Below are 144,179 nucleotides of genomic sequence, written 5' to 3'. Positions count from 1 at the left end.
CTCTTCAATCTGTTCAAAATTCTGCTGCATGACTAATATTCCACCAGGGTCGTTATGCTCATATTAGCCCTCTCCTCAAGTCACTTCACTGGCTTCCTATTTGTTTCCGCATACAGTTCAAACTCCTCTTATTGACCTACAAGTGCATTCACTCTGCAGCTCCTCAGTACCTCTCCACTCTCATCTCTCCCTACATTCCTCCCCGGGAACTCCGTTCACTGGGTAAATCTCTCTTACCTGCACCCTTCTCCTCCACTGCTAACTCCAGACTCCGTTCCTTTTATCTTGCTGCACCATATGCCTGGAATAGACTTCCTGAGCCGGTATGTCAAGCTCCATCTCTGGCCGTCTTCAAATCTAAGCTAAAAGCCCACCTTTTTTTATGCTGCTTTTAACTCCTAACCCTTATTCACTTGTTCAGAACCCTTATTTTATCATCCTCACTTTAATATTCCCTTATCTGTTGTTTGTCCTGTTTGTCTGTCCTAATTAGATTGTAAACTCTGTCGAGCAGGGACTGTCTCTTCATGTTCAAGTGTACAGCACTGCGTACGACTAGTAGCGCTTTAAAAATGATAAGTAGTAGTAGGGAAAATGTGGGATACAAATGTAACAAATAAATAAACATGGATTTAGTGAAGGGAAATCTTGCCTCACCAATCTACTACATTTCTTTGAAGGGGTGAACAAACATGTGGATAAAGGTGAGCCAGTTGATATTGTGTATCTGGATTTTCAGAAGGCGTTTGACAAAGTACCTCATGAAAGACTCCAGAGGAAATTGGAGAGTCATGAGATAGGAGGTAGTGTTCTATTGTGGATTAAAAACTGGTTAAAAGATAGAAAACAGAGAGTAGGGTTAAATGGTCAGTACTCTCAATGGAGAAGGGTAGTTAGTGGGGTTCCCTAGGGGTCTGTGTTGGGACCGCTGCTTTTTAACATATTTATAAATGACCTAGAGATGGGAATAACTAGTGAGGTAATTAAATTTGCTGATGACACAAAGTTATTCAAAGTAGTTAAATCGCAGGAGGATTGTGAAAACTTACAAGAGGACCGTACGAGACTAGGAGACTGGGCGTCTAAATGGCAGATGACGTTTAGTGTGAGCAAGTGCAAAGTGATGCATGTGGGAAAGAGGAATCCGAATTATAGCTACATCATGCAAGGTTCCATGTTAGGAGTCACAGACCAAGAAAGGGATCTAGGTGTTGTCGTTGATGATATGTTGAAACCTTCTGCTCAGTGTGCTACTGCGGCTAAGAAAGCAAATAGAATGTTATGTATTATTAGGAAAGGAATGGAAAACAAAAATTAGGATGTTTATAATGCCTTTGTATTGCTCCATGGTGCGACCGCACCTCGAATATTGTGTTCAATTCTGGTCGCCGCATCTCAAAAAAGATATAGTGGAATTAGGAAAGGTGCAGAGAAGGGCGACGAAAATGATAAAGGGGATGGGACGACTTCCCTATGAGGAAAGGCTAAAGCGGCTAGGGCTCTTCAGCTTGGAGAAAAGGCGGCTGAGGGGAGATATGATAGAGGTCTATAAAATAATGAGTGGAGTTGAACGGGTAGAAGTGAAGCATCTGTTTACGCTTTCCAAAAATACTAGGATTAGGGGACATGCAATGAAACTACAATGTAGTAAATTTAAAACGAATTGGAGAAAATATTTCTTCACTCAACGTGTAATTAAACTCTGGAATTCGTTGCCAGAGAATGTGGTAAAGGCTGTTAGCTTAGCGGGGTTTAAAAAAGGTTTGGACAGCTTCCTAAAGGAAAAGTCCATAGACCGTTATTAAATGGACTTGGGGAAAATCCACTATTTCTGGGATAAGCAGTATAAAATGTTTTGTACATTTTTGGGATCTTGCCGCGTATTTGTGACCTGGATTGGCCACTGTTGGAAACAGGATGCTGGGCTCGATGGACTTTTGGTCTTTCCCAGTAGGGCAATACTCATGTACTTATAATCCTAGAGTGGTAAGGGTGAGCTCATTATTAACATTTCCCTGGGCACCCTTTTTCCCAAGATTCAGGCAAATGATTGGTTATGCTCTCTGTACTTAAAGGATGCTTATATCTACATCCAGATATGTCCCAGTCACAGAAGGTATCTCAGATTTCAAGAAGGGAAACTCCACTATGCAGTATTGCGTTCTGCCATTTGGCTTCGTGTCTGCCCTAAAGGTGTTTATAAAATGTCTTGTTGTAGTCGCAGCATTGCTTTGCAGACTGGGAGTGCACGTGTTTCTCTATCTGGACGACTGGCTGGTCAAGAGCACATTTTTTTATTAATATTTATTTGTAGCATTTGTATCCCACATTTTCCCAACAATTTGCAGGCTCAATGTGGCTTACATTTGCCGTAATGGCGGTTGCCATTTCCGGGTAACAGAATTACAAATGGTAATGTGTTAAGTTGCATACATACATGGTAACATACATGTAACATAACATATGTGAACAGATCATGGTATAGATCAAAGGAAGGGGCTCAAGAATCAATGCAGAAAAATATTTGGGTGTTGGCGCTACTAGGGTTTGTAATCAACCTTAGTTCAGTTGTTAGTCTTAACCAAATTTGACTATTGCAATTCAATTTATGCAGGTACTAAGCGGAGTCTCCTAAGAAGACTACAAACTGCACAGAACACGGCTGGCCGTCTTCTATATAGATCGCCATGTTACGTTAAAGCATCTCCTCTTCTTAAGGATCTACATTGGTTACCTATCAATGAAAGAATTTCGTTTAAGCTCTGTGTTCTTGTTCATCAGATTCTTTACAGTATCTTACCATCTTATATGATAGATCTCATTAAGTTATCACCACAAAATGCCACCTCACCATTTAGAGTGGAGGAGTGGCCTAGTGGTTAGGGTGGTGGACTTTGGTCCTGGGGAACTGGGTTCGATTCCCACTTCAGGCACAGGCAGCTCCTTGTGACTCTGGGCAAGTCACTTAACCCTCCATTGCCCCATGTAAGCCGCATTGAGCCTGCCATGAGTGGGAAAGCTAAAATAGATACTATTGGAGATTCTACATGGAATGTTGCGACTATTGGAGATTCTACATGGAATGTTGCTATTCCACTAGCAACATTCCATGTAGAAGGCTGTGCAGGCTTCTGTTTCTGTGAGTCTGACATCCTGCACGTACGTGCAGGATGTCAGACTCACAGAAGCAGAAGCCTGCGCGGCCACATTGGTGATCTGCAAGGGCCGACTTCTACTTGGAATGTTGCTAGTGGAATAGCCCCATGTAAGCTGCATTAAGCCTGCCATGCCATGAGTGGGAAAGCACAGGGTACAAATGTAACAAAAAATAAGAGAACATCTCATATTACATTTCCCAAGTTATAAAAACTCAACCTACGTAATAGTAAGGCGGGAGTGTAAAGAAGCAAAAAGGAGCCTCCTGATGCTGGCTACATGTAATGTGTTTGCTTTGCTTAATTCACTATAGCGATCTTTCTTAGACAAGCAAGTTGATAAGTTGTTCAGATATGTGATAGAACGTTTGCTCTGTGTTTCTCCAATAAAAATTAATGAAACATAAAAACCCAACCTACAAAATTATCCATAATGCTAATTTTTCTCACCAAAGTACCAAACTGTGGAACTCATTACCAGGCTCCGCTCATTCTGCCTCGCCTCACCCTATGCTTGGAACAGCCTTCCCGAGCCCTTACGCCAAGCCCCCTCCCTGCCCATCTTCAAGTCTTTGCTTAAAGCCCACCTCTTCAATGCTGCGTTCGGCACCTAACTCTTCCTCTCAGGAAATCCAAACTGCCCCAATTTGACTGCCCCTATCGGACTGTCTGTTCACTTGTCCTTTCAATTGTAAGCTCTTTGAGCAGGGACAGTCCTTCTATGTTAAATTGTACAGCGCTGCGTAACCCTAGTAGCGCTTTAGAAGTGATTATATATCGTTTAGAAGTTTACTTAAAGCCCACTTCTTTAGATCTGTGTTCAGCTAATATGAAAAGATTTTATTTTAATAGTTGTATTCTTGTATTAATATTAATTGTCTAGTGATCGTCTTCTTAATTTGTTATGCAAGCCACAATGAACCTGAGCTTTCTTGGGAGAATGCGGGGTAGAAATGTCATAATAAATACATAAATAAACTACCCAGAGTCCCATCTGTTTCCAGTTTAACTGGAGTAAATTGCAGCCCTGCTAGGCACGCTTCAAGCTTCAGCCTACCTACCTCAGGTAAGGACAGAAGCAATGGCGTACCAAGGGAGGGGGGGGCGGTCCACCCCGGGTGCATGCCGCTGGGAGGGTGCCGCGTGCCTGTCTGCTCCGCTTGTTCTGTGCTCCCTCTGCCCCAGGTTCCTGTTCCGGGGCAGAGGGAGCACGGAACGAGCAAAGCAGACAGGCGCGCAGCACACCCCCCCCCCCCCAGCAGGTAAAAATGCACCCGGGGGGGGGGGGGGGGGGGGAAGTGCGTCCTTTTGCCGGGAGTGGGGGGTTGCGCTGCACCCGGGGGGGGGGGGGGGCGCATCGGCGATCCGCCCCGGGTGTCAGCCACCCTAGGAACGCCACTGGACAGAAGCTCTCATTTGCATCACCCGTCAGGTTCAGTGCAGCCAGCAGGTCTCAGCTTGGCAGATGTTGATCTTGTTGGGCTTCATGGCTTCCATGGTGCATGTTACACCCATGGCATGCCTCCATTTGTTAGGTGCTCAATGGACTGGCTTCCCAGTGGTGTCAGGCCACGCGGAATCTGACGGATGTCATCTCGGTCACCCCACAGTTTGCACTGTTGCTTCTTTGGTGGACAATTCGGAGCAATTTGACTCTGGGATTTTCATTCCATATTCCTCCTCCCAGAATATTTTGACCACAGATGCATCCAACCTACGATGGGGCGCTTATGTAGATGGACTTCACACCCAAGGTCTCTGATCCGCTCAGGAGACACAACTTCATATCAATTTCCTGGAGCTGCAGGCAATCTGGAACACTCTAAAGGCTTTCAGAGATTAGCTGTTGAAGCAAATTATTCTAATCCAAACAGACAATCAAGTTTCCACGTACTATGTCGACAAATGGGGGGAAGGGTTACGGGATTCTAGCCCTTGTGTCAGGAAGCAGTCTGGATGTGGCAGTGGGCCTCCACTCATAACATGGTGCTCAGAGCCACATTGATGGTGGGCAAAGACACAATAACCGACAGTAAATGACGGTAGATAAAGACCCGCACGGACCATCCAGCCTGCCCGACAAGGTGAGCAGAGCTGCACCCACCACTCGGTGTGAGTGTCAGACTTGTGAGTTCTTGTACCAAGTAGAACGCTGCTGAGCCCAGTACTCAGACCAGGTTCTGCTTGGCGGCCGGACAAACCTGGGTTTTACCTGCGCAGACCGCCGTTGCCCAGAGGTTGAGCCCCTAGGTGCGGGCGGCCTGCAGGACTTACGAGATGGAGCTGGAAGCAGGGTGGTGAACGTATCGGCCAGGCAGGCAGCAGGCAAGACAGTGATCCAGGTACAGGCAAAGTCAATAGACAGCAGGCAAGGGAGTAATCCAGGAACAGGCAATGTCAATAGGCAGGCAGCAGGTCAAGAGAGTAATCCAGGTACAGGCAAAATCAGCAATGAGGGACAAAGTAGAGAAGAAGCAAACTACTGAGCAAGTAACACCTACCAAAGTAGAAGCCGAAGCATGGAGTCCAGGAAGAGCTCAGCTGATAGGGACCAGCAGGGAGAAGGAGCACAGCCATAGGACAAGAGCAGGGGAAGGAGGAACTGGAAGACCAATAGGAGAGAACAAGAGAGAGAGCAGAGAGAGAGCAGAGCCAGGTGCATGGAAGCAAAGCAATTAAGGAGCCTGCAGCCAGAGAAGAACCACACACACATGGCTCAGGGCTATGCCAGTCAAGTATGCGTGTAGACGGGACCCCGCGCAGCCCAAGGACCTGCTTGCATTGAGGTAGGAAACATGACAGCGGGCCCCAGCCACCCATACTTAAATGCTTATGACACCAGTCAAACAGACAAGTTGAGCAGGGTGATGCAACCACACGAGTAATTCCTTCATATGGGCATTGCCTGAAAGATGTTCTGAGCATGGGGCACACTCCCTTGATGGATCTCTTTGCCACTCATCTCAACAACAAAGTCCCTCAGTACTGCTCCAGACTTAGATCACATGACAGACTAGCATCGGATGCCTTTCTTCTGGACTGGGGGAAGGGCCTTCTGTACACATCCAATCCCTCTGATTGGGAAGAGTCTTCTGAAGCAGGACTGGGGTACCATGATCTCCATCTCACCTTACTGGCCAAGAAAGATATGGTCCCCTCTTCTTCTGAAGTTGTCCTTTGCAGAACCTTGGAAATGGAGTGTTTTCTGATCCTCATCGTACAGAACAAGGGATCTCATCTCAGTGGCGTAGGAAGGGGGGGCGGTGAGGCGGTCTGCCCCGAGTGCACACCGCTGGGGGGGTGTCGGCTCCGTTGGTTCCTTGCTCCCTCTGCCCCGGAACAGGTTACTTCCTGTTCCGGGGCAGAGAGAGCAAGGAACCAATGGAGCCGACGCAGCTCCCAGTGACGTGGACTCGGGGGCAGATCGGCCCTGCCGCCCACCCCTCACTTCTAAATCAATTAAGAATGCACTCCGGGGGGGGGGGGGGGGAGGGTGTGCTCTGGAGGGGGGTAGGGGTGCGCGGCGGCGACCCGCCCCGGGTGTCAGCCGCCCTCGCTACGGCACTGTCTCATCTGCATTTCAGCCTCCCTAGCCCTCACAGCTTGGACGTAGCCCAGCACTCTGTCTCCGATAGCGGCCAATCCAGGTCCCAAGAACCTGGCAAAAACCCAAAATTTAATAACGATCAATGGACTTTTCCTTCAGGAATCTGTCCAGACCCCCTTTAAACTCAGTAAGGCCAGCTGCCGTCACTACCTTCTCCGGCAATGAGTTCCAGAGTCTAACTATGCGCTGAGTAAAGAAAAACTTTCTCCGATCTGTTTTAAACCTACCACATTCTAATTTCATCTTGAGTCCCCTGGTTCTATTATTGTTAGAAAGCGTAAACAAACGCTTCACATCTGTCCGCTCTACCTCACTCATTATTTTGTACACCTCTATCATATCACCCCTCAGCCGCCTTTTCTCCAGGCTAAAGAGTCCTAGCCTTCTTAACCTCTCCTCATAAGGTAGTCGTCCCATCCCTTTTATCATTTTCGTCGCCCTTCTCTGCACCTTCTCCAATTCCTTTATATCTTTTTTGAGATGAGGCGACCAAAACTGAACACAATATTCCAGGTGCGGTCGCACCAGGGAGCGATATAACGGCATTATAACATCCTCATGCTTGTTTTCCATCCCTTTTCTAATAATACTCAATATTCTGTTCGCCTTTTTAGCCGCCGCAGCACATTGAGCCACAGATTTCAATGTCCTATCCACAATGACTCACAGATCCCTTTCTCGGTCCGTAACTTGCATGACATAGCCGTAATTCGGGTTCCTCTTTCCCACATGCATCACTTTGCACTTGTCAACGTTGAACTTCATCTGCCATTTGGACGCCCAATCCCCCAGTCTCACGAGGTCCTCTTGTAATCTTTCACACTCCTCCCACAACGAGACGACCCTGGATAACTTTGTGTCATCTGCGAATTTAAGTACCTCACTAGTTACTCCCATCGCAAGGTCATTTATAAATATGTTAAAAAGCAGCAGTCCCAGCACAGACCCCTGAGGGACCCCACTAACTACCCTTCTCCATCGAGAATAATGACCATTCAACCCTACTCTCTGCTTCCTATCTTTTAACCAGCTCTTAATCCATAATAATGCACTGCCTCCGATCCCATGGCTCTCCAGTTTCCTTTGGAGTCTTTCATGAGGCACTTTGTCAAACGCCTTCTGAAAATCTAGATATACAATATTCACCTCTTTCAAATGGAAGAGGTTTGGTGTGAGAGCAAGGCACCAGATCAGTGGTTCCCAGACTTTCTCAGGTCATGGTGTCCCTAGGCAACACATTTCCTCTCATGTCTCCCACCCTCACCACAGCTGTCGCTGCTGCCAATGGTATTGAGTCCTGCCTTGGCTGGTGGCAATGCCCTGCCAGCTGAAGAGATCCACTGCTCAATGCCCAAGCTCCAGAGCAAATTGGTGGCATGCTTCAGCAACTGACACTGACGTTCCCACATATGCCCTCCTTCTCTTCCCCCTTTCCATCCAGCATCTTCCCTCCTTCACTCCACTCTTCCATCCAGCATCTGCCCATCTTCTCCAAGTGGATTAATTTTGTGCGTAATGAGAGGCATGAACCTCACTCCTAAGCCAGGCCAAGTGGAGGATGATCTCAATCTCTCAAATTTACTGTTAACGTTCACTGCAAAGCTTGCATCGTCTCAAAAAGAATTCCCTCTGGAGTTTATAAAGTGTACCATGTATGTTTGGATATCTGTGTGCTTATGTTTGTGCATCTGAATTGATCTTGTGTTGTATCAAGTTGCATTTGTATACTTCCTTTCCTAAAGCAAATTTCGACTCGAAGCACTGGGAGTGTCTCTATAAGGAACTCTCTGGGTGCCTGTTTGTGTCTCTGTGCATAGAGTTGTATATATGTGTATGTCCGTCTAGCTATTTGTATCTGTGCATGTGAGTATAGAGCTGTGTTTGTATGTGTGACTTTGTCTGGGGAGTTGTGTGTATGCATGTGCATGTGTGCACAGGGTGGTCTGTCTCTTTGTCCATCTGTCTCTCTGTCTGGGTATCTGTACATATGTGTGTGTTTGGGAGGGGGAAAGAGAGTCCCTGTATAGGATCTGTGTGTGTGGAGGTGTTTGTCTGGGGATCTTTGTATGTGTGTCTGTGTTTGGAAGACTGTGGCCTGCCTGCATGTATCTCTGTCTAGGGATTTGAGTGTGCTTGTTTGGAGAAGAGGGGGCAGTCTGTCTGTCTGGGTACCTGTATGTGTGTTGGGGTGGGGAGTGGGGGTCTGCATATCTGGTTATCTGCACATATGTGTGTATGTGTCTTTCTAGGGAAGCTTTCGTCTGTCTGTCTGGGCACCTGTGTATGTGTGTTTGGAGGGGGGAGGGGAGGGTATAAAGCTCTGTGTGTGTGTGTGTGTTTTGGACAGGGTGGTCTGTGTGTATTATTCTATCTGGGGATTTGACTGCATGTTTGGTGGGGAGGGGTGGTCTGTCTGTCTGAGTACCTGTATGTGTGTTGAGGTGGGGATCTGTATGTCTGGGTATCCACACACGTGTGTGAATCTATGTTTGGTACCTCTGTGTGTATATGCGTCTTTGTGTCTAGAGCTGTGTGTGTGTTTTTGACTGAGGATCTGTGTGTGTCTGCTTGGGGGGAGGAGTGGTCTGTCCATCTGTCTGTCTCTGTTTTGGGGTACTTGTCTGAGTACCGTGTATGTGTGTGTGTGTAGTCTGTCTTTCTGGGTATTGTGTCTGGGTATCTGTGTGTGTGTGTGTGAGTGTGTGCCTCTGTATATCTATGTATCCCTGTGTGTGTGGGTCTCTCTTTCGCTGTCTCTCTCTCTCTCTGCTGGGGTATCTGTGTGTGCATCTCTCTCGCTCTCTCTGTCTCTCTCTTCCGGACTTGCTGAGGCTGTCACCCTAATAGGAATTCATTGCTGTAGCTATGGTGAAGCTTTTTCCGCCCGTGCTGAATGCATTAGTCTAATGAGATGTTTGCAGCTGGAGAGAGGGAGCCGAGCCTGGCTCGGTGCTAGGGCTGGGAGTAGGGGGAAAGATGGCTTGTGCAGGACTCGGGGTTCGCCTGCTGGAAGGGGGCTCCCCCAAATCCGTGTGAAGCAGCAAGAGGTAAGCGAAAGAGGCGTCCGTCAGTCCGTCTGCTGCAGGGAGCGTTTTGCAGATTCACTCTCTGTCTATACGTTCCCTCTGTATATGGCTACCTGAGCTCAGTTGAAAATGACAATACTTACCCTCACCCTCCCAAGGAAGCAGTGGCCGGGTTTAACCCAGGATCTGCATTTCTGGGGGTGCAACGGGGCTGCTGACGCCCTCCCCAATGAAGTCAATGTACCTATTTCACATCTAAAGCCAACTGGCCTCGGTGATTTTCCAGGGGGTGGCTGTGAAAAAAAAAGGAGTGTGTGAAGGGGGGGGGGGGGGGGCTCTTTGGGTATATAGGATAGGAAGAAGAGAGCACCAAATATTGGAGGGGGCTGGCGATTTCTTTTATAATGCGGGGAGAGAGTCTGAGATCTACTCCTCCAGGGGCTTCCCATCCTCCGAGCTCTGCCTCTGACGGGTGAGTCCTCAGCTGACATTTGTAGGCTCTTGTAGGTTGCACGGCTGCTTTTTTTTTTTTTTTTTTGGGGGGGGGGGGGGGGTGGTATTGTGTGTGCATGTTTATCCGGCTCTCTCCTTCCCATAGAGGGAAAATGTCGCCACATGGAAACCAGATTTTAGACAGCTGTAGAGCTGGGTGGATCGATGGCTCTGGATTCACAAGTTGCTGGATGTAATGAAAGCTAAGCTTGCTCATCAATGCAGGAGCTTTCTGTGATGGGGAAAGAGAAAGGGAATGAGACTCGATATACCGCCTTTCTGTGGGGTTTACATAGTATATACAGGTCCTTATTTGTACCTGGGGCCATGGAGGGTTAAGTGACTTGCCCAGAGTAGAGTCACAAGGAGCTGCAGTGGGAATTGAACCCAGTTCCCCAGGATCAAAGTCTGCTGCAATAACCACTAGGCAATATTCCATGTAGAATCTCAAATAGTAGCAACAGAATCTCAACATTCCATGTAGAATCTCAAATAGTAGCAGCAGAATCTCAACATTCCATGTAGAATCTCAAATAGTAGCAGCAGAATCTCAACATTCCATGTAGAATCTCAAATAGTAGCAGCAGAATCTCAACATTCCATGTAGAATCTCCAATAGGGAAAGGGAAATGGGACTTGATATATCGCCTTTCTGTGGGGTTTACATAGTATATACAGGTACTTCTTTGTACCTGGGGCAATGGAGGGTTAAGTGTCTTGCTCAGAGTCACAAGGAGCTGCAGTGGGGAAGGCAGAGGGGCATTTCTGTAGGTTTTTATCATACCTAGCAGGTGGCACCTTGGCACTGATGCTCTTGACTGTGCGTGACCCGGCCTCACACCCAGCTGGTGGTGGTGGTGGGGGGCACGATGGGGGACTGTGTCAGGAATTTTGTGTGTGTCTCCTCCCTTGCTATTCCTTCTCTGCTGCATGCAGAGGGGAGCAGATTGGAGGGGGGGGGGGTGTCTCTGCAGCTATTTCTGCTGGGTGGAGATTAGCTGCGTTCAGCTGGGTGAGGATGGTATTGGGACAGGTGTTTGATGCTTTAAACTTTCTGATATTATAGTCACTCTGTTACTCCCCTTCCCCATTAAAAAATGTCATTTTCTAAGGCACAGAGATTCACAGGCACACAAAAATCAAGATTAAAATAGCCAAATGGCTGGTGCCTCTGAAAACCTGCATCAACTGGGCAGTAGCTCAGCCACACAGTGGAAAATTATTATTTAACTCTTTGGTGCCTGCCAGCTGACAGATCTATTACTGGGTTTCACAGGGCTTTTCCTTTTCAAAGGTGCACAGGTACCAAAGAGTTAAAGTCACTCTCCCCATTTCCTCTCTGCCTCTCCATCAACATACACCCATTGTATAGAACAGGCAACAAAATTGGCAGTCAGGCTTTTTCCACCCGAGAGGTGGCTGCATTCCTTGTTTTTGGCACATCGTATCAGCCCAACCAGCACCAAATCAGTTAGATGATTAGTACGTTATGATAGGTTTCATTTTTATTTTACTGTCAGAGAGAAACAAGCATCCGAAGTGTTAGACTGCTCCTGTTTCTTAGCCTCTCGACAGCATCACACATCTCACCAACTAAAGACAGTTGTCAAGGTTACAGCCACGACATGGATTACACACCTCAAGTGCGACCTGTAGGTCTCGTTTCCAGAATACCCACTTTGTGCAAAATATTGTGAAATTATCGGCTGGTACCAACAGGCTGGCAGTGAAGATGGTCTGTTATGGAAGAGGAGGAGGGAGGAGTGTAGGACCGCAAAATCTGTGGCTGTTGGCACGCTTCCGAGTGCAAACCTACAAAAAGCAGGAACTGTGACAAGGGTGGACATTGAAAATAAAAGTTGCATGTCTCATTCTTTTAAAAAAATGGCAAGAAATATAATATCTGAGGAGGAAAAAAAAAAGGAGAATGTGGAATAAGATCAGCCAAAGGAGGAACGAGGTCAATAAACAGCCAGGCCTATTTCATAAAAAAGGAAACGACAGATCATCCACCAAAAATCGGGCTCGATGCATTCATTTATGGAATTAATAGTGTACAGATCCAGCAGCTGCATGAGTCCTGGAGGAAACTGGATTTCTTGTGAGCAGTGATAACACGAGGAAAGGTCACTATCACTATGTCTCTGCAACCACCTTCAGGTTGAGCCTAAAAAAACAGATCTGGCCTCTGACACTAGCAACATGCTTTAGAAGAATTAATATGGGATATGTAACCACTCGCCTCCACCTACCCTCCTCTCCTCCTTCCTGTACACATTAATTGATTTGATTTGCTTACTTTATTTTTTGTCTATTAGATTGTAAGCTCTTTGAGCAGGGACTGTCTTTCTTCTATGTTTGTGCAGCGCTGCGTACGCCTTGTAGAGCTATAGAAATGCTAAATAGTAGTAGTAGTAGTAGTAATTGCATAAAATGGGACGTGCTAAAATAGCACACGTTAGTGGTAAAATAACACATCTTAACAGTAGCCCACATTGATACTGCCCCTCCCCCCACTTAGTGTGAAGAGTTTCAGTCTTTTAGTAACCAGAGCTGATATAGTGATGTCATAATGCCTCATTCCACCAATGCCTAAGCACCAATGTCATCAGTGATGTCACAAGGGCTTGATTGTCCTGTTCTTGGCTCACTTTTACTACATCTAGCAGTGATTACTAGAGACATTTCTTTTTTCTTTAATTAAGAGGGCTACAGTTAAGATGTGTTATTTTACTGTTAATCCCAATTATTAGTGACTAGGTCTCATTGCCTCCACTCGCCTCCACCTACCCTCCTCTCCTCCTTCCTGTACACATTAATTGATTTGATTTGCTTACTTTATTTTTTGTCTATTAGATTGTAAGCTCTTTGAGCAGGGACTTTCTTTCTTCTATGTTTGTGCAGCGCTGCGTACGCCTTGTAGCGCTATAGAAATGCTAAATAGTAGTAGTAGTAGTAGTAATATGGAGATTTGAGTTATTTCCCATCTTCAGTGGATGGCAATAGAGAGGAGATACCTGCATGCTGGTTCTTAACCCAGAGAGAGCAGCCCTTAACTAGAACTTCTACATTGCAGACATTACAGGGGCGTAGCCAGACACCCAATTTTGGTTGGGCCTGGGCCCAAGATGGGTGGGCAGAAGAACTCCACCTTGTCCCACAAGTGATTTGGTCTCTCCCTCTCTCGCCTGCATGCCATATGGTCTCTCAAACATCCCCCTTCTCCCGCACACCTTTTAAATAGCAGATTTTCACTGGCAGCGAGCAGCAACTAATACACACTGCTCATGTTGGCCCCACAGTCTTCCCTCTGATGCAACTTCCTGTTTCCACATAAGTGGGAATACATCAGAGGGAAGGCTGTGGGGCCAGTGTGAGCAGTGTGTATCAGTCACTGCAGGTGAAGATCTGCTATTTACAAGGTACATAGGAGGGACAGTTGTTGGGAGTTTTCGGCTGGTGGGGCTTTGGGATCCCTGCCAGCCACATCATAGGTGTACTGCTACTGGGTGGGCCAGAGCCCAAGGTGGGTGGGCTTGGGCCCACCCAGGCCCACCCTTGGCTACGCCACTGGCAGACAAGTTTGGATTTATCTCTTGGATAAGGTGTGAGGGGTCTGTGTGAGGAGGAGAACAGGGCAGGGATTCCCAAGGTGGGGCGGACTTCAGAGACACTACAGTGAAAACGGTGACTCCTTCATTCCAGAAGACTCAAAGATAGAGTAGAAATGCAAAATCTCTGCAGGTTCAGTGGAACCAGGACAGATCAGATGCTGTACACCTTATCTCTGGGTAATGAATAGGTGTTCTCTGTGACTTCTGTAGAATCAGGGGAGGGATTAACACTGCAAACCTACTCACTGGACTGGGTTTGGTCAAATGTTGGCTGTAGATTCTGTGCAATCAGGCGGAAATGCTGCACACGTAATCTCTGGGCTAGATTAGATTAATGTTGAATGATGTAGATTGTGTGGAATTGGGGCAGGTGTTGATGGTGCACAAATAATCTCTGGGCTGAATTGGATAGATTTTGAATGATTGTAGATAATTTAGAATTGGAGCAGGTGTTGATGATATACACATAATATGTGAACTGGTTTAGATGGATGTAGAATGATTAGAAAATGTAGGTGTTGATGCTGCACACATAATCTCTACGCTGGATTAGATTGATGTTGAATGAATGTAGATTATGTGGAATTGGGGCAGGTGTTGATTCTACACACATAATCAGTGGGAGGGTTTAGATCAATGTAGAACGATTGTAGATTATTTAGAAATGGGGCAGGTGTTGATGTTGAACATACAATCTCTGGGTTGCATTCGTTCAATGTCGAATGACTGTAAATTATTTGGAATCGGGGCAGGTGTTGTTGAAGTTGCATACATAATCTGTGGGCTGGATTAGATGGAAGTTGAATGATGTAGATTATGTGGAATTGGGGCAGGTGTTGATGCTGCACTCATAAACTCTGGCTTTATTAGACCAATGTTGAATGACTGTCGATTATGTGGAATTGGAACAAGAGATCAATTTTGAATGATAATTTAGAATTGGAGCAGATGCTGATGTTGTACACATAATATGTGGGCTGGTTTAGATGGATGTAGAATATGTAGAATTGGGCAGGTGTTGATGCTGCACACATAACCTCTTTGCTGGATTAGATGGAAGTTGAATGATGTAGATTGTGTGGAATTGAGGCAGGTGTTGATGTTGCACACACAATGTTTGGGCTCAATTAGTTCAATGTTGAATGACTGTAAATTATGTGGAATTGGGGCAGGGGTTGATGGTGCACAAATAATCTCTGTGCTGATTTAGATCAATGTTGAATGACTGTAGATAATTTAGAATTTGGGTAGATGTTGTTGATGTTGCACACACAATCTCTGGGTTGATTTAGATCAATGTTGAATGACTGTAGATTATGTAGAATTGGGGCAAGTGTTGATGCTACACACATAATCAGTGGGAGGGTTTAGATCAATTTAGAATGATTGTAGATTATGTAGACTTGGGGAAGGTGTTGATGGTGCACACATAATATTGGGTTTTATTAGATCAATGTTGAATGACTATAAATCATGTGGAATTGGGGCACGTATTGATGTTACACTAAGAATCTCTGGGCTGATTTAGATCAATGTTGAATGACTGTCGATTATGTAGAATTGGGGCAAGTGTTGATTCTACACACATAATCTGTGGGCTGGATTAGATGGAAGTTGAATGATGTAGATTATGTAGAATTGGGGAAGGTGTTGATGCTGCACACATAATATTGGGTTTTATTAGACCAATGTTGAATGACTGTAAATTATGTGGAATTGGGGCAGGGGTTGATGTTGCACTAAGAATCTCTGGGCTGATTTAGATCAATGTTGAATGACTGTCGATTATGTAGAATTGGGGCAAGTGTTGATTCTACACACACAATCTGTGGGCTGGATTAGATGGAAGTTGAATGATGTAGATTATGTGGAATTGGGGCAGGTGTTGATGTTGCACACATAATCAGTGGGAGGGTTTAGATCAATTTAGAATAATTGTAGATTATGTAGAATTAGGGCAGGTGTTGATGCTGCATACACAATCTCTGGGCTGATTTAGATCAATGCTGAATGAGTGTAGATTATGTGGAATTGGGGTATGTGTTGATGCTGCACACATATCCTTTGGGTAGATTAGATCAATGTTGAATGATTTTAGAATTTGTAGCACTGGGGTAGGTGTTGTTGTTGCACACACAGTCTCTGGGATGGATTAGATCAATGTTGAATAATTGTAAATTATGTGGATTCGAGGCAGGCGTTGATGCACACACAATCTCTGGGCTGTATTAGATTGATGATGAATGACTGTAGACTACTACTACTACTACAATTTAACATTTCTAAAGTGCTACTAGGGTTACGCAGCACTGTACAATTTAACATGGAAGGACAGTCTCTGCTGAAGGAGCTTACAATCTAAAAGACAGGTGTACAATCTAAAAGACAAGTGTAGAGTCAATCTGATAGGGCAGATAGATTGGGGGGCATACTATATTTCTCGAAAGGTTAGGTGCCGAAAGCAGCATTGAAGAGGTGAGTTTTAAGCAGAGATTTGAAGATGGGTAGGGAGGGGGCTTGACGTAAGGGTTGAGGAAGATTGTTCCAGGCATAGGGTGAGGCAAGGCAGAATGAGCGGAGCCTGGAGTTGGCAGTGGTGGAGAAGGGTACTGAAAGGAGGGATTTGTCCTGTGAGCGGAGGTTACGGGCGGGAACATAGGGGGAGATGAAGGTAGAGAGGTAATGAGGAGCCGCAGACCGGGTGCATTTGTAGGTAAGGAGCAGAAGCTTGAATTGTATGCGGTATCTGATCGGGAGCCAGTGAAGTGACCTGAGGAGAGAGGTGATATGAGTATATCGGTTCTGGCGGAATATAAGACGTGTGGCAGCGTTCTGAACGGATTGAAGGGGGGATAGATGGCTAAGTGGGAGGGCGGTGAAGAGTAAGTTGCAGTAGTCAAGGCGAGAGGTAATGAGAGCGTGGATGAGAGTTCGGGTGGTGTGCTCAGAAAGGAAAGGGCAAATTTTGCTGATGTTAAAGAGAAAGAAGCGACAGGTCTTGGCAGTCTGTTGGATATACGCAGAGAAGGAGAGGGAGGAGTCAAAATGACTCCGAGGTTGCGGGCAGATGGGACGGGGAGGATGAGGGTGTTATCAACTGAGATAGAGAGTGGAGGAAGAGGAGAAGTGGGTTTTGGTGGAAAGACGATAAGCTCAGTCTTGGCCATGTTTAGTTTCAGGTGGCAGTTGGACATCCAGGCAGCAATGTTGGATAAGCAGGCCGATACTTTGGCCTGGGTCTCCGCAGTGATGTCTGGTGTGGAGAGATACAGCTGGGTATCATCAGCATAAAGATGATACTGGAAACCATGAGATGAGATCAATGAGCCCAGGGAAGAGGTGTAGATTGAAAAAAGCAGGGGTCCAAGGACAGATCCCTGGGGAACGCCAACAGAGAGCGGGATGGGGGTGGAGGAAGATACATGAGAATTGTCGAGTGTAGAGGGCGAAAACCGGATTGAAGCGGATCGAGGATGGCATGAGAGGAGAGAAAATCAAGACAGCAGCTGTGAATGGCGCGCTCAAGTATCTTGGAGAGGAAGGGTAGGAGGGAGATGGGGCGGTAGTTGGAGGGACAGGTAGGGTCTAGTGATGGTTTTTTGAGGAGTGGTGTGACTACAGCATGCTTGAAGGTGTCAGGGACAGTTGCAGTGGAGAGAGAGAGAGGTTGAGGATATGACAGATGGGAGGGGTGACAGTAGGAGAGATGGTGTTAAGTAAGTTGGTGGGGATGGGATCAGAGGAACAAGTGGTGCATTTCGAGGAGGAAAGAAGGTGGGCAGTTTCCTCCTCGGTGATATCAGGAAAGGAGGAGAAGGAGGCCTGGGTTGGTTGGTTGAGGGAGAGGGTTGAAGGGTGAAGAGGAGGAGGTGGCTTGGTAGTGAACTCAAGGTTGATCTTTTGCACCTTGTCTGTGGCCTTTTCCTCCAGGAAGCCGTCCAACCCTTTTTAAAATTCTGCTAAGTCAACTGCCTTAACCACTTTTTCCGGCAATGAATTCCAGAGTCTAACTACGTGTGGAGTGAAGAAACATTTCCTCCGATTCGTTCTAAATTTACTACTCTGCCGCTTCATCACATGCTCTCTAGTCCTAGTATTTTTGGAAAGCGTAAACAGACGCTTCACATCTACCCATTCAACTCTACTCATTATTTTATAGACCTCTATCATATCTCCCCTCAGCCGCCTTTTGTCCAAGCGGAAGAGCCCCAGCCTCTTCAGCCTTTCTTCATAGGGAAGTCATCCCATCCCCTGCATCATCTTTGTTGCCCTTCTCTGCACCTTTTCTAATTCCACTATATCTTTTTTGAGGTGCGGCGACCAGAATTGCACACAATACTCGAGGCTGAATTAGTTCAGTGTTGAATGACTGCAAATTATTCGGAATTGGGGCAGGTGTTTTTGATGTTGCACACATAATCTGTGGGTTGGTTTATGTCAATGTATAATGATTGTAGATTATGTGGAATTGGGGCAGGTGTTGATGCTGCACACATAATCTTTGGGCTGTTGATTTTGAATGATTGTAGGTTATCAATAGACATGATTGTAGATAATTCAGAATTGGGGCAGGTGTTGATGTTGCACACAGAATCTCTGTGTTGTATTAGTTCAATGTTGAATGACTGTAAATTATTTAGAAGTGGTGCAGGTGTTGTTTTAAGTACATAAGAGTATAACTGTTGCTATACTGGGACAGACCGAAGGTTCATCAAGTCTAGCATCCTGTTTCTAACAGGGGCCAATCCAGGTCACAAGTACCTGGCAAGATCCCAAAACAGTACAATACATTTCATGCTGCTTATTCTAGAAATAAGTGGTGGATTTTCTCCAAGTCCATTTTAATAATGGTTTATGGACTTCTCCTTTAGGAAGACATCCAAACCTTTTTTAAACCCTGCTAAGCTAACTGCTTTTACTACATTGTCTGGCAACAAATTCCAGATTTTAATTAAACGTTGAGTGAAGAAATATTTTCTCCGATTCATTTTAAATTTACTACTTTGTAGCTTAACTGTTGATTTTGCACACATATTCTGTGGGCTGGTTTAGATCAATGATTGTAGATTATGTAGAATTGGGGCAGGTGTTGATGCTGCACACATAATCTCTGGGCTGAATTAGATCGATGTTGAATGATGTAGATTCTGTGGAATTGGGGCATGTGTTAATGTTGCACACAGAATTTCTGGGCTGTATTAGTTCAATGACGAATAACTCTAAATTATGTAGGTGTTGTTGATGTTTCACACATAATCTCTGGGCTGGTTTAGATCAATGATGATTGATTGTAGATTATGTAGAATTGGGGCAGGTGCTGATATTACACACCCTATTTCTAGATTGAGATTCAGATCATATTTTCAGCAGCTCCTTTGATACCTCGACTTTATTTTGCCATAACCCCTAGTTATGACTCTACATGTAAAGAATTTGTCATTGTCCTTTCTAACTTTATCCTAGTTGGTGGATAGACTCTTATTGTAATAATTGAATTAAATAGACAGTAAGTATAAAGTCCTCCAAATACGATTTTTATTTACTTCTTTTTTACATTGTCTTTTATACCACAGATCTGAATATTATCCATGTTCTCCATTAAAATATAGTTTACTAGTAATAGAGGCCCGTTTCATAGAGGAATGAAACGGGTGCTAGCTAGGTTCCACGCCCCCCTCCCTACCTCCCTCTCTCCCTGTCTGTCGTCCGAGTTCCAGCCCCCCTCCCCTCCGAGTTCCATGGCCCCCTCCCTCCCTCTGTCCCTCTCTGTTGTCCGAGTTCCAGCCCCCCTCCCTCTGTCTCCTCCGAATTCCAGGCACCCTCCCCTTCGAGTTGCAGGACCCCCCTCCCCTGCCCTTCGAGTTCCACGGCCCCCTCCCCTTCAAGCTGCAGGACAGCCCCCCTCCCTTTCAAGATGCAGGACGGCCCTCCTCCCCTTCAAGTTGCAGGACGCCCCCTTCCGCCACTCCCCTCCGAGTTCCACGCCCCCCCTCTCCTCCGAGTTCAACACCCCCGCCCCTCGCCTTCCTGCATGCCGGCTGTAATTTAAAAATTGTTACCTCGGGGTCCGGCGTCAGCATTGAAGGCGAGCGGCGCTACAGAATGCCTTCCCATCTGTCTGAGCTCTGCCTCTGGTCCCGCCCTCATTTCCTGTTTCAGGAAGGGCGGGACCAGAGGCAGAGCTCAGACAGATGGGAAAGCAGTGTGAAGCGCCGCTCGCCTTCAATGCTGATGCCAGACTCCGAGGTAACAATTTTTAAATTAGAGCCGGCACATGGGAAGGCGAGGGGCTGCCAGAGGACAGGTCCTGCTTGCACTTCGAGGGAGGGAGGCGGGGGGGGGGGCGTGGAACTCGGAGGAGAGGGAGGTCGTGGAACTTGGAGGGCAGTGGAAGGAGGGAGGGAGGGAGAGGGCGTCCTGCAACTTGAAGGGGAGGGGGGCATCCTGCAACTCAGAAGGGGAGGGCAGGGGGGGCGGACTGCTGAACTGGGAGGGGATGGAGATGGTGGTGCGAACTCGTAGCGCCCATGCTTGAGACACGTTGCGGTTTCCCAGGCAACACAGTGATGTCACCGGAAGGCTTCAGACATTACGAACCGGGCTTCAACTTCCTGGCAGTCAGCTTCAGAACGTTGGAGGTGCAAATTATTATAGTAGATTGTGTACATACTAATGATTAATATTGACAAGTTTCAGTTTACAGTAAGTAATGCAGGGGCGTATCTGCGTGGGGCCACAGGGGCCTGGGCCCCCGCAGATTTCGCCCTGGACCCCCCTACCGCCGTCAACCCTCCCCCGCTGCTGTTGTTTACCTTTGCTGGTGGGGGACCCCAACCCCCGCCAGCCGACCCGACGTCTTTAAAGTTCTTCTTCGGCCTCCGTGGCCTTGCTGTAGTTGATAGCTGTTCAATCCAGTTCAGAGTCTGACGTCCCAGCGGCAAGTGGACCTCAGCTGGCGGGGGGTGGGGTCCCCCGCCAGCAAAGGTAAGCAAAAGCAGCGGGGGAGGGTTGGCGGCGGGGGGGAGGGTGGAGAGTCGTTAGTGGGGGGATCTGGCAATGGCGGGGGTGGTTCTGGCAATGGTGGCGGCGGCGGGGGGGGGTCGTTGGGGGGGGGCTAAAATGTGCCCCTCCCTCTGGCTCTGGCCCCCCCTACCGCCGGAGTCCAGATACGCCCCTGAAGTAATGTAAATTATATAGCAGTGAGAAAAATGAGAAGGACATTAAAATCTAATACATATAAAGTATTATACCATGTAAAATGAGTTTATCTTGTTGGGTAGACTGGATGGACTGTTCAGGTCTTTATCTGCCATCATTTACTATGTTACTATGTTGCTCTTTGGGGTTCTACATAGAATGTTGCTACTAATTGGGATTCCAGAATCTTGTAACTCTTTAGGATTCCAGAATCTTCAGAACTTTTAGTACAAGAACAGTGCTGGGCAGACTTCTACGGTCTGTGCCCTGAGAAAGGCAAGGACAAATCAAACTCAGGTATAAAGTATCACATACCATGTAAAATGAGTTTATCTTGTTGGGTAGACTGGATGGACTGTTCAGGTCTTTATCTGCCATCATTTACTATGTTACTATGTTACTCTTTGGGGTTCTACATGGAATGTTGCTACTAATTGGGATTCCAGAATCTTGTAACTCTTTAGGATTCCAGAATCTTCAGAACTTTTAGTACAAGAACAGTGCTGGGCAGACTTCTATGGTCTGTGCCCTGGGAATAGAAAGGACAAATCAAACTCGGGTATAAAGTAACACATACCATGTAAAATGAGTTTATCTTGTTGGTCAGACTGGATGGACCGTTCAGGTCTTTATCTGCCGTCATTTACTATGTTACTATGTAAAATAGACAGAATTCAAATGCCATTTTGTAGTGCAAAGTTCTAGCGACCATAGTGGTTGTGGATTAAACTGAATCCTTTTCAGATTGTGATTCCAATTACTGGCCCTAAAAAAGAAATCGCCACAGTTATTATTCATTTAAAATTTCAGCAGAAAGCTATTCAGCATTTTTGACTAGACCACATAATCAGGTAGACCAGCAGGGCAGAATGAAGGCATAGGTAAAGTAGGGAAGATAGGCTCTATCAAAACAATGGGGGAGACCATTTGCAATAAATATCATTGTTTAATTAAATTATACGTCTCCCCCATTGTTTTGATAGAGCCTACCTTCCCCACCCTTTCTTTGTTCCCTCCTATTTGTCTCGTGGGGATTAACTGCACCTCCACACTTTGTGTGGTTTCTCTGGCTCTGATAGGTAACGTAGGCACAGGCCTAGGGCCCATTCAGGTATGCTAGCTCAATGATCCTAAGAAAGGTTTTTGCTTTGCTAACAGTTGCTGGCAGAAAGAAGTTACCTGTGTATGCATCTGATGAAGTGGGTGTCAGGGGATGGGGTATCAGAGATCCACTACTGCAACAGAAGCCTGTCTGTTCTCCCTATCCCTGTGCAACGTCCTTCAGCGGGAGAATGGTGCCTTTTACATAAGAACATAAGTATTGCCACACTGGGACAGACCGAAGCTCCATCAAGCCCAGCATCCTGTTTCCAAAAGTGGCCAATCCAGGTCACAAATACCTGGCAGAAACCCAAACAATAGCAACATTCCATGTAGAACCCCAAGAGTAGCAAGATTCTAGAATTCTAAAGAATGACAAGATTCCATGCAGAATTTCAAAGTGTATAGCAACATTCCATTTAGAACCCTAAAGAGTAGCAAGATTCCATTCAGAATCCTAAGTACATAAGTACATAAGTATTGCCACACTGGGACAGACCGAAGCTCCATCAAGCCCTGCATCCTGTTTCCAAAAGTGGCCAGTCCAGATCACAAGTACCTGGCAAGATCCTAGAACAGTAAAATAGATTTTATACTGCTTATCGTAGAAATAAGTAGTGGATTTTCCCCCAAGTCTAGACTTATGTACTTTTCGTTTAGGAAGTTATCCAAACCTTTTTTAAAACCCTGCTGCTGCTATTGCTTTGTCCTCTGTTTTTTTTTAATCTGCAGTCAGAACTGTGTGTGTGTGGGGGGGGGGGGGGTACAATTGTGGATGTTTTAAAAGGTTTTTATATTATGACAAAAGGTATTTTTTGTATTTTGACAAAGTTCCTTATGAGATAAAAGAAAAGGGAAGAGAAAGGGTAGTAAGAATTGTAAAAAAAAAAAAAGGTAAAGAAGGAAAAAGAGATAGGGAAGAGGGAAAGGAGAAAGGAGAAATGGAACCCCCCTCCTGAAAGAATAAAATGAAAATAAAGAAATAAAAAACCCAAACAAATAAATTAAAAAGAGAGAATAACCCACAGGAACTCTCAACTCGCACATCAAAGGGACCAAAACCCACCCACATAGGTTGAGCAGTCACAACAACTGGAATCTCACTACCTCTACAGCACAGGGGACACAACTCCCTTCTAACTAGCAGAGACCAGAAAACACTCACCTCTTTGCTCATCACAAAGGGTAAAATGCACATCACAAGACTCTAATGCTACTAACCACCTCAGAAGATTTAACACAAGAGGAGAATAGAATACCAATACTATGCAACCAGAATCTCCCATCGATAAACATTGCTTACCATTCAAGCAAAGCTCAAAAATACGGCCGGACTGTCTTAAGCAACAGAGATCACTCAAAAATGGTCCTAACACAAAGAAGGCAACCAAACAATCCAAAAACCCAAATGCACACCAAGAAGTAAAAATCACCAAAACAGCGCCTACAAAGGACAATTACCTATCAATACCAGTGGGATGATCAGCAGTAAGCAAAACAGAAATAATAAAAGACTGGATCCTGGACGAAGACCTCGGCCTACTATTCCTCAACGAAACTACTAGACGTACGAAGCGCTGTACACTTGAACATGAAGAGACAGTCCCTGCTCGAAAGAGCTTACAATCTAATTAGGACAGACAAACAGGACAAACAAGAGATAAGGGAATATTAAAGTGAGGATGATAAAATAAGGGTTCTGAACAAGTGGATAAGGGTTAGGAGTTAAAAGCAGCATCAACAAGGTGGGCTTTTAGCTTAGATTTGAAGACGGCCAGAGATGGAGCTTGACGTACCGGCTCAGGAAGTCTATTCCAGGCATAAGGTGCAGCAAGATAAAAGGAACAGAGTCTGGAGTTAGCAGTGGAGGAGAAGGGTGCAGATAAGAGAGATTTACCCAGTGAACGGAGTTCCCGGGGAGGAATGTAGGGAGAGATGAGAGTGGAGAGGTACTGAGGAGCTGCAGAGTGAATGCACTTATAAGTCAATAAGAGGAGTTTGAACTGTATGCGGAAATGGATAGGAAGCCAGTGAAGTGACTTGAGGAGAGGGCTAATATGAGCATAACAACACTGGCGGAATATTAGTCGTGCAGCAGAATTGTGAACAGATTGAAGAGGAGAGAGATGGCTAAGTGGGAGACCTGTGAGAAGCAAGTTGCAATAGTCTAAGCGAGAGGTGATAAGAGTGTGGATGAGGGTTCTGGTAGTGTGCTCAGAAAGGAAAGGGCGCATTTTGCTGATATTACAGAGAAAGAAACGACAGGTTTTAGGAGTCTGCTGAATATGTGCAGAGAAGGAGAGGGAGGAGTCAAAGATGACCCCAAGGTTATGAGCTGATGAGACAGGAAGGATGAGAGTGTTATCCACAGAAATAGAGAATGGGGGAGGAGGAGAGGTTGGTTTAGGGGGAACGATAAGAAGCTCAGTCTTGGTCATGTTTAGTTTCATATGGCGGTGAGACATCCAGGCAGGCTGATACTTTGGCCTGGATTTCGGCTGAGATTTCTGGTGTGGGGAGGTAGATCTGGGAGTCATCAGCATAAAGATGATACTGAAAACAATGGGATGAGATCAGAGTACCAAGGTAAGAAGTATAGATGGAGAAAAGAAGAGGTCCCAGGACAGATCCCTGAGGTACACCAACTGGCAGTGGGATAGAAGTAGAGGAGGATCCACTAGAGTATACACTAAAAGTACGCTGGGAGAGATAAGAAGAAAATCAGGAAAGAACAGAGCCCTAAAATCCAAGTGAGGACAGTGTATCAAGGAGTAGGCTGTGATCAACAGTGTCAAAAGCAGCAAATAGATCGAGAAGGATGAGGATAGAATAGAGACCTTTGGATCTGGCCAGGAACAGATCATTGGAGACCTTAGCAAGCGCTGTTTCAGTTGAATGAAGGGGGCGAAAGCCAGATTGAAGTGGATCAAGAATAGCTTGAGAGTAAAGAAAGTCAAGGCAACGGCGGTAAACAGCACGTTCAAGTACCTTGGATAGGAAAGGGAGGAGGGAGATGGGGCGATAGTTGGAAGAACAAGTAGGGTCCAATGAAGGTTTTTTAAGGAGTGGTGTGACTACGGCATGTTTGAAGGCATCAGGAACAGACGCAGTGGAAAGTGAAAGATTGAGGATATGACAGATAAAAGGGATGACAGTAGGAGAGATAGTGTTAAGTAGATGGGTGGAAATAGGATCAGAGGAACAGGTAGTTAGATCCTTCCTAACAGTGGAAGCCATTGTGGAATTCATAACACCACAACTAGAAATAGCGTCGATTAGAATCATCGACAATACCCTACACAACCACCTGTGCTGCATAGTATTTTACAGACCCTCAGGAAACTGGGAAGCGGCTCAAACTAATTTCATGGACTTCATCTCACACATATGCATATCCAACTCCAATATGATGGCTTTGGGAGATATTAATCTACACTTAGAAGACCAAAGATTGCTACAAATTCCTTCAATTATGGGACTTCCAAAGACCATCAGTAACTGCAACCCACATCAAAGGCCATGTCCTAGACCTACTCACATACAGATTCTCTCCAAATACAGAATTCAAAATATAGGACCTCAGATGGACTGAAACTCCCTGGTCTGACCACTATAAACTAAACGTAACCCTCTACTGGAAAGAACATGGGACTTAGCCACCTCAGACAATAACATCATACAAATTGCAAGGTAAGGTTGATCCAACAAAATTTTGGACATCTTTATATGAAAATCAATGGTCTCCAAGAACTGACTCAGAAGAATTCCTATCAAATTGGGACAGAAGACGCACAATCATATTAGATGAAATAGCACCCATGAGGAAAAAAAACGGACAAACTCATATATCAGCCCCTTGGTACGATGTGGACCTGAAAGCTTTAAAATCACATTGCAGAAGACAAGAACAAACCTGGCTGAAAAAAGAATGAAACCAACAGAACCACGTGGAGGGAAACACGAAACAGATACAAAATTAAAATAAGAAAGACTAAAACAAAATTCTATTAAAAAAAACTGGTAGGTACAGATTATAGAGACATGAAAAAAAATTATACAATCTGATAACAACCTACTAAATACCAAACCACTAACAAAAACAAACGATGAACCTTCATCAGTAAACGAACTGAACTGGCCAGACACTTCAAGGAAAAGATCCTCAATCTAAGAAACAGCTTAACACAAGTTGACACCAATCTAGATATTTTTATTGACGAAATGGATTACCCCCTTGAAGAAACCCCAGTGGACAGAACCTGGATGACATTGCCCCTACTCACAAAAGAGATAGCACAAGCTGTAAGAAAATTGTCCACTGCCCACAGCATGCTAGACACATGTTCCAGTTCATTCTGAAATGTCACAACCGTCAGGAATAGTGAGCCCTTGGGCCGCTGTTCATAACCGGCAGCAGCAGGCGAACCACCCCCAAGCAGGGAGCAAGACTGAACACCGACAGACTGGTATAAGCAGGACTGGAGTAGCCGGACTGGAACTGAAGCGGTAGGTGAACAAGCTGGAATACACAGGACTGGAATGACCGGACTTCACTTGCGCTTGACCGCCGTTCCCTAGGGGTTGAGCCCCTAGGTGCGGGCAGCCGGCAGGACTTATAGGATAGAGCAGGGACACAAGTAATCCTGGAACAGACCGACTAGAACAAGAGGATTCAGGATTCACACACACAGGGAAAAGGGTTCTAAACAAGTTTGACTGAAACAGGGTTAGGACTCCGGATTCTCACACAGGATACAAGGAAGCTTGACTGTGACAGGGTTAGGACTCAGGATTCTCACACAGGATACAAGCAAGCTTGACTGAGACAGGGTAGGACTGTGAATTTACACATAGGATACAGGATTCTAAACAAACTGACTGAAACAGGGTAAAGACATAGGATACAGAATACTGAATAAGCTAGACTGTACAGACAAATAACAGAGTAAGACAGAAGGCTGCACACAAGGCAGCCACAAGCAGAGACACTGGAACAAGCAAAGGTAAGGGGAAGCTAAGGATAGGCAGCCACAAACAAGGCAGAAGGCTGCACTCAAAGCAGCCACAAGCAGAGACACTGGAATAAGCAACAACACACACAGACAAAAACTCATCTGAAGACCTCGTTGCAAAGGCAAAGCTGAAGGGCTTCCAGGTACCTAATAAAGGCAATCACTGATGAAGTCACAGGTAAGGGTACTGCTTAGTTACAGACCACCCAAGCAAGTCTGGCAGATTGGAAGATCCGGACTAGAATGACTTCTGGAACAGAAGGAAGGCAGTCCATAGCAGCCACCGGGCCTGGCCACCAGGGGCGAGGTGAGCACAGGCATGGACATAGTCACAATCGTGACATGAAAGCACCTCCTGACCATTTCATCAAACACCTTACCTCTCTTCTCAACTTCATGTTCAGGGAAGGTTGATTGCCTATAAAAAAAAAAGGGCAAGATACTGGTCACTCCTATTCCAAAGGACACCAAAAAGGACATCAAGGATACCTCTAACAACAGGCCAGTATCATCCATACCTCTAATGACCAAAGTAATGGAAGGCATTATGGACAACCAGCTAGTTGACTACATATGTGGAAACTCAAGCATATAAAAAAAACTATCTCCCCAGAGACATATTCCACACACTTGTCTAAACCATGGTCCTCACCCATGTAGACTACTGCAATGGAATCTACACAGGATGCAAGGAACAAACATTAATGAGACGACAAACAGCACAAAACAAAGCAGCTAGGTTTATCCTATATAATAAAAGGCACCTCCAACATTCTGAAGCTGACTGCATGGCTGAGGCATTCCTGCTCTCTGTATCCATCTCCTGAATTGACATCACGTACTTCCGGGTTCGTCACAAGCAGAAGTGACCAACCACACGAGGTTTCTCGGCTTCAGAATGTTGGAGGTGCATTCTATGAAATAGGATTGGTCAGTTCCTTGAAGCACAGTCAGAGCTCAGCGTCCTGCACAGTAACGCTCAGACACCAGAGAGAGAGGGGGGGGGGGCTGACACCAGAGAGAGGGAGGGAGGGGGAGCCTGAAACCAGAGAGGGGGGGGGGGAGGTATCTCTGTCACACATACACTCTCTCTCTCTCTCTCACTAGTCAATGTCTTTCTCTCACTCTCACACACTGTCTCTCACACACTCTATGTCTCACACTGTATCACATTCACTCTATGTGTCACACAGTCACTCACACACTCTCTTGGTCTCATACACTCAGTCTCACAGAGAGTCTGTGTCTCACACACACTCTCTCTCTTGCACACACTCTCTCTCTCTCTCTCGCACACACTGTATCTGTGTGAAACACACTCTCTCTCTCACACTGTGTCTCACATACACACTTGCACACACTCTCATTCTCACACACACACACTCTCTCTCACAGACACACTCGCACCCAGACTCACTCTCTCTCTGTCACACACACACACTCGCACCAGACTCACTCTCTCTGTCTCACACACAGTCACTCTCACATACACTCTCTCAAACATACACACTCCGAGGAAAACCTTGCTAGCGCCCGTTTCATTTGTGTCAGAAATGGGCCTTTTTTTACTAGTATATATATATTATTTACTCCAAAATTTACACTGGCTACCTATCAAAGCACGCATATTCTTCAAGATATGCACCCTGGACCACAGAATAATCTTCGGCCTCGCTCCAGAATATATGGCTGGCTTGATAGATCTACCACCACGCAACACAAACAAAAATGCAAGCCTAAGATACAAATCTACACGTACAACCAGCTTCCCATACGTCTGCACCAAAAACTGGAACTCTCTACTGAAAGACCTAAAAGGAATGAACAACTACCTTACATTCTGAAAACAACTGAAAGCTCATCTCCTCAGGTAATTCCTATCCAACGAAATCACATAGTTAAGGAGATCCCGGCCATCACACCATATCACATGATCACAGACATAACCGAACCAGGCTAGCGATGACCCTCACATCTTGATACTTGTCTAATTGACTCGGGGAGGGTCCGCAGTTGTTTCTGGGATGGGCAGTATGGAATGTATTGGACTTTTTCGGGACCTTGCCGGGTATTTGTGACCTGGATTGGCCGCTGGTGGAGGCGGGATGCTGGGCTTGATGGACCTTTGGTCTGTCCCAGTGCGGCAATACTTATGTACTTATGGGATCTTCCACGTTTCCCCATCCCCAGAGTGAATTATCACCAATCATTTCTGTTGGCAAATGAAGAAGAGGGGAGGCACTGTTATTACTGATAGCATCGCTTCTCGGCATTTTGGCCAAGGTCAAGTGTAGATATTTTTGTTGGCGATTGAGATAAGCATTTGTCCTCCTTTTCTTCCACCCCAAAGAGCTTTTCTGTTGGTAGTCTTGTTGGAATGGGAAAGGTGGCTAAAGGTCACCTTCTCACTGATGCAGTTTGGTTGTAAGAAACAGGAATTCCTCCACTTTCTCCCGTAGGGAAAGAAAGCAACGAAAACTCTACCACAAAGAAAGAGGCATAAAGAAGGATGTCCAGAGCTAGAACAATATAGGTGGTCAACCTGTACACCGAGAGAGATTTCCTTATCTTGAGCTGTGGGGAAGGGGTATGAACTAAATAGTATGACTGTGTTATGTTTAATGTGCGTAGGAATATGGACATTTGACTGCATGGCCTCTTGGAGAAGCTGGTAGAGACAGTAAAGAGTTTTATAATTGAAGAACACATGGGATGTGCCCAGAGATTTAGGAGAAAGTGAAAGAAAAACCAGAGCTGCTGTGAGTCTGCAGATTTGCACTGTAAGGGGATGCAGGCAGATTGGCTGGGTCATCTATAACATTGGATGTATGAGAACTGATCAGTGGTGTCTGCCCTGGAGGATTTCCACTTAAGCTCATGTTAAGCAACTTCTCCCCCAACCGAAACAGAGATGAATTTGAACATAATTATCTCTAAATAATTAAGTGAAATAAAATGAGTTTTCCTATATCTAATTAGCAAAAGAAATGGTTTCCTTCTGCATGCAATGAGTTTTCACTAGTTTGATGGCAGTCATTGAAAATATTTTGCAGGAAAGTCAACCTGCAGAATTGAGTGTGAAAATTCCCCTTTCCACGGTCCCCTAACTCAGGATGTGCCTTCAAGCTGCACAGAGGTGTTGGGGAGGGATCTAGTCTACGTCTCACTGCATTTATCCAGGCTCATTGTGGACAATTTCTGGCAATTTAGTGGTCGCCGCACTTCAAAAAAGACATAGTGGAATTGGAAAAGGTGCAGAGAAGGGCGACAAAGATGATACAGGGGATGGGACGACTTCCCTATGAGGAAAGGCTGAAGAGGCTGGGGCTCTTCAGCTTGGAGAAAAGGCGGCTGTGGCTCAGATATGATAGAGGTCTATACAATAATGAGTGGGATGGAAAGGGTCAATGTGGAGCATTTGTTTACACTTTCCAAAAATACTAGGACAAGGGGTCATGCGATGAAGCTGCAGTGTGGTAAATTTAAAACGAATCGGAGGAAATTTTTCTTCACTCAAGGCATAGTTAAACTCTGGAATTCGCTGACAGAAAAGTTGGTTAAGGTGGTTAACTTAGCGGACTTCAAAAAAGGGTTGGACGGCTTCCTGGTGGAAAAAGCCATAGAATGTTATTGAATGGACGAGGGAATACAGTATTTCTAGGATGGGCGGGACAAATTGCTTGTTCTTTTGGCCGCTGTTGGTGACAGGGTGCTGGGCTCGATGGACCCTTGGTCTGTCCCAGCATGGCGATGCTTATGTACTTATGTTCCCGCTGTTAAGCTGTTCCTCCTTTTCCATTTCCAGCTCAGTTTGAATTCGCCTGTGTGGGCATTGGTGTCACGAGACTTCATTTACTACAATTGCCCCTATTTTAAAAATCACTTCCCTATTCGACCCAGCCATCCCAGCATCACCTCACAGTGGCCCTGTCCCAGGAGCTGGCTACTGTGGATCCTTTATCTGACCACTAGGTGTTGATGTTGAGTAATGGCTGAGACTCCCAGCATTCCTGACCAGCCCACGGATCCCATTCCTGGCCCCAGTTATTGAGTCTTCCACATGAGAATGTGCAATACTTACCATTAAGCCACCAGACCAGCCTTTTCTGGGAACTTCTAATGTACACAGATTGCTAAGAAGGATATCTGTACCACAAAGGCTTAATAAAGATTTTGGCAACACATCCCATCTTTGTAGGGCTCATCTTATACCACCTTGATGACTCTGGTAACATTGCATGGAAATCTTTCAACTAAAATTACCTGCACCATGGTGCTACTTCTGCAGCTGCACAGATTCTTGGCCCAAATTGCCCCTCTCCACACACACTTTCTCTCTCTCTCATTCAGTAAGCAAAGGAGGTGGACTCTGCTAAAGGGTCCTTCAGTAGATGCTTCACTGGGAAGGAGACAAGTGGGGCAGGAAGAAGGTGGACAGTTGTTCCCTTAGCCTTCCATGGCTGGTGTCATGTTTGTTGCTGTTCTCCAGGTCTTGCTGTGTCTGAATAAGTGGTTCCACTTACTCAGATTCAGCAAGACCCGGACAACTGCAACAACGAGGAGGAAAGTTGTCTTTCTTCCACCAGTTGTATAATGCTGCCAAGCCTTTCGTTATAAGGAAGAACTTTCATAAGAATGATGTGAAGATCGGTAAGTGCATGGATTGGTCTCGCAAAACCAATATTGGAATTTCACAAAGTTTGACAAAAAAAGGTCCCTGTGGTGGGAAAGTGAGAGGAAAATTGGAGATCATGTGACCTCTGTAGTTTTTAAAAAGAAGGGAGGATAAACAGACTCTGGCTGGGCCTTGCCCCTTATACTCCGTTTCTATAATGGAGAAGAACTGTTTGGTCCAGTTGTAGCCAAGTAGGTTGTGGACAGCCAAGAACAAACACTTTGTCGAGCAAAGTGTTGTGATCACGCTTCCCCATTACTAAAGCATGTACATTGGTTGCCAGTAGAATATAGGATTAAATTTAAAGTACTGATATTGGTTCATAAAGGTCTTTATTCTTTTTTTTTATTTTTTTTATTTCTTTATTTATAATTTTAAATTACAATTTTCAAGGATTTCCTTGTACAGAAATACAGGAGGAAAATAAAATAATATCCAATCATTCACATTTATCAGGCATTATGATAACTTATAGACACATTTGCATATACACGTATATACATATACATATATATACATACTTATATACTTAGACTGGTTAGTCATCTTTAGAAACTATATAATCAATAACCTTTCTTAGACCCCAGTTTAGATGAGGGGGGGAAAAGAGTAAGAGAAGTTTTTACAAACTTATATTCAAATTAAGAAAAAAAGCTGCTTTTTCTCCAGAAAAAAAAAAACAATTTCATTTCACTTGTTTCAATTCTACAAATGATTTAAGTTGTTCCGGCGAAAAGAAGATATATTTAGTTTGACCCAATTTAACTACACACTTACACGGGTAAGCAAGAAAAAAGGAAGCACCGATATCTATTGTCTTTTGTTTTAAAGCAAGAAATAACTTCCTTTTTTGTTGGGTGGACTTGGTGACGTCTGGATATATCCACACTTTTGAGCCATAGAATTGAGCTTTCAGATTTCTAAAATAGAGTCTTAGAATAGCATTGTAATCCTGCTCAAAGACCATTGATACAACCAATGTAGCTCTGTTCATTATAATGTCCGAAGATTGTTCCAGAATATCAGAAATATTTTGTAAGTCAGAAATACGTTTCTCAGAGCCTTGCACTCCTTCCCTTATTTTAGGAATATAATATATTTTATTTAATGGGGGTATTGTCTCAGCAGGAAAATTCAAGATTTCTATCAAGTATTTCTTAAAGGTATCTATCAGAGTTACCCCCGCAATTATAGGGAAATTCAAGAGATGGAGATTTAGGCGTCTGTTAAAGTTCTCAATCTGTTCAATCTTACGTCTAAGGTCTGTAGAGTCTTTAGTGGAAACATTTTTAAAGGCATTTAAAGTATCAACCTCTTGTTGTAAAGATTGCACTTTTGTTGTTAAATCATTTTTAACAGAGTCTACGGTGTTTTTCAAATCTTCAAACTTAGTATTAAGATTAAGGACATCACCTGAAGTCTTCTGCAACATGGTAGCAATCCGGTCTAACATCGCCTTTAGTGTTTGTAGAGTCACCTCTGAGGTCTGTGTTACAGAAGGCATGCTTCCTCCAGCTCCCCGAGTCGTGGCCTGCATACCTGGGTCCTCACTGGAAGCCTCTATCGACACATCGTCAGAGTCGATGGGGTTTCCCTCCAGGGCTGCTCTCGACGCCGGGCTGAGAGGGATCTGTGAAAGAGATGGTGGAGACAGGGAGACTTCCTCTCCCGGCAGGGGGGGCTGCTTCTCCAGTCCTCCCGCAATGGGATCCTCTCCCCGTGTAATTCTGGAGGCACCGGAGAGGAAACGATCCAACGATGTTTGAGCCGGAGAGGAGGTTGAGGTAGGTGGAGGCACTAATCTCAACACTCCCTTACGTTTAGAATGAGGCATTTTACCGAGGAAAAAAGAATAAATTCAGCTCATAACATCCAGAGCGTTTCAACAATCGTCCGGTGCGGCAGCCATTTTGAATTCTCCCCCTCTAAAGGTCTTTATTCTGACATACCAGCTTACTTGTCTGCCCTTGTTATTGCTTATACACCTTCGCATATGCTCCGATCGCTGCAAGATAACTGACTTGTAATCCCCTCCCGCCTCTCAGGCTAAGTGGGTTTCTACCCGAAACTCTGCCTTCTTTTTTCTGGCTCCATCCTTATGGAAGTCCCTCCCAAAACACCTCTGATTAGAACATTCCTATAATAGGCGCCCGTTATAAGAGGCTTGGACAGGCTAAGCCTCCCCTGCTGTGCTCTGAGAGGTTTAAATTGTTGATTTACCTCCATCCTTACAGCAGGAGCTGCAGTGAAAGCCCTCTAGTATTGTGTAACCAATTGTAGAAATTGGTTTATGGTTTGTTTACCTTATTGCTGGGAGAGCAAGGGGAGGGGGGGGGGGGTTGGCTGGGTTGCCAGGGAGATATTTAAGGAGGATGACTTCCTGACCTGCACTGAGAACAGATAGCAGCAGAATCAGACAACCAGACAACAAAGGTAGAAAAGATCATTTTATTTTCATTATAGTGTTTGGAATATGTCCACTTTGAGAATCAGGTGCTCAACATTAAAAGTTTATATTTATTTATTTATTTACTTATTTATGGCATTTTATCCCACATTAAACATGAATTAGGATGTTTTGTGGCTCTACATGAGAATTGTGATATTATGATCCCTTGTTTCAATATTGTTGACAGTCTGCATTTTCCGTTTGGGTGGTATATGGTGTATTAGGTTCTGCCCAGTGTAATATTTATGGTACAGTAAGGTTCTGAGTGTGTTTTTGGACAAAGTTGTGCATAGTGTTTTGCAGTTGAGCGATTGTGGTTAGTATATGCTTTGAGCAACCACTTTATTCTTTGACATATGATACATATCTAATATCTAAATTTAATAAAAGGTATTGTGACTTTATTTTTATTTATTTATTTTTTTCTGTGTGTTATCAGACAATTATGGATTTAAGCTCCACCCCTGGCCCCACCCCTAACCCCACCCTTTAGCCTCCTCAAACAGTTGGGCCACCGACCGCCTATGCCTATACTGATTTCCATATCGCATTAAAAACTTGTTTGAAACTGCCTATGCAGTACCCAGTGGTGAGTCCACAGTTCCTGAATGGATGAATGTCTATTTTATATACTTCCTGGATGATTGGATGATGGTCCCTTTCCTGTCATACACCACTCTGACTTGTCCTTCAAAAACAGCGGTACATTAAATTCAATAAATGATAATCCCCTTGATGCACCAGCTCTGCCCCCCTCTGCAGCTCCACCATCTGTCCCCCCTCCCTTCCTCCCTCCCTCCCTCCCTCCCTCCCTCATGTCCAACATCTACCCCTCTCTCCTCTCTGTCCCAGGATCTGGCTCTGGCTCTCTCCCCTCAAAAGTCTCTTTCTCCATACAGGACCCTAGATGTCTGCCACTGACCAGAACCCCTCTGCCCTAGTCAACCCTCGCAGAAGCAGGAAGTTATGTCAGAAAGGGACAGGCCACAGCACAGAGAAGGTTCCAGTCAGTGGAGAAAGGGATTTTTGAAATAAAGGGGGGAGGGGGTGAGAGAGGGGGAGAGCTGGATCCAGGGATGGAGGGGAGAGAGATATCGGACATGTGGGGAGGAGGTACCGGGCCCTCCAACTGCCTGAATGGTCAGTCCGCCCCTGACTTTATAAGTTATATGTGTAAGCGTGTGCTCTGCCCAGACTCCGCCCATTTGAATGCTCACCTGCAAACCATGTGCTATTGAAGACATGTGAATAGTTACAGAAGAGCACTGAAGGGGGGGGGGGGGAATTCTTCAAGTGGCATAATGGCCTTAACACATTTAGCACAAAGAACACAGCGAAGATGACACAAGAATGTGATCAACAGATGATGTAAAAAGTCCCAGTTTATTGTGTAGCTCAAAAGACACGAAAAGTCCAAAAATCACTTATGTAGTTCAAAAAAGACTCGACATGGCTTCAATTAACAAGGCTTCTATCTGGTTGCAAATCGACAGACATACGGAATTTTCATAGACAATTTAAAAGACTGAGAAGACTCCTGAGGCAGGCCGGTTGGCCGAAACACGGCTGTGTCGAGTCTTTCAGGAAATTACTAACCAATCTGTTCAAAAAGGCATACCACACCGACCCAAAAATAAATGCCTACACTCTGCAACACAGCAATACCAAAGTTCATAATGGACACTATCCTGCTTATTTTCGAAAGAGATTGCCGGCGATCTTCCGACACAAATCGGGATATGGCCGACCATCTCCCGAACCCGGCCAAATCGGTATAATGGAAAGCCGATTTTGGCCGGCTCCAACTGCTTTCCGTCGCAGAGCCGGCCAAAGTTAAAGGGGGCGTTTCGGAAGGGTATGGAAGGCGAGACGGGGGCCTGGTTATGAGATGGCTGGCTTCGGCCGATAATGGAAAAAAGATGGCCGGCTCTGACGAGCACTTGGCCGGCTTCACTTGGTCCATTTATTTTTAGGACCAAGCCTCAAAAAAGTGTCCCAATTGACCAGATGACCACCGGAGGAAATCGGGGATCACCTCCCCTTACTCCCCCAGTGGTCACCAACCCCCTCCCACCCCCAAAAAAAATTAAAAACATTTTTTTGCCAGCCTCTATTCCAGCCTCAAATTATTATTATTAGCATTTGTATAGCGCTACCAGACGCACGTAGCGCTGAACACCTGACACAGAGAGACAGTCCCTGCTCAATAGAGCTTACAATCTAAAAATACAGACAGACAAGACAATTAAGGGCGAGGGAAGTACTGGGTGAGAAAGGAACAAGGGGAGGGCAATTGAGTAGTGGCTAGGAGCCAACAGCAGTGGTGAAGAGGTGGGTTTTCAGCATAGATTTGAAAACAGGTAGAGATGGAGCTAGACGTATAGGTCCAGGAAGTCTATTCCAGGCATAAGGTGCTGTGAGGGAAAAGGAATGAAGTCTGGAGTTAGCAGTGGAGGAGAAAGAGGACGACAAGAGATGTCCTACCCAGCTCCATGACAGCAGTATGTAGGTCCCTGGAGCAGTTTTTAGTGGGTGCAGTGCACTTCAGGTAGGTGGACCCAGGCCCATCCCCCCCTACCTGTTACACTTGTAGTGGTAAATGGGAGCCCTCCAACCCCCCCCCCCCACCAAACCCCACTGTACCCACATGTAGGTGCCCCCTTTCACCTCTTAGGGCTATAGTAGTGGTGTACAGTTATGGGGAGTGGGTTTTTTGGGGGATTTGGGGGGCTCAGCACCCAAGGTAAGGGAGCTATGCACCTGGGAGCAATTTTTGAAGTCCACTGCAGTGCCCCCTAGGGTGCCCGATTGGTGTCCTGGCATGTCAGGGGGACCAGTGCACTACAAACGCTGGCTCCTCCCATGACCAAATACCTTGGATTTGTCCGGGTTTGAGATCGCCGGCATTAGTTTCCATTATCGCCGGAAACCAATGCCGGCCATCTCTAAAGCCGACCCAAATGCTGAGATTTGGCCGGCTCCAACCGTATTATCAAAACGAAAGATAGCTGGCTATCTTTTGTCGATAATATGGTCGGGGGGCGCCATTCGATTATGCCCCTCCATATAACCTCTCCTCTCTTTGATCCCCATTGTACCTGAAACACAAACACATGAGTTTTTATCTGACCACATCACCTTGTATCTGTTTCTCTACCGGACTTGGCCACATTGAGCCTGCAAATAGGTGGGAAAATGTGGGATATAAATGTAACAAATAAAATAAATAAATTTGGACTTTTTGTGTCTTTTGAGCTACACAATACATTTGGACTATAGATCACATTGTTGTGTCATCTTCGCTGTGTTCTTTGTGATTTTGAGTGTTCGAAGACTGGTGTTCTGCTGTGCTTCACGTTTTTTTTTTACCGCACGCTAATTCCTTTAACGTGTGTTAAGGTGCATTAGGGCCACAATGCTGCTTGGTGAATCCCCCTTCCCCACCCCCTACCCCCCAGAATCATGTGGTCTATCACTATTTTCACTCCAAAGACGTTTCGCCATATCACAGGAAGAAAGAACCCTCTCTAGAAAAAAATGTTTCTATATTTTGGATCCTCAGATGGTGGACTCGATCAAGAATTCACTTCATCTGCCAGTCACCAGATTGTTCACAGAATTTCTTTTTCCTTATTTTTTTATATGCTACCTATCTTTAGCTCTATTTACTGGTGCATTTGTAAATGTAAATAAATCAGCGCCTTCATCATGCAAACACGCACTTATCTCGGTAGATTTCTCTCAAAGCTGACACCTCCTGAATTCATGTTTCGGCAATAACGGTCAGGATCAAGATGCTTTAAATAGGGGTCCTTTTTCCAAGCTGCAGTAAGTACCAGCATGTTCTTACCCGCAACTTTAAAAGGCTTGGGGCCCTTTTACTAACCAGTGGTAAGCCCACCACAGACTTACCGCTTGCCAATCTGGAGCTATCACCGGCCCAATGTGGGCACCAGCAGTAGTTCCACCCCCAGCAGTTATTGGGGCAGTTAGCTTAGCGGAGTTTAAAAAAAGGTTTGGCCGGCTTCCTAAAGGAAAAGTCCATAGACCGTTATTAAATGGACTTGGGGAAAATCCACTATTTCTGAGATAAGCAGTATAAAATGTTTATAATAAATATATATATTTTTTTATCTAATTATACGTCTCCTCCGTTTGGAAAGAGCCTACTTTCCCCCACTCCTCTTCTTTGCTGTGTATCTGTTTCGTGGGGATTGAGTGCACCTCCACACTCCCGTGTGGTAGTCTTTCGTATATTTTTTCACTCACCATCAGGCTTATCTTCAAAAGAGAAGGGCGCCCATCTTCCGACACAAATCGGGAGATGGGCGTCCTTCTCTCAGGGTCGCCCAAATCGGCATAATTGAAAGCCGATTTTGGGCGCCCTCAACTGCTTTCCGTCGCGGGGACGACCAAAGTTCACGGGGGTGTGTGAGCAGCGTAGTGAAGTCGGGACTGGGGCGTGGCTAACACATGGGCGTCCTCGGCTGATAATGGAAAAAAAGAAGGGCGTCCCTGACGAGCACTTGGCCGACTTTACTTTGTCCATTTTTTCTTGCGATCAAGCATCAAAAATGTGCCCGAACTGACCAGATCACCACCGGAGGGAATTGGGGATGACCTCCCCTTACTCCCCCTCCCACCCTAAAAAAAAAACTTAAAAAAATTTTTTTGTGCCAGTCTCTATGCCAGCCTCAAATGTTATACCCAGCTCCATGACAGTGGTATGCAGGTCCCTGAAACAGTTTTAGTGGGTGCAGCAAGGGCGGGACCAGAGCTGAGAGAGAGAGAAGGGAAAACTGAACTAAGCACCGAGCCGAGCCTGCATGATTTTTAATGCTGCTGCTGCCCTAACCCTGACATGGTAAAATAGATGACTTTTAAAATTTGGAGGGAGGGGACCTGGAACTCGAAGGGAGGGAGGGAGGGGGGACCCTGGAACTGGGAGGGAGGGTGGGTGGGAGGACCCTGGAACTCAGAGGGAGGGAGGTGGAGGGGGGATGAGGGAGGTGGACGGAGGGAAGGAGAGGGGGACAGGGGGAAGGGGATGAGGGGGAGAGGGTCAAGGGAGAGGTGGGACAGGGGGGAGAGAGAGGTGGGATGAGGGGGAGGGGGAATGCATCACCTGTAAAAAAAAAAAAAAATTCAGCACCCTGAAAAGTTGGCTCCTATGCTGCCCGCTAACTGATTAGCACATGTTTGGTGCAGGAGTCCTTACCGCCTGCAAAATAGGTGGCAGTAACGGCTCACGAGCTAATCTGTTTTAATGGCCACATGATCGTTTATTTATTAATGCGGATTTACTTACCGGCTTCTCGAAGGAATTCACTCAAGGTGGTGTTCAGGAAGAATAGATCAAACATGAGCAATAGGCAATCACAGAAGTAAAAATGTTCAAATAACAATACAAAGTATGGCATAGTATAACTGCTTACGATGTATAAAACATTTTAATAGACAGCGTAGGGTGTAAGCAAATTGGAATGTATAGATAGGTAAGATAAAGTTAGAGACTAGTTTAAAGAAGGTTGCAATTTGCAAATCAGGTCATCAATAGAAATCAAACCAAATAAAACATGGAAAAGAAAATAAGATGATACCTTTTTTATTGGACATAACTTAATACATTTCTTGATTAGCTTTCGAAGGTTGCCCTTCTTCGTCAGATCGGAAATAAGCAAATGTGCTAGCTGACAGTGTATATAAGTGATAACATTCAAGCATTACTATGACAGTAAAATAGATACCATTGGAGATTCTACATGGAATGTTGCTACTATTGGAGATTCTACATGGAATGTTGCTACTCTTTGAGATTCTACATGGAATGTTTCTATTCCACTAGCAACATTCCATGTAGAAGGCTGCGCAGGCTTCTGTTTCTGTGAGTCTGATGTCCTGCACGTACGTGCAGGAAGTCAGACTCACAGAAGCAGAAGCCTGTGCGGCCACATTGGTGATCTACAAGGGCCGACTTCTACATGGAATGTTGCTAGTGGAATAGCAACATTCCATGTAGAATCTATAGAAATCAAACAAAATAAAACATGGAAAAGAAAATAAGATGATACCTTTTTTATTGGACATAACTTAATACATTTCTTGATTAGCTTTCGAAGGTTGCCCTTCTTCCTCAGATCGGAAATAAGCAAATGTGCTAGCTGACAGTGTATATAAGTGAAAACATTCAAGCATTACTATGACAGTCTGACAGGGTGGGAGGATGGGGGTGGGTCGGAGGTATGCATGGGGACATCAAAGCATATCATTGATATTCTAACAGGATGGGTGTGGATAGGTGAGGGGTGGGGTGATCAACAGAGAAATACAGCTTTATGGTTTATAATGGGCTAGGAACCCCAGGTCCTTATTAAGTCCTTTCTGTTGGGTGTTAAAATATTCAATCATTCTGACTTCAAAGGTCTTACGTTCTTGTATGGTTTTAAAGTTACTGTCATAATAATGCTTGAATGTTTTCACTTATATACACTGTCAGCTAGCACATTTGCTTATTTCCGATCTGACGAAGAAGGGCAACCTTCGAAAGCTAATCAAGAAATGTATTATGTCCAATAAAAAAGGTATCATCTTCTTTTCTTTTCCATGTTTTATTTTGTTTGATTTCTATTGATAACCTTAAGAGTGGACTAACACGGCTACCACACTCCTCTACAAATCAGGTCAGAAAGGTGCTTGAACATGTCCTGCTACAGTATATGCGGCCGGTATCATTCCGTGTGGGTGTGTGTTTGTGACTATCAAGTTACTTCTTCCATTAAAGGCCTGGTTGAAGAGCCAAGCTTTCACCTGCTTCCTGCAGTAGAGATAGTCTTGTGTTAAGCAGAGCCTTTCAGACATGCATTCCAGAGCGCGGGGCTTACTCCGGAGAAGGCTCGCTTGCGGGTATCACATTGTGTGATGTCCTTTGGAGAGGGTGTGGTTAGGGATACTCCTTGGGAGGACCTTAGTGACCTTGGAGGTGAGTAGAGGGTGATCCTGTTCTTCAAGTACTCGGGGCCATTTCCTTTCAGGGCCTTGAAGATCAGACACTGAGTTTTAAATTTAGCCCTGTATTGTACTGGTAGCCAGTGAAGTTTTTGCAAAGATGGTGTGATGAGGTCACGTCGCTTGTAACCTTCTATGAGTCTTGCTGCAGCATTCTGAATCAATCGGAGCTGATGGAAACCCTTTGTATTCAGAGCAGTGTAGAGGGCATTACAGTAATCCAGTCGATGGCAACATTAGCACATGGGCATTAATAGAAAATTCAAAAATCAGCCATTTTACTGCTGCACTAAAAACGGCCTTAGCACGCAGGAAAGACTTGCATAAGGGGTGCGTTAAGGCCACTTTTTTTAGCCCTGGTGAAGGCTGGAGGTGATTTTAAGGCACGAGGGGACAAAGGGACTTGCAAAAGCTTTGCGGGGTCAAGAAGGGAAGGGAGAGATGCCGGACTGTGTGCAGAGGGCAGGAGGGAGAAGGGAGGGAAATGCAGTGTGGCACCATTAATAGTAATTGACTGAGAGGGGGGGGGTGTATGCAACACACCTATGCCACTGAGTTGTGGTAAAATAATGCAACAGTAGCCGACGTTGATAACTTGCCCACTTAGTCCTGGGCAGTGACACCAGTGTGCTTTTGCAGGATCTTTGTCCATCATGTCATGCTATTTATAAAAGTTTGATTGTAACCCAGTATGAACTGTGGTGATCTAGTGGGAAATACATTTTTTAAATAAATCAATAAACCAAACCCCAAACTTATCTAATTCTGTCACACCAGACACTCAGCCCTAGGCGATCACAGTTGCTTTGCTAAGCTAGAGAATACTAATGCGAAGACAAGGCAATCTCTCTAACAGAGCTTCACTACCCTCTTCTCCTTCACCAGCCCTCAAAATCTCTGTCCCTTGGACTGAACGGTTCCACTCTGGCAGTGACAGATAAGCCAAGTCTCTGTGATAACTCTACAACAGGTTCCACAAATCAGGGGATGGGGGAGGGGGGGGGAAACAGGAAATCTATGATAGATTATAGATTGCCCCCAACGGTGTTGTCAGCGTTCTCAAGGATGGCTCCTGCGGTATTGTCATTCCCAAGCCAATGCCAGAGTGCAAAGCAACTAATGAGGTTGGTCTATCCTACATCTATATCCTTTTCTCAGATATCCAGCTATAATTCAACCACATGCTGGGAAAGAGAGAATCGTTCTCTGTAATTCCCTTTACTTAGAGCTTCTATTTAGTATCAACGGTAAAACCGAAGATGAAAGTAAAACCTGGATTAACGTATTTTTATTATGTGAAGCGTACCAATAAAGGAGTAAGTTTATAAGTGGCTTGACCGTGTTGAAAACTGTTATACAGCAAGGTTCAAACCACTTGACCAAATCTGACTGGCAGAGAAGACAGATGCAAGTAGGTGCTGTTATCTTCCTGCCTTCTAGAGGGAGGCCTGGAGAGAGGGGTGGCGGAGAGATGGGGCATATGTCAGCCAGGGTGCATGGAGGACATGGGAGAGGGGAAGGGAAAAGCCTGGAAAGAGGAGTGATGGAGAAATGGACACTGGAGATTGAGGTGAGCATGAGGAGCATATGTCAGCCAGGGGGCAGGAAGAGTATGGGAGAGGGGAAGGGGGGTGATCTGGAGAGAGGGTTGGCGGAGAAATGGGGCATATGTCAGCCAGAGTGCATGGAGGACATGGGAGAGGGGAAAGGAGAGTCCTGGAAAAGAGGAGTGATGGAGATATGGACACTGGAGATTGAGGTGAGCATGAGGAGCATATGTCAGCCAGGGTGCATGAAGGACATGGGAGAGGGGAAGGGGGAGGCCTGGAAAAGAGGAGTGATGGAGATATGGACACTGAAGATTGAGGTGAGCATGAGGAGCATATGTCAGGCGGGGGCATGGAGGACATGGGAGAAGGGGGAAGGGGGAGGCCTAGCATACAGCAGCACAGAGAAAAGTGAAGTTCTCTGTTGTTGAATTCCTGGAGAAAAGGCACAGCGAATCAAACAAAAGTACCCCTTCCCCAGCAAATGGACAAAGAGTAATAAAATCAGATCCTTGCATATCTACTATGTATTTCTTTTCCAACACAGAACAGATGTGGGTTTGGATGTGCATTTAATTACTTGTCTCTTTCCAAATCTGAATGCAAGGGAGCCCATTAGGCTGCCTAAAGCTAGAAGTTACTATGAGACCTCGTTTTCAGCCTAGAAATAAATCATTCCTGAACACTGAAATTGCCATCCGATAAGGGCAGTAAAGTCCATGTACTGTGCCCATTCCTGAGCGCCCACCCGATCCCAGGTTCTGCTGTGTTTCTTCTCTGGCTTTCCACTTTTCAATATTTCTTCCTCTCGCCCAGTTCTCATTAGAGATCCTTCCTATGCTGCCTCCCATACCTTGACCATTGTCCCTTTTCCCGTTCATTCTTCTTTACAGCTCCAATTGTAAGATGGGCCTGGCAACTCCACTACCTTGAGCCAGGAACCCAAACTCTCCCTCCCTTACGTTCCCCCTATTCACCACTCACTTTGTGATCTTCTGCAAGGGGCAAGGGACATGGTGGTGGGGGTAATTTTATAAGGAGTCACCTGTATTTAGTAGCAAGTAAGCACATGAATGCCATGGATAAGTTCCAAGATGACCAATGGCACAATGTATTCATCAGATATAGTATGGAGGGTGTACTGACAAGATGGGTCCACAGTTAGTATGATTTATAGATCGGTTGCTGTCTTGACAGGACCCCTGATGAAGGCCTTCATGCCGAAACACTGCCCGTGTTGGGTTCGTCTTGTGAGCGCACCCTCTATACTATATTTGAAGAATAAATTGTGCCATTGGCCGTCTTGGAACTTATCCATGGTGTCTTCAACTCTTTTGTTGCTCGTTGACTGTTTGTGGAAGGTTCGTTTTCCTTTTTTCTTTAGCTTCCCGCAGCACATGCATGCCAGCATTCCAGTCATTTATGTACATATGTGAGCCCATCTGTATGTAAATGAGAAGCTTCCGACTGTGCCCCTGTTCTGTAAGAACTTGCTAACATTTGAAGGTGTTATTTTGCAACTGGGAGCTATAATCTATGCACCTATTTTCATGATCTAAGCACCGTGGCTGGTATCATATCATATCATATCAGGTCACATCAAATTCAACTACGTCTGCTACATGGACACCTGAGTGTGGAGTACCGCAGGGATCCCCCCTCTCGCCAACTATTTTCAACCTAATGATGATCCCCTTGGCAAAACTTCTATCAAACCATAACCTCAACCCACATATATATGCCGATGATGTAACGATATATATTCCTTTCAAACAAGACATTAATGAAATCTCCAACGAAATCAACCAAAGTCTACACATCATGAACACCTGGGCAGATGCATTCCGATTGAAACTGAATGCAGAAAAAACCCAATACCTCATACTTACCTCCCAATACAACACGAAAAAATTTACCGCAATAAACACACCTAAACTAAAGCTGCCAATCTCAGAAACTTTAAAAATCCTTGGAGTCAATATTGACCGCCACTTAACACTTGACACTCACACGAACAACACAACCAAAAAGATGTTCTACTCCATGTGGAAATTGAAAAGAATAAGACCATTCTTTCCAAGATCTGTCTTCCGCGGCCTAGTGCAATCACTCGTACTCAGTCACCTGGACTACTGCAATTCACTATACGCAGGTTGCAAAGAACAAATACTGAGGAAACTTCAAACAGCCCAGAATACAGCAGCCAGACTCATCTTCGGAAAACCAAAATACGAAAGTTCAAAACCCTTACGTGAGAAACTACATTGGTTCCCACTCAAGGAACGTATCACTTTTAAAGTATGCACCTTAGTCCACAAAATCATTCACGGTGAAGCCCCTGCATACATGTCTGATTTAATAGACCTGCCACCCAGAAACGCTAAAAGATCATCCCGAACTTTCCTCAATCTCCACTTCCCTAAGTGCAAAGGCATAAAATACAAAGTACTGCACGCATCAACCTTCTCTTATATGAGCACGCAATTCTGGAACACACTACCACGCAACCTGAGAACGATCTACGAACTAACCGACTTCCGCAAACTATTGAAGACTCATCTCTTTGAGAAGATCTATTGCAAGGATCAAAACACATGAAGTCTATACACACTAATAGAAATGCATCAATACACTCTCTTCTGAGTTCTCTTCCCCCGTATTTTCACCACACTTAAAACTCTACCCACAGATAAAATTGTTATACCCTAATGTTCTTTTGCTATTGTTTTATCACCCTATCAATTCCCCATTTTAACACTCCATTGTTCTATCCCCTAATGATATTTTGACTCTGAATTTTGTCTTCACATAACTCTTCACAATGTAACCCATAATCGTACTGCTACAAATTGTATTTTCATTTTTCACAATGTATTGTAAGCCACACTGAGCCCGCAAATAGGTGGGAAAATGTGGGATACAAATGCAATAAATAAATAAATAAGTGCCAACGCCAGAAATGGAGCTCTTACGCTAATGAAAAGTAGGCGCCTTGTACATTAAGCTCCAAATAAGCCCATTCTTGCTGCCTAAATATAGGGGCCCATTTATAGAATCACCTTTCAGGTGCTTTCAAAGATGCCGATATTCAGGGCACAGTCGGCGCTACACCGGATATTCAATGCTGGGCCGTTTCCGGTGATCGGCATCGAACATCTAGTTTTCTTTTGGCTGGTGTGACTGTAACCGGCCAAGCCGACATTCAGAGCTGGCCGGTCAAAGTCATGCCGATATTCAGGGCGTGGGCGTTAGCACAGTTGGCGCTACACCGGATATTCAATGCCGGGCCGTTTCCGGTGATCGGCATTGAATATCTAGTTTTCTTTTGGCTGGTTTGACTGGCCAAGCCGACATTCAGAGCTGGCCGGTCAAAGTCAAAACGGCCAAAGATAGGACTGCCTTGCATTTGGCCAAATTGGCTGCTAAAGTTGAGTAGCAATGCGCCGAAAATTGGCAGATAGCCGGTTATATCGCCCAATGTAACCAGCTATCTGCTAGCCGCTAACCAGCAATTCAGCAGGACATGGCCAGCCAAGTCCCGCTGAATATCGGTGGATAGCTGGTTATGTGGCATTCTTCCAGCCAGGTGCCGATCTTGGCCAGTTTTGGGAGGAAAGTGTCTTGTACAGCACTGTGTACACTGATGGCTGATGCCTGGTTACACACAGTCTACCCACTAGTACTGTATTGCTGTAGGCTGTGCATGATCTCTGGTCTTCCCCCTCTCCTTGACCCTATCCCTCCTTTCAGTACCCTTCTCCACCACCGCCAACTCCAGGCTCCGCCCTTTCTGCCTCGCCTCACCCTATGCTTGGAATAAACTCCCTGAGCCCATTCGCCAGGCCCCCTCCCTGCCCATCTTCAAATCCTTGCTCTTCAATGTCGCCTTCAGCACCTAACCACCATACCATGCCATATTCAGGAAATCTAGACTGCCCCAACTTGACACTTCGTCCTTTAGATTGTAAGCTCTTTTGAGAAGGGACTGTCCTTCTTTGTTAAACTGTACAGCGCTGCGTAACCCTAGTAGCGCTCTAGAAATGTTAAGTAGTAGTAGTAGTATCAGCAGATGCAGCTCCCAGGAGATCTTTCCGGTCTCTCTGGGGTGAGAACTAATTCTCCACCCCCCCCCCCCCCCATGAATACAAGTGCCCACCTGGCCTGAAAAACAAAGACCCTAGCTGGGAGTCCCTCTAAAGCCTTCATATTACTCCGGTGTTGTACCGATTACACTGGCTGTATTAGTTTCAAGTTGCTGTGTTTGGTTTAGAAAACGTACCATTTGGGACGCCCGGTCTACCTGTATGGCAAGCTGACAAAACATATTTTTTTGGCGGGAACTTCGCTCATCACAAAAAAGTCTTCCGCAATTCCCAGGTCTTGATGTCATTAAACTTTTGTGAAAATCAAAATAGATCTCAATTCATGTGAATATCGTTGTGTAACAAAAACAAATAGTGAATCTTACTAATACGTAAATAACCAGCGTGTGATGCTCATATTACATGAAAGAGAGGAAAAACCCTCATACTACTGTCACCCTACTCGGATACTTTAAGCCGGAATAATGTAGGTGGCACACAGTTAAAAGGTAATCATAGGTAGAAAAAAAACCTCTCTATAATTCTAACAATAGCATGTTACAATGACTTAGTTGGCTTCGTGAGGATTTTTAAGATCAGTAGCTCCCAGGATTTATGCTGTGAGGACCCTTGAGAAAGCAACAGCGAAACGGGTCCATCGGGACCTCACTCTGGGAAGTCGATGTAGGAGCAGTGAAGCACAGACCAACACAAAGCCTAACTTAGATAGTAACATAGTAGATGACAGCAGAAAAAGACCTGCATGGTCCATCTAGTCTGCCCAACAAGATAAACTCATATGTGCTACTTTTTGTGTATACCTTACCTTGATTTGTATCTGTCTTTTTCAGGGTACAGACCGTATAAGTCTGCCCAGCACTATCCCCGCCTCCCAACCACCAGCCCCGCCTCCCAACACCAGCTCTGGCACAGACCGTATAAGTCTGCCCAGCACTATCCCCGCCTCCCACCACCGGCTCTGGCACAGACCGTATAAGTCTGCCCAGCACTATCCCCGCCTCCCATCCACCAGCCCCGCCTCCCAACACCAGCTCTGGCACAGACCGTATAAGTCTGCCCAGCACTATCCCCACCTCCCAACCACCAGCCCCGCCTCCCACCACCGGTTCTGGCACAGACCGTATAAGTCTGCCCAGCACCATCCCCACCTCCCAACCACCAGTCCCGCCTCCCACCACCGGCTCTGGCACAGACCGTATAAGTCTGCCCAGCACTATCCCCGCCTCCCAACCACCGGCTCTGCCACCCAATCTCGGCTAAGTGGCTTTTTTCATTTCTAAGTCATTATAACATGCTATCGTTAGAACTATAGAGAGGTTTTTTTTCTACCTATGATTACCTTTTAACTGTGTGCCACCTACATTATTCCGGCTTAAAGTATCCGAGTAGGGTGACAGTAGTATGAGGGTTTTTCCTCTCTTTCATGTAATATGAGCATCACACGGTGGTTATTTACGTATTAGTAAGATTCACTATTTGATTTTGTCATTAGACTTTCAACAACTAGATAAGGAGCATTTTCATAGGCTGGAGTTTCTCTTTGGAACTGTCGCCTGAGGAACTTCATAATGCTTCTTCATATTTTGCTTTTTGTAAATTTTTAAAAACTTGGTTGTTTCAACAGCATTTTGATTGATCTGTTACACATTTCATTTAATGGAACTGTTTATTTGTAATATTATATTGAAATTGTAAACCGGCGTTGACACTATGGTATATATACAGAATATCAAATGAATAAATCCAAACATGAACCGATAAATGTAGGCCGGGTCGAGGATATCGGTGGATTTTGAGAAGCTTGGTTCAGATGACCTTGAAACCTAAGGGTTTTGCTTTCTGTTTTGTGTCCCACTGTAGTATCTATTCATCCCTGCCACAGAGACTCCGCACTGCTGATATGCAATCTCCGAGAATACCGGGGCGGAAGCGAGGGAGGCCGCCGCTCCACTCCAACCCTATGAAAATGGCTGTTCACAACCTCTACTCCACATCAGTCAGTTCCCTCCCAGCAGTCAAGATCCCAAAGAAGAGGGGCCGCAAGCCTGGATACAAGGTAAGATGGGGCACCTCACTCACCTAGTCTGCTCTTTCTACCTCTGCGATGGTTTCAGTTTAGGTCCCGCTCTGTTTTACAGGAACCTGGCATAAGGGGAGAAAACTAATTGAGCAAAACCTATGGACAAGGGGATCTACAGCCCCTAGCTTAGATAAAGATAAGCCTTACAGCAAGTGGGAAGAACCTGTACCACCAGCACATTGAAACCTCTCCAGTCTCTTGCACGAGAACAGATGAGCTCTCTCCAGGGCTGCCCCAGCCATTAGTCATTAGACTTCCTAGGCAAACCTTCAGCCTTGTTTCCACTTCAATTACATTTAGCTCATTTTTCTTTCCCAAGAGTTTGATAATTAAGTCAGAAGTACATAAGTATTGCCATACTGGGAAAGACCAAAGGTCCATCGAGCCTAACATCCTGTTTCCAACAGTGGCCTATCCAGGTCACAAATACCCGGCAACCAACAACCATGATCATCCCACGACCTTCCTATAACAATGCATAATTGGACATCGTAATTTGATTAAACTTGCCACCTTTTAAGAAGCTGCTGCCCTAGGCACCTGCCTACTCGTGCCTAATGGTGGCCCAGCCCTGGCAGTCCCTAGGACACGGTTGGGATACTGAGTCTATGCTGATTCAAAGGGAAGAGTATTTTTTGACACCATGCTGAGACAGTGGGTGAGTGGAGAAAATGTTTCTTCACGCAACGTGTAATTAAACTCTGGAATTCGTTGCCAGAGAATGTGGTAAAGGCGGTTAGCTTAGCGGAGTTTTAAAAAGGTTTGGACGGCTTCCTAAAGGAAAAGTCCATAGACCGTTATTAAATGAACTTGGGGAAAATCCACTATTTCTGGGATAAGCAGTATAAAATGTTTTGTACATTTTTGGGATCTTGCCGGGTATTTGTGACCTGGATTGGCCACTGTTGGAAACAGGTTGCTGGGCTCGATGGACCTTTGGTCTTTCCCAGTATGGCAACACTTATGTACTAGCTCAGACATCAGCATGTCCCCTTACACCATGCCGGGACACTGGACCAGTACTGGATCGGAGGGGAGAATGCCCCCTTACACCATGCTGGGGCACTGGGCCAGTATTGATTCAGAGAGAATATTCTCCCCCACACCATGTTGTCAACCATTCCTAACTGTGAAGCACAGGCAGGTCCTGCCGGGATGAAATGATTCACCCAGTAGATGTTAATATGATATGATCAACCCACATACAGTCCTTGTCATTTCACTTCTGCCAGGGGTGGGCTGTAAGCACTGCAGCCTGCACACAAACATTATTAAATCAAATAAATCTCTTCTTAATCACGGGTGCCTGTGCAGGAAGGGTGAGAAGACCTTTTAATTATGCACTTAGTATTCTACGGGTGCTTTTGGTTATTAAAGCAAAACTCATCTCGTAATGGCTGTTATTTCACTGAACCAATCAGCAACCCAACCCCTCTGCCTGCCTCTCTCACCACAAGATGAAAATTATATGGCAGTACGAGCTGAAGCATTTTCAAATTCTGAAATAAAATAGTCGGGGGGAGGGGGAGGTGGGACTAGGGGAGAAATGAAATCCACCTTCCAGGGGAAATGTTTTCAAGAGGAAAATGCATATATTAATTCATCCTACTGTCTACATCAGATACTTTTATCTATTGCATGCATTTATTTATTTTTCCACCTGGCATTTTCCTCCAGCTCCTTTTTGGCTTCTAGTTTACTTGGAACTGACTTATGTTTATTTATGGGATGCTTATAGCCCACATTTTCCCACTCATGCAGGCACAATGTGGCTTACAGAAAGTTAAGTAAAAATTTCAAAGGTAAAAGCGCAGAAAAGCATACAAGAAGCAAAAAGGCGGAGGAGAATCTGAGCTACGCAGGGAAGGGACAAGGGGGTGCATCAATCTACGGCGGAAATTAGGGAGTAAGTCTTGGCAAAGAAGTAGGTCTTTAACAGCTTCTTGAAGAGGGTATGGTCCTCTTGAGTTTTAAGGTGGCGAGGTAGAGCGTTCCAGTGTTTGGGACTCCAGTAGCGGAAGGACGAGGCGAAGATCTTACATAAGTACATAAGTACATAAGTAATGCCACACTGGGAAAAGACCAAGGGTCCATCGAGCCCAGCATCCTGTCCACGACAGCGGCCAATCCAGGCCAAGGGCACCTGGCAAGCTTCCCAAACGTACAAACATTCTATACATGTTATTCCTGGAATTTTGGATTTTTCCAAGTCCGTTTAGTAGCGGTTTATGGACTTGTCCTTTAGGAAACCGTCCAACCCTTTTTTAAACTCTGCTAAGCTAACCGCCTTCACCACTTTCTCCGGCAACGAATTCCAGAGTTTAATTACACGTTGGGTGAAGAAAAATTTTCTCCGATTTGTTTTAAATTTACTACACTGTAGTTTCATCGCATGCCCCCTAGTCCTAGTATTTTTGGAAAGCGTGAACAGACGCTTCACATCCACCTGTTCCACTCCACTCATTATTTTATATACCTCTATCATGTCTCCCCTCAGCCGTCTCTTCTCCAAGCTGTATAGCCCTAGCCTCCTTAGTCTTTCTTCATAGGGAAGTCGTTCCATCCCCGCTATCATTTTAGTCGCCCTTCGCTGCAGCTTTTCCAATTCTACTATATCTTTCTTGAGATGCGGCGACCAGAATTGAACACAATACTCAAGGTGCGGTCGCACCATGGAGCGATACAACGGCATTATAACATCCTCACACCCTTGACACCCTTACAGCTCGGGAAGCGGAGGTGGAGATAGGACCGAGCAGCAGGGTTGGCATTTCTAGGCGGAAGGTCGATCAAGGGGAGCATGTAATCTGGGGCAGCCCCATAGATGATTTTGTGTGTCAGGGAGCAAAGTTTAAAGGCAATGCGCTCCTGTACTGGCAGCCGATGGAGTTTAAAGCGCAAAGGTTCGGCGTGAGCAAAGCGTCGTTCTCTAAGGATGAGTCTCGCCGCAGTATTTTGAGCTGTTCGGAACTTTTTCAACAAAGAGGCCTGGCAGCCCGCATAAATTCCACTGCAATAATCCAGAAAGGGAGAGGACGAGCCAGTGAACAAGGGTACGGAACAAATCTCTGGTAAGGAGGTGTCTTATGCGCCGAAGCCTCCACATTGCCTGAAACATTTTTTTTACAGACCAAGTGCACGTGATCAGCCAGCTGGAGATGTGAGTCCAGGCGCACTCCTAAAAGTCGCAGGCTGTTAGCAATCGGAAGGGCAGAGCCCAATACTGGAAGCATTGTGTCAGATACGTGGGCGTGAGCGGATGAGAGGATAAGACACTGGGTTTTTTTTCCCTGTTTTGTTTGGGCTGTGATGCTCTGAGCTTTCATGTGCAGCTACCCGAGGTTTCTCCTGTCTACTTCATGTGCTACAGAGCGATTCCTTCTGTATCTGAGTGCATGTATAACTTACAACTGGCCACAAGGTGTCGCCGGTGTGCGATGGCTCAGTCCGCCATTGAATATTTTGTGGCTTGCGAGACCATGGGAAGTATATCACTAACCAGAGTTTTGGAGATTTATATATCATATTTTGTAAAATATCAAAAAATGTGTATTTACTATAACGCACCTATGGATGTTAGTACCCTGTAAAAAACTAATAACTTTGAATGAATGAAAACCTCTGCTGCCCCAGGAGAAACTAAACACAGTGGCGTTCTGAGGGGCGCTGACACCCGGGTGCAGCGCCCCCCCCTGGTGAAAGGACACCCCCCCACCCCGGCGAAAGAACCCCCCCCGGGTGCACGCCGCTGGGGGGTGCCACGCACTGGTCAGCGTCGGGAGCATGGAAACCAACGACACTGACTGGCGCGCGGCACCCCCCCCAGCGGCGTGCACCCGGGGCGGACCGCCCCCACCGCCCCCCCCTCTTGGTACGCCACTGACTAAACAGTAATCATCCTGAAATGGGCTACTATCACAGGTTCCCGTTGGCATTTATTAGAAAAAAGGAACACAGAAAACAACTCTTTACAATGAGAGAGAAAAAACTGTGTTCCCAAAAAACCAAAACAGCCAACTAAAGGTTAATACAGGTGAACTAACATACCAAAAGGCACCTGCCTACATAAAAAATGCAAGAAAGGGAAATGATATACTGCCTTTCTGAGGCTTTTTTTTTTTTTTTGCAACTACGTTCAAAGTGGTTTACATATATTCAGGTACTTATTTTGTATCTGGGGCAATGGAGGGTTAAGTGATTTGCCCAGTCATAAGGAGCTGTAGTGGGAATTGAACCCAGTTCCTCAGACTCAGAGTCCGATGCACTAACCACTAGCCTACTCCTCCACTAGCAACAGTCCATGTAGAAGCCTGCCCTTGCAGATCAGCAACGCTGCCGCGCAGGACGTCAGACTCACAGAAACAGAAGCTTGCGCGGCTGCGTTGCTGATCTGCAAGGGCAGGCTTCTACATGGAATGTTGCTAGTGGAATAGCAACATTAACATTCCATGTAGAATCTCCAATAGTAGCAACATTCCATGTAGAATCTCAAATAGGAAAAGGGAAATGGAACTTGACATATCGCCTTTCTGAGGTTTTTGCAACTACATTCAAAGCGGTTTACATATATTCAGGTATTTATTTATTTATTGCATTTGTATCCCACCTATTTGCAGGCTCAAAGTGGCTTACATAATTTTGTTACACACAGTTAATCCTGGATGTCAGGTACAATTATTGTTGTGCAGAGATTAATTAAGGGAAGAAGTAGAGAGAAGAAGGAGGAATTTAATAGGTATATTAGACGATGGGTTTTCAGAGGTGGATTAATAAGGTTCTGGGTTTTCATTGTAGGCTTTGTTGAAGAAATATGTCTTGAGGGATTTGCGAAAGATAGTTGTTTCGTTGATTGTTTTCAGGTCTCTAGGTAGTGCGTTCCATAACTTCATGCTCATGTAGGAGAAGGTGGTATCATGCATCGTCTTGTATTTTAGTCCTTTGCAGTTGGGGAAGTGCAGGTCGAGAAATTTGCGGGATGATTTTGAGGCGTTTCTGGGAGGTAAGTCCACAAGGTTTAACATGTAGATTGGGGCATCTGCGTGAATGATTTTGTGTACCATTGTGCAGATCTTGAATGCAATACGTTCCTTAAGTGGGAGCCAGTGGAGTTTCTCTCTTAAGGGTTTTGCGCTTTCATATTTGGTTTTTCCAAGTATGAGTCTGGCCGCAGTATTCTGGGCAATTTGGAGTTTTTTGATGTTCTGCTCTTTGCAGCCTGCGTACAGTGCATTGCAGTAATCGAGATGACTTATCACCATTGACTGTACCAGGGTGCTGTCCGCCGCTCCTCTCGGCCGCGTAATTGTCTCTCTCTCTTATTCGTGCTGTCCGCTTCCGACTCCACACTCGTCCATGCAGTTCGCTCTCACTGCCACACAGTTCCGCTAGCAAGGCGGTGCAACACAGTTCAGCTTGCCAGTCTTTTAAACAAAGTTCAGCTAGTCAGACTTTAAACACAGTTCTGCTAGCCAGGCTTCAAACACAGTTCGGCTAGCCAGGCTTTCCCACACCGCCCTCTTCAGCAAGGCCTCCAAAACAGTTCAACTTAGCTAGGCTTTAAACACAGCCCCGCTTAGCCAGGCTTTCTCCCCAAAGTTCAGCTAGCCCAGCTTTCAAACACCGCCCTCTTCAGCAAGGCCTCAAAACCGTTCAGCTTAGCTAGGCTTTTTACACAGCACAGCTTAGCCAGGCTTTTAAAGATCCACCACCCTCATTTGTCAACACTTTACCTCTTGACAACCACCCGCCGGATCTCTCCTGACTATCATTCCTTTCTTGATACTTTTGGACTCCTCTAGAAGTCACTCTTCTTCTCCAGCCACTTCCTCTCCCACCTCCATTTCCTCTTCCACCCCTTCTCCTCCTACCTGCTCCAACTCCTCCCATTCCATCCCCCCATTCTCCACCCCCTCCCTCAGGTGTTCCACCCTCTCCTCAGCTGATTCCATCTCCCAATCAGCCCCCTCTCCTTTCCTGTCCTGCGGCTCAGGTACTCGTTAGTCCTCATCCCTCTTATTCTTCCAGGCAGTCTGAAATCTGTGTTCTCTACGCTCCTGCCTCCTCCCCTCCCGCAATGCATTCTGGGATCTGTAGTTTTTCCACTCTGGCTTTTCTCTCTCCCCCCCTGCATTCTGGACTCTGTGGCTTCTCTGATTCTCACAGTGCGGAATATGTATCTCGGGAAGAAAGGTTTTACTCTTTTGAGTTTCCACATGGAATAGAACATCTTTTTCGTCGTGTTTTTCATGTGAGCATTGAGAGTAAGGTTTCGGTCTATGGTTACTCCTAGAATTTTCAAGTTTTGAGAGATAGGCAGAGAACAGTATGGTGTGGTTATGGTAGGGAAGCTTTTTGTATTATGTTGTGAGGTGAGAACAAGACATTGTGTTTTTTCTGCATTTAGTTTCAGTTGGAATGCATCTGCCCAGGAATGCATTATTTGGAGGCTTTGGTTAATCTCGTTGGTAATTTCATTTAGATCGTGTCTGAACGGAATGGAGATCGTGACGTCATCTGCATATTTGTAAGGGTTGAGGTTTTCAGTTGCTAGAAGTTTAGCCAAAGGTATCATCATCAGGTTGAATAAGGTTGGTGAGAGGGGGATCCTTGGGGTACTCCACATACAGGTGTCCATGGGGGTGATCTGTCCGCTTTCGTTGTTACTTGGTATGATCTTGTGGTCAGGAATCCTTTCCTGTGCCTCCTATTTCGAAGTATTCTAGTGTATGTAGTAGTATTTCATGGTCAACCATGTCAAAGGCACTGGACATGTCGAATTGTAGGAGAGGAGTATGTTGTTGCCCCTTGCAATTTCTTGTTTAAATGAGTTCATTGCAGACACTAGCACAGTTTCGGTACTGTGATTTGACCAAAATCCTGATTAAGGTTCGTGGAGAATTGAATGGTTATTTAGGTATTCAGTAAGTTGTTTTGTTACTATACCTTCCATGAGTTTGGTTATGAGTGGATTAGATGCTACTGGTCGATAGTTGGTTAGGTCCATTGTGTTTTTTTTAGCATCTTTCGGTAGCGGTGTAAGTAGGATGTTTCCTTTGTCCGTGGGGAAGAGTCCATTTTGAAGTCTATGATTTACGTGATTCGTGATGTCTATTTTGAATTGTTTGGGTGCTGATCTTATTAGACTGTTAGGGCAGATGTCTAATTTACATTGTGATTTGGCGTATTTTCCCAGCCAGCGTGAGATTTCTTTTGATGAAAGTGTGTCGAAGTTGGTCCCTGATCAATATGCTGGGTATTCTCCGGGTTTTGGGTCCAGACATTCAAGGATATTTGTGTAATTTGCTTTATTGCTGGGTATCATGAGTACATAAGTTAAGTAATGCCACACTGGGAAAAGACCAAGGGTCCATCGAGCCCAGCATCCTGTCCACGACAGCGGCCAATCCAGGCCAAGGGCACCTGGCAAGCTTCCCAAACGTACAAACATTCCACACATGTTATTCCTGGAATCTTGGATCTTTCCAAGTCCGTTTAGTAGCGGTTTATGGACTTGTCCTTTAGGAAACCGTCCAACCCCTTTTTAAACTCTGCTAAGCTAACCGCCTTCACCACTTTCTCCGGCAACGAATTCCAGAGTTTAATTACACGTTGGGTGAAGAAAAATTTTCTCCGATTTGTTTTAAATTTACTACACTGTAGTTTCATCGCATGCCCCCTAGTCCTAGTATTTTTGGAAAGCGTGAACAGACGCTTCACATCCACCTGTTCCACTCCACTCATTATTTTATATACCTCTATCATGTCTCCCCTCAGCCGTCTCTTCTCCAAGCTGTATAGCCCTAGCCTCCTTAGTCTTTCTTCATAGGGAAGTCGTCCCATCCCCGCTATCATTTTAGTCGCCCTTCGCTGCACCTTTTCCAATTCTACTATATCTTTCTTGAGATGAGTCGGAGCTTTGTAATTTTTTCCTTGAAGTAATTTGCAAGATCAGTTGCTGATGGGGTATCTGTGTTGTTAGAGGTACTTATTTTGTACCAGGGGCAATGGAGGGTTAAGTGACTTTGCCCAGAGTCACAAGGAGTTGCAGTGGGAATCAAACTCAGTTCCCCAGGATCAAAGTCTACTGCACTAATCACTAGGCTAGTCCTCCAAACCGCAAAATCCATATGCACAATACACTTATCTTCACAGCTGCAAGACCACTGAAGAAAGCCCAAATCGCCACGGGCAGTTCATAATGTAGTCACAATTCAGCCCGGCATTACGGCCCACTGGATGAAATATTTTCAGAATAGCCACTGGAGCGGTTCGTTTATATTGTTTTTAGTTAAATTTTTACTTATTTATGTATTTCTAGCAGAAGGTCTATGGAGATCTTTCAATTTCTGATTCTGACCTTATGTAATGTTGCGGCCCAGTAGGGGTAGAAGTGACATTCATGCAGCCGTCTGTGTATAAAGGTTGCCCCACCCCCACCCCCACTCTAGGGGCTGCACTGGCTTGTCTAAGGCACAGAAGCTGGACTTAGAAACCAAATTTCTCACCTGGCAGCACACTGCACCGTCACCAAACCACCAGTGCAGCCCATACTTCCTGACTTTTAATATTTACTGGTTGTTTTACTAGACGCGTGATTTCAAACATGTTCGGTACTTAGTGAGTGGCCCAGTGGTTAAAACAGCAGACTGAGGATCAGGGAAACCAGGCAGGAAACTTCCTTTCCCCTCCTCTCCTCCCTTCGTTCTTCCCTCTGGTGATGCTTCTTCTACATCAGGTTGGGAGAAGCCACTTAAGAGGAACAAATCAAAATCCGAACGTTCAGGGTCAGAGCTGAGGAGCAGTGTCAAAATCACATAGTGCTTTTCAGATGTAGGTTTGCTTGTGCAAGCTTTGGAATAATTTTAGGAACTTGTTGATGTGTTACGGGGCTGTCTGCAAGTAATTCGCATGTTTGGATTTGATCCAAATAAATTTGCATTGCTCAAGCTGTTCACTTTGGTGCGAACTCAGAATACTGACCAGTTTTTTCAAGGTGTGGGTGTGTGTGCGTGCAATAGTTCATCTGCTCATCCCTGCCATATCTCATCTCAATGGTTTTAAGTACTCATTTAATTATCGAGAGAAATAATTATTAGGAGATTGTTTTATAGCAGCTGGATGGGTCAATGGTTTCAGTTAGACCCTGGAGATCCACTTAAATGCAAGTGAGGTGTGAAAATAGCTGAGCACAGCCAAGGATGCTCTGTGGCTTGATGGATTGGGCTGTGCAGGTCGCAGGGTCACAGTAACTCTGTCACATCAAATGCTGAACAGTTAAGTTAGTTCACATCCCCCAGGGGATGAATAATGCAGAAGCAACTCTGCTTCGATGGAACTGAGTTCTAGAGCAAGCGGTGACGAGAAAAATGGTGTTCGTGGAAAATAGTGGTGGAACAGCCTTCAGGGATCTAGAGGAAAAAAACAGAACTTCTAAAGTTTGAGATAAGCCCCAATCAGCCTTTGCAGAATAGAAACCGAGAAAAATGTAGGCAGATAAAGACCATTTGGCCTATCCAGTCTTCCCACCCATGCCATCTACTCTCCCTGTCATTCCCTTAGAGGGTCCTATGTACTTGTCCCAAGCTCTCTTAAATTCAGATAAAGTTTTCCTCTATACCAGTGTTTCCCATGTTCAGTCCTGGAGTACCCCTTGCCAATCAGGCTTTCAGGATATCCACAATGAATATGCATGAACTTGATTTGCGTGCATTGCCTCTATTATATGTAAATCTCTTTCATGCATATTCATTGTGGAATGTCTAACTGGCAAGGGATACTCCTGGACCGGACTTGGGAAACACTGCTCTACACCATCTCCATCAGGAGGCCATTCCATACATTCACCACCTTTTCTGGGAAGAGCTCTGGAATTCCTTGCCGGAGAATGTGGTAAAGGCGGTTAGCTTAGCGGGGTTTAAAAAAGGTCTGGACGGCTTCCTAAAGGAAAAGTCCATAGACCATTATTAAATGGACTTGGGGAAAATTCACTGCTTTTTTCTGGGATTTATTTATTTGTTGCATTTGTACCCCATATTTTCCCACCTATTTGCAGGCTCAATGTGGCTTACATAATACCGTCAAAGGTGTTTGCCCAGTCGGTGGATAATAAATACAAAGTTGTATAGTGATTGTATGAGGTATAAGTGGAGGGTCGAAATGGATGAAGATTGCGTGTTGTCCTGTTCGATCATAGTCATGCTGTGTTGGTAGGTGAAGAGAGTTACGTGGGGTCGTTGCGGTAGGCCTTTTTGAAGAGGTAGGTTTTTAGTTATTTCCTAAAGTTCAAGTGGTCGTGGATTGTTTTCACAGCTTTTGGGAGCCCATTCCATAGTTGTGTACTTGTGTAGGAGAAGCCGGCTGCATAAGTTTTTTTTGCATTTCAGTCCTTTGCAATTTGGGTAGTGTAGGTTTAAGTAAATAAATAAAATGTATGTACTTATGAATTATTTCCTCACGTTACTCCTAAATCCTTAAGCTTTCACCTTCATCCTATGCCCTCCTCATTCTGAAGCTTCCTTTCAATTGACAGAGACTCACCTCTGTATTTGTGCCAAAACAAAACAATCGATAAGTGCTCAATTTCGTATCGATTGATGGAGCATTTAAAGTATCTTGACAAGCGTCTTGTGTAACGTGCTGTCAGTACAAATACAAGATACTTTAAATGCTCCATCAATCAATACGAAATTGAGCACTCATCGATTGTTTTGTAGACCCCTGAAGAAGGCGTTTTAGCCGAAACACGGACTGTGTTGGGTCATAATAAAGGTTTCCTTTGGAGCATCTTACCTTGATGTGGTGACTGATCACTTGATACTGGTTTCGTTCCACCCAATTTCTGTTTGTGTTCCGTTTCTGTGGAAGGTGTGAACCCCATCTGGTTGTGTGTTAGTAGTAATGTTCATCAACATTTGTCAAACCTAATTTGCATATTTTTTGACAGGTGGCCAAGCCCACTTCCAGTTGCAGCAGGCAATCAGAATCAAGGATGAGCCTTAGCCCCATCCACTCTCTGCTTAAGCCACACCTATTCTCCCTCAAGCCACACCTTTTCATGATGTTGCCGGAAGTGATCATAACCCCATCCCTAAACCCCACCCCTTTTGGTGATGTCACCGGAAGTGATAACCACCCGGTCCATGCCCCTCTTCTAAGATGGCGGCAACCGTGCATCACACATATCTAAGATGATGGTACCTTTAACATCACATCCTGTGATGTCACAAATCCAAGATGGTGGCAACTTTAGTAAACCACATTTATTTATTTTATTTATTTGTTACATTTGTATCCCACATTCTCCCACCTATTTGCAGGCTCAATGTGGCTTACATAGTACCGTAAAGGCGTTCGCCAATTCCGGTATGAACAAAGACAGTAATGTTGTGGTAGAATAAGGTTTATGTGTATAGACACATTAGGGAATCGTAGAGAGGAAGAGTTATTATATGTCCATTACAAACTTTGGTTTCGTAGTGTTGCAGGGTACAGGCATTTAAGGTGGGTTGGTAGGGTATGCCTTTTTGAACAGGTTAGTTTTTAATGATTTCTGGAAGTTTAGGTGATCATAAGTTGTTTTCACGGCTTTTGGTAATGCATTCCATAGTTGTGTGCTTATGTAGGAAAAGCTGGATGCATAGGTTGATTTGTATTTGAGTCCTTTGCAGCTTGGGTAGTGGAGATTTAGGTATGATTTTGAAAGCAATACATTCTTTGATTGGGAGCCAGTGCAGTTTTTCTCGGAGGGGTTTGGCGCTTTCGAACCGCGTTTTTCCAAATATAAGCCTGGCTGCCGTGTTTTAAGCGGTCTGAAGTTTCTTTATAATTTGTTCTTTGCATCCCACATAAATTCTGTTGCAGTAGTCTACATGGCTTAGTACCATTGATTGTATCAAGTTGCAAAATGTTTCCCTCGGGAAGAAAGGTTTCACGCGTTTGAGTTTCCACATTGAGTGGAACATATTCCTTGTTGTAGATTTCACTTGGTTCTCTAGTGTGAGGTTACGGTCGATTGTAACACCGAGAATTTTCAGGCTACCTGAGATAGGGAGGGTATAATCTGGTGTGTTTATGTTTGTGGGTTTGTTTGTATTGTATTGGGATGAGAAGATGAGACAATGTGTTTTTTCTGTGTTGAGTTTTAGTTGAAATGCGTTTGCCCATGAGTCCATGATATTCAAGCTGAGCTTGATTTCGTTGGTGATTTCTGTCAGATCACGTTTGTAAGGAATGTATATTGTGACATCGTCTGCATAGATGAAAGAGTTAAGGCCTTTGTTGGATAAGGATTTGGCTAGTGGGGTCATCATTAGATTGAAAAGGATCGGTGATAGTGGTGATCCTTGGGGTACTCCGCATTCTGCTTTCCACGGTGGTGATACGTTTGAGCTTGATTTCACTTGATATGTTCTAGTGGTTAGGAAACCCTTGATCCAACTAAGTATGTGTCCACCAATCCCGAAGTAATCTAGGAGTCTTAGAGGCATATTTTCAAAGTACTTAGCCTTCCAAAGTTCCATAGAAACCTATGGAACTTTGTAAGGCTAAGTGCTTTGAAAATACGCCTCTTAGTAGTTTTTTGTGGTTTACCATGTCAAACGCACTGGATATGTCGAATTGGAGGAGAAGTATGCTTTTGCCTGTTGCTATTTCCTGCTTGAATTTGGCTAGGAGGGTAATTAGTACTGTTTCAGTGCTATGGAGGGGGCAAAATCCTGATTGTGATTCATGTAATATTGTGAATTTGTTTATATAATCAGTAAGTTGTTTTGTTACCATGCTTTCCATCAGTTTGACCACCAGTGGGATTGATGCTACTGGGCGGTAGTTAGTGATTTCGTTTGATTTTTTCTTGGGATCTTTTGGTATTGAGGTGAGTAGGATGTTGCCAGGTGCCTTAGGGAAGAGACCTTGTTGAAGCATGTAGTTTAATTGGGATGTAAGGTCTGCTATGAAGCGGTGGGGGGCGGATTTTATTAGGTAGCTGGGGCAGGTATCCAATTTACAGTGAGAGTTGGAAAACCTATTAATCGCCTGTGTGACTATTTCCACAGTGAGGAGAGCAAAGTTTGACCAGGTTCAGTCCGCTGGGTATTCACCAGGGGTTGGGTCCAAGCCAGTGATGAAATTTTCGATATCAGTGTTGTCCTGAGGTAGCGTGTTACTTAGGTTTGCAATTTTTTCATTGACGTATTTAGCAAGGTTGTCTGCAGACGGGATGTCTGTATTGGTTGTGGTGACCAAGGTGATGTCTAGTAGTTTGTTTACAAGCTGGTATAGTTTCTTCGTGTCTTTGTAATCTGGCCCTATTTTAGTTTTATAGTATGACCTTTTGGTCTGTCTTATTGCGTATTTGTATTTTCTTTGTATTTGTTTCCATGCGTTGAGTGTGTGTTCGTCTTTTTTTTTTTTCCAAGCTCGTTCGAGTTTCCTGGATTGTGTTTTTATTTTTTTCAGTTATTCGTTGAACCACATGATGGGAAGTAACATCATTCATCAGACACCGCCCCCTACAAGCACGGAGCATGCGCAGTTTTGTTCCTTTATTTCTCACCCTTGTGTATTTTTACAGTCAACCATGAGCAAATGACTCAGAATGGCATGCTGATTTTCCCCTCCTCCTCCTCTTCCCGACCCCTGTGCAAAATAATAATCACATCCATTCACTCCTCTTCCCCCTCTTCCTCTTCCAAATAGTCTCCTTTACAATATTTCTCAGGGTTGACAAACTGGAGCCGTCTGATTTTTAAAAGAATGCAAACCTCTCACTGTGTAACCATCTTTTTTAAACAGACCTTTAGCTATATTTAACCAATGTCATTATCTCTGTTCTCATCGCGAGGTGATGTGACAAAGCCTCACAGAATTGTATAGAACCGTTTCAACACATCACGCTCACTTCCTTGTGTATGGCCATGTTTTTACCGCAGCTGTACGACCTGTTATGATTCTAAAAACAGAATCTGCTAATGGGCAGTACCTTTAAGCTTCTCAACCAGCAAGCACAATGCAAATCAGATTACCTGAAAGATAGAGGTTTTGGGGGCTTGTAAACAGTGGCGTGCCTAGTGTATTTGACACCTGGGGTCGATCATTTTTAACACCCCCCCTCCTCTATATAAGAAAATTATTTTTAGTGATAATCCACGAGTCAACAAGCCAGATTAGTAAAGATGATCCTGCCAACAGAAAACCATGTGTTTTTCACAAACACAGAACACAGATATACCCTCACCCATTATAGAATAAGTAACCACAAACTAAAAATAGAAATATGTGGACAAAAGTTAACCTGAACCCCCAATATGTGAGATTATGCATACAATACAACACCACAGAAACAGTGATGCATGCCCCCCTAGTACAATGAAAATATAAAGAAAACAGATGTAAATTAAAAAAAACTGATAAATACCGATCACCACTTTACAAATTAACAAACAGAAATAAAACAAAAAAATGAAAAATAAGATGATACCATTTTATTGGGCTAATACATTTTTCAATTAGCTTTCAGAGGCCAAAACCTCCTTCCTCGGGTCAGTTCAGTATACTGCTGTTACAGTATCCTGTCCTGACCTGAGGATAGGGGTTTTGGTTTCTGAAAGTTAGTCAAAAATGTATTAAAATTAGTCCAATAAAAAGATCAACTTATTTTCATTTTCTATTTATCACCACAGCTACAATACTACTTTATCCTAAAGCAAAAAAAAAAAAAAAAAAATCTCTTTTCTACCTTTGTTGTCTCTGGTTTCTGCTTTCCTCATCTTCACTTATCATCCGGTCCAAGAGAGTAGCAAATCTCCTGGACCGGATGGTATTCATCCCAGAGTACTGATAGAACTGAAAAATGAGCTTGCGGAGCTATTGTTAGTAATATGTAATTTATCCTTAAAATTGAGCGTGGTACCGGAAGATTGGAGGGTGGCCAATGTAACGCCAATTTTTAAAAAAGGTTCCAGAGGAGATCCGGGAAATTATAGACCGGTGACTGTGACGTCGGTGCCGGGCAAAATGGTAGAGACTATTATTAAGAACAAAATTACAGATCATATTCAAAAGCATGGATTAATGAGACAAAGTCAACATGGATTTAGTGAAGGGAAATCTTGCCTCACTAATCTACTACATTTCTTTGAAGGGGTGAACAAACAATTATTTATTTATTTGTTACATTTGTATCCCACATTTTCCCACCTATTTGCAGGCTCAATGTGGCTTACATAGTATCGTAAAGGCATTCGCCATGTCCGATAAAGAAACAAATACAGGTGATACTGTGGTTGAATAAGGTACATGTGTTTCAGTTACAATGGGGATCAAGGAGAGGAAAGATTATATAGTGTCCATTACAAACCTTGGTTATGCTGTGTTGCAGAGTGTAGACATTTATGTTGGGTTGGTGGGGTATGCCTTTTTGAACAGGTAGGTTTCTAATGATTTCCTGAAGTTTAGGTGGTCGTGGGTTGTTTTCACAGCTTTTGGCAGTGCATTCCAAAGTTGTGTGCTTATATAGGAGAAGCTGGATGCATAGATTGCTTTGTATTTAAGTCCTTTGCAGTTTGGGTAGTGGAGGTTTAGGTATGTTCGAGATGATCTGGTTGTGTTTCTTAGTGGTAGGTCTATAAGTTCTGTCATATATCCTGGGACTTGACCGTAGATAATTTTGTGGACCAGGGTGCAGATTTTGAAAGTGATACGTTCTTTGATTGGCAACCAATGCAATTTTCCTCAGAGGGGTTTGGCACTGTCGAATCGCGATTTGCCAAATATTAGCCTGGCTGCTGTGTTTTGAGCGGTCTGGAGTTTCTTGTTAGTTGTTCTTTGCATCCAACATAGATTCCCTTGCAATAGTCTGCATGACAGTACCATCGATTGTATTAGGTTACGAAATATTTCCCTCGGGAAGAAAGGTTTTATGCATTTAAGTTTCCACATTGAGTGGAACATTTTCTTTGTTGTGGAGTTCACTTGGCTCTCGAAAGTGAGGTTGCGGTTGATTGTAACGCCGAGTATTTTCAGGCTGTTTGAGATAGGGAGGGTGTGTTCTGGGGTGATTAAGGTTGTGGACTAGTAGGTATAATGTTGAGATGAGAGGATAAGGCAATGTGTTTTTTCAGCATTCAGTTTCAATTGGAAAGAGTTTGCCCATGAATCCATGGTATTCAAACCGAGTTTAATTTCGTTGTTGATTTCTGTTAGATCATGTCTGAAGGGAATGTAGATTGTGACATCGTCTGCATAGATGAACGGGTTGAGGCCTTGCTTTGATAGTGACTTGGCCAGTGGGGTCATCATTATGTTGAAGAGTATTGGTGATAGTGGTGATCCTTGAGGTACTCCACAGTCTGCTTTCCGAGGTGGTGTTATGTTTGAGTTTGATTTCACTTGGTATGTTCTGGTGGTTAGGAAACCTTTGATCCAGTTGAGTATGTTTCCACCAATTCCGAAATAGTCTAAAAGTCTCAGTAGTATATTGTGGTTTACCATGTCGAATGCGCTCGACATGTCAAATTGTAAGAGAAGTATGCTTTTACCTATGGCTATTTCCTGCTTGAATTTGGCCAGGAGAGTGACTAGCACAGATTTGGTACTATGGAGGGGGCGGAAACCCGATTGTGATTCGTGGAGTATTGAGAACTTGTCCAAGTAGTCGGTGATCTGTTTGGTCACCATGCTGTCCATCAGTTTAACTACCAGTGGAATAGATGCGGCTGGGTGGTAGTTGGTAATTTCAGTTGCTTTTTTCTTGGTATCTTTTGGGATTGGGGTGAGTAGGATGTTGCTGTATTCCTCAGGGAAAAGACCTTGTTGGAGCATGTAGTTTAGGTGAGATACAAGGTCTGTTATGAAGTGGTCAGGGGCAGATTTTAGTAGGTAGCTGGGGCAGGTATCCATTTTGCAATGGGTGCTGGAGAACCTTTTGATTACCTGGGTTACTGTTTCTATGGTGAGGAGCGTGAAGTTTGACCATGTTCGGTCAGGTGGGTATTCTCCAGGATTTGGGTCCAGGCTATTGATGAAGTTTTTGGTGTCGGTATTGTTCTGAGGTAGCGTTTTTCGTAGGTTTGTAATTTTATCATTGAAATATTTAGCGAGTTTATCAGCAGGTGGGATGTCTATGTTGATTGCAGTGACCGTTGTAGTGTCTAGTAGTTTGTTCACAAGTTGGTATAATTTCTTCATATCTTTGTAGTCCAGCCCTATTTTAGTTTTGTAGTATGTCCTTTTGGCTTGTCTTATAGCGTATTTGTATGTTCTTTGTATCTGTTTCCACGCATTGAGTGTGTTTTCATCTTTTATTTTTTTCTATGCTCGCTCGAGTTTCCTTGTTTGTGTTTTTAGTTTTTTCAGATCGTCATTAAATCATGGAATGGTGTTATGCCTGCATGAAATTCTTGTTCGTAAGGACACTATTTCATCTAGCATGCTTCTGCATCTGTCATCCCATTCTATGAGGTAATGTGTGGAATCCGTTTGTGCAGTCCATCTGTCATTTAGCCAGAATATCTGTGGATCTATTTGGCCTCTGGTTCTGTAGGTTGTAGGTTGTTGTGTGTGGTGAGAGCCCTTCTTTTGCCATTTTAGTGATAGGTTTAGTTTGTGGTGGTCGGTCCATGGTGTTTCTGACAAATTTAATATCTGTTATTATTAGGTTCTGGTCTGATGGTAATTTGTATGAGATGAGGTCCAAGGTATGCCCTTTGACATGGGTTGGTGGCGTTTGTGGCCATGTGAGGTCCCACGAATGGAGGAAATCCTTGCCATCTCGGGCATTAGTGGAGTTTGGGTCTTCTAAGTGAAGGTTGATGTCTCCTAATATTAGTATGTTGGAGTTGGTCGCACATGTGTTCGAAATTAAGTCAGTGAAGGTAGTCTGGCACTCGTTCCAGTTTCCTGGTGGTCTGTAAAACAGGACGGAGTTGAGATGGTCAGGGAAGGTTTTGTTATGGATTGTAAGTGAGGCAATTTCGAGTTAGGGTGTTATGGACTTGGCAGTGGTTTCGATGGTAAATTGGGATCGATAGATTAATGCTATACCTCCGCCTCTCTTTTCCTTTCTGGTCCAGTGAATGATTTTATATCCTGGGGGGCAAAGATCTAAGATTATGGGGTCTTTTTGGTCATGGAGCCAGGTTTCATTGATGAAGAGTAGGTCGAGGTTTTATGACGTGATCCAGTCTGTTAGTAGTGTTGTTTTATTTACTACAGATCTGGCGTTGATGTAGCCGATTTGAATTTTTTGGTATGGGTCAACATGTGGATAAAGGTGAGCCGGTTGATATTGTGTATCTGGATTTTCAGAAGGTGTTTGACAACATAGTAACATAGTAGATGACGGCAGAAAAAGACCTGCATGGTCCATCCAGTCTACCCAAGACAAACTCATATGTGTATACCTTACCTTGAATTTGTACCTGTCCTTTTCAGGGCACAGACCGTATAAGTCTGCCCAGCAGTATTTCCCGCCTCCCAACCACCAGTCCCGCCTCTCATCATCGGCTCTGGTACAGACCGTATAAGTCTGCCCTCCCCTATCCTAGCCTCCCAACCACCAACCCCTCTTCCCCCCACCTGCTCCGCCACCCAATTTCAGCTAAGCTTCTGAGGATCCATTCCTTATGCACAGGATTCCTTTATGCATATCCCACGCATGTTTGAACTCCGTTACCATTTTCATCTCCACCACCTCCCGCGGGAGGGCATTCCAAGCGTCCACCACCCTCTCCGTGAAAAAATACTTCCTGACATTTTTCCTGAGTCTGCCCCCCTTCAATCTCATTTCATGTCCTCTCGTTCTACCGCCTTCCCATCTCCGGAAAAGATTCGTTTGCGGATTAATACCTTTCAAATATTTGAACGTCTGTATCATAGCACCCCTGTTCCTCCTTTCCTCCAGAGTATACATGTTCAGGTCAGCAAGTCTCTCTTCATACGTCTTGGAACGCAAATCCCATACCATCCTCGTAGCTTTTCTTTGCACCGCTTCCATTTTTTTTAACATCCTTCGCAAGATACGGCCTCCAAAACTGAACACAAAGTACCTCATGAAAGACTCCAGAGGAAATTGGAGAGTCATGGGATAGGAGGTAGTGTTCTATTGTGGATTAAAAACTGGTTAAAAGATAGAAAACAGAGAATAGGGTTAAATGGTCAGTATTATCAATGGAGAAGGGTAGTTAGTGGGGTTCCCCAGGGGTCTGTGCTGGGACCGCTGTTTTTTAACATATTTATAAATGACCTAGAGATGGGAGTAACTAATGAGGTAATTAAATTTGCTGATGACACAAAGTTATTCAAAGTCGTTAAATTGCGGGAGGATTGTGAAAAATTACAAGAGGACCTTAGGAGACTGGGAGACTGGGCATCTAAATGGCAGATGACGTTTAATGTGAGCAAGTGTAAAGTGATGCATGTGGCAAAGAGGAACCCAAATTATTGCTACGTCATGCAAGGTTCCACGTTAGGAGTCACGGACCAAGAAAGGGATCTAGGTGTCGTCGTTGATGATACGTTGAAACCTTCTGCTCAGTGTGCTGCTGCGGCTAAGAAAGCAAATAGAATGTTAAGTATTATTAGGAAAGGAATGGAAAACAAAAATGAGGATGATATAATGCCTTTGTATTGCTCCATGGTGCGACTGCACCTTGAATATTGTGTTCAATTCTGGTCACCGCATCTCAAAAAAGATATAGTGGAATTAGAAAAGGCGCTAAGAAGGGCGACGAAAATGATAAAGGGGATGGGATGACTTCCCTATGAGGAAAGGCTAAAGCAGCTAGGGCTGAGGGGAGATATGATAGAGGTCTGTAAAATAATGAGTGGAGTTGAACGGGTAGATGTGAAGCATTCCAAAAATACTAGGACTAGGGGGGCATGCAATGAAGCTACAATGTAGTAAATTTAAAACAAATTGGAGAAACATTTTCTTCACTCAACGTATAATTAAATTCTGGAATTCATTGCCAGAGAATATGGTAAAGGCGGTTAGCTTAGCGGAGTTTAGAAAAGGTTTGGACGGCTTCCTAAAGGAAAAGTCCATAGACCATTATTAAATGGACTAGGGGAAAATTCACTATTTCTGGGATAAGCAGTATAAAATGTTTTGTACTTTTTTGGGATCTTGCCAGGTATTTGTGACCTGGATTGGCCACTGTTGGAAACAAGATGCTGGGCTTGATGGACCTTTGGTCTTTCCTAGTATGGCAATACTTATGTACTTATGCACTTCACTCCTTTCCATCCTGCTTTCTCTGTCCCTTCCATCCACTATCTGCCCTCTCCCCCTTTCTACATGGTGTCTGCCCACTTTCTCTCCCCCTTCCATCTACTGCCTGCCCTTTCTTTCCCTTCCATCCAGCCTGTGCCCCCCTCTCCTTTTTACATGATGCATTCCAGCATCTTCCCCTCTCTCCATCTTTATCTCTCCTCATCCCTATCCCCATCCATATTCATTTTCTGCTTTCCAGTATCTTCTTTCTATTTTACTTTTTTCTCTGTTCACTTCTACTGTCATTCCCTCAGGCTCCCTTTGTCTTCTGTCCATAATCTCCCCTCTGTGTCTCTGTCTCTATCCCTATTCCCAAGAAGACAGGAGGAGCCTCCACGGAGAGAGTCAAAACAAAACAGCAAAAGTAGAGGCTTTGGCGCCGAAACAGGGACCGTGTCGGGTCCTTGATATGAATATTCTGAATAAACTGTTTTTTGATATTATCTCACTATTGGTTTGCGCATTTGTCAGCCTCTACTTTTGCTGTCTTCCTATCCCTATTCCCCCCCATGTTCAGCATCTGCCCTCTGTGACCTCATCCCTCTTCTGTTCCCATGTTCCTCACCCTTCTTTCTCCCTCTCTCCTGCACTCCCACCCCAGAGCCAGTATCGCTCCTTCTTCTCTCCCCTGCCCCATAGTACTGCATCTCCCCCTTCCCAGATCCAGCTTTTTCCCACTCTCCCTCCCCCATGTGTCCTATCTTTCTCTCTCCCCCCCCCCCAACTCTTCATCCTTGCTCTTGCTACCTCCTTTCCCGTTGGTCTGGTATCACTCTCCCTCCTCTCTCTACCCCGTTTTCCCCTTCCCCTGGGGTCTGGCACCACTCTTCCTCCTCTCTGCTTCTCCACCCCTCTTCCCCTTCCCCTTTGGTCTGGCATTGGAACCCTATTTAAAACTGTGACACTCATATATTTATTTCTTCAATTATTCTAATTTACCTGTTCCATGACTAGGGGGTTCACACAATCTTCCTCCTCTCTCCACCTTTCTTTCCTCTTCCCCTGAGGTCTGGCATTGCTCTCCTTCCTCTCTCCATCCCCTCTTCCCCTTCAGTCTGGCATTGCAATCTTCCTCCTCTCTCCACCCCCCTTTCCCTGTGGTCTGGATGACATCACCAATACCCAGAGCCAATCAGACCCTACTACACGTGAGGTCCTTTGTGACAGCATTCCAACAATTTCTACTTACAAATATAATGTCTATAGTGCTATTAGATATAGGCAGTGTTGTCCTGTTCTCCCAGCTCACCCAGTCTGCCCCAACCACTTACCCCCATCCCTGGACTTGGGGAATTGCTGAGCTGTTGCCGAAAGTATTTAAAAGATAATGACTTAGGATCTATATTTGCCAATGACAAGAGGCTCTGGTCACTGCTTATCAGAGTGCTTGGAGGACACAGACTCCTTGTAACCCCGGCTGTCCGTGGAAGGATGTCTATTCCAGCGGAGTTGTATCATTTTATAACAGTAATAACCGCCACCGTGACCATGTGTCTACAAGTAAGCATGCCAACAAGAGTGATTTACATGGACCACGAGTAGGTATTGCTGGAAGTGTAGTTTGGGTGAAGCTGCACCTACCAGGGCAGATGTACCTGAGTGTGAGAGAATTTGCCCACTAGGGATTATTCCAGGAGCCTGCTTTATAAAGGTTCATAATATAACGGTGGGAGATACGATAGAGATGTTTAAATATGGAATGCTCTACCCACAGACCTGAAATCAATTGTCGAAACAAATAACTTTCGCAAATCTCTGAAGACACGCTTCTTCAACAAGGCCTACAACGAGAACTAACAGCTTCACTGATTCACTTTCCCAACCCAACCAGTTATGAAAATCCACTTCTACTATCACCCGCCCAATCACTTCCTCTTTCTTCCCTACTTAATCTCTACACACTACTAACTGTATCTGATATTCTGGAATGACAATGTCATAACAAAACTATGTACGCCACATTGAGCCTGCAAATGGGTGGGATAATGTGGGATACAAATGCAATAAATAATAATAAATACCTGCATGGGATAAATGCAGAGGAGGCGAGTCTCTTTCAATTGAGAGGAAGCTCTGGAATGAGGGGGCATAGGATGAAGGTGAAAGGGGATAGCCTAGGAAGTAACCTGAGGAAATACTTCTTTACGGAAAGGGTGGTGAATTCGTGGTGGAACGGCTTTCTGGTGGAAGTGGTGGAGATGAAAACAGTATCTGAATTCAAGAGAGCCAGAGACAAGTACATAAGATCTCAAAGGGAGTGATAGGGAGAGTAGATGGCATGGATGGGCAGACTGGATAGGCCATATGGTCTTTATCTGCCTTCATTTTTCTCTGTTTCTATATGTTGTCTTTTTAAAATGATCCTAAAAACACCCAAAGTTGTTTTTCCGTAGATGCCCTGTTATCAAATTACCCTCCACACGGCAAAGCTCTGTGGAAACCTGCTGGTCTACAGACTGGAAGTGGAACGTGAAGGGAAGGTTCAGATCAGGTGCAGATGTCACTTACTGTGAGATGGGTTCTAAACATTTTCCTCCTTATTTCTCCGCACTGTCCTTGTTTTGCAGCTGAAGTCCCGTATGATCATGACGCCGTTAGCCATCTCTCCTCCACGAAGCACTCCAGAGCCGGACCTCAGTTCCATTCCTCAAGACGCAGCCACCGTGCCCAACTCTGCAGCCCCCCAGGCTCTCACAGGTATGCGGTCTCTGAACTAGAGACAGCTCCAGTGGATTTATTCTACAAAGTAGGTTCCTACATGAATGATTACAATAACGGCATATATGTGGGTATGAGCGCGGGTAAGTACGTAAAGGTTATTCAGTAAATACACGCATATCTTACATAGCATTGTTATACCGATGAGCGTACACATAGGCTAAGTCTGAGTGGAGCATGGACAGGATTCTCACTTACACACATAACTTATACGATACTATAGGTTACATACCTATCTCCGGTACATAGGTGTGAGCTCTATGGCTGTTGTTAAGTTCTTGCACCTAAATTATAGGCGTAGGTTTCACCTGTTATTCTAATATTCTGTCAAGCAAATCAGAGGATTGTAATAGCACAAAAGGTCACCAAGTACGAAAGAAGTGTATTAGGCGGAGCAACCAGGCAGACGCAGAAGTCAAAGGGAGCAATTCTTTATTCCGAAACCCAACACGACCGGTGTTTCGGCAAACGTCTGCATCAGGGGTCCGTTGCCAGCAGGGGCGTAGCCAGACTTCAACGGTAGGGGGGGTCCAGAGCCGAGGTGAGGGGGCACATTTTAGCCCCCCCCCCGGCGCCGCCGAGCCCCCCGCCCTCCCGCCATTGCCAACACCTCCAACAACTTTGACCCCTCACCCCCACCGATGACTTTCTCGACCCCCTACCCGCCGTCGCCTACCTTTGCTAGCGGGGGACCCCAACCCCTGCCAGCCGAAGTCTTCTTCCTTTGTTTGGTTTCTGACTGAGTCTGACGTCCTGCACGTACAACGTGCAGGACGTCAGATTCTCAGAAACAGAACGAAGCCTTGCGATCTGCAGGGCTTCGTTCTGTTTCTTTGAGTCTGACGTCCTTCACGTTGTACGTGCAGGACGTCAGACTCAGTCAGAAACCAAATGAAGGAAGAAGACTTCAGCTGGTGGGGGGGGGGTTGGGGTCCCCCGCCAGCAAAGGTAGCAGGTGGCGGGTTGGCGGTAGGAGGGGAGGGGGGGTTGAGAGGGTCACCGGCAGGGGGGTCCAGGGCCAAATCTACGAGGGCCCAGGCCCCCGTGGCCCCATAGCATCTATGCCCCTGGTTGCCAGCATTAAAACCTCTGCTGCTGTTCGCATACGAGCTGCATGGAGGATCCTCTCTTGTGTTTTTATTGTTTAGAAGAATTCTCAAGATACCTGTGTTTTGTTTGACCATCAACTGGTCCCCTGATGCAAGCATTTGCCGAAACACAAGCCATGTTGGGTTTTGGATTGCTCCCTTTGACTTCTGCATCCACCTGTGGCTTAATACAATTCTTTCGTACGTATTCTAGTATTCTGTATAGGAAAGTGCAGTAATCATGTCGAATGTAACCCGTAAGAAGGGGAAAAAGAGCAGTAACTCAAGACCAGTCATTCATAAAAGACTGTAAGCAGTAGTGTAGCTAGAACTGAATGGGCCCTCTATAACACCATCACTCTCAAGATAGTGGGGATTGAGGGGGGGGGGGAGGAGGATGCATGTTTCCCAAAGCTAACATATTACAATTAATAAATTCAGAAAAAAAATTGTTTTTCTGCCTTTGTTGTCTGAGCATTGCTTTGGTTCTAGTGTCTCTCTTCTGCTTTTCTGCTTTTTCTTAACTCCAGGGATGTCTGTCCTTTTGACATTTTTCTTGCCTCTTTAGGTCCAGCATTTATCTTTTCTGTGTTTCCCTATCCGTCCTGTCCAGGATCTCCCGTCTGTGTCCCTCTCTCTATCTTTTTCCCATGTTCAATATCTCTTCTCTGTGTCCCTATCCCTCCCCTTGTGTCCAGTATTGCAACTCTGTGTCCATGTTCCTATGTTCCCTCCACGACCAATACCTCTTGTCCCTCTCTCTCCACAGCCAACATCTCTTCTGTGTACCTGTCCCTCCTGTGTCCAGCTTCTCTCCTCCCTTCCTCCTGCACCCCACCCACACTTCCATCCTCCCTCACGGTCTGGTATCTCTCCCCTAGTTCACTCTTTCTATCTCTTCTCGTTGCTCCATTCCCAGTCCAGCATCTCTCCCTCTTGTCGTCCACTGCTTTGCTCCAGGTCTCTCTCTGTTTTCCCTCTGCTCCCCCCCCCAAAATCCAGCATCTCCCCCCAGACATTTAGGCATCTCTCCTTCACACCCCATGCTGGGGCCTGGTATCTTTCCTTTCCTGTCCCCCTCCCCCCCCCCCCCCCCCCCCACGTACCTGTATGGTTCCAGCCTCACTGCAGCTTCCCCCATTCGCCACCAGTCCACCACACACTGCCGTGGTTGCAACAGAGGCAGAGCTTAAAGCTTCCTCTTTGGGTGGTGGGGCCTTTCCTCTGCCGTGTCCCACTTCTCTGGTGCATCTTCCTCTGGACAGGACATAGCAGAGGAAAGGCCCTGCCACCCTAAAGAGTCAGCTTTCAGCGCTGCCTCTGCTGTGATCGTAAGTGTATGGAGGATTGGTGGCAGAAGGGGGAAGCTGGAATGGGTCCAAATTCAGGCAGTCCTTACTATTGGGCAGCCCTGGGCATTTTGCCAGGTTCACTTAATGGTAGCTATATCTCTTACTGGAAGGTTTCCTTTTAACAAACTGCCAAGCAGGGGTGGCCCGACCATTAGGCCACCTGAAGTAGGGGCCTCAGGTGGTACTCTTCAGGAGTGGCTCCTTGGAGGGGTGGCATCTCCCCCTTCACGGCATTTTACCTCACGGTGATGTTCCAAACCTGGCAGTGATTCCCATACGCTGCCATGCCGCTGCTGGTATCCGCCTGTTCCCTTTACTGTGACCGCCTCTCTGATACAACCCTGTTTCATTAGAGGCTTAGGCAGCTGCATTAAAGGGAAGAGGCAGGTGCCTGCGGCAGGGCAACATATGGGAATCACTGCCTCTGCCGGGTTTGGAACGTCACCATGAGGTAAAACGCCGCGAAGGGGGGGAGGGGTGGCATCTCAGCCCAGGAGGGGGGGGGGGGGACGGCATGTTAGCTCCACCTCAGGTGGCATCTTGCCTTGGGCTGGCCGTGCTGTCAAGGAAACAGTAGAGTTTGCTAAATTTTCCTGCATGATTCCTACCACAGGCTTTGACAGATATATAAGATAGTTTTCTAACTGCGGTTCTCTTTGTGTGTGTGTGTGTGTGTGTGTTTGCAGTTTGCATTTATGTCAACAAGCAGGCCAACACAGGGCCATATCTGGACCGGAAGAAGGTGCAACAGCTGCCTGACCATTTTGGGCCTGAGAGACCCTCCACGGTGCTGCAGCAGGCCGTCCAGGTGTGCATCGACTGTGCGCACCAGCAGAAGTCTGTTTTCTCACTGGTCAAGCAAGGCTACGGAGGAGAGATGGTCTCTGGTAAGTAATACAGTGGTGGAAAACGTGATCACTTTTGTTGTGCTGTACTGAGAGGCTTTTTTGGCAGCCCCAGCCCAACATCTAATGGATCATAGCAACCCTTCATGTTTAGATGTACAAGAAAAATAACCCGCGTAGACCACATTTTCATGTCAATTCACACTATTTCCCATGAGGAGAGAACCAGCAGGAAAAGCAAGTGTAAACGTCCAAGCAGGGGCATGGCCAGAGCCCGAGGTTGGGCGCACATTTTGAGTGCCACCTTGTCACCCCCACCGCCCCCCGCCCCCCGCCACCGCCTCGCGTCTCCTCGCAACCCCTCGCATCGCAAATACGTTTGCTGGCAGGGGTCCCCAACCCCTGCCAGCTGAAGCCTTCTTCAGCACCGTCTCCAGCGCTGACGCTCCTTCTCAGTTTCACGTAAAGGAACGTCAGCGTGCACAGGACAGGTGGAGCAAGAAGAGCAGGGCAGGAACGCGGCTGCGCCGCAGACGGTGCTGAAGAAGGCTTCAGCTGGCAGGGGTTTGGGACCCCCACCAGCCAAACCAGGGGGCCCGAACATAATTTGCGTAGGTCCAGGCCCCCCGTAGCTAAGCCCCTGCGTCCAAGTACCCACAGCAAATCTGAAGAGAAAGCGTGCATGCACTTCCTCTTTGGAAATCCACCGACACGTATAAATTACTTCTTCAGTAGAAATGTGTTTGTTACACCCCCTTGTAAATGTCCCTGGGTCTGGGCCCGACCTGGCAGGAGTCTCTCTTGGGCAGACTCCGTTGGTCTCTCGTACACTTGGTTCCTCCACCTGGGGAAGAAAGGTATTACTGGCCAGGATTTCCCTCCGTTCTCCCTAGGAAACCCCCCAAAAGACTGCTGTGAACAAGGCTGGCTGAACTGATGAAACAGTTCATCTAATTTTTTACAACTTATCCTATATAATAATTCTCACCTTCAACATTCTGAGGCTGCCTGGAACCGTGGATCCCTTGGAGGTGGTCTGGACATGTTGTAGTAGATAATAGTGACGTCACACAACCCACACCAGATTGGCCAGTAGAAGGGAGAGGGGCGGAGCCACGACACAGAGAGCAGCGAATCAGCACAACACGGGGAATGCACAGCAGCAGGAACAGAAGCCTCTCTCACACAGTCACTCTCTCAAACATACACACTCAGAGGAAAACCTTGCTAGCGCCCGTTTCCTTTCAAACAGAAACGGGCCTTTTTTTACTAGTTTTATATAAAAGCAGTAAGACATTTACTTTATCAGAAGTAGTTTGGGAAGCATTCTTGATGAAAGGTATTCTAAGAGCAACCTATTAAACAGTACTGTTCGAGCCAGTCAGTCTCTTTACCAATGTGACATCATCAAGTATATAATCCCTGTTCCTTCATTAAGGCCCAGATGCACAAAACCTAACGAGCCCACAACTTGCGTTTTAAACTGGTTCCAGCCAGTTTAAAACGCAAGTAGTTCACCCCGGGCATGCACTAAGGGCATTTTCCCTGCCACGGTAGCAGGCAACGAAAACGGAATGCAAATGTTTGAAAAGCTATTATAATGAGCTGCAGTACCGTTGCAGCCCATTATAATCAGATGCACTACCGTTTTTCCGATTCCCTTACCGTAGGAACCCTAACGAGATGTCTGACCTCTTGTTAGGGCTCCTGTGAGGGAATCGGAAAGGAAAAGGGCCCCCAAAAAAGGTAAAAAAGAAAAAAAAAAAGGAGGGAGCACATGTGAGGGGCATCCTTTAAGGACGTACTCTCCCTGCGCTTCTGAGAGACGTCTTTTTTTTCGCAGTTTTTTGTTCTGCCGGCGCTCGTGTTTTTTTCCCCCCTTCTTGAGAGTCTTCGCCGCGCCACTTGCCCCTCCACAGCGAAATTTTTCTATTTTCCTGGTTGCCGGAGAATCGGGACGTCCCTTTAGATTAGGCTCCTCTTCCTGGTCTCTTCAGCCAATCAGAGCGCGTTTCGCTGACAACAGCCAGCTAAGCCCGCTTTGATTGGCTGAAGAGACCAGGAAGAGGAGCCTAATCTAAAGGGACGTCCCGATTCTCCGACTCAGGTACCGAAGGACTAGAGAATGCAAGTGAGCTACGACGAGTAGCTCATTTGCATTCCCTATCGTTGATGCATTCCCGTTCCCTACCGATTCGCTATGGAATCGGTAGGGAACGGGAATTACCAATGTCTTTAATGCATCTGGGCCTAAGTCTTTTTATCAAGTGGCAGTGTTCACTATATCCTCCTTACTCCTTCATTGTGTCTGGCCCCCCCTGTCCGTCCCCTCCATGTCCTCAGATTTCGCAATCCAGCTGGTGCACTCTGGACCTGGTTGCTGTTGGATGTCCAGTGAGGGTCTGAGACAGCCTGGCCTAACCAGTTTTCACTGCAATGCTGGGGCCTGAGTGTCAGTTACACTCCCAAGGCCTTTCACCAGACTCCAGTGTTTGAAGGGGCCAACGCTGGGCTCTGAGTGCCAATTGTGCTCCCAGGGACCTATCGCCTCCACTGGGCCCTGAGCACCAATTACATTCCCAAGGGCTTTCACCAGACTCCAAGCATTGACTATGCTCCCAGGGGCCACTGCTGGGCTCACAGTACCAATTGTGCTTTCAGGGACCTTTCTGCCGCTGGGCCCTGGGCACCAGTTATGCCCTTGAAGGCCTTCTGCCTTGCCCTGAGCGTGCTCCCAAGGGCCACCTTGTTCTGAAGGCTCTCAGCATGCTATAAAGAGCCTTCCTGCCGTAAGCATGCTCCCAACAGTGGCCAATCCAGGTTACAAGTACCTGGCAAGATCCAAAAAGAGTACAAAACATTTTATGCTGCTTATGCTAGAAATAAGCAGTGGATTTTTCCCCAAGTCCATTTTAATAATGGCTTATGGGCTTTTCTTTTAAGAAGCTAGCCAAACCTTTTTTTTAAACCCCGCTAAGCTAGCTGCTTTTACTGCATTCTCTGGCAACGAATTTCAGAGTTTAATTACACGTTGAGTGAAGAAAAATTGACTACTTTGTAGCTTCATTGCATGCCCCCTAGTCCTAGTATTTTTGGAAAGAGTAAACAAGCTATTCATGCCTACCCGTTCCACTCCACTCATTATTTCACTCATAGGGAAGTCATCCCATCCCCTTTATCATTTTTGTTGCCCTTCTCTGTACCTTTTCTAATTCCACTATATCTTTTTTGAGATGCAGTGAACTTTCCTGGCTGGTGATTCCTAATTATGTAGCTATAATTCAGATTCCTCTTTCCTCACATGCATCACTTTGCACTTGCTCACATTATTATTATTCTTTATTTAGATTTTGCTCACACTTTCAGTAGTAGCTCAAGGTGAGGTACATTCAGGTACTCTGGATATTTCTCTGTCCCAGGAGGGCTCACAATCTAAGTTTGTACCTGAGGAAATGGAGGGTTAGGTGATTTGCCCAAGATCACAAAGAGCAGCAGTAAGATTTGAACTGGCCACCTCTGGATTGCAAGACTGGTGCTCTAACCACTAGGCCACTCCTCCACTTCACATTAAACGTCATCTGCCATTTAGATGCCCAGTCTCCCAGCCTCGTAAAGTCCTCTTGTAATTTTTCACAATCCTCTTGCGATTTAACAACTTTGAATAACTTTGTGTCATCAGCAAATTTAATTACCTCACTAGTTACTCCCATCTCTAGATCATTTATAAATATGTTAAAAAGCAGCGGCCCCAGCACAGACCCCTGGGGAACCCAACTATCTACCCTTCTCCATTGAGAACATTGACCATTTAACCCTACTGTCTGTTTTCTATCTTTTAACTAGTTTTTAGATCTAAAGGTATTTGTCCAATCAAGTGGACACTTTTGTTTGGAAGGGCGAATCCCTACTCGTAGGTTGCCTGTTATAAGTCCACACCACCTCTGCTCATTTTGATTTTGCTGCTGGGCTCTTAACTGTTGCTGGATTTCTTTTCAGTGTCAGCCTCTTTTGATGGAAAGCAGCATCTCCTGAGTCTGCCCGTTGTGAACAGCATCGGTTACGTCCTGCGCTTCCTCAAGAAGCTTTGCCGTAGCCTGCTCTGCGGCAACCTCTTCAGCAACCAGCCCTTCGTTCAGTACAGTGCCCCAGTGGACAACCCCCAGCAGTACGAGAATGACAGGATGGAATCAGGTAGGCCTGGCCTCAGCAACTAGCATGCCTTGTAGGAGAAACGAGCTCAATGTGGCTGTCGAACGAGAGCATCTGATTCTTTTCTTCACTGGACACTTGGTTCAACAGAAAATGCTTCATAGCACTAACATCTGTCTCTTTGCACACGTGTGTCTGTGTTTGCATATGTGTGTGTGTGTGTTTGCCCATATTTTGTGTGTGTCTCTGTATAAGTGGGTGTATGTGTATCTGTGTTGGCTCTGAATATATGAGACTGGTATAGCTGATTTTTGTTTTCACATGAAATTTTATTACGTTTTAAATTTTAAATGCAATAACAGCAATAACAAAAAGAGTATTGGGTAAAGTTGAGAAAAAGAAAGAAACATTTTGAAAGGAGCAATTCTCCAGTTGCTAATTTCAGTGTATCAAAATTTCCATGTTGCAGAATTGAAACTGCTGTTCCAACAGTAATGTATTTTTGGAGGGGGGGGGGGGGGGGAGTTTATTTCTTTATAACCTCTGGTGTGGTTTGGTCCATTTTTGAATGTGACATGTCTTTTGTTGTTGTTGAGAGAAGCAGAGCCAGCTGTGAGTCGAAATAAGTTACATTGCAGCCCACGTGTCAAGGGTTTCCCGCCCTAGAAATCCACATTGCAGCTGACTTGTCCGTGGCTCCTGGAGTTGCTGAGCTAGGCTCCGTAGCCAGGATGACGTCACTAAGACCTGGTGCTTCAAATAAGAGCAGCCACGCATAGGCAGTTGGTGACTCAACTGTTTGGGGAGGCTAAGATAGGGCAAGTTAAAATTCTTAGGATGCGGGATGGCAAAAACCATGTCAGAGTAAAGGGACATAGGGTGCCCTTCTGAACACAGCAGGGAAGGACCTGTTCACTGCGTTCTCTGGTGCAGATGTATCAGCGGCCTCTCCTTAGCACCTGCTATTGATGGTATTATGCGCAGTGAATACACTCCAGGGTATTCTGTGCCCCCCCCACCCCACCCCAAGAATCAAAATAATGCACACTGAAATAATGCAACATATTAAACAGAGTATGCACGTATTTTAACAATTAGCTCTAGCTTCCCAGTCCAGCATTTTCCCTTTTGGTCCTGTGAGCAGTGATACTCAGCAGCACTAACAGAAACCCTGATTTGCCTATCAGATTTTTTGGTAAGTTGCGAGATGCGGTAGCCTTGTTAATCCACTCTTAAAGGTAATCAATAGATATAAAATAAAAGAAAAGAAAACAACGAAAAGAAAATATGACGATACCTTTTTTATTGGACTAAGTACATTTTTTGATTAGCTTTCAAAAGAAACCCTTCTTCATCAGATCCAAAATAAGCAAATGTTGATAAATAACAGTATAAATAAGTGAAACATCAAAGCATTTCAGTGACAGTCTCACAGGATGAGGATGGAGACATTTTTTTTTTAGTTACATTTGTACCCCGCGCTTTCCCACTCATGGCAGGCTCAATGCGGCTTACATGGGGCAATGGAGGGTTAAGTGACTTGCCCAGAGTCACAAGGAGCTGCCTGTGCCGGAAATTGAACTCAGTTCCTCAGTTCCCCAGGACCAAAGTCCACCACCCTAACCACTAGGCCACTCCTCCTCTGTTGCTACTATTTGAGATTCTACATGGAATGTTGCTATTCCACTAGCAACACTCCATGTAGAAGTCAGCCCTTGCAGATCACCAATGTGGCCGCGCAGGCTTCTGCGAGTCTGACGTCCTGCACGTACGTGCAGGACGTCAGATTCACAGAAACAGAAGCCTGAGCAGCCTTCTACATGGAATGTTGCTAGTGGAATAGCAACATTCCATGTAGAATCTCCAATAGTAGCAACATTCCATGTAGAATCTCCAATAGTAGCAACAGAATCTCCAATAGTAGCAACATTCCATGTAGAATCTCCAATAGTATCTATTTTATTTTTGTTACATTTGTACCCTGCGCTTTCCCACTCATGGCAGGCTCAATGTGGCTTACATGGGGCAATGGAGGGTTAAGTGACTTGCCCAGAGTCACAAGGAGCTGCCTGTGCCTGAAGTGGGAATCGAACCCAGTTCCCCAGGACCAGAGTCCACCACCCTAACCACTAGGCCACTCCTCCACTGTTGCTACTATTTGAGATTCTACATGGAATGTTGCTATTCCACTAGCAACATTCCATGTAGAAGTCGGCCCTTGCAGATCACCAATGTGGCTGCGCAGGCTTCTGCTTCTGTGAGTCTGACGTGCAGGACGTCAGCCTCACAGAAACAGAAGCCTGCGCAGCCTTCTACATGGAATGTTGCTAGTGGAATAGCAACATTCCATGTAGAATCTCCAATAGTAGCAACAGAATCTCCAATAGTAGCAACATTCCATGTAGAATCTCCAATAGTATCTATTTTATTTTTGTTACATTTGTACCCTGCGCTTTCCCACTCATGGCAGGCTCAATGTGGCTTACATGGGGCAATGAAGGGTTAAGTGACTTGCCCAGAGTCACAAGGAGCTGCCTGTGCCTGAAGTGGGAATCCAACTCAGTTCCTCAGGACCAAAGTCCACCACCCTAACCACTAGGCCACTCCTCCACTAAAGTGCTAGTTTTGAAAAATAGTCTAGCCTTAATTGGTAGCCAGTGCAGCATTTCAAGCAGTGGGGTTTGCTCTTTCAAAATTTGGATTTTTTGAACTTGGTGGCTATCGCAGACTATAAGAATAAATTGTACTGTATCATATTATATATCTAGGGCTAGTTCAGCCCGCAGCTGTGAGCATCTTACAAACCGCTTACCACTGCAGGCTGAATATTACCACCATATTTTTAATAAGCACGTTAATCACTTATAAAATAAGCGTAAAAGCTAAATATCTTATTTGCAGTATTATTATAATACCGACTGGCCGATATTCAGCACACGGGAGGCAGGCCAGCTAAGTCCTGCGATTGGCGCCGAGCATAAGAGCCAACTTTTCAAAATTATTGGGGGTGCCAAGCCCAATGAAAATAACTCCTCCTTGGACACATACAAGGAATATTCTCAATATTGGGGGTGCTCAAGCACCCACAGCACCCACAGAGTCGGCTCCAATGGCGCCGAGCCTGGACATTCAATGCCGGGCCATTTCCGGTGACTGTCATTGAATTTCCAGGTTTTTTGGATCGGTGTAAACTTAACCAGTCAAGTCAATATTCAGAGCTGGCCAGTTAGGTTAAAGTGGCCAAAGATAGACCTGCAATTTGGGCGGCCCAATTTAGCCACTAAACTTAGCCAGCGTTGCGCTGAATATTCACAGCTAGCCAGTTATATATCACACGATATAGCCGGTAAGTCACTTTAGGTTAGATTCAGTATATGGCGCCTGGGAAATTCCCACAGATTGTAGAATACGTTGATGGTGCTTTGCATGACTATATTTAGTCGCAAAGAATTACGCCAAGTAGAACCTGCTGCAAATCTCGACTTCTAAATTAGGTGTAGAGCAGGTATCAAACATATAAATGGCAAGTGACCGACTCACCTGCAAATGCGCAGTAGAGACTTCCCTCTCTGTCCCGACCTCGCGTCAAGACGAGATGACGTCAGAGGGCGGAACTGAGAGGGAAACAGAGTCAGACTGTCGGACGCTGATGCCTGGAAACGAACATCGCATGCACCAACCTCCACCCTCCCCCCCCATCCCCATCCCCGCCGCCGCTCCCGCCCCCCTCCGTATCAGGCCCCTGGCACTGACCTGACAGTGCCTCTCACCTCCGTGTGGAAGCGCTGCAGGCAGCAGCAGAGCGATCACGGAGGTGAGAGGCGCTGTCAGGTCAGTGCAGGGGGCCCGGCACGGAGGGGGGAGGGAGCGGCGGCGAGGAGGGTTGCTGGAAATCTCGCCCGTTTTAGCGGGCTTAACGGCTAGTATTCTATAACACAGTGTGTAAATTGTCATATCACCCACAACCTGCCCATGATCATCGCACAAACATTCTACAAAAATACAAGTTAAAGTATGTGCTGATGTTTTTTCTTTTTTAGTTTGTGTGATTGCCAGGTCTTATTGTTTTTCTTTGACTAAAGCTGCTCTTTGCTGCCTCCAAACCTGCTGCCCTGAGCAAGCACCTTGTCTTGCCTGATGGCTGGGCTGGCCTTGTGCTGTTCTGTGTTGGGGTCTTGTGGGTATGCCTGCGTGGGAAATCTGCAGTTTAAGGGGGGGCGGTCCACCCCGGGTGTCAGCTGAAGGGGGTGCTCCCTGCCAGCTCCCCCCCCCAGGTGCAGCACGATGACACCCCCCCCCCTCGGCGCATCAACACCCCCAGACCCAGTGCCTACTCTCAGCTCCGTCCAACCAGCTCCCGCACCCTAACTTTAAACAAATTTCGGAAGCCGTGGCGAGGCGCAGCGCCTTGCGCCTGCATGTAAAAAAAGTGTGGATCGTCTCATCAGGCCTTCCCTCACTCTGTCTGTCCCACCCTCCGCTGACGCAACTTCCTATTTCCACAAGGGCGGGACAGGCAGAGCGAGGGAAGGCCCGATGAGACGGTCCACACTTCTTTTACATGCAGGCGCGAGGCGCTGCGCCTCGCCCCAGCTTCTGAGATTTCTTTAAAGGTAGGGTGCGGGAGCTGGTTGGACTGAGTTGAGGAGGGTAGGCACTGGGTCGGGGGGGAGGAGTGTTGATGTGCTGAGGGGGGGGGGGGGATGTCATCGTGCTGCACCCAGGGGGGGTGCAATGGTGAACCGCCCAGGGTGGCAGCCCCCCTTGCTACGCCACTGTGCAGTGTTGCTCCCTCTTCTGTACCTCTTCTGTGAACAAATGAAGGATTTCATTTTGAATGCCTTTAATTACCATTAGCAGTACATTTCCTAAAAAAGATTACAAGGAGATGATACAAACTACCATTGACAGATTCATCACGGAATGATATCTGAATTGCTAAATAATTTGGTTGCAAGAATTCATTCTTCCCTCCTTTTCTACCCCTGACCCTTCACTCAGCAGAAAGCGTCATACCTGAAGATTACATTGTCGATCCAGTGAGCATGAAGCGGTACAGTGTGGATCCTTCCGACTCGGCCTTCAGCTACATGGGCTCCCTGTATCCCATCAGACAGAACTCTGGGGAGGGCCGCCTCGGTGGCAGCAGCTCTTCAGCCTCCTGTGGCCATCGCCTGGGACAAATGTCCTCAGGGGGATCCTCCACGTTGGGACTGAGGCGTCAAACATCGAGTCCCACCAGAAACGGAGCCTACCTGGAGGGAAACAAAAGTGGTAAATCAATGAATAGACGCTAACTCCTGCCCATGACACATCCATGTGGTCTAGTTTAATGGCTTTATTTATTCATTTCTTTGGACATTTTATACACTGATAAGTGAATGAATCTCAAAAAGGTTCACCAAGTAAAGAATAACTGCTAAGGTGGCCAGGTGGCACCAGCACCTTCACGCCATCCTTCCAATCAATGTGGCTGTTTTCATAGCAGATCACTTTTTATTTATTTATTTCTTTATTTGTTGCATTTGTATCCCACATTTTCCCACCTTTTTGCAGGCTCAATGTGGCTTACATTATTCCGTGATGGCGATCGCCATTTCCGGAATGAGGAATACAAAGTGGTATTGTATTAGAGTTTATAAATGTTAAAGTAAGTTATAGAGTAACCCTCCATTGCCCCCCATGTAAGCCGCATTGAGCCTGCCATGAGTGCGAAAGCGCGGGGTACAAATGTAACAAAAAAATATATATACAAAAAAAAATAATCAGTTCATTTTAGGTGTGAGAATTAGGGGCTTATCTGCGTGGGGCCACAGGGGCCTGGGCCCTCCGCAGATTTCGCCCTGGACCTCCCTGCCGCCGTCACTTACCTTTGCTGGCGGGGGACCCCAACCCCTGCCAGCCGAGGTCCGCTTCCTCCTGCTGCTGCCTTTAAAAATATTCCTTCGGCTGGCGGGGGACCCCAACCCCCGCCAGCCGAGCCGAGGTGGTCTTTTAAAGTTCTTTTTCGTCCTGCGGAGTCCGTGCTGTTCAAAGCTGCTCCTTTCGGAGTCTGACGTCGCTGCACGTTGTACGTGCAGGAGATGTCCTGCTCATACAACGTGCAGCGACGTCGGCTTTGAACAGCACGGACTCCGCAGGACGAAAAAGAACTTTAAAAGACCTCGGCTCGGCTGGCGGGGGTTGGGGGTCCCCCGCCAGCCGAAGGAATATTTTTAAAGGCAGCGGCAAGGAGGAAGCGGACCTCGGCTGACGGGGGGTTGGGGTGCCCCGCCAGCAAAGGTAGGTGATGACGATGGCGGCGGCGATGGCTATAATGTGCCCCCTCACTCTGGCCTTGGCCCCCCCTACCGCCGCATTTCAGATACGCCTCTGGTGTGAAGTAAGGAGGTAGTGCGTTAACGTTCCTTAGTGACAGAGTGATTGAAGCGACCAGCTCTAGAGAGTTCGGTTTTGTCTGGTTCTGGTAGGGTTTCTTGTCAGGTATTTAGGTTGGATCAAACTAGAATATGATTAAAGATGATAAAAATGTAGACAATTGCACAATATGGTATTAATGGGGTGGCAGAGCCCCTCCAGCCTTCCACGGAGACCAGCTCATTTGAAGGGAGCAGGATCCCTTTAAGTAACTCAGATTTAGAAAGGTATAAAACAGAAGAACAAGATAGTCAGTAATGCCCTAATTCTACAACAGGGAATCTAAATTTAAGCGCCATGGGCTAGATTCTATATATGGCACCTGAAAAATCCGTGCGGAAAAAAATTACGCCTAGGTGTATTCTCTAAAATACGCCTACATTTTATAGCATAGGTCTAAATTTCCGCACAGTATATAGAATACGCCGAGCGGCTCACCACGCAATCAAATTTAGTCATGTCAATTCAGGCCATGTTTACTTGGTATAATCCTAATGCCTAAATTAGGAGCAGAGTGGGTGTATTCTGTAATAATGCGCATAGATTGTAGAAATACCCACACCAGGGGCGAAGCCAGACTTCGGTGGGAGGGGGGTCCATAACCCAAGGTGAGGGGGCACATTTTACCCCCCCCCCCCACGCCACCACCGCCCCTCTCGACCCCCCCCCCCCACCTGCCGCCAACCCACCCCCGCCGTCACCATGGGCTACCTTTTCTGGCGGGGGACCCCAATCCCCGCCAGCCGAGGAGGTCCTCTTCTTCCTCCGAAGGCTCCTTTGTTCTGTTTCTGACATCAGACTCACAGAAACAGAACGAAGCCTTGCAGATCAGCCAGCGACGGACGTCAGACTCACAGAAACAGAACGAAGCCTTGCAGATCAGCCAGCGACGGACGTCAGACTCACAGAAACAGAACGAAGCCTTGCAGATCGGCCAGCAACGGACGTCAGACTCACAGAAACAGAACGAAGCCTTGCAGATCAGCCAGCGACGGACGTCAGACTCACAGAAACAGAACGAAGCCTTGCAGATCGGCCAGCAACGGACGTCAGACTCACAGAAACAGAACGAAGCCTTGCTGATCAGCCAGTGATGGATGTCAGACTCACAGGAACAGAACGAAGCCTTGTAGATCGGCCAGCAACGGACGTCAGACTCACAGGAACAGAACGAAGCCTTGTAGATCAGCCAGCGAGACTCACAGGAACAGAACGAAGCCTTGCAGATCAGCCAGCGACGGACGTCAGACTCACAGAAACAGAACGAAGCCTTGCAGATCGGCCAGCAACGGACGTCAGACACACAGAAACAGAACGAAGCCTTGCTGATCAGCCAGTGATGGATGTCAGACTCACAGGAACAGAACGAAGCCTTGTAGATCGGCCAGCAACGGACGTCAGACTCACAGGAACAGAATGAAGCCTTGTAGATCAGCCAGCGACGGACGTCAGACTCACAGGAACAGAACGAAGCCTTGCTGATCAGCCAGCGAGACTCACAGGAACAGAACGAAGCCTTGTAGATCAGCCAGCAACGGACGTCAGACTCACAGGAACAGAACGAAGCCTTACAGATCAGCAAGGCTTCGTTCTGTTCCTGTGAGTCTGACGTCCTGCACGTACAACGTGCAGGACGTCAGAAACAGAACGAAGGAGCCTTCAGAGGAAGAGGACCTCCTTGGCTGGCGGGGATTGGGGTCCCCCGCCAGCAAAGATAGCCAACGGCGACGGCGTGGGAGGAGGGTCGAGAGGGTCATCGACAGGGGGGTCCAGGACCAAATCTACAGGGGCCCAGGCCCCCCAGGCCCCACGTAGCTACGCCACTGGCCCACACCCCATCCACTTTTAACTATGTAGCCTTCCAAAGTTCCATAGAAACCTATGGAACTTTGGAAGGCTAAGTGCTTTGAAAATGAGCCCCTATGTGACTTAGAATTTAGGTGCACTCTGTTACAGAATATTGTTAGTGAGCTGTGCGAGTAAATCTCAATTAATGTCAATTATTGCTGATAATTTCTTGTTAACATCCAATTAGCGCTGATTAGCTTGTTAACTAAGTTATTCGCATTGTTACAGAATACACTTTGATTTCTGTGTGGAAATCTCGGAGCGATATATAGAATCTGGGTTCATATGTGCATTTAAATTTATAGAATATTAGCACTTACACAGGTAAATGTACGCTTAAATGCGTAAATCCTGGCTACGCGCTCAGCAGTATCCTGTAAAGTACACATACAAAAACCATACCCCCGGCTTCTGTATTTGACACAAACTGGGTTCTGATCCAGGATGTGCGCCCAACTAAATTGGCTAATAACCCAATTAGTGCCAATAATTGGGAGCTAATTGGCACCAATTTGAATTGTGTGCACACAACCCAAGTCAGTGTGGCCCCGCAGCTACTGGCTCAGAACCTTGTACAGGAAGTCAGTGTGGCACCCGCAGCTGCTGGCCAAAAACCTTGTACAGGAAGTCAGTGTGGCACCCGCAGCTGCTGGCCCAGAACCTTGTACAGGAAGTCAGTGTGGCACCCGCAGCTGCTGGCCCAAAACCTTGTACAGGAAGTCAGTGTGGCACCCGCAGCTGCTGGCCCAAAACCTTGTACAGGAAGTCAGTGTGGCACCCACAGCTGCTGGCCCAAAACCTTGTACAGGAAGTGAGTGTGGCACCTGCAGCTGCTGGCCCAGAACCTTGTACCCCCACCCACCCTGATGGTATAGTGGACCCCTCCCCCATATCTTCTTGTTGGAAGAGGAAGTATCACTCTCCCTTCCTCTTCAGCATTGCCTTCAAAATGGCGGTGCTAAGGCCTGTCCAGTGCATCTTGGGATGCACTGGCCCTTATATGTTCAGGAAGCCCCGCCAAGTGCATCCCAGGGTGCTGCCATTTTGAAGGTGGAGCTAAAGAGGAGGTAGTGTGATCCTCCCTCCTTCAACAAGGAAGTACAGGAGGGAGGGATCTGCTACACCACCAGCACGGGTGGGGAGTAGAGGTGGGAGCCCACTTGGGCCACCAGGGATTTTATGTTGCGTTTGAGGGGTTTATTGGGGCTGGAGATCCACCAGACCTCCAGCCTCCCATGCCTCACCTCGGAGGGGGTCAGGGATTTGGAAGCCTGCTGAAGCTCCAGCTCCCCTGTGTCACTATTTTGGGGGGAGGTTGTGGGGGCTTGGGAGGGGCACTAGGGCTTCACTATTTTGGAGGGAGGTCCAAGAGGTCCTACAGACCTCCTGCCCATGTTTGACAGGTCGGACTTTTGGACAGTCATGTATGACAATAAGAAAAACAAAACGAATGGACCTTCAACGAAAACAAAATGATAAACATGAGCCACTCTAAATGTATCTTACACATTGCATGTAGCTATTGAAACAACGGTTGCAGGCATAAATCGCGCTAAAGGTATGCTTTTTGGGGCAAACTCTTTTAGACAAGTTATGCTCATATTTTAAAGACACATCGCCATGACAATGGGAAGACATCTTCGATGTGTGAATATATATATATATATACACCTGGAATAGGTTGTAAAATGACGTTTATTGGGGTTGCCCCCAGAGCTCACTTCTTACACATCCATCCAAGGAAAGCGCTCGATCTGAAGAGTAAAGGCGCATCATCATTTTGGACAAGTCTTTTGTCGGTGTAATGAAGGGCTCACAACCTGCAAGAGATCATCAAGGGGGATAACAAGTACCCCCAAAATATCATCTTTTCCATTACCCTTTCCCAATGTATACATTAGGAATTAGAATGTGGTAGGTTTAAAACAAATTGGAGAAAGTTTTTCTTTACTCAGCGCGTGGTTAGACTCTGGAACTCATTGCCGGAGAAGGTAGTGACGGCAGCTGGCCTTGCTGAGTTTAAAGGGGGTCTGGACAGATTCCTGAAGGAAAAGTCCATTGATCGTTATTAAATTTGGGGGTTTTGCCAGGTTCTTGGGGCCTGGATTGGCCGCTGTCAGAGATGGAGTGCTGGGCTTGATGGACCTTTGGTCTTTTCCCAGCGTGGCAGTGCTTATGTACTTATGTACTTATGTACATGACAAATTCATGATATTCAGGTATTAATCCGCAAACGAACCTTTTCCAGAGACAGGAAGGCAGTAGAGCTAGAGGATATGAATTGAGGTTGAAGGGGGGCAGACTCAGAAGCAATGTCAGGAAGCATTTTTTCACAGAGAGGGTGGTAGATACGTGGAATGCCCTCCCGCGGGAGGTGGTGGAGATGAAAACAGGAATGGAATGCGTGGGATAAACACAAAGGAATCCTGTTTTGAAGAAATGGATCCACGGAATCTTAGCGGAGATTAGGTGGCGATGCCAGTAATTGGGAAACAAAACCAGTGCTGGGCAGACTTCTACGGTCTACGCTCTGATCGTGATTGAATAGATATGGATGGGCTGGAGTGTAAATTTTAAGGGGTTTCAACGTTAGCTTCGGAACTTAGTACAAGAACAGTGCTGGGCAGACTTTTACGGTCTGTGCCCTGAGAAAGGCAAGGACAAATCAAACTCGGGTATACATATAAAGTATCACATACCATGTAAAGTGAGTTTATCTTGTTGGACAGAATGGATGGACCGTTCAGGTCTTTATCTGTCGTCATTTACTATGTTACTCTTTGGGGTTCTAAATGGAATGTTGGTACTAATTGGGATTCCAGAATCTTGTAACTCTTTAGGATTCCAGAATCTTCAGAACTTTTAGTACAAGAACAATACTAGGCAGACTTCTACTGTCTGTGCCCTGAGAATGGCAAGGACAAATCAAACTCGGGTATAAAGTATCACATACCATGTAAAATCTGTTTATCTTGTTGGGCAGACTGGATGGACAGTACAGGGCTTTATCTGCCGTCATTTACTATGTGACTAAATTACTATGATGAACTCTACCACCTCTCTCCAAAAAAAACCACCATTCTAGCTTCACTCTTGACTACACAGAATCCAGACAGACTGATAGAAATAGCTATTTCCTATTTTTGGATGTCTTGGCTTTTTTTAGTCTCCTGAAAGCTACCATGATATGTACAAGAGCAGATCTGACTTGTGACACAATAATCACTCAGTTTACGGCACTTTCTTTTCAGAGCCCTGAAGGTTTTAAAGTAACACTTTACAATATTGCATTGCAAAGTGAAAGAAACCCCTTCAAGCGATACATAAAGCCGGGGCCCACATACACCGTTCATTGCGATGGAGATTTATAATTCCATAGAGACTCAGCATAAAAGTGCACTTTCTTTGCATGCTATCTTTATTGTCTTGATTTAAAGCTAGAACAGAATGAAATCACCAGAAACTCCTTCTGCTTCTGCAGTGTTTAACACCCTTGTCTATTATTCACTTTAGCCTGCAGTTTCTTAACCCTTTAAATTACTACTACTACTTACCATTTCTAAAGCGCTACTAGACGTACACAGCACTGTACACTTGAATATGAAGAGACAGTCCCTGCTCGACAGAGCTTACAATCTAATCAGGACAGACAAACAGGACAAATAAGAGATAAGGACAAAGAATAGCAAGATTCCATGCAGAATCCCAAAGAATAGCAAGATTCTGTGCAGAATCCCATAGAGGGGCAAGATTCCTGAATCCCAAAGACTACTACTACTACTTATCATTTATAAAATGCTACTAGACGTACGCAGCGCTGTACACTTGAACATGAAGAGACAGTCCCTGCTTGCCAGAGCTTACAATCTAATTAGGACAGAAAAACAGGACAAATAAGGAATATGGACAAAGGGTAGCAAGATTCCGGAACCCATATAATAGCAAGATTCTGGAATCCCAAAGCCCACTACTACTACTTATCATTTCTATAGCACTGCTAGACGTACGCAGAGCTGTACACTTGAACATGAAGAGACAGTCCCTGCTCAACAGAGCTTACAATCTAATTAGGACAGACAAACAGGATAAATAAGGGATAAGGACAAAGAGTAGAAAGATTCCAGAATCCCAGAGACTAGCAAGATTCCAGAATCCCAAAGACTACTACTACTTATCATTTCTAGAGCACTACTAGACGTACGCAGCACTGTACACTTGAACATGAAGAGACAGTCCCTGCTCGACAGAGTTTACAATCTAATTAGGACAGACAAACAGGACAAATAAGGGATAAGGACAAAGAGATTCAAGATTCTATGCAGAATCCCAAAGAGTAGCAAGATTCCGGAATCCCAAAGAGTAGCAGATTCTGTGCAGAATCCCAAAGAGTAGCAAGATTCTGGAATCCCAAAGAGTAGAAAGATTCCGGAATCCCAAACACTACTACTAGTATTACTTTTAATTTCTATAGCGCTACTAGACGTACGCATCGCTATACACTGGACATGAAGAGACAGTCCTTGCTCGACAGAGCTTACAGTCTAATTAGGACAGACAGACAGGACAAATAAGGGATAAGAACAAAGAGAAGCAACATTCTGGAATCCCAAAGAGTAGCAAGATTCCGGAATCCCAAAGACTACTACTACTACTTATCATTTCTATAGCGCTACTAGACGTACGCAGCGCTGTACACTTGAACATGAAGAGACAGTCCCTGCTCGACAGAACTTACAATCTAATTAGGACAGAGAAACAGGACAAATAAGGGATAAGAACAAAGAGTAGCAAGATTCTGTGCAGAATCCCAAAGAGTAGCAAGATTCCGGAATCCCAAAGAGTAGCAAGATTCTGTGCAGAATCCCATAGAGGAGCAAGATTCCTGAATCCCAAAGACTACTACTACTACTTATATCATTTATAAAACGCTTCTAGACGTACGCAGCGCTGTACACTTGAACATGAAGAGACAGTCCCTGCTTGACAGAGCTTACAATCTAATTAGGACAGAAAAACAGGACAAAACACCAGACATCACCGCTGAGACCCAGGCCAAGGTGTCGGCCTGCTTATCCGACATTGCTGCCTGGATGTCCAACCGCCACCTGAAGCTGAACATGTCCAAAACCGAGCTCCTCGTCTTTCCACCTAAACCCACCTCTCCTTTTCCTCCTCTCTCTATCTCAGTTGACAACACCCTCATCCACCCCGTAACATCTGCCCGCAACCTCGGAGTCATCTTTGATTCCTCCCTCTCCTTCTCTGCGCATATCCAACAGACTGCCAAGACTTGTCGCTTCTTCCTCCTCAACATCAGCAAAATTCGCACTTTCCTATCTGAGCACACTACACAAACTCTCGTCCACGCTCTCATTACCTCCCGCCTTGACTACTGCAACTTGCTCCTCACCGGCCTCCCACTTAGCCATCTATCCCCCCTTCAATCCGTTCAGAAAGCTGCCGCGCATCTTATATTCCGCCAGAACTGATATGCTCATATCACCCCTCTCCTCAAGTCACTTCACTGGCTTCCGATCAGATACCGCATACAATTCAAGATTCTCCTCCTATAGCGCTGCTAGACGTACGCAGAGCTGTACACTTGAACATGAAGAGACAGTCCCTGCTCGACACAGCTTACAATCTAATTAGGACAGAAAAACAGGACAAATAAGGAATAAGGACAAAGGGTAGCAAGATTCCGGAATCCCAAAGACTTACAAGATTCCGGAATCCCAAAGACTACTACTACTTATCATTTCTAAAGCGCTACTAGACATACGCAGTGCTGTACACTTGAACATGAAGAGACAGTCCCTGCTCGACAGAGCTTACAATCTAATTAGGACAGACAAACAGGACAAACAAGAGATAAGGGAATATTAAAGTGAGGATGATAAAATAAGGGTTCTGAACAAAGTGAATAAGGGTTAGGAGTTAAAAGCAGCATCAAAAATCTGGGTTTTCTGTGAAAACTTCTGGGATTAGGAGGATCTCAAGTGCAACTACCCCTAATCAGTTAGAATATTTAAGCAGTAAACAGGGGACTTACTTTTTCATTTCCCCTTGTCTTAATCTATTACAGTTAAATGCCACCTGCATCACTTAAGTCTCTGCATCCAAGGAATGGTAGCGCTTGTATTTCCTTGAGATGGGGTCAGTTGGAGTGTGCCATCTTCCCATTTAAGAGAAAGAGATGTTCACAAATGACGCAGAGATGTGACATTTATATAGTGTTGCAATGCGCAGGGGAAAGGAGATAGTTCTTCCCCTCCCCCTCCACTCCCCCCTCTCCCCCAATGTTGCAAGCACTGCTTATTCTTTTCTTTCAAGGACATGCCAAAAAAAAATGACAGTGTTGTGAAGCTCAGAGCTCTCAGGGACAACAGATGAGTTTTAAGGGTTCTTTGAAGACCAGAGTTTCTCCAGATGGGTTAATTTTTCCCATTAAGTCAAACGAGTGACTGTTCTGAGTACACAATCCCATTCATTATTTGATAATCTTTATTAAAAGAAGAGAACCATAGAAATTCAAATCCATAACTCAGCGGCATTCTGAGTCAACATGTAATCTTCCGTCCTCACAACCTCCTTTCTACTATAACAAAAATATTCAATACTGTACAGTAATGTCGCTTATGCTATCTAGTTTTAGAACAAAGAGCACTTATCTCTCAAGAAATGCCCAGCAGAGGAATTTGTTTCGCTTTACTGCTGGCTGCTTCGGGGAGGAGCTCTTGTTACACTCTTTTCAATATACGGCACAATGACAATATAAAGACAGTACTACTTATATTTTATTTAAATATTTATTTATTTTTTAATTTGTTACATTTGTATCCCACATTTTCCCACATATTTGCAGGCTCAATGTGGCTTACATAATACCGTAAAGGCATTCACCAAGTCCGGCAGGGGATAAGTACATAAAATGTTGTAGTGGGATAGGGAAGCTACGAATAAGTCAAGTTGGGTTTAAGGTAAAAGGGTTTGTTAATGTCTAATATGATCTTTGATTGTGAAGTTTGAGGCATTTAAGTTGGGTCAGTCGGATATGCCTTTCCGAATAGGTGAGTCTTTAATAATTTCCTGAATTTTAGGTGATCGTAGGTTGTTTTCACCACTTGTGGCAGTGCGTTCCACAGGCGCATTCTTATGTAAGAGAAGTTGGACGCATGGGTTGTCTTGTATTTTAATCCTTTGCAATTTGGGTAGTGAAGATTCAAGTAAGACCATGATGAATTGGTACTATTTCTGACTGGGAGGTTGATTAGGTCAATCATGTAACCTGGGACTTCACCGTAGATAATCTTATGGACTAAGGTGCAGATTTTGAAAGAGATACATTCTCTGATAGGAAGCCAGTGCAATTTTTCACGGAGTGGTGTGGCGCTTTGGAATCGTGTCTTACCAAATATCAATCTGGCTGCTGTGTTTTGGGCCGTCTGGATTTTCTTTGTGAGTTGTTCTTTACATCCCACATAGATTCCATTGCAGTAGTCAACATGGCTTAATACCATTGATTGAATTAAATTAAATTACGGAAAACATCCCTTGGGAAGAAATGTTTTATACGCTTGAGTTTCCACATTGAATGAAACATTTTCTTTACGGTGGAGTTGACTTGAGTCTCAAGTGTAAGATTTCGATCAATAATAACACCTAGTATTTTAAGGTTATCAGAGATGGGAAGGGAATGATCTGAAGTGAATAAGGTTGTGGGTTTGTAATTTATATCCTCTTCTGTGTTTTAAAAAATCAATCACCTATTAGCACACAAAAATATAACAGTCCAATAAGGCTCAAAAGATAACCTTCCAATTGGTAAGCATGGTAAGTCCATGTCAACTGTAGCGATGCTCGACTACGATTACCACCACGCTTCCACTCAGGTACCGTAACCAACACCGAACATCCGTGTTTAAATTCAGCCCTTTCTCAAACCATCAGTTATACATACAAGTCTTTCGGCAGTGTTTTGGGCAGTTTGTCGTTTCTTTATGACCCTGCTTTCGATCCTGCATACACTGCATTACAGTAATCAAATTGAGATAGTACTAAGGTTTGGGCTAAGTTTCTGAAGATTTCTTTTTGAGAAAAGGGGTCTAATTCTTTTCAACCTCCATAAAGTTTTAAACACTTTCTTTATCACTAGAGACACTTGCAGATCAAAAGTAAAAAGTGTTGATCAATTATAATACCTAGAATTTTCATATTCTGTTCTAGTGGGAACTTGTATTGTTCTATAACGAAGTCTTTGGCAAGGTATGAGTGGAATGGATCAGTAAGGACTAGGAATTTATTTTTTTCCCTGTTTAGTTTCAGTTTGAAGATGGATGCCCACGATTCCATCCGAGCTAGTCCTGCTTTAACAAAATTCAAAATTTCACTTAAATCGTTATTGAAAGGTATGTAAATGGCCACATCATCTGCATAAGTAAAGGTGTTGAAGCCAATTTCTTCTAGTTTCCTCCCAAGTGGGGCCATGATGATATTAAAGAGGATAGGAGATAATGGAGAACCTTGTGGCACACCACATACATGTGTCCATGAGGGGAGATGAGACCCCTGAAGTTCACTTGATATGCTGTTCACTTGAGGAAACCTCTGAACCATTGAAGAACTCTGCCACATATGTTGTCAAGTATTCTCACTAATATATCACAGTCTACCATGTCAAAATCACTGGACATATCAAATTGTAGGGTGGTGGACTTTGGTCCTGATGAACTGAGTTCGATTCCCACTTCAGGCACAGGCAGCTCCTTGTGACTCTGGGCAAGTCACTTAACCCTCCATTGCCCCATGTGAGCCGCATTGAGCCTGCCATGAGTGGGAAAGCGCAGGGTACAAATGTAACAAAAATAAAATAGATACTATTGGAGATTCTACATGGAATGTTGCTACTATTGGAGATTCTACATGGAATGTTGCTATTCCACTAGCAACATTCCATGTAGAAGCCTGCGCGGCCACATTGGTGATTTGCAAGGGCCGACTTCTACATGGAATGTTGCTAGTGGAATAGCAGCATTCCATGTAGAATCTCAAATAGTAGCAACAGTGGAGGAGTGGCCTAGTGGTTAGGGTGGTGGACTTTGGTCCTGAGGAACTGAGTTTGATTCCCACTTCAGGCACAGGAAGCTCCTTTTGACTCTGGGCAAGTCACTTAACCCTCCATTGCCCCATGTAAGCCGCATTGAGCCTGCCATGAGTGGGAAAGCGCGGGGTACAAATGTAACAAAAAATTTTTTTTTTCTACTTCTACTAATTTCTCTCCTAAAATTAGCTATTAAAGTTTTTAAGACTGTCTCAGCGCTGTAAGAGGGTCTGAAGCCAAATTGTGACTTATGTAATACTAAGAAGAATTCCGTAAGTTGTTGTGCTACCATACCTTCCATTAATTTAGTAATCAGTGGAATTGATGCTACTGGTCTGTACTTGGTCACATCATTTTTATCTCTCGATGGAGTTTTAGGGATGGGAGTTAACATGATGTTACCTTTTTCATTCGGGAAAGATGCCATGTTTGAATAAGTATGATAACTGTGATCTTAGACATTCAGTGAAGGTCAGGAGCTGATCTCAGGAGGTAGCTTGGACAAGGGTCTAAGATGCAATGAGAGGTAGAATATTTATGCAGAAGTCTTTTGGTTGCATAAAAAGTTGGAGGTAAGAAGTCAGGCCATACTTTATCTGCAGCAATGGACAATATCTTGGGTTCTAGATTGTCTAGCTCACGTTAGATGGATTTCAATTTGTCTAAGCCTGCATGTTTTTTGTTCTCCATCCAGTTTCATACTCAGATCTAAAATGGAATAAAGAAAGCCTTGTGGCAGTTTTCTGGCAGGGGTTGGCGCCCAAAATTCAAGATGAAATGGCTAGACCTGATCTTCCTACGACACTAGATGGCCTTTGCAAGTGGGTAAATGGGTGTCATGGTGTCATGTCCCCTACCTCAACACAAGCGGCATCCTTGGGCTGCGCAGGGTCCCATCGACACGCACACTTGACTAGCACAGCCCTGAGCCATGTGTGTGTGGTTCTTCTCTGGCTGCAGGCTCCTTGATTGCTTTTCTTCCATGCACCTGGCTCTGCTCTCTCTCTGCCTGACTTTCAGGCTCCTTGAATACTTTGCTTCCACCCACCTGGGTCTGCTCTTCTACTACTACTACTACTTAACATTTCTAGAGCGCTACTAGGGTTACGCAGCGCTGTACAATTTAGCAAAGAAGGACAGTCCCTGCTCAAAGGAGCTTACAATCTAAAGGACGAAATGTCAAGTTGGGGCAGTCTAGATTTCCTGAATAGAGGTAGGTGGTTAGGTGCTGAAGGCGACATTGAAGAGGTGGGCTTTGAGCAAGGATTTGAAGATGGGCAGGGAGGGGGCCTGGTGAATGGGCTCAGGGAGTTTATTCCAAGCATGGGGTGAGGCGAGGCAGAAAGGGCGGAGCCTGGAGTTGGCGGTGGTGGAGAAGGGTACTGAAAGGAGGGATTTGTCTTGAGAGCAGAGGTTACGGGTAGGAACGTAGGGGGAGATGAGGGTAGAGAGGTAGGGAGGGGCTGCAGATCGAGTGCATTTGTAGGTTAGTAGGAGAAGCTTGAACTGTATGCGGTACCTAATCGGAAGCCAGTGAAGTGACTTGAGGGAGAGGGGTGATATGAGTATATCGGTCCAGGCGGAAGATAAGATGTGCAGCAGAGTTCTGAATGGACTGAAGGGGGGGGATAGATGGCTAAGTGGGAGGCCAGTGAGGAGTAGGTTGCAGTAGTCAAGGCGAGAGGTAATGAGAGAGTGGATGAGAGTTCGGGTGGTGTGCTCAGAGAGGAAAGGGCGAATTTTGCTAATGTTATAGAGGAAGAAGCGACAGGTCTTGGCTATCTGCTGGATATGCGCAGAGAAGGAGAGGGAGGAGTCGAAGATGACTCCGAGGTTGAGGGCAGATGCCTGCCTACTGACTCTGCCTGTACCTGGATTACTCTTGTGTCTGCTGCTTGCCTACTGACTCTGCCTGTACCTGGATTACTCTTGTGTCTGCTGCCTGCCTACTGACTCTGCCTGTACCTGGATTACTCTTGTGTCTGCTGCCTGCCTACTGACCTTGCCTGTACATGGATTACTCTTGTGTCTGCTGCCTGCCTACTGACCTTGCCTGTACCTGGATTACTCTTGTGTCTGCTGCCTGCCTACTGACTCTGCCTGTACCTGGATTACTCTCGTGTCTGCTGCCTGCCTACTGACTCTGCCTGTACCTGGATTACTCTTGTGTCTTCTGCCTGCCTTCTGACCTTACCTGTACCTGGATTACTCTCTTGTCTGCTGCCTGCCTACTGACTGCCTGTACCTGGATTACTCTCGTATCTGCTGCCTGCCTACTGACTCTGCCTGTACCTGGATTACTCTCTTGACCTGTTGCCTGCCTACTGACTCCGCCTGTACCTGGATCACTCTCTTGCCTGCTGCCTGTCTGGCCGTCACGTTCATCACCCCGCTTCCTGCTCCGTCTCGTAAGCCCTGCAGGCCGCCCGCACCTAGGGGCTCAACCTCTGGGGAACGGCGGTCAGCGCAAGTGAAACCCGAGGTTGTCCGGCTGCCAAGCAGAACCTGATCCGAGTACCGGGCTTGGCAGTGCTTTACTTGGTAAAAGAACTCACAGGTCTGACACATGGCCTGGTAGTGGGCTTTGGGGTCCCCTCCCAAATTTCTGCCCTGGGCCCTAGCCATGTCTAACACCAGCTCTGGCAGGATGCTAATCACAAAATAGAAAATCTAAGAACCTTATCCAAGAAAAATGTCGCTAAGGCTTGTGAAGTTAGAACGCGGTATGGGGTTGCTGAGGACCAGGCAGCACAGTCTGATCTTGCACAATATCATATAGTTGTTTATATTAGGAGCTTGTTCAATTTGGTTAGAATAATAATCACATAGAACACCCTTTGCAGAATACTATTTGGTGTGCTTCCCATGCCCAACTTTGAGCATGAGCAGTTATGCCTGCCAAAAGCTGGTGTAAATGCTCATGCTCGACTGACGGAAGTTAGGTGCGCAAATCAGGTATTGTATAACATCGTGCCTAATGTCTGGGAATATCCCTGACCTGCCCATGGCCTCACCTCCTTTTGAGTTGGGCACAGTGAGGCCGATATTCAGACTGCGGGAGTTAGCCGGGCTGTTTCCTGCTGTCTGCGGTGAACCCGGAAATTCAATGCCAGGCCATATCCGGCGACCAACCTTGAATTTCCGGGGGGTTTTTTGGTTGGTCTGAACATAGCCAGTTAAGCCGATACTCATTGGCTGACTGTCTAAGTTATAGTGGCCAAAGATAGACCTGCTATTTATGTGGGTCTATCTGGCCGCTAAACTTAGTCAGTCAGCTGATGAATATTGGTGCAAACTGGCTATGTCGCGCAACGTAGCCGGTAACCGGGCTAGCCGTTAAGTGCTAATACTCAGGAGAGATATTTGGCTATCTCACACTGACTATTAGAGCTTAGCCAGCTTTAGGCTATTTAACTGGCCAGGAGCCATTCCTGGTCAGTTAAACAGTGCTGAAGATCAGGCAGTTTGAAATTTAAGCACGCATGTTATAGAATTGGGCGTAGGGCAGATCCACACATATCTCCTAATTACTGCCTATTAAGTGGTTGGTAATGCCAATAATTGATTGCTAATGCCTAATTGACTAATTCGTTTACACATGGATCTGGGATCTGCGCCCAAATTGGGCTGACCTATACGGGATCTAGGGGTAGTGATCCAAAAATCAGCAGATGACCCTGGTGAATGGCTCTGTCCAAGTAGCAACTATTCGCGTAAATGCTTTTCAATATCCAGCTAGGTTATTTTTAAGTCACTTTTTTAGGTGTTCTAAAAGTCATGTATTATTTATTTATTATTTACAAAAAATATATATTCACCTAAGGCAGTGTTCAGAAAGAATAAGCTGAACATAGGCAACAGACAATCACAGCAGTAAAAATATTCCAATAATGATACATAGAGGGGCATAATTGAACGAAAACGTCTATCTCCATGGGCGTTTATCTCCGAGAATGGGTCCGTGAAGGGGCGGACCAAACCGTATTTTTGAAAAAAATAGACGTCCATGTTTTATTCGACAATTTGTGAGCTGGGCGTTTTTGTTTTTCAGTGATAATGGAAAATGAAAGCGCCCAGCTCCAAAACAAATAAATCCAAGGCATTTGTTCGTGGGAGGGGCCAGGATTCGTAGTGCACTGGTCCCCCTCACCTGCCAGGACACCAACCGGGCACCCTAGGGGGCACTTTTACAAAAACAAAAAAAAAAGGTAAAAGAGCTCCCAGGTGCATAGCACCCTTCCCTTGGGTGTTGAGCCCCCCAAATCCCCCTCAAAACCCACCGCCCACAAGTCTACACCATTACTATAGCCCTAAGGGGTGAAGGGGGGCACCTACATGTGGGTACAGTGGGTTTGGGGGGCGGTTTGGAGGGCTCCCATTTACCAGCACAAGTGTAACAGGTGGGGGGGGGGGGGATGGGCCTGGGTCTACCTGCCTGAAGTCCACTGCACCCCCTAATAACTGCTCCAGTGACCTGCATACTGCGGCCAGGGAGGTGGGTATGACATTTGAGGGTGAACATAAAAGGCTGTGAAACGGCATATTTTTGTGGTGGGAGGGGGTTTGTGACCACTGGGGGAGTCAGGGGAGGTCATCCCCGACTCCCTCCAGTGGTCATCTGGTCATTTAGGGCACTTTTTGGGGCCCTATTCATGGAAAAACAGGGTCCAGAAAAAGTGCCCTAAATTCTCGCTAAAAACGCATATTTTTTTTCCATTATCGGCGAAAGGCGCCTATCTCTGATCGGCCGATAACCACGCCCCAGTTCCGCCTTCACCATGCCTTCAACACGCCCCCATCAACTTTGTCCGCATCCGTGACGGAGTGCAGTTGAAAACGTCCAAATTCGGCTTTCGGTTATACCACTTTATTCGTTTTTGTGAGATAAATGTCTATCTCCCGATTTGGGTCACAATATAGGCGTTTTACTATTTTGATTATAAGCTGGATAGTATGGCATGGAGGGGCATTTTCGAACTGGGACGCCCATCACTAAGGCCGGCCATCTCCGCGAACGGCGCCGTGAAGGGGCGGGGCCAACCGTATTTTCTAACGAGATGGGCGTCCATCTTTCGTTTTGAGAATATGGTTGGGGGCGCCCAAATCTGAACATTTGGGTCAACATTAGAGATGAGCGCCATTGGTTTTCGGCCATAATGGAAACCGATGGCGCCCATCTCAAAAACGAACCAATCCAAGGCATTTGGTCATGGGAGGGGCCAGGATTCATAGTGCACTGGTCCCCTTCACAAGCCAGGGCACCAACCAGGCACCCTAGGGGGCACTACAGTGGACTTCGCAAATTGATCCCAGGTGAATAGCTCCCTTACCTTGGGTGCTGAGCCCCCCAAAGCCCCCCTTCAAAACCCACCCCCACAACTATACACCACTACCATAGCACTTACAGGTGAAGGGGACACCTAGATGTGGGTACAGTGGGTTTGTGGTGGGTTTTGAAGGGCTCCCATTTTCCACCACAAGTGTAACAGGTGGGGGGGGGGGGGGAATGGGCCTGGGTACGCCTGCTGAAGTCCACTGCACCCCCTAAAACTGCTCCAGGGACCTACATACTGGTGTGATGGACATGAGTATGGCATTTGAGGCTGGCATAGAGGCTGGCAAAAAAAGTTTTTAAAGTGTTTCTTTTTAGGGTGGGGGGGGGGGGTTAGTGACCACTGGGGAGTCAGGGGAGGTGATTCCCGATTCCCTCCGGTGGTCATCTGGTCACTTCGGGCACTTTTTTGGGAGTTGGACCTGAAAAAAAAGGGACCAAATAAAGCGGACCAAAATCTCACCAGGGACGCCCTTCTTTTTTCCATTATTGGCCGAGGGCACCCATCTCTTAACCACGCCCCGGCACGCCCCTGTCCCGTCTTCGCTACCCTTCCGACACGCCCCCGGGATCTTCGGCCGTCCCGGCAACAGAAAGCAGTTGGGGACACCCAAAATCGGCTTTCGATTATACCGATTCTGGCACCCCTGAGAGAAGGACGCCCATGTCCCGATTTGTATCAGAAGATGGGCGCCCTTCTCTTTCGAAAATGAGCTGGATAGTATCTTACTTAAATTGTCAACACAATACACAATAAAATGTTTGAATGGACATCATAAGGTGGAAGCAAAGGGGAAACATATAGACAGATAAGATAGAGTAGTAGAAGTCAGAAAAGTGCATGAATATAACCTCAGCTATGGTTGGAATGGATAAGCAAGTCCTGCTACAGTACGTGCAGTCGGTGTTAGTCCTTGGGTGTGTGCGACCAGCAGGTTAATTACTTCTTCCTTTAAAGGCTTTGGAGAAGAGCCAAGCTTTCACCTGCTTTCTCGTGTGTTGGACAAAGCCTTTCAAGGAGTGCATTCCAAAATGAGGGGGCTACTCTGGAGAAGGCTCGCTTGTGGGTGTCGCATTGTGTGATGTCTTTTGCAGAGGATATGGTTAGCAAAACTCCTTGGGAGGACCTTAGTGAAATTGGGGGTGTGTAGAGGGAGTAGTAGTAGTACGGTGTCATCTTCGACTCCTCCCTCTCCTTCTCTGCGCACATCCAGCAGATAGCCAAGACCTGTCGCTTCTTCCTCTATAACATCAGCAAACTTCGCCCTTCCCTCTCTGAGCACACCACCCGAACTCTCATCCACTCTCTCGTTACCTCTCGCCTTGACTACTGCAACCTACTCCTCACCGGTCTCCCACTTAGCCATCTATCCCCCCTTCAGTCCGTTCAGAACTCTGCTGCACGTCTTATCTTCCGCCTGAACCGATACACTCACATCACCCTTCTCCTCAAGTCACTTCATTGGCTTCCGATCAGGTACCGCATTCAATTCAAGCTTCTGCTACTAACCTACAAATGTACTCGATCTGCAGCCCCTCCTTACCTCTCAACCCTCATCTCCCCTTACGTTCCTACCCGTAACCTCCGCTCTCAAGACAAATCCCTCCTTTCAGTACCCTTCTCCACCACCGCCAACTCCAGGCTCCGCCCTTTCTGCCTCGCCTCACCCCACGCGTGGAACAAACTCCCCGAGCCCATACGTCACAACTTAAAGCCCACCTCTTCAATGTCGCCTTCGGCACCTAACCTCTACACCTCTACACCTCTACACCTCTACACAGGAAATCTAGACTGCCCAACTTGACATTTCGTTCTTTAGATTGTAAGCTCATTTGAGCAGGGACCGTCCTTCTTTGTTTATTTTGTACAGCGCTGCGTAACCCTAGTAGCGCTCTAGAAATGTTAAGTAGTAGTAGTAGTATCCTGTTCAAGTACTCTGGCCCATTTCCTTTAAGGACCTTGAATGTTCTACTAACATCCTGTATTGCAGCTGTGCCTATAGTAAGGGGAAGCCATGATGCTCAGTGTCCTGTAGTAACATGCAACATTCATTCCGCAATCCGCTCAGAAAAATCTTTTATCTGCTGTTCATTCACTTTCTCATGAAGTGGCTGGCGCTCCCTTTTTTTAAAAAGGAAAAAAAATAGTAGATAGAATAAAGAAACAAAGATATTGTCAGATATGTCTACCCCATTTTTCCTACAGATATAATGCCATCAGGCTCAGTTGATCTGCCTTTCTCTACACACCTTGAAAAGTAGGAAGTCTCTGTATTTGTCCCATGCCTATCTTTTTTTTCCCCCCTAACATCTCTGGTGGCAGGTTGGTCCATGCATCCATCAACCTTTCCTTGAAGAAATGTATTCTGATGCAATATTTGAGCCCCATATTGTGACCTCCAGTTTCAGAAGCACCTTGAACTGACCCGGTGGTGCTGTTGTGCACTGCTATATGAGTGAACTGGGTTCATTTCCCAGGTTCTTTTGTTTCCTTCCCTGGTCTGGCTCTGCCTGGGGATGCTATGGAGGTAGAACCCACAGCACCAGCAGTGACACTTAGACATCAGTGCAAAGGTTCAGAGGGCAAAGCAGGTTGTGGTTCCTGGGCAATACCTGTCACTGTTACCGCTGGGTTGTGTAGGAGGGAATGTAAAATTAGGGGAAAAGACCAGGTAGTCACATAAAGGGAAATTCTATAACTGTGTGACTGTAGTTATGTGAACCGTACTGTATAAGTGCCGCAATAATTAGGGACTTACGTATGTAGGTGCATTAGTGGATACACATAGGTGGCGCATGGGTGTGTGTGTGTGTAATTTATAGGATACTATCCAGCTTATTTTCGAAAGAGAAAGACGCCCATATTTCGGCCCAAATCGAGAGATGGGCGCCTTTCTCTCATGGGCGCCCAAATCGGTATAATCGAAAGCCGATTTTGGGCTCCTCCAACTGCAGTCTGTCGCGGGAACGAACAAAGTTGACAGGGGGGTGTCGGAGGCGTGGTGAAGGCGGGACTGGGGCGTGTTTATTGGCCGAGGACAGATGGGCGCACTCGGCTGATAATGGAAAAAAGAAGGGCGCCAGAAGCGAGAAATTGGGTCACTTTTTTGGACCCTTTTTTTCCCACGAACAAGTCCCCAAAAAGTGCCCCAACTGCCCAGATGACCTCCAGAGGGAATCGGGGATGACCTCCCCTGACTCTCCCAGTGGTCACTAACCCCGTCCCATCAAAAAAAAAAAGAACTTTAAATACTTTTTTTCCAGCCTGTATGCCAGCCTCAAATGTCATACCCAACTCCATCACAGCAGTATGCAGGTCCCTGGAGCAGTTGTTAGTGGGTGCAGTGGACTTCAGGCAGGTGGACCCAGGCCCCCCCCCCCCCCCCCCCCCCCCCCCTGTTACACTTGTGCTGCTAAATGGGAGCCCTCCAAACCGCCCCCAAAACCCACTGTACCCACATCTAGGTGCCCCCCCTTCAGCCATAAGTGCTATGGTAATGATGTAGAGATGTGGGCAGTGGGTTTTGGGGGGGATTTGGGGGGCTCAGCACTCAAGGTAAGGGAGCTATGGACTTGGGAGCTATTTATAAATTTTTTTTTAATTGTTACAAGTGCCCCCTAGGGTGCCCGGTTGATATCCTGGCATGTGAGGGGGACCAGTGCACTTCGAATCCTGGCCCCTCCCATGACCAAATGCCTTGGATTTGTTCGTTTTTGAGCTGGGCGCCTTCGGTTTCCATTATCGCTGAAAACCGATACCGCCCAGCTCAAATCCGCCCAAATCTGATGCATTTGCCCGGCACAAACCGTATTATCGAAACAAAAGATGGACACCCATCTTTATTGAAAATACGGTCTGGCCCGCCCCCTCGCGGACCCGTCCTCAGAGATAAACGCCCATGGTGATGGGCGTTCGCGTTCGATTATGCCCCTCTATAAGTTACATGCAGATCTTGGAACACTTAGGCATGAATGTGTCTGACTGACATTGAGCTGGTGAAACTGTTCATGCCTAATATTAAGTGCGTCAATGTTGATATTCTAGTACTCGGTAATGGCTTCTTGGCCGTTATAGAATTGGCACTCATTGCTCAGCATTGACGTTCCTACCTCAAAGCAACCAGTTATAGAATCGCCCCAGAGTGACTGGTTTTAATTGAGCTGAAACTTAAGTATCTAGCTAAAATACATCTTCCTTTCCACATAAGTTGGTTTCGAATATCAATCTCTGTAGCAGTGGTACATTCCCCAGGGCCCTGTATTCATGGTTTCAATCTGCCACAGCTTGTTCTCAGAAGAGTACTCTAAATTGTAACATACTGTATGTTGCTTTTCGAACTCAGCCTCAAGCCCTTCACCAGAAGGCCAGGACACCGCTCGCCCATCCAGCAAAGACCCTTCCACCTGGACCGTTGAAGATGTGGTGTGGTTTGTGAAGGACGCAGACCCTCATGCACTAGGACCTCATGTCGAGCTCTTCAGGAAACACGTATGTAGGGGTTTATCAGTTCATGCATATTGCCATCACCGAAAGTGCTCTTCAAAAGTTGGGCATATTCTTCTGGAGAGGAAGGTGTCTTCTGTTGCAGACCCTGAATCTATAGCTGGGTGTCCAAGCGCTTAGAAGTGTGTAGTTTACATTGTCCGGTGTTTTTCAAACTTAACTACTATGATACATATTGGTCCTGGAAACAAATCTGAACAAGCCATCAAATTCAGATTGGTTAAGTTAGTGCAATCAGGTCCAAACTGTAGAGCATACACCATGATAAAAAGATTTCACACATCTCATGGGATGATAGAATAGAATTCCTCCCAATCTATCCGGGCATCTGAAGTGTGTCTTCAAAAGGCCAAAGGTCCTCTCTGTTACAGCTCTTCTGTGCCTTTAGGCCAGGTTTTGTTGCACTCCAGAGCTGCATTTTTAGGGGCAGCAGTAGGGATTGTAAACCTGGTTTTCTGAAGATAAAAGGAGGCCAGCGACGTAAATACGGAGCAGCCGAACCTAACATGGCGGCTGCCTCGTGTTGGCCCCCGGCCTGAATCGCCCTTCCGCTTCCGGCTTCCCCGCTTTCCAAGGTGACGAGGAAGGGAGACTCTCAGCGGCACTGGCGGGGAGACCGGAAGTGGGCGGGACCTCAGTGGTCAGCCTCCGTGCACTGCTTAAATGATTGCCGACGAGACAGAGCGGGTCTCTCGGCGGCAGGCAGGCAGTGCCTTTAGGCCAGGTTGTTGCACTCCAGAGCTGCATTTTTAGGGGCAGCAATAGGGATTGTAAACCTGGTTTTCTGAAGATAAAAGGAGGCCAGCGACGTAAATACGGAGCAGCCGAACCTAACATGGCGGCTGCCTCGTGTTGGCCCCCGGCCTGAATCGCCCTTCCGCTTCCGGCTTCCCCGCTTTCCCAGGTGACGAGGAAGGGAGACCCTCAGCGGCACTGGCGGGGAGACCGGAAGTGGGCGGGACCTCAGTGGTCAGCCTCCGTGCACTGCTTAAATGATTGCCGACGAGACAGAGCGGGTCTCTCGGCGGCAGGCAGGCAGTGCCTTTAGGCCAGGTTGTTGCACTCCAGAGCTGCATTTTTAGGGGCCGCAATAGGGATTGTAAACCTGGTTTTCTGAAGATAATGAGAAAAGACATAGATAAAGAAAGTAAATGGGGCACTGATGGAGTGGAAGGCAGACTGAATTGCTGCTACATTCCCACTGCTTCCTTAGCTGAGCTGAGAAAAGAATGAGAGGCTTATTTGAGCCGTGATCAAGCAAAGGCTGTATGTCCGAGATCCTTCCTTACCTAGTACATAACAACATACGCATTGCTATACTGGGACAGACTGAAGGTCCATTAAGCCCAGTATCCTGTTTCCAACAGTAGCCCAATCCAGGTCACAAGTACCTGGCAAGATCCCAGAACACCACAGTGGCACAAATGCCGGTTAGAGAGTTATTTTTGAATCTCTGTATTTGACCTCACCTTCTGGAATTCGGATAGGTGGGCAGGGCCTAGCAGGAGGGCAGTAGTGGTACAGCAGCCACACTTCGGCAGGAGGGGGGGGGGGCAGAACCCGAGGTGAGGGGGCACATTTTAGCCCCCCCCCCCGGCGCTGCGGACCCCCCTGCCACCTTTGACCCCCCCCCGGCGCCCCTCCCCTTTCGACCCCCCTTCCTGCCGCCGCCAAACCTCCCCCGAGTCCCCCGCCGCCGTTAGGTACCTTTGCTGGCGGGGGTCCCCAACCCCCGCCAGCCGAAGTCCTCCTCAGCCGGTCTCCGGGCCGGCGCGTTGCTGCAGCTGATGTGGAAGCCTAGGATTCTGTTTCTGTGTGAGTCCTGATGTCCTGCACGTTGTGTCAGGACGACTAACACAGAAGAAACAGAATCCTAGGCTTCCACGTCAGCTGCAGCAACGTGCCGGCCCGGAGACCAGCTGAAAAGGACTTTGGCTGATGGGGGTTGGGGACCCCAGCCAGCACAGGTACCCGATGGCGGCAGCAGGGGAGAGTTAGCGGCGGCGGGAAGGGAGGGTCGAAAGGGTCGGCAGGGGTCAGGGCCAAATCTGGGGGGGGGGCCAGGCCCCCCCCGTGGCCCCATGTAGCTACGCCCCTGATCTCACCTGTAACACAAAGAGAGGAAAGGCTGCAGCAAAGAGGGAGCAAAGTTAGAAGATGAGGGGTAGAAGTACAAAAATGTGGGCTTATGTGAACAAAGGAAAAAAACAAAAAGGAGGTAAAATCCCACACGGAACGTGAGATATGAAACAAAAAAGTGAGGAGAATGAGTGAGGATACCAAGAAAAATGTTTATTCACATAAGAAATGACCCGACACGGCCGTGTTTCGGCCCAAAGGCCTGCCTCAGGGGTCTTTATAACCTCAGGTAATCTGATGTGAAACGTGCACTCTGAAAAATGTTGTCGGTGATCCCTCTTGGGTCTCCTCTCCTCTAGACAAATTTTTAGATATTAACCAGAAACTAGCCTGTTATACTCCTCTCGTAGAAAATGGTTTGCAATTACAAAAACCCAAGAGGGTTCACCGACAACATTTTTCAGAGTGCACGTTTCACATCAGATTACCTGAGGTTATAAAGACCCCTGAGGCAGGCCTTTGGGCCGAAACACGGCCGTGTCGGGTCATTTCTTATGTGAACAAAGCAATATATAAGGAAAGCAAACGTGCACATAAGATAGTTTGGGACCTTTTTACTGAGGTGCGTAAGGCGCCTACACATGTCCAATATGTGTAAAATTGGCACTACTGCTCGGCTACCGCATGCCCCGGACGGTAATTCCATTGTTGGCGTGCGCCCAAAACACGCGGTAGAAAACATTTTCTATTTTCTACCACGTGGCGCTTACCTGGTGGTAATCGGTAGTTTACATGCGTTGAATGCTTATCGCCTGGTTAGCGCATGAGACTTTACCGCTAAGTCAGTGGGTGGCGGTAAGGTCTCAGGCCCAAAATGGACGCACGCTGGTTTTAATTTTGCCACACGTCCATTTTCCGGCACACACAAAAAAAAGCCTTGAGTCCAGGTGCGCTGTGGAGATGGACCAGCGCGCGTCCAAAACACGAACCTACACCAGCGCAGGCCACTTTTAGGCGCATCTTTAGCTTGGGAGAAGAATTTGTAAATAGATGCACATTTTTTGACCCCGTCCCACCACCTCCAGGAGTAGCAGGTGCTCACCTAAGAATATAAGAATAGCCATACTGGGTCATACCAGTGGTCTGTCTAGCCCTATCCTTTTTCCAACAGTGGCCAATCCAGGTCACAAGTACCTGGTAGAAACCCACTTTGTAGACAGCTGTCAAAGTGAAACTAAGTAGGTAGCTTCCAGGGGTAGAAAAATAGCCACATATTTTCAGCAATGCAGGCATCTGAAAAGTGCCCCATTTCATGGCAAACATAGAGAAAATATTTTCCTCACATCTACATAAACCTCATTGCCATTTCCCTCCTAGATATGTCATTCATCTGAATAAACTTCATAGACATCACCCTCCCAACTAATTGATTCATCTCCATAGGCTTCAGTGGCATCAACCTTCAAATTACGTTGTTCACCTCCTTACACTTCAGTGGCATCACCCTCCTGACTAATTGATTCATCTCCTTAGGCTTCAGTGGCATCAACCTTCAAATTACGTTGTTTACCTCCTTACACTTCAGTAGCATCACCCTCCTGACTAATTGATTCATCTCCTTAGGCTTCAGTGGCATCAACCTTCAAATCACGTTGTTCACCTCCATACCCTTCAGTGACATTACCCTCCCAACTATGTGATTTATCTCCATAGACTTCTGTGGCATCACTCTCCTAGCTATGACCTCAATGACATTGCCCTGCCAGCCATTTTTGTCACTTCCATACACTTCAGTGGCATCGCCCTTCCAACCATGTGATTCTGTTCCAGAGACTACAGTGAAATTACCCTCCTTAAGTATCAAGTATGTTCAGAATGGAGAACTGAAGGTCATAGAGCCTCACTGTTCGTTAATTTAGCAAGTTGAGTGGTGTATATGCACATTCTATGGTCTCCAACCTCTGATGCCTTATCCATTTCCACAGGAGATTGATGGGAACGCCTTGCTACTGCTGAAGAGTGACATGATCATGAAGTATTTGGGGCTTAAACTGGGACCAGCACTGAAACTCTGTTTCCACATCGACAAGCTGAAGCAAGTCAAATTTTGACATGTTTTCTGAAGTATGGGGGAGGAAGCTAACAAAATCCCAGTGAAATCTGAGGTAGTAGAAACAAGGTAACATGTTGCCTTACGAAATCCACTTATGTTTTGCCTTTTGACCAGTCTCTGTTTTCACAAAGACTCGCATATTTTTGTTACCATCCCATCTTGCAACAAACTTGATTCACCTTTGTATAATTTTGTAGGACCTTTTCCAGCTATTAAGTGTTCTCACTTCACCAAAATAAGTATTTCATTGTAATCATTATGTTGTACCTTTTATGTTTTGATAATCAGCAGGGAAAATATTTGAAAACAAAAATTAAAAATCTGTCAGGTGAGGATGGCCATTAGGTTGTGAAAGTATTGGTAAGGCCAGGTTGCTTTCCTGGTCTTTGGCACTTTACTGCATTCCCAAGGTAACGATTCCAGTAAGAATACTAGGTTAGGAAAAGCCGGATTAGATCAGTTGGCTACAAAGCAAATGGTAGCCTTAAATGAGAGGGTTCATTAAAGCTCTTAAGTATTTGCAAAGGAGGGTGTCCATGAAAGGCTGATCCAGCCCCGACCTGAGCCAATGATACCACTGGTGTTTCCTAGAGAGATCGGAATTATAAATCCATGCATGCAATACAGTATTAACTAGGGATGGGCAGCCAGAAAATGTTCATTTCGTGCCATTTCCCATGTTGTTTCTGGGAATGTTCATTTTATTCGTTTTCATTTGGCTGTTTTGTTGTCACGGGAGCAAAGTAGTAGAGTGAACGCTCTTCAGAAAGAGTGCAAACTATGTCCAAAGAGAGTGCAGTCTTTTCTCGATAATGCTCACATGTGCGATGGTTCACTCAGGCACAATGGTATGAATGGGTACACTATTGGGGAAAGAGTGTATACTAGCATTGGCCAAGGAGAAAATACAAAATGTCATGTTTTTGATGCTCGCTTTTGTTCGTTAATAACATGCAACGACATGGGTTATTTCATTGACATTTGCCATGTCATTGCAAATGACAGTCCAAACCTAGTATTACCCAGGACTGGCTCAGGACTGGTAATCCTAGCTAGAAAACTTCTGTTTTCTGTCAACAAAAGAGGAGCTTTTCTGAACTTTGACGTTCCTTCAAGTCCCAGTTGAACAGCGAAACATTGACAATGGTGGCAGATAAAGATCACAAGATATATTGAATCTGTATATTTTCCCTGTCTGTTGCAGACTCTACATGATCTCCAGTTTTAACTCTTTCTGCCGTACCACTAGGGATCCTCTCTACTTGTCCCATGCTTTCTCGATTTTGTGATGGCTTGTAGGTGTTTGGCATGGATCTTGAGCAGATCCCTGACAGAAAGGGTTGAATCAGTGGAACTGGAGGATACTTAGGCTGAGCCTGAGGATATGGACACATTGGTACCAACCTACTCCTCCTCTCCCCCCCAAAAGAAAATATATATGGGCCAGTTTCCTTGGTGATCAAATTGTTTCATAGATATGGGACACTGACATGCAGAATAAATTAACCACACTATCGAAACAAAATGGTACAATCAACAGATGTGAAGGCTCTCTTTACGAAGAACATTGAGACTGGAAATGATACGTCCAGATAGGGACATGCTCAGGTCAGGCAGTATTTTACAAAAAGCTCTGCCAAATGTAGAGTCTATTGTAAAATACATATCAGGATGTGCAGCAATTTTATAAATATACATGTGGAAAAACTGAGCGGCATGAACAGGGCAGGTTCTTCGTGGCAACACTTCCATCTGTAGCTGGCTCATTTTACGAAACTATGTAAATCAAGCAGTGAAGCTGCATTTTTTTTTTAAATGTTGAAGGTGGCAGCAGTGGCGTAGCAAGGGGGGGCGGGAGGGGCGGTTCGCCCCAGGTGTCAGCTCGGGGAGGGGGGCTCCCTGCCAGCTCCCCCCTCCTGGGTGCAGCACGATGACACCCCCTCTCGGCGCATCAACACCCCCCCTCCGACCAGTGCCTACCCTCCTCAGCTCCCTCCGGCTCCAACCAGCTCCCGCACCCTACCTTTAAAGAAATTTCGGAAGTCGTGGAGAGGCGAGGCGCAGCGCCTCGCGCCTGCATGTAAAAGAAGCGTGGATCGTCATCGGGCCTTCCCTCATGCTGTCTGTCCCGCCCTCTGCTGACGCAACTTCCTATTTCCGCAAGAGGGGGGGGGGTGTTGATGCGCCAAGGGGGAGTGTCATCGTGCTGCACCCGGGGGGAGGGGTGCAATGGCGAACCGCCACTGGGTTGGCAGTAAACAACAGAGGATTAGGAAGAATTACTTCCTTAATCCATCATGTTAAGCCCTGGCCAGAACAAGCACTTTATAAATACATGAGATGGTGCAATGGGGAAATATTTTTCCCATATACATATATTTATTTAATTACATTTGTACCCCGCGCTTTCCCACTCATAGCAGGTTCAATGCGGCTTACATATTATATACAGGTACTTATTTGTACCTGGGGCAATGGAGGGTTAAGTGACTTGCCCAGAGTCACAAGGAGCTGCAGTGGGAATTGAACTCAGCTCCCCAGGATCAAAGTCCACTGCACTAACCACTAGGCTACTCCTCAACTCATTCCACCAATAAGAGGAACCTCATCAGTGATGTCACAATGGCTTGATTGCCCGATACTTGGCTCACTTCTGATATTGTGATGTCATAAGGGAAAGGGAAATGGGACTTGATATACTACCTTTCTGAGGTTTTTGCAACTACATTCAAAGCGGTTTACATATATTCAGGTACTTATTTTGTACCAGGGGCAATGGAGGGTTAAGTGACTTGCCCAGAGTTACAAGGAGCTGCAGTGGAATTGAACCCAGTTCCCCAGGATCAAAGTCCACTGCACTAACCACTAGGCTACTCCTCCACTAGCAACAGTCCATGTAGAAGCCTGCAGATCACTAATGCGGCCGCGCAGGCTTCTGTTTCTGTGAGTCTTTTATCTCAGTTGAATTGCGATGACGTTAGAACATATTCTGATATCATCAGCCATTGTTAAAGCTACCCTGCCATTGGCCAGTGCCTGATGATTCAACAGTTTAGTTTACAGTTTATTAAGTCTTAATATACCGCCAAATCTATAATCTCTATACCACTTTCTAAAAGATCGTCTAGAATAGGTAGTGAGCCCTTGGGCATGGATAGAAATTCTAACATTTCAACTGCTTTTCCGCCATTGTTACTCAATAATTCCTTAGAGAGATGCCACCGTATCTTGAGCTATAACAAGGAATGGTATGAATCAGACGTTGATGACGGTATTAACAGAATTAATGATCTAGTAGAACTCAATAGTATCCATTTGTATAGAATCATGTAGGGGAATTCTGTATACAGCACCGAACATTAGGCAATACCAGGGGTGTCGCCAGACCTCGATGGGAGGGGAGGCCAGAATGCAGGGAACTATACTTGATCTTTAACAATCTAACTTCCCCAGCTTGTACTTCACTCTCTTCCCAAACGCCTTCAACAGAAACCTTCTATTCTTTCTTCTCAACCAAAGTCTTTGCGCTTGTTCAGACTTTTGCAAACACCTCTCTAACCTCTGTTGCTTCGTTTCACTCTCCTCAATTTCCAACCCACCTGTCTGATGTTACTCCCATCCCAAACAGCTCTATCCCGGAATTGGGGAATTCCTATTGGTCTTCATTTCATATCATATCATCTCTTTCTAAGGTTCTCAAAACTATGCGCATCACTGACTGTCAACTCGATCTAATGCCTTCTAGATAGTTTCTGCTTCCGAATCTCAATCTACTCCCTGCTATTTTATCTTTAATTAATAAATGTCTCTGTTCTGGTCAATTTCTTTTACTATGGAAGATGGCCATTGTCCATCCGATCCAGTGCTGCCTGCCCATTATTGATCAGTCTCAAATCTTCCTTTTCTTTCCAAAATACTAGAAAAGATATTTTTCCTTCAGGCCTCCTGTTTTGTAGAAGATTCCCTTGCTTTGCACCCTAGGCAATCCAGTTTTCGAGCTCATTTCAGCACAGAAACAGTTTTAGCAGGTCTGCTGAGTGAAATCCACACACATTTAGACAGGCACAATATAATCCTTGCTGTTTCCCTCGATTTGTCTGTAGCATTTGATTTGGTGGATCGGATCACTCACTTCTATTAGCTTGTCTCTCTTCTTTAGGTTTTCAAGGCTCTGTCCTTTCCTGGTTTCGCTCCTTCCTCTCTGACCGTTCATGCAGGGTAGTTGTCAATTTGTCAGGATCCTCCTCTCACTTTCTTTCCTGCGGAGTTCCCCAGGGCTCCTAAATAGAAAGACTCCTGAAGCAGGCTGAAACACAGTGTTGGGTCATGATTGTTCAGTTTAATTATCAAATTCTCAGAAGGAACCTTGGGGCTTGGTTGAGGAGGGTGCAGATCTGAACGTTCGTCGAGGACAACTGACCATGGTAATTACAACCCTGAATAAAAACATGGGGTAACACTCACATGGCAGTAGTTACATCTCCATATAGAAGACATGGTGGAAGTGATGCAGGAATTACCACTATTGTTAGCAGAATCTGTGGTACTTCAGGAGTCAAACACCACACACCAGAATGAGAGAGAAGTCTTCTTTATTTGCCAGCAAACAAAGTAGGACATCAGCGCTAGACCTCTCCTTCTCTTCAGCTCTCTGTGTCTTGTGTCTCTGTGTCTTAGCTCTTTCTCTTGTCTCTCTGTGTCTTGGCTCTCCTGTCTCCTTCTCTAACGTAAGCTGCTTCTGTTCTCATTTATATATTGTCCTAAACTCCTCTAGCCCCCCTTTCTTACCAGATGGTAAGGAATAGATTGATTACCCTGTCTTGAACTAATTATCTCTACACATTTACTCAAAATATCATTTACATAGGTTTCAGATATTTCCTAAACTGACCTACGACCTGGGGCCTCTCAAACTAGACAATGTGGCACCTATCTCCTGCATTTTATTATTATTCACATAATCAGATTCCCAGCTAACTTCATAACTTAAAATGCTAACTGGACTCTGGCATTCATTAAGGGGCCAAGGGGCCAGTCCTACACTTAGCTATAATCAATCAAGGAAAAGAGTTGACTTTTCCTGACCTCTTTCACCTTTAGCTTCATACACAGAACTAGCTAGGACTGTGGATAATTCAAACCAGATGATGACCTCTTAAACTGTAGGAAATCTCACTTGAAAGTCAGACACTGAATTGAAAAGATATTTTACATGAAGAAATAGAACTTATTAAGTAAACAGAATAAAACATATTTTAAAATAAGCAGAAATCAGAATTCCTTATAAGACAGAATCTAAATTATCAAGAATCTCTAAACAGCATTTAACCTAATCTTTTAAAACTGCCTGCTTGCTGATCCCCTCGAGACTGTCCAGTATGCCTTGCTTAGAATGGCATCCAGATGTGGTTTATTATTATGCCTATGAACTAGCCTTAACAATCCATCACTCAAAAAGGGACAAAGAAAGTTTTATTTCTCGCTGACCTTTCTAACCTCTAGTCTAGCAAAAGCTAGACATTTGAGTAATTAAAACCAGATGGCATTCTACCACTTGCAGGACTGAACCAAACTTAAACAGAATTAGCAAATTAATATGATTTCTCTGTCCAGGCTGCCTCATTCCCCCCTTTGAGACTAAAATCAGCTTATGCAGAGATAAGTCTCACAACTCAAACTCTGGGGACTATAGTGATCCCAACTCCATACCTCCTCCTGGGGCATAACATCTAGGAATAGGCTTGTGAACCACCATTACTCGACTCGTTAAGGTCCGACGGCATACTGCCGAAGCACATGAGGCCAGGAAACAAAACAACAATCCTGCTAACACTAAGACTATTAGGAAAATGAACAGGGGACGTATCCATGAGGTCAATGACCACCACCAGGAGGTAAGGTCTAATCCTCCTCGGTAATCCTCCACATTAAGACTGGCCAACTGTAGGACTTTATCCATGGCATGCCTAACTACATGCGTCCTATTTATGACAATGGTACAGCACTCTGAAGAATTGAGCACTGTGCAGAGACCACCCTGGGCTGCAAAGAGGTAGTCAAGGCCCATATGGTTATACCGAGAAACTACACTTAATTCATTAATTTGATCCTGCAATGCATTGACTACCACGTTCAGCTCATGGACTAAAACATGGAGTAGGGACTGAAGTCATCGGGTAGCCATGCCTAGTTCGGTGATACCCGCTACCGGACCCCCAATTGGAATCCAGGCCGTGGCAGAAAGGGCCACAAGTCTCTTTTTAGTCAGAGGATAAGTAGAGTTGATGTACTGGAGGGCTAGTTTAATCGCTTCATCCTCTGTGGCAACGGAGGAGGGTAAGGACAAGGCCTCTCGCTTAGAGCGGTGCGGGGATGGTGGCCTGAAAAGAGGAATAACTTTAGGAAAATAATTCAAGGTTACCAATACACAAAAATCATACGTGGGGGGAAGAATCATGTGGAGGACATTATCACAGAGCCAGTAATGGCCAAGGAGAGGGTGAGGGAAGTTCCCAATAAATGTTGGCTCAGGCTGGACAAGGTACTTAGGATGCCCATAATGCGAGCCCCTATCCCAGGGGGAATGAAGACGATATGGAGACTTTGCACACCATAGGTGCCAATCCCCAATTGTGACAGGCTGCTCACTTGTTCCAAACTCTTCATACCCCGGGGACTTATGGAAGTAGAAAATAGGCCGGGACACTATGGTCCTCTCAATGGTACGCTTAGGAGCCAGATAATCACTTGGGTCATAATCTGCAGGTACGGTAATAGGGCACATAGGAGTACCTGGAGAGACTACCCACACAGATTCCCCCTTCTCTGGGAGAACATTGGTATAGTTACAGGAAATGGGAAGAACAGTTGAGATGTTTCTTGTTAAACAAAACACTCCAGAAGCTGGATAGGGAGACGTAAAGACTGGCTGTAGAGAAGATACAGAGGGGGAAGTTGCATTATAAAAGGACCACCAAGTATAATCCTGGCTCCAAGAGCCCGAACTCGAAAAATAGGGAGGTATAAGAGCTGTAAGCGGCACAGGGACAGGAACAGCTGGGACATCTGTGGTGTAAGGAGAAAATCGGGAACACACAATACAAGGGGAAGTAATCTTTGCCTGGCTAATTAGTTCCTGGACAGAGTGTAGCCAAAGGTTGGAGCGAGTTGGGGTATTAGGAAAAAGGAGGCAAAGAGTAGAAAACAACAAAAGCGCCCAAACTACTAACATTTTCTTTCTTCCTAACCTAAAACAAATACAGCAAACTAATCAAGCAATAACATTCCAACAGTCTGTGCTACTCACAGATTACTCTAATATAATGTTCTCAGTCTTTGAGTTCTTATACCAGTTGGGATAAAACCTCAACTGACAAGGATCAAGCTCTCAAATTCCAGGAAAGCCAGAATCAGGGCAAGAAAGAGTCTCAGTATGAAGCCAAATTCCAGCAGCTCCTGCGGTATGCAGTTAACCCTTCTTTTCAGCTAGTAGTTCTCTGGTTCGGGTCAAGCGCAGCTTCAATGGCTCTGCGGGATCACTTTCTGCTCTCCACTGTTTAGGCTCCGTCTGATCCGTGCTGGGCTCAGTCTGGTCAGCAGACTTGATTCGAGACCAATGGACCCATGGAGTTATCCCTGCGACCTTCACAGCTGTAGGGGTAGAAAGCAAAACAGTAAAAGGTCCTTTCCACCGGGGCCCCAAGGGCTGGAGCCTCCAGTCTTTCACCCAAACTCTATCCCCTGGCAGGAAGTGATGTACCTGAGCCTGAAAGGGGATAGGGTTTATTTCTCTCACATAAGACTGAAGCTCAGAAATTATCCGGCCCAAGAGGGCTACCTGCTCCTGCACCTGGGCAGACCCTAAAATCCTTATGTCTCCCTTAATTCCCTGCAAAATGGCTGGGGGCTTCCCATACACAATTTCAAAGGGAGAGAGGGCCGTTCCTTTAGTTGGGGTGCATCGGAGGCGGAAGAGGGCTAGTGACAGTGCTTGTGGCCATTTCAGTTGGGTTTCCTGACAAATCTTTGCTAGGCTATTTTTCAAGGTTCTGTTTGCCCGCTCAACCTGCCCTGAACTCTGGGGACGGTAGGCACAATGCAATTTCCAGGTAATGCGCAATGCGCGGGACAGGGCCTGAAGTGTGGCTTCAACAAAGGTGGGACCATTATCTGAGTCTATGGCAAGGGGCAGTCCATACCTGGGGATGACATCCCTAAGGAGGGCTCAAGCTACTTCTGTAGCTTTCTCAGTGACTGTAGGGTATGCTTCCACCCACCCAGAGAAAGTGCAGACCATGACCAAGAGGTATCAGAGCCTACCGCTCCTGGGCATTTCTGTGAAGTCTATGACTACGGACTCAAAGGGTGTTAGTCCTCTGGACTGAACTCCTGGTGGAATACGGGGTCCCTGACGAGCATTATTCTGGGCACAGAGAGTACATCGGGCAGAGGCAGTGGCAACCAGACTATCCAATCCTTCCAGGACCACTACTCGACTGAGTAGGCGGGCTAGTGCTGTTTTCCCTAAGTGTGACAGGTCATGAGCTTGAGACACTACAGGCCAAGCTAGGTGGCGTGGCACCAGAACTCTGGTATCAGGGAGATGTAACCAACCATCAGGTCTCCTTACTGCCCTTCTTCTTGAGCCCATTTCTCTTCCATTTGGGTGTACATAGGCGTCCATTCTTGCAGTCGAATTTGGAACAGGGGGGTCACAGTACCTGCTGGGGGTCCTCGAGCAGCTTCCTTGGCCACCCGATCAGCATGGCGGTTCCCTCGGGCCACTGGAATATCTGTCCTTTGGTGTCCCCGGCAGTGAATGACAGCTACCTTTTTAGGGGCCCAAACGGCCTCTAGCAACTGAAGTATTTCGGGTCCATACTTAACAGGTTGGCCTGCGGCATTTATGAGTCCCTTTTCCTTATACAAAGCTCCATGAGCGTGTAGAGTTGTGAAGGCATACTTGGAATCAGTATAAATGTTGGTCACCAGTCCTGCTGCTAGCTCCAGAGCTCGTATGAGGGCCACAAGTTCTGCTTTCTGGGCTGAAGTTCCTTGGGGCAGGGCCCTTGCTTCTATCATCTTATCCTCTGTCACCACAGCATAGCCTGCCAATCGCTTGGAGTTCTCCACGTAACTGCTTCCATCTGTGAAATAAATTACATCTGGGTCCCTCCAAGGAACATCTTTAAGATCTGGTCGACTGGAGTACACTTCATCCATGGTTTGGATACAGTCATGATCCGGTGGTCCCTCAGATGCTGGCAAAAGAGTGGCGGGATTGAATGTAGCCACTGTTTCCAGGTGTATCCGTGGATTCTCACATAAGCTGGCTTGGTACTTAACCATGCGGCTATTTGTAAACCAGTGGTTGCCCTTGTACTCCATGAGGGTGAGAACTGCGTGGGGGACTTTGACAACCAGTTCTTGCCCCAAGGTCAACTTGTCAGCTTCCTGGACCAGTAAGGCTGTTGCTGCAATGGCCCTCAGGCAGGCTGGCCATCCTTTAGCCACTCCATCCTGTTTAGACAAGTATGCAACAGGCCTCTGCCAGGATCCCATCATCTGGGTCAGCACACCCAGAGCAACCCCCTGTCGCTCGTGGACATACAGTGAGAAAGGTTTCGCCACATCAGGAAGGCCTAACGCAGGGGCTTGGAGTAGGGCTTTCTTTATGGCGATGAAGGATTGTTGAGCAATAGGTCCCCATTCAAATGGTTCCTTTTCACCCCCCTTTGTGGCCTGGTAAAGGGGTTTCGCCATCAGTGCAAAATTTGGAATCCAAATTCTGCAGAATCTGGCTGCTCCCAGAAATTCCCTAACTTACCTTCTGGACTTGGGTTGGGGAATTGCAGCAACCGCTTGCTTCCTACTGACATCCAGTCTCCGACTTCCCTGGGAAATGCAGAAGCCCAGAAACTTCATTTCTGACTGACAGAGTTGGGCCTTCGAGCGTGAGACCTTATAGCCCGCATCCAAGAGTAACTCCAGCAATTCTCTGGTAGCCTCGACACACTCTTCCTGGGTCACTGCTGCAATCAGGAGGTCATCTACATACTGGAGTAAAACTCGCCTGGAAGGCTCAGATTTAAAGGTCTTAAGGTCTTGTCCTAGGGCAGTCCCAAAAATGGTAGGGGAGTTCTTGAACCCCTGTGGCAGGCGGGTCCATGTATACTGAAGCTTCCGTCCTGTTACTGGGTTTTCCCATTGAAAGGCGAAAAGCAGTTGACTGGCGGGGGCCACTCGAATACAAAAGAAGGCATCTTTTAGGTCCAGTGTCGTGAAATGGGTAGCTCCAGAAAGTATCAATCCAAGCAGGACATATGGATTAGGCACTACAGGGTGTAATGAAATAGTGGATTTGTTGACCACTCGTAGGTCTTGGACTGGCCGGTAGTCCTCAGTCCCTGGCTTCTGGACTGGCAACAGTGGCGTATTCCATGGAGACTGGCAAGGTCGAATAATTCCATGGGATAACAGACAATTCAGATGTGCTTGAATCCCTTCCAGAGCCTTTCGGGGAATTGGGTATTGGCGAAGACGGATTGGCCGGGCACTTGGAAGTAAGTCTACATGGACAGGGGGAATATTTCGGGCCAACCCTGGGGGATTATCTTCTGCCCATACCCCATTGACCTGGAAGCTGTCGGCCAGGGTAGGTCAACTTGGCCATGCGACTGATGCAGCCGCCATTCTTCTTCAAGGGGGCAACAGAAACTCAATATGCCCTTAGGGCTGGATGTCGGGGGCCGAAAGGAGACCGAAGTCTGGCCATCAGAGTCAAAGGAAATTTGGGCCCTAAACTTGGACAGCAGGTCCCGGCCTAACAAAGGGATTGGACAGTCTGGCATATACAGGAATTCATGAGTGAATGTGTGTGAGCCTAATTGGCATCTACGGGTCATCAGGAAGGGCCTCCAGTCCTGCACCCCCGGGGCTCCCACCACTCGGACAGTTTTTCCAGACACAGGCGCTAATCACTCCGTCACAACAGAGTGTTCAGCTCCTGTATCAATCATGAATGGAATTGAGTGGCTCCCTATGGTTAGCTTGACCATGGGTTCCTGGGAGCCCAGTTTGTAGGAACCCGGTCTGTCCTATTCATCCCATTCTGCCATCTCGGCTATCCCAATGATGTCAGATTCAGAAGGCTCATACCTTCCCTCTCGAACTCGGCCTCGGCTTCCTCGATCTCCTGGTCCCCTTCTCGGTCCCTGGCACTTCTGGGGGCATTCATCTTTCCAGTGCCCTCTTTCCTTGCAGTAGGCGCACTGGTCCCTCTCCAATCGTGGTCTGGGATTCTCCCCTCGTTACCGGGATTGATTGAAGGAATCTCGAGGCCGGGCTGGCAGTCCGGGGTCCCACTTCAGCTTCCCATTGGTTGGAGGTCGACCTCGGTTAAGGGTGGAATTAGTAATGGCTGCCGCCAAGAGGTCGGCCTTCTTCTGCATCTTCCAGTCAGCCTCTCGGCGCATCTCCTGATCCCTATTAACGAAAACCTTTGTTGCAATCTCAATTAGCTGGGTGGTATTCATCCCTGCGAATCCCTCCTGATGCTGCAGCTTCTTCCGGATATCTGGCATACTCTGGGCCACCAATGCACTATTCACCATTCTCTGGTTTTCTAGTGCCTCAGGGTCGAATGGGGTGTATGTTCTGTAGGCTTCAATTAGTCGCTCTAAAAAGGCCCCAGGGGATTCAGTTGCCCCTTGGAGAATTTCAGAGACCTTTGCCAGATTAATGGGCCTCTTTACGCCTTTCTTCATACCTTCCAGCAAGTCCCGGCAATAGCCAGACAACAGTTCATAGTGCTGCCCGTTATTTGAATCCCAAGCTGGAGCTGCGCGAGGGAACCGAGCTTTAACCCATTCCTCTAGGTCCTGTGTCCCCTCGGGGACATGCGCTCGCGTGATGGCCTCAGCATTTTGTAAAATCTTCCGCCTCTCCTCAGTTGTGAAGAGGGTCAGGAGGAGCTGTTGACAATCAGTCCAAGTTGGGTTATGGGTGGCCATAATGCTAGCCACTAGGTCCACCACTGCCTGAGGCTTTTCAGTATAAGAGGGGTAATGCGTCTTCCAATTCAGGAGATCACTGGTTGTGAAGGGTACATACTGGTAGGCCTGTGCCTGTATAACCTGATCCTGATTATTAGGATCCGGTCGAGTGGTGGTTACCTGACAGAGGGGCAGAGCTCTCGAGGAGGTGGGAATGCAACCTGAGGTAGAGCTAGGAGCTACCCCCTTATCATGCTCAAAGGTGATTGCAGCGGGTCTAACCCGTTCAGGGGAGGTGTGTTGAACCCCTGAGGGATGGGGAGGGGTACTCATAGGCTGAGAGGTGATCACAGGTGATTCAGTCCATTGAAAGGGATGCTGGGCCCCTGATGAGTGGGGAGGGGTACTATAGGGAGAGGCTGAGCTGTCGGGAGTTGAGGAGTCAGGGAGTGGGGCCCAAAGCGGGTCATGGGAGGTTAGCAGGGAAGGATGTGGCAGAGAAGGGTAGATGCTGGCTGAAAAGTCCAACCTAGGATGTGGCGGGGTTTGCACAGAAGGGGAGGAACTATCCGGAGAAGCCTGTGCTGGAGAGGCTTGAGCTGGACGCCGTGGATCTCTGGGGGTGGAGCGGAACCCCAACAATGGGCCATAAGGTGGTGGCTCAAGATCTGAGGGGTCATCTGAGAGTATGGGTTTCTCGGACAGGGTAGGGGCGGAAGCCACCGATTGGATGGTGGGCTTCCTGGGACTCTTTCCCTCCTCCAGTTTAGATTTTCTAATAATCTTTCTTTGAACGTGGCCCAGCATGAACTTTACCAGGGATCCCATATAGGTTTTTAACCAAGAGGAAGGGTCAGTGACAAGGCTGTCCCAGGAATCTATATAGGGGAGCTGTTCAAGATATCCTGGTTCTCCTACAACTATGCTGTAGACCTTCCGGATTACTTCAATATCTAAGCTGCCACCAGGGGGCCACCCCACTCCCATAGATGGCCACTCAACTTCACACAAAGTTCTTAGAGTACTTAAACTTAAAGTCTGTCCATAATCATTAACTAAAAATCCTTTCTTAAAATTTTTAAGCATACAATCTAGGGGAGTACCAGTTTGACTAGACGATGTCCCCCCCATAATGCTTACAGTTACAACACACAGAAAGGAAGGGAAATTTTTTTGGAAGTGTGGTAAGGGGTCCACACGTCCCGAAACACAAGGTAGACAAACAACAATCGCTTCCTTCCGTCGCTGGCCAGTTGAACTCGCGTTAACTGGAACCGCAGCTAAAAGAAGTCCACACTCATTTAACATTCATACATCACACACACACTGTACAAAAAATCCCACCCAACAATTTCAGATTTTTCAGATACAGATAAGCTCTGACGGTTTCCCTGCTAGTCCCCACTAGACTAGAAGGTACTAAGGCCTTCGCTGAGAGTTGATCAGACTCCCCTTCCCTCAACTTTTGAGGGGCTGATTACAGTTTCCTAGGATTACAATACAGAATACAGAATACATACCCGGCCAGTGTTCCTCAGTCAGTTCTTCTGGAGCCCCACGTTGGGCGACAGAAATTGATGCAGGGTCCGGGATCCCACTTCTGACACCAGGAATTGATGCAGGAATTACCACTATTGTTAGCAGAATCTGTGGTACTTCAGGAGTCAAACACCACACACCAGAATGAGAGAGAAATCTTCTTTATTTGCCAGCAAACAAAGTAGGACATCAGCGCTAGACCTCTCCTTCTCTTCAGCTCTCTGTGTCTTGTGTCTCTGTGTCTTAGCTCTTTCTCTCGTCTCTCTGTGTCTTGGCTCTCCTGTCTCCTTCTCTAACGTAAGCTGCTTCTGTTCTCATTTATATATTGTCCTAAACCCCTCTAGCCCCCCTTTCTTACCAGATGGTAAGGAATAGATTGATTACCCTGTCTTGAACTAATTATCTCTACACATTTACTCAAAATATCAGTTACATAGGTTTCAGATATTTCCTAAACTGACCTACGACCTGGGGCCTCTCAAACTAGACAATGTGGCACCTATCTCCTGCATTTTATTATTATTCACATAATCAGATTCCCAGCTAACTTCATAACTTAAAATGCTAACTGGACTCTGGCATTCATTAAGGGGCCAAGGGGCCAGTCCTACACTTAGCTATAATCAATCAAGGAAAAGAGTTGACTTTTCCTGACCTCTTTCACCTTTAGCTTCATACACAGAACTAGCTAGGACTGTGGATAATTCAAACCAGATGATGACCTCTTAAACTGTAGGAAATCTCACTTGAAAGTCAGACACTGAATTGAAAAGATATTTTACATGAAGAAATAGAACTTATTAAGTAAACAGAATAAAACATATTTTAAAATAAGCAGAAATCAGAATTCCTTATAAGACAGAATCTAAATTATCAAGAATCTCTAAACAGCATTTAACCTAATCTTTTAAAACTGCCTGCTTGCTGATCCCCTCGAGACTGTCCAGTATGCCTTGCTTAGAATGGCATCCAGATGTGGTTTATTATTATGCCTATGAACTAGCCTTAACAATCCATCACTCAAAAAGGGACAAAGAAAGTTTTATTTCTCGCTGACCTTTCTAACCTCTAGTCTAGCAAAAGCTAGACATTTGAGTAATTAAAACCAGATGGCATTCTACCACTTGCAGGACTGAACCAAACTTAAACAGAATTAGCAAATTAATATGATTTCTCTGTCCAGGCTGCCTCAGAAGGAGGGTAACCTGCTGGGCAGCCGGATGGTCCAGTTTGGTCTTTATCTGCCATCATTTACTCTGTCAGTCTGCTACGGGCACTGAAGTGCTAAGTCACCTCTCTACTTTGTGATTGATGAGAAATGCTTCGAGAAAGCAAGCATTTCAAAGTTATTTAGACTGTGAATTCTCCGGGCCATCCAACTCCAGGCCTGCCGTGCTTGTCAGAAATTCGATAGCCAGGTGGCCATGAAGTCTGACTTTACTACTGGTTTTCATTTAGAGGTGGCCGGCTGATCTCCAAGATTCAGAGGTAGTAGAGCACAAATCTACTACCTCTGCAATGATCATCAAATACTCTTTGATGACCATTGCAAAAAAAAACAAACAAATTTTGCTACCAGCTTTGATCAATGGATAGCCAAATGAACTATCGATTTTCACTAGGATTTCTGCCTCTGCGATCTCACCGTAGGCAGTGATATCCCTCTTGTAAACACGGTGACTGACTTCACCTTAGCTGGGTCCTTTCAGTGCAATATGGCCTCGTCCTCTGTTTCCTCATGCATCATACTCTTCTTTCCATGGAGGAAGCATGACGCTCTTGTACATTCCTTGGGTGCTATTTCATGACCACTCAGTTCATAGAAGGTCCTCGCAACAGCGTGACCTTCCAGTCAGACCTCGTTCGTGCACACCACAGTGCTTGAGCTGCTTGTACAACTTGAAGTTTTTCATCACTACTTTCATCCGATAGTTTATCGTGGGACGCCCAACTAGTAGCGAGTCTGTAGCTTCTGTACACTTTGTCTTTTTGCACAAGAGTTTCCTGTTTAACGTTGGTTGGCATGGTCAGTAGGAGGGCATGGCGAGGAGTCTGCATGTCATAGCACACAGAGCAGAACTGTGTCTTGGGATTCCCGGAAGTTAAAAGTCTGCCAACAGTACAGGTGCCTCCTACTGGCTCCACAGACATGCTATTATGAAGTTATGAACTCATGAAAATATTGTATGACCTAAAATGCGAAAGAATCTAAACAATAAAACTGTATTTTTAAAGTTGTCCTTTTTTTTCATGTGATAATTGTACAGTTCAGTCCATGGCTCTGTGTGCGTTCTTAGTATTTCCTTCAAAGTAACGTCTTAGCTTTGGTGACATTCCAACACAGCGTGGGAGCTGGAGAGCAGAGAGAGTAGGAAGTTTTATGAAATGAAGAGAAATGATGGGTTGCGCCACTCGGAGGCTTATTCACGAAAGAACTTTCTCCACAGGCACAGAACGAGGAGAAGACCTTTCCGAATAAATCGCCTACAGCATTAAAGAGTAAATACATGATACCTCTAACAATGATACGTAAACCAACTTTATGGGAGTGCCGGGGGGGGGGGGGGGTAATTCTTGCTATAAACCCCTTCCACACATACACATCTGGCAGTTCTGCTCTGAGCGAACCAACAAATAATGTGTCGTGTGGAAATGGTTTATATTCAGCTTGAAGTATTGGCCACCACCCAACAGATTGGCTGAAATGTCTGTATACATTACTGAGATTCACACGCAATTGCGCTGCTGAAAATTCGTACAAACCGCCCTGGCACTGTCCAGATAGTGCTAGAGTGGACGGTCAGTGTCCGCAGAGCTGTACCGATGATATGCAGCCACTCTCCCTGTCGCTGAATGTCACTGCAATACATATAGATCAGCGGGCATTGGGTATCTTCAGCGTTGATGACCCATATATCGCAGCAGTTAATAGATGTGAATGCTTTAAACACATCGGCTGGCATTTTTTTTTTAAACCCTGCCTACTGTTTTGAAATATTGATCTGGATGTCCTTATGACAGTGGTTCCCAAATCTATCCTGCTGAAAAGCTGCAGACTAACCTCATGCACATTCGTTCAAGTTAATATTAAAAAGCTGCAGATTAACTTCATGAATATTCATAGCAGCTACTCTGGAAAGCCACAGACTAACCTCATGCATTAGCAGTTCTCCTGAAAAGCAGCACACTAATCTCATGCATATTCATGGTGCCTACTCTGAAAAGCTGCTGTCTTATTCCTTGCATATTCATAAGAGAGAGTCTGAAAAGATGCAGACGTCCTCATGCATATTCACGGAAGTTACTCTGAAAAGCTAACTGCGGGCATATTCATTGTAGGTATTCTGAAAAGCTGCAGACTAGCTTCATGCATATTCATAGGGGCAACCCTGAAAATCTGGCAACTAATCTCATGCATATTCATAGCGGTTACTCTGCAACACTACAGACTAACGTCACGCATAGTCAAAGTTTCTATTCTGTAAGGCTGCCCACTTAACTCATGCACATTCATAGCGGCCACTCTGAAAATCTGCAGACTGATCTCACGCATTTTCATACTATATTGTCTGAAAAGCTGTACAGTAACCTAAGACATATTAATAGCTGCTACTCTGAAAAGCTGCAGGAGAAGCTCATGCATATTCATCGTAGCTACTCTGTAAAGCTGCAGACTAACCTCATGCATATTCATAACGGCTGTTCCGTAAAGCTGCAGACGAACCTCGTGCATGATCAGTGGCTACTCTGAAAATCTGGCAGATTTGAGAACCCTTCTCAAGTCTCGAGACATACATGTGAGTACATTGTCAAGTAAGCCTTCCTGCCTCTTATCTAGAAGGAGTATCATGGAGACCTTGTAGCATTTTATTGTTCATCTTATCACAGGAATATGATCTCCATCTCAGCGAGTTACAATAATCCATCCCTAAAGGGAATTGTGTTCCAAGTCGAGGCGATGCCCTCCACTCATAGACAAGTATTATATATAATACATACATACAAACACACACACACGCACCAGCAAAATGAAAACTTCAAAAAATGTGCATGTTGTATTTAATCTAACTGTACAGTGTCTTAAAGCGTATTCGACAACAATGACCATATTACGGACATTTGTGTTTAAAAAAATGTGTCTTTTTTTTTCAGTTTTGCTAAAATTAAAGAGAGAGAGAGAGAAAGAGTTTATTGGTAATTTATTGCTCAAAGTGGACTTTATCGCTATCAAAGGCATGAATTTTTAATATATGATTGTATATTGACTGTTACATGTGCTGTGACTCCCCCTCCCCCCCCGTCCTCCCCTTTGCATCTCTACTAAAAATTGATTGTTGCTCAGCCTTAATGTTTTTAACTCTTTCAAAGTATTTATCGTTTCTTTTTTTTGATATCTGATGCAGTGTGTGAAAGACGCAGTCCTTCCGACTGTGTAGTGCATTAAGCTGAAAGATATACTCAAATCTCATGTTTCTTTTACTATTGCAAACTATTTCTGTATTTTTTAATAAAGAAGGACGTTTATGTGGTGTTGTGTGGTTTATCCAGCAGTGTTTCTAAAGGGACACACCCACTCCCCACTGATGAATCCCTCCGCTTATGGTGGACGCTAGGAAGTGTGTGTTTTCTAGCAAAAAAAAGGTGCCAATACTCAAATGCCAGGCCACCTTTCAGGGGTGGGGGGTGATCACTGAGGGACCCACCCCATAATAGCCAGGCCTCCTGCAACCAGTCACAGAATCTATGACAAGGCAGAATTGGTGTGTAAAGCCTTAGCTCTTTCATGGAGAACTTGGGGTCCATGGGTCAATTTTAGCAGACAATGGAAAAGGTGCCGGTACTCAGTACCCCCAAGTACCCCCTCACAAAAAGCCCTGACGCTACGGCTACTGAGCAAATGTATTGGTTTGGGTCTTTTTTTTTTAATTCTTTATTTATTTATTATTATTTTACATTATCTTTACAAGTTAAACACTTGTTAAACAGAAACACAGCTTGTATTAACTTATAATAAGAAAAATAACATTTAACAAAATTGTAATCAGCTTTCTTAGACCACATTAAATGTGGGGGCGTGATAGGATCAATAGGAGATATCAAGTAGAATTTAAACTTTAAGAAAGACTACGTGTGATTTTATCTCACCAAATTTACAATATCCAACATTATTTTAACCTTTTCAAATCGAGAAATGCTTTTAATTGTTCAGGTGTATAAAATATATACCTTGCATCTGCATAACGAATCAAACATTTACACGGATTGGCGAGGAAGAAAGTCCCCCCCGAGTTTCAAAACTTCATGTTTCATAGTCAAGAAAATTTTTCTCCTTTCTTGGGTCGATTTAGTAACATCTGGGCAAATTCAAATCTTTCCTGCACCAAAAGGAACTTTTGAGTGTCTAAAGTAATACTATTTTAAGACTTGACTTTAGACGCTGAAAAGGTTTGGGTCTTGATGTGTGGGAGGAAGTGTCTCCAAGGCCCTGATTTAAAGCACTACATCGTATTCAGTGACGGCATTACCATTAGGCCACTTGAGGTGGGGGCCTCAGGCGGTACTCTTGAGGCAGCATCACCCCCACCCTTCCTTCCCCCAACCCCCTTCCTCGAACTTACCTTTTCTGTTCTTGTTTTTAAAAGGCGGGTGGAGACAGTGGCAGCAGCGATTCCTATAGGCTGCCCTGCCGCTGGCCCCTTCACGCTCCTGCATCCCGCCTCTATGACGTAACTTCCTGTTTCCTCAGAGGCGGGCCACAGTAGAGAGAATAGGCCGGAACCGGCGGCAGAGCAGCCTATGCGAATCGCTGCCGCCATCTCCACCTTTTAAAAAACAAGAAAAGGTAAATTCAGGGAAAGGGGTTGGGGAAGGAAGGGGGAAGATTATGGCAGGGTAGCGGCAGAGGATTTGCTGGGGCAGCAGCTCAGATTCTCTTGGGCCGCCCCTGACCGTGTTCATACCTCAGGACAGTAGCGTAGTTAGGTGGGGGCACCAGGGGAGCGGCCGCTCCCTCAAACGGAGTTCTGTTGCCGCCGGTGCCTATTTTTTTTCATTGTGTAGCACTGAAAATGTGTGCCGGCGGAAGTCTGTTCTCACTCCCCTTGCGCCATGAACCTGGCTACGCTTCTGCCTCAGGGTTCTGCATTCTCCCTCTGAAGTGGCCAACCAAGGGGTGTATTCTCAAAGCTGCCAAAAACTAGGATGCTTGAAGGAATCAGTATGCAAAAGAAATGCGGGCTTAATTTGCGCTAGTCAACCAAAAGTAGGAGAAAGGAACGTGCCTGGTTTTGCAGTAAGCACAGCCAGCGGTGTACCAAGGGCGGGGCGGTGGGGGCGGTCCGCCCCAGTTGCATGCTGCTGGAGGGGTGCAGAGAGCAGCCGCGCGCCTGTCAGCTCCACTGGTTCCCTGCTCCCTCTGCCCCGGAACAGGTTACTTCCTGTTCCGGGGCAGAGGGAGACAGCGGAGCCGAGAGCCGCATGGCTGCTCCCAGCAGCCAAGAATACACCCGGGGTGGGGGTGGGAGGGTTGATGCACTAGGGGGGGGGGGTCGTGCTGCACCCGGGGGGGGTGGGGGTGCACATCAGCAATCTGCCCCGGGTGGCAGCCGACCTAGGATCGTCACTGAGCACAGCCCTTACGCGCATGCCCAGATAAACCCGGAAGTGCAAGCACACATTGGAGCTGTTCTTTTATGAGCCTTTCAAAAATTGTTTGCACTTAAAATTTCGAAAGGCTTATAACAAAAGGCACCGGTATGTGCTTTCATTTTCAGTTTTGCTCGGATACGCTTGGTTCTCACCTTCAGAGCTTAAAACCTGCATGGGCTTCCTCCCGCTTGCAAAAGAAGACAAAAACCCCACAGAAATCTTCGCCTAAAAATCCTCAACGTTATCCCCGAGGTGGCGGTCGGTTTTCGGCATTAAAGTCCATGATTTGCTTCTGCGCGTTGCAGCACTGCCATCTGAGCATTGGGAAGGAATACTATCTGACTTCGTTTGCATCCATTTAAATACATTTCAATAATATTTGCGGCAGCGTTTATGCAAATCTTAACACCTGCGCTGTAGTCCTTTGAGCATTCTGGGCTAGATTCTATTTATCGGGCCTCGATTTCCACGTGGAAATCAAAGCGTATTCTATAAAGTACGCTTGAATTTAGGCATATGTTATAGAATACGCTGAGTGCTGCTCCGCGTGACTAAATTTAATCACGGTCAATTGCGCCAACTAAAACCTGGTGTAAATCACAATGCCTAAATTAGGCGCACAGCGGGTGTGTTCTATATCAACGCGCATAGATTTTAGAAACGCACATGAACCGCCCATTCCACGCCCTTAACCACGCCCACTTTTCAATTATGTGACTTGGAATTTACGCGCACCACATTACAGAATACACTTAGCAAATATTGTGGGATAGTCACAAAGGAATCTTGTTTAGAAGGAATGGATCCACGGAATCTTAGCGCAGATTGGGTGGCGATGCTGGTAATTGGGAAACGAAACCAGTGCTGGGCAGACTTCTACGGTCTACTCCCTGATCGTGACTGAATAGATATGGATGGGCTGGAGTGTAAATTTTAAGGGGCTTCAACGTTAGCTTCAGAACTTAGTACAAGAACAGTGCTGGGCAGACTTCTACGGTCTATGCCCTGATCGTGACAGAATAGATATCGGATGGGCTGGAGGGTAAATTTTAAGGGGCTTCTACTACTACTACTTATCATTTTTATAGCGCTACAAGGCATACGCAGCGCTGTACACCATACACAAAGACAGTCCCTGCTCAAAGAGCTTACAATCTAGATAAGACAGGTAAACAGACAAAACAATAAGGGTAAGGGAATAAAGAGGTGAGGATAAAGGACAGGGCAAGTGAGTTAGGAGTCAAAAGCAGTGGTAAAGAGGTGGGTTTTGCTTTTGGACTTGAAAACGGCCAAAGACGGGGGCTTTGACGTTAGCTTCAGAACTTTTAGTACAAGAAGAGTGCTAGGCAGACTTCTACGGTCTGTGCCCTGAGAAAGGAAAGGACAAATCAAACTCGGGTATAAAGTATCACATAACATGTAAAATTAGTTTATCTTGTTGGGCAGACTGGATGGACCGCTCAGGACTTTATCTGCTGTCATTTACTATCTTAGTGCGTGTAAATTCTAATTAATGTCAATTAGTGCTCATAATTGCTTGTTAACATGCAATGACCAGTGCTAATTAGCTTGTTAACTAATTAACTTAGGCACATTCTTATGGAATATGCTTTGATTTCCACGTAGAAATTGAGGTGCGATGTATAGAATCCCAGGGTCTGCGCATAAAAAAATGCATGCAAATCAGAAGCTAACCTCTTTTTTTTTTTGTTACATTTGTACCCCATGCTTTCCCACTCATGGCAGGCTCAGTGTGGCAATGGAGGGTTAAGTGACTTGCCCAGAGTCACAAGGAGCTGCCTGTGCCTGAAGTGGGAATCAAACTCAGTTCCTCAGGACCCAAAGTCCACCACCCTAACCACTAGGCCACTCCTCCACTGTTGCTACTATTTGAGATTCTACATGGAATGTTGCTATTCCACTAGCAACATTCCATGTAGAAGTCGGTCCTTGCAGATCACCAATGTGGCCGCGCAGGCTTCTGCTTCTGTGAGTCTGACGTCCTGCACGTATGTGCAGGACGTCAGACTCACAGAAACAGAAGCCTGCGCAGCCTTCTACATGGAATGTTGCTAGTGGAATAGCAACATTCCATGTAGAATTTCCAATAGTAGCAACATTCCATGTAGAATCTCCAATAGTATCTATTTTATTTTTGTTACATTTGTACCCTGCGCTTTCCCACTCATGGCAGGCTCAATACGGCTTACATGGGGCAGTGGAGGGTTAAGTGACTTGCCCAGAGTCACAAGGAGCTGCCTGTGCCTGAAGTGGGAATTGAGCTCAGTTCCCCAGGACCAGAGTCCACCACCCTGACCACTAGGCCACTCCTCCTGGCATTAGGCTTTGAGCATTGGTCCCCAAGTGCATAATTGTGTATGTAACCAAGAAACACGCCCACGATCCGCCTCAAATTGCCCATGTCCCTCCCATTTCCACACCCTCTTTTTTTCGGGACACGTAAAATTTGTAGGTGCGTATGTCTTAATTGATTCCCATTAGCACCCATAATTGCTTGTTACAAAGCCCATTATTGGCGCTAACCCGGATTCTATAAATGGCATCTTAATTTCCACATGGAATTCAAAGCGCATTCTATAACAATGTGCATAATTTAATTGGTTAACTAGCTAATCAGCGCTGTTAAGTGGATGTGAACAAGCAGTTATCAGCACTAATTGCCAATGAGATTTATGCGCACAACTCGCCAAGAGTATTCTGTAATGTGATGCGCATAAATTCTAAATTGCATAGTTGGAAAGGGGATGTGGCCATGGGCGGGGTGTGGGCATTATTATAGAATACACCTGACCTGTGCCTAGTTTAGGAGTCAGGATTTACACCAAGTAAAATGTGGCCTACATGGACACGACTCTAATTTGGTCATGTGGAGAGCCGCTCGGTGTATTCTATATACCAGGTGGAACTTTAAGTTCAATTCTATTGAATGTAGGTACACATTAGAGAATACACCTAGGAGAGGTCATTTTTCCATGCAGATTTTTCAGGCACTGTATGTATTATTAATTTGGATTTTGCTCACACCTTTTCCAGTAGTAGCTCAAGCTCAAGGTGAGTTACATTCAGGTACTCTGGATATTTCCCTGTCCCAGGAGGGCTCACAATCTAAGTTTGTACCTGAGGCAATGGAGGGTTAAGTGACTCGCCCAAGATCACAAGGAGCAGCAGTGGGATTTGAACTGGCCACCTCTGGATTGCAAGACTGGTGCTCTAACCACTAGGCTACTCCTCTACTAGCAACATTCTGTCTAGAATCTCAAATAGTAGCAACAGAATCTCAGATAGTTCCAACATTCCATGTAGAATCACCAATAATAGCAATGTTCCACTGCACTGACCACTAGGCTACTCCTGCACTAGCAACATTCCGTGTAGATTCTCAGATATTTATTTGGATTTTGCTCACACCTTTTTCAGTAGTAGCTCAAGGTGAGTTACATTCAGGTACTCTGGATATTTCTCTGTCCCAGGAGGCCTCACGATCTAAGTTTGTACCTGAGGCAATGGAGGGTTAAGTGACTTGCCCAAGATCACAAGGAGCAGCAGTGGGATTTGAACCGGCCACCTCTGGATTGCAAGACCTGTGCTCTAACCACTAGGCCACCCCTCCATACCGCATAAATGGCTAATTATTCAATTAAGATGCGTGCACCAAACTTTGTGTGTGCCTCTGATAATGCCCTTTACAGAATTAGGGGGTAAGCAGTAATTGTATAAATGGGCATCTCTTGTTAGGTGCTCTCATGCTGCAGGGGTATAGCTATGTGGGGCCTAGATTTCGCCCTGGACTTTCCCTGCCGATGACCCTCTCGACCCCCCTCCCTCCCATCGTCAACCCGCCATCGCCGTCTGCTATCTTTGCTGGTGGACGTCAGACTCCGAAACAGAACGAAGGAAGAAGAGGACCTCGGCTGGCGGGGGTTGGGGGTCCCCCACCAGCAAAGGTAGGTGACGGCGGGGGAGGTCAAAGTTGGTGGTGGCGGGGGCGGCAATGGGGGGGGCTAAAATGTGCCCCCTCACCTCGGGCTCTGTACCCCCCTCCCGCCAAAGTCTGGCTAAGCCCCTGAGTGAGAGTCTGTCCTATAAGTGTATCTGGGCACCCTGATTCTGTCATGAAAAGCTAGGGTAACCTGGTATTGATGCATCTTACATTTAAGCTACTACACCCGTGGGAACACCCCCATTGCATTTACATGCTTCTCTGCTTATGCACACCCTACAGAGTAGCTTTTAGGTGTTTTGCTGCCCAGAGGCTCTCCCCCTCCCAGTGGCGTACCAAGGAGGGGCGGTGCGGACGGTCCGCCCCGGGTGCATGCTGCTTGGGGGGGGGGGGGTGCCGCGCGCCTGTTGGCTCCGAGTCCGCTCGTTCCCTCTGTGCATTCCTGTTCTGGGGCAGAGGGAGCAGCAGGGAGGGAACGAGCGGACTCGGAGCTAACAGGCGCGCCCCCCCCCAGCAGGTAAAAATGCACTCAGGGGGGGTCACGCTGCACCCGGGGGGGGGTGTAGTTTTGCCGGGAGGGGGCCACACTGCACCCGGGGGGGGGGGGGGCGCATCGGCGATCTGCCCCGGGTGTCAGCCAGGCTAGGAACGCCACTGCCCCCTCCCCCACTGCTGCTGCCGCCGCTGCACACTACAGCCCCCCAAGCCTCAGTGGGCCCTCCCCAGACCCACTTTGAAGAGCCCTGGCAGTCTAGTGGCCTCTGTGGGGGGCAGGAAAGAACAACACTCTTTCGTGCCCACTGCTGCTATTCTGCCCGGTGCCTTGGTGTTCTAAAAATGGCTTCCGAGACTCCCTGCGGAAGTCTCGCAAGACTGTTGAGATCTGCGAGACTATCGTGGGAAGTCTCTGCACCCATTTCGAAAACATGGCGGAGCCGGGCAGAATAGCAGTAGGGGGGCGGGAAAGAGTGGGGGTTCTTTCCTGCCCCTGAAGAAGCCACTTGACCACCAGGGCTCTTCAAGGTAGGACCCGGGAAGAGCCCACTGAGGCCCGGGGGAGTATAGTGTGCAGGAGGGGGGGGGGGGTGGCAGCCACAATGGTAGGGGGTAGGCTGTAGTATATGGGAGGGGGCAGTGGCCGGGAGGGGGGCCCAGGTCACTGTCAGTCCACCCCCGATAAGTGAACACTGACCATGAAATTGACAGTATTCTGTGGTGTGTAAATGTATGACCCCTGTGATAGAACTAACCTTTAGGTACTCCCAGACATCTCAACACGAACTCTACAGACCCACTTCAACATGGTGGTGTACATTAAGAATATATTATGAGACTGCCACCTGCTACACTACCAGGGAAACCCCAGGTAAGAGCCAGGAGCGGCAGGAGGGGCAAAGAATAATGATGGTTTCATGGGGAGATGGGTGTTGGGAGATTACTGGTCACATGTCCATGCTATTAGATACCTTCCATGGTCCATTTGTCTGGTTCATATGTCATTCTGAGGGAGAAGGTAGGAATATATCCCTCCTCCTCAACTCTTATCTTCCTCAGGTGGAGGCACCAGGCACCAAATATTCAAGGGATCAACAAGGATTGCTTGAGGGAATCTTCAGACCCAGGATTGCTCACAAGGAGGTGCTACATATGAATATCACGCCTAACTGGTTAAGTGCTGGCCCCAGCCAAGCTCCGCCCCAGACCACTCTGGCACTAACCAAATAGTGCCTTGGCAGTCAGAGGCAATTTTCAGTGGTACTAACCACTTAAGTGCTACTCACTGTTGCCGGATAGCCAACTCAATGAGATTTAACCAAGCAGAGGCCTCTCCTGTCCGGGTAAACCCTTTTGAATATTGTGCTCTTAACATTTAAAACAAAATATTTGATTGGCCTGGAGTATTGTGTTCAGTTTTGGAGGCCGTATCTTGCTGAGGATGTAAAAAGACTTGAAGCAGTCCAGAGGAAGGAGACAAGAATGATATGGGTATTGCACCAAAAGATAAACGAGAAGAGACTGGAAGACCTGAATATGTCTACCCTAGAGGAGAGGAGGAATAGGGGAGATATGATACAGACGTTTAAATGCTTGAAAGGTATTAATATAAAAACTAGAGGACATGAATTGAGATTACAGGGTGGTAGATTTAGGAGTAATGTCAGGAAATTCTTTTTCACGGAGAGGGTGGTCGATGCCTGGAGTGCCCTTCCAAGGGAGATGGTAGAGATAAACACAGTGACGGAATTCAAAAAGGCATGGGATGAACACAGAGGATCTCTATTTTATAAAAAGGATGGTAGAAAATGAAAAAAAAATTTTTATTTTAAAAGCCTTAAATGACTGCAGCGGATGGATGTGTGAGTGACGCTTGGAAGGCTACTCCGGCTGTAAAGAACCAAGGCCAGAGCTGGGCAGACTTTTACAGTCTGGGTCCCGCAAATGACAAGATGGATTTGGATAGGCTGGAGTGAGCTTTGACGGCAACTCCAGTAGGTGGAACATAGGAACAGAGCCGGGCTGTCTTCTGTGGTCTATGTCCCAGAAATGCCAAAGAAAGACTCATGATAAAGCAAAGCATATAATATCACATTCATTGTTGATTTAATCATGAATTGATAACGAGTGTGACTGCTGGGCAGACTGGATGGACCGTTCAGGTCTTTATCTGCCGTCACTTACTATATTGCTATGATTTTGCAGGATCATTCTGGGATGGGTGGTCTTGCGAATGATCATAATTGTTGAGTTTAATTATTAAAATCTTGGGAGGGGGTGCTAGAAAATCAATTGAGAGGGGAAGCAAGAAAGAGAAAAATGAAGGCAAAGACCATATGGCCTACCCAGTCTGCCCACCCATGCCATCTACTCTCCCTGTCATTCCCTTAGAGGGTCCTATGTACTTGTCCCAAGCTCTCTTAAATTCAGATAAAGTTTTCCTCTATACCAGTGTTTCCCAAGTCCAGTCCTGGAGTACCCCTTGCCAATCAGGCTTTCAGGATATCCACAATGAATATGCATGAACTTGATTTGCATGCATTGCCTCTATTACATGTAAATCTCTTTCATGCATATTCATTGTGGATTGTCTAACTGGCAAGGGATACTCCAGGACCGGACTTGGGAAACACTGCTCTACACCATCTCCATCAGGAGGCCATTCCAACATTCACCACCTTTTCTGGGAAGAACTCTGGAATTCTTTGCCGGAGAATGTGGTGAAGGCAGTTGGCTTAGCAGGGTTTAAAAAAGGACTGGACGGCTTCCTAAAGGAAAAGTCTTCAGTGATCTCTGAAAGTTAGTTAGGTCGGGGATTTTTCTTACGGCGAGTGGTAATGTAGGAGAAACTGGATGCATGTGTTTTTATTGTAAAAAGTCAACACATGTGCGATGTGGCAAAAAAAAAAAAACAGGACTGGCTCAGCCTAGCCCTTAGGACCTCGAGTCCATTTGGCGCTAGCAGTCTTAGGCGCATGACATGATTATTGAAATGATTTTTACATTTTCTCTATGTTGAAAGGGTGTTTCTGATATTAAAATATCTTCGTGATTGAAGATCCTAGTGGAGTGGCCTAGTGGTTAGGGTGGTGGACTTTGGTCCTGAGGAACTGAGTTCGATTCCCACTTCAGGCACAGGCAGCTCCTTGTGACTCTGGGCAAAGTCACTTAACCCTCCATTGCCCCATGTAAGCTGCATTGAGCCTGCCATGAGTGGGGAAGTGCAGCGTACAAATGTAACAAACAAAAAAAAAGCACTGGAGCAGGGTGTTGGAAATTGAGGTAAAAAATATTTCTTCACTCAACGTGTAATTAAACTCTGAAATTCATTGCCAGAGGAATGTGGTAAAAGCACTTAGCTTAGCAGGCTTTAAAAAAGGTTTGGATCATTTCCTAAAAGAAAAGTCCATAAGCCATTATTAAGATGGGAAAATCCACTGCTTATTTCTAGGAAAAGTAGCATAAAATCTGTTTTACTTTTCTGGGATCTTGTCAGGTGCTTGTGACCTGGATTGGCCACTGTTGGAAACAGGATACTGGGCTTGATGGACCTTCAGTCTTTCCCAGTACGGAAAATCTTATGGTCTTATGTACCAACCCCTTTCCTCCCCCCTTAATGTGCTTTCCTTTTCCCCTTTTGTACGTGCCAGCTCATTAAGGATTTGTTTTCATCTTTCCTCTCCCTGGGGGTTTCTCCCTCCCCCCCCCCCCCCCCCCCCCCCCCCGCCATCCTTTTTAGTGGGCAATACTTTGTGAAAAGATCCAGCTGGGCTCGATCTTTGTTAATACAACAATTTGTTTTTCCCCTTGAACTTTTCATTCGGGGATGGCTCTGACATTATTCCATTAATTATTAACCCATTAGTTGAAGGTATAAAAATGATTAACAGGGTAATATCGTTCACGGGAAGGTCTCCAGCCCAAGTCTCCTGGGACCAGAACAGGATTCTGAGAAGAAGAGCTTGGAGATGGTATTTTGTTAACAGCTCTTAATTGAGTGCATTTCCTAGAATTCTCGGGTAAAGCTGGAAAATTGTAAATTAGAGCTTGGTTCTCCCCTCTGCATATCTGGAGGTAGTTGTGTTCATAGAGGGATTTGCAGAGTAATGGATCAGAAGTGAACAGCAGCATGCTTTTGTCATCCTGGAGGCTCAGAAACAGGTCTGGGTATTGCCACTATCCCAGTCAAAAGCCTACCCATGGAACAGGACGTTTTAAAAAGTCAAGTTAAATATGCATTTAGGGGCCCATTTCTTAAGTCGCATAGAGGGGCATAATCGAATGGCCGGCCCTGTAAAGCAGTGCCCCGACCGTATTATCGAAACAAGATGGCCGGCCATCTTTCGTTTCGATAATGCGGTCGGAGCCAGGAGCATTGCCAGACGGCAAGTTTAGGATGGGCCTGAGCCCAAAGAAGGTGGGCCTGAAAACTCATCCCTTCACCGCCCCCTTCCAGTGCTCGTCCCATTCTCCCCAGCCTCCTCCAGTGCTGCCCCCCCTCCCCCAATCACACAAAAAGAAATACCCGAGCTGATGGGGATCCACAAGTCCCGCTAGCCGAAGACCTCCGCCCAGCTGAAAGAACACTTCCACCGTACGCGAGGGGTAGGGCAATAGCGGTTCAGTGACACGATGCCTCGAGCGAGCAGACGGAGCCAAGCGGAGCGAGAGCGAGGCTGAGTATCCCGCAGTGCACAGCCACGTCATATTACCGCGTAGGATGGAACAACAATGACGAGCTGCGCAGCATTTCAGTGCCGCTGAGCCGACTGCCGAGTCTGCCACTGTGCCTCAGTCTGCAAGCCCAAAAGGTAGGCAGGCTGGAGCCTGGAGATCAGCTGAGCGGGTGCCGTCTCTGCCGTGGTAAGCTAGGCTGCTGCAGTGTGTGCGCTTGGGTGGGTGGGCCTGAGTTGAAATTGGATGGGTCTGGGCCCACGCTACGCCCCTGGTCGGAGCCGGCCTAATCTCAACATTTGGGCCAGCTTTAGAGATGGCCGGCATTGGTTTTCAGTGATAATGGAAACTAATGGCGGCCATCTCAAACCCGGCCAAATCCAAGCCATTTGGTTGTGGGAGGAGCCAGCATTTGTAGTGCACTGGTCCCCCTCACATGCCGGGACACCAACTGGGCACCCTAGGGGGCACTGCAGTGGACTTCATAAAATTCCTCCCAGGTGCATACCTCCCTTACCTTGTGTGCTGAGCCCCTCAAATCCTGCCCCCAAACCCACTCCCCACAACTGTACACCACTACCATAGCCCTTAGGGATGAAGGGGGGCACCTACATGTGGGTACAGTGGGTTTGGGGGGGGGGTTGGAGGGCTCCCATTTACCACCACAAGTGTAACAGGTTGGGGGGTGGGCCTGGGTCCGCCTGCCTGAAGTGCACTGCACCCACTAAAACTGCTCCAGGGACCTGGATACTGTTGTGATGGAGCTGGGTATGACATTTGAGGCTGGCAAAAAAATTATTTTTAATTTTTTTGGGGGGTGGGGTGGGAGGGGGTTGGTGACCATTGGGGGAGTAAGGGGAGGTCATCCCCGATTCTCTCCGGTTGTCATCTGTTCAGTTGGGGCACTTTTTGGAGGCTTGGTCCTAAAAATAAATGGACCAAGTGAAGCCGGCCAAGTGCTCGTCAAAGCCGGCCTTCTTTTTTCCATTATCGTCCGAAGCCGGCCATCTTGTAACCACGCCCCCGTCCCGCCTTCCGTACCCTGCTGAAACGCCCCCTTTAACTTTGGCCGGCCCTGCGACGGAAAACAGTTGGAGCCGGCCAAAATCGGCTTTCGATTATACCGATTTGGCCGAGTTTAGGAGAAGGCCGGCCATCTCCTTCGAAAATAAGCAGGATAAGCACCTATGCGCGTATAATGCCCGTCAGTTGGGAACTACTGCCTGGCTACTGCCCGGCTACCGCATGCCCTGGGCGGTAATTCCATTTTTGATACACATTCAAAATGGAGGAGTGGCCTAGTGGTTAGGGTGGTGGACTCTGGTCCTGGGGAAACTGAGTTCGAATCCCACTTCAAGCACAGGCAGCTCCTTGTGACTCTGGGCAAGTCACTTAACCCTCCATTGCCCCATGTAAGCCGCATTGAGCCTGCCATGAGTAGGAAAGCGCAGGGTACAAATGTAACAAAAATAAAATAGATACTATTGGAGATTCTACATGGAATGTTGCTACTATTGGAGATTCTACATGGAATGTTGCTATTCCACTAGCAACATTCCATGTAGAAGGCTGCGCAGGCTTCTCTTTCTGTGAGTCTGACGTCCTGCACATACGTGCAGGACGTCAGACTCAAAGAAGCAGAAGCCTGCGTGGCCACATTGGTGATCTGCAAGGGCCGACTTCTACATGGAATGTTGCTAGTGGAATAGCAACATTCCATGTAGAATCTCAAATAGTAGCAACAGTGGAGGAGTGGCCTAGTGGTTAGGGTGGTGGACTTTGGTCCTGAGGAACTGAATTCGATTCCCACTTCAGGCACAGGCAGCTCCTTGTGACTCTGGGCAAGTCACTTAACCCTCCATTGCCCCATGTAAGCCGCATTGAGCCTGCCGTGAGTGGGAAAGCGTGGGGTACAAATGTAACAAAAAAAAAACAAACAAACACGCAGCGCTTATCCGTTGGTAATCAGCAGTGTACATGCGATGATGATTACCCCCGAATTATCCGTTGGTAATCAGCAGTGTACATGCGATGATGATTACCCCCGAATTCTTTCGTACTTTTGTTTTGCGCCACATTGGGGTGAAAAAACCCTTAGACTGTGCCTGTACTGTACCAATGTAACAAATATTAATCCTACAGTGTCCTCTTGTGGTCAAATGTAATATTGCGCTGAAATTAGATCTGTGTTGAGGAAAATATAATTCGGGCTTTCTATGAATGTGCCTGACATATCTGAGATATTGTATCTTCTCATATAATAATTGTAGTTGATTCTGATTCTGAATGTGATTTAGATATGGATTGAAATCCCTCTTGTGCAAGCTTGAGAGGCTGAACATTGGCCCAAGCAGCCTGAGACCCTCATGACACAAGGGAATGAAAGAAAAACCTCTTTTCCACGAACTGATTGAACCGCTTTCCCTGTAAAGATTGGTGACCGGGTACTAAATGCAGTCTTCTCGGGAAGCTCCACTGTTTATCATTGGAAAGGACTTTATTTATCTGTGCCCAAGGAGGTTAGACAACTCTATAATAATAATAATAATAATTTCTTGATCTTTGAATTTTGCAGGTGTTTTTTGTCTCCACCAGAGGAGAGTGAGCTTTAGTGAAATCCTTTTTATATATCTTACTAAATGTAACTAAGAAAAAAAAACACAAAAGAAGACCACAGAAATAATTAAACAAATTGCATTATACTGTTAATAGGTTATTTTTTCTTTTTTTTTTTATTATTATATTTATTTAATTTAACAATTTACAAGAATATACATCTTGTATCAGGAAAAACAGAGATAGTAAAGTTCAAATAAAGAATTCTCTTCCATAAACCAAACAGTTATACATCATTATTTCTACTCTTCCTTAGACCACTACATGTGGGGGGGGGGGGGGTAGTCTTTTAACCAGGAGAACATAAAATATATATAATAAAGAAAAATAGCCTGACTCATATTCTGCCCTCTTATCCCATGTTAACAGTATGTTCAAACTATGCTGGATTCACATTGGAGAGCTTTTTCTGGTTCAAAAAAAACGTATTTAACATTCAGATATTTGGGTTAAACATTTACATGGGTACGCCAACAAAAAAGTGGCTCCTAATGCCCTGGTTTCTTCCCTCAGTGATAGAAATAATTTTCTCTTATCCTGTGTAGTCTTTGTAACATCCGGAAATATCCAAAGCCTTGAGCCACAGAAAGTCTTCTTAGAATTTTTAAAGTATAGTTTTAATAATGAGTTCTTATCTTGCTCGAAGACAAAAGAAATTAGAAGTGTTTGATGCTGAGATATTACTGACAAAGACTGTTCCAAGAATGCTGTTAAATCTTGTAAACTATGTCCAGCTTCAACTTGAGTTTCTTCCCTCAATTCCCCCCTGACTTTTCTTTTGCAAGGAAATGTAAAAAATTTTGTTCAAAGGAGGTATAAGTGAGGGGGAATATTGCAGAGTCTCAATTAGATATTTTTGAAATAGTTCCATTGGAGCAATACCATCTACCAATGGGAAATTCAAAATCCTTAGATTTAAACGTTTATTATAATTTTCAATTTGCTCTATTTTCCTCATCATCAATGTTTTATCTTTTATTATAGTCATATTAACTGCTTTCAGCGTTGTTAAATCTGTTTCAATTGACTCAAACTTTACTGTATACTCAGTTTTTACTTTCTCCACTATATCTGTCAAGGTATTTACTTTACTCACTAGAAGTCTGATCTCCTGGGCAGTATTTGTCACTATTTTTGTCAGGCCCTGAATAGCCTTCCAAATTGAATCCAACGTTACCACCGGTGGGGTAGATAACTCCAAAGATAATTCCTCTGCTCGTTCTGGGGCAGTGCCGTCGTTTTCGGGCCTGTCTCTGTCGCCTTCCGATAAAATCAGGTCCAACATCCCCCCTCTCTCGTGAGCAGGACACGGTGGGGTGTGAAACTCCGGCGGTGAAAGAGATGTTTCAACAGCCTGGAATGGTGTCGCTCCTTCG

At 46.0% G+C, this 144,179-nt stretch overlaps 1 protein-coding gene and 1 long non-coding RNA gene across 3 annotated transcripts; one reads left to right on the top strand and one right to left on the bottom strand.

Moving 5' to 3' along the window:
• Positions 1-41,429: 41,429 nt before the first annotated feature.
• On the bottom strand, positions 41,430-46,656 carry LOC115465262. The gene is made up of 3 exons (XR_003941374.1): positions 46,644-46,656; positions 45,343-45,345; positions 41,430-41,503 (listed from the first exon to the last, which is right to left on the bottom strand). It is a non-coding gene; the product is annotated as an uncharacterized LOC115465262 (long non-coding RNA).
• A 2,191-nt stretch (positions 46,657-48,847) lies between these two features.
• Positions 48,848-110,875, top strand: SCML4 (Scm polycomb group protein like 4). 2 transcript variants are annotated; one of them, XM_030195664.1, is made up of 7 exons: positions 48,848-49,039; positions 71,900-72,029; positions 75,177-75,377; positions 79,332-79,526; positions 84,489-84,758; positions 106,525-106,670; positions 110,750-110,875. In XM_030195664.1, exons 1-7 carry the CDS (start codon positions 48,884-48,886, stop codon positions 110,873-110,875), a joined length of 1,224 nt encoding a protein of 407 aa, XP_030051524.1. In that variant the 5' UTR covers positions 48,848-48,883. The 2 variants fall into 2 exon arrangements, with proteins under 2 accessions (XP_030051524.1, XP_030051523.1); XM_030195663.1 differs by having other exon boundaries at positions 48,884-49,039; positions 84,486-84,758.
• The last annotated feature ends 33,304 nt before the right edge of the window (positions 110,876-144,179 follow it).

This window comes from Microcaecilia unicolor, chromosome 3 (assembly GCF_901765095.1).
Source record: "Microcaecilia unicolor chromosome 3, aMicUni1.1, whole genome shotgun sequence".
In the NCBI taxonomy this organism is placed as follows: Eukaryota; Metazoa; Chordata; class Amphibia; order Gymnophiona; family Siphonopidae; genus Microcaecilia; species Microcaecilia unicolor.
Note: the sequence above shows the minus strand (reverse complement) of the source record. Positions and strands in the feature narration are given on the sequence as shown.

Coding starts and splice junctions, on each gene's coding strand:
- SCML4 (XM_030195663.1), top strand. CDS start 48,884: ATGCAATCTCCGAGAATACCGGGGCGGAAGCGAGGGAGGCCGCCGCTC. Junction 49,040..71,899: donor GCCGCAAGCCTGGATACAAG/GTAAGATGGGGC, acceptor CTTGTTTTGCAG/CTGAAGTCCCGTATGATCAT. Junction 106,671..110,749: donor TCGAGCTCTTCAGGAAACAC/GTATGTAGGGGT, acceptor CCATTTCCACAG/GAGATTGATGGGAACGCCTT.